The 144,179-nt window shown below is 37.1% G+C and overlaps 1 pseudogene; it reads left to right on the forward strand.

The window, feature by feature from the left end:
- Positions 1 to 28,076: 28,076 nt before the first annotated feature.
- On the forward strand, positions 28,077 to 88,042 carry LOC130043174 (serine/threonine-protein kinase A-Raf-like; annotated as a pseudogene).
- Positions 88,043 to 144,179: the final 56,137 nt, after the last annotated feature.

Consider the following 144,179-nt stretch of genomic DNA (forward strand, 5'->3'; position numbering starts at 1 on the left):
AACAAGCTAATTAAATGCAAGGAATTTATCTTGTTCCTGTTTATAGTTTCCTAGAGCATAAACACCTGATTCCACTCAAACAAAAATTTTTAAGTCACACTAGAATGAGACAATTAGTAAAATCACCTACTCTCATAATTCATCATTATTTTTATTTATTTATTTTTTTAATTTTTATTAGTGAAACACCATGAGGTACAATTGTACACTTACAAGTTTTGGTGCTTGGGTTTCAGTTATACAATGATCGAATACCCATCCCTCCACCAGTGCCCATCATCATTATTTTTAAAATTAAAATTCCTTATGCAAGATCAAAATATTGCTCTGCACACTTGATAGCTAATAGATTATAGGTAATTTATAACTATAAAAATCTCTGTAAAACATAACAAATTATTGAATACATTATATATGCACATATCTAGATGAAAATAAATAACAATACCACTCCCTTTAAGATGAACTTCAGGTGTTCTTCCTTATATAATCTTACTATCAGCTCTGTAATCACCACCTAGGGTGAAGATTATTACTCAAAAATTCAAACACTCTGGAGCTGCTAATCAAACATCCTGTTGAATTTTGTAACTTATCAGTTCCCACTTGCTGTGACTTTCTGATATCTTGATGCTGAAATCCCTAAGGGGGCAGGGTGGTGGGGGGAAGTTTTCTCCTTGAATTATATCCATGAGGATGAACACAAACTTGTGATCTTATTTTTATGTAACAGACAAATTGATAAGGCATTTTACTTTACAAAAATTTTATTTTCACCTCTACTACAAGACTATCAATTTTCTAAAAGAGATGAACTAGGGACTGGAGTGATAGCACAGTGAGTAGGGCATTTGCCTTGCAAGTGGTCAGCACGGGTTCAATTCCCAGCATCCCATATAGTCTCCCGAGCACCACCAGGAGTCATTTCTGAGTGCAGAGCCAGGAGTAAACCCTGTGCATCATTGGGTATCATCCAAAAAGCAAAAAAAAAAAAAAAGAAAGAAAGAAAGAGATAAACTAAAAAACAACATGGCAGTAGCTGAATACATTAGTGAGTAGTATTTGACTCACTGAATTGGAAACTTCATTATCCCAGTAATTTAAGTAGTCAAAAGCTTCAGATGTGCCTATCTATTTGCCCTGAACAATGGTTACTTTTTCTCTTCTCCTTTTATTCCTGCTGCCCGCTCTTTTCCTATACTAACCCATTTGTTTTGAAGGTTTTCTGACGTTTTGACTTTTTAAGTGCTATACTAAGACTTTTTGTTTACCGGTCTGATACACTAAGTAAACAGAACAGTAAGGGAATAAATGATTGCATCTTATTTGGGAAAGAAGTGTTAGTTACTGTTTATTCACTGTTCATTTGAAGAACTAAAATGATGACACATACATGCTGGCTCTGATGAAGAGTTCTGGAAAGAGAGCTGTACAGATAGTATAGCAGGTAAGGTCCTGATTTACTATATAGTATAGAAAGAAAATTCAGATGTTGGCAGGTCCTGCTTTGATGGTTGGCACCCCATGTGGGTCCCCAAGCCCTGCCAGAAATGATCCCTAATTTCAGAGCCAGAAATAAGCCCTGAGCATTGCTGTGTGTAGCACCACCCCCTTCAAATAAAGCAAAAAATAAATGGTAAGAATTTTGGCACCAAAATCATTTTTATAGTGGACATAAAATATTATTAGGTCCTCTCATGGTGACCCAAAATAGTGAATTCTCAACTCACCAATTATTGTCATTGCTGATTATTATTTGTATAAATAAATTTTTAAGTCCATAAAACAAATATTTTGGTGATGAAACAGATATTAAGGTGTTTGTGTGTGCATGAATATTTAGAATAGTGTCTATGAGGTTTAATTTCAACATTTTTATTTTTTTATGTAGGAGTATTACTATTTATTCAGCCATTGATTAGACTGATTGAATTGGGCATGAACTCCACCTTACTTTTTTTCCCTTTTTTATAAATTTATTTATTGAATCAGGGGAATGGGATTCATTTTTGGATGAATCAAGTGTGGAAAGGTCGAATTACAACTGAATCTCACAAAGACAATGTTCATGAAAAACAGTCTTGTCCCTGATGTTCCATTCACTCTCAATGGAACCACCATCTCCAAATGCAACAGTTATATATACCTAGGTTGAGACATCAGCGTGATGAATGACCTGGCACCTGAGCTACGCAGGAGGAAGAGAGCAGCTTGGAATGCCTTCAAGAGCGTTGAAGAAATAACTAAGAGGATAAAGAACCTCCAGCTCCGAGCACATCTCTTTGATTCCACTGTTCTTCCTGCATTATCATATGCCTCAGAGACGTGGGCCCTACGAAAACAGGATGAGAAAGCTATTCGGTCTCTCAAAGAGGAATTGAAAGAGCTATGCTTAGAGTATCACGCTTCACTCAAATGAGAGATAGAATCCGAAGTTCCAATCTCCGTCAACCCTCAAGAATCAGGGACGCTGTCTCATTTGCCAAGGCATCAAAAATCAGATGGGCTGGACACGGCATGAGGTTTAAAGATGACCGCTGAACTAGAGCCATTACTGACTGGATTCCACAGGACATCAAAAGATCACGTGGACGCCCACTTACAAGATGGTCAGACTTCTTCAAGACCCTAAATGATTGGTTTGAGGCTCTGCATGTTCCTAGAATGAGCAGATGCCATTGGGCTACACTAGCACGCAACAGGGATGAATGGAGACGTTACTGGCACCTGCTTGAGTAAATCGATGAGTAACAGGGTATCAAGTGATCAAGTGATTTATTGAATCATCGTGAAAGCAGTTACAAAGCTTTTAAGTTTAAGTATCAGTCATACAATAATGAAACACCTGTCCCTTCACCAGTGCCCATTTTCTACCACCCAAAAAACTAGTATGCGCCCCATCCCATACCCTCCCCCTACCTGTGGGGCAGATGATTCCACATTACTCTGTCTCTTTGATTTCATTCAATATTTTGACACCAGACCCATAATTATTATTTGGGATTTTACCCCAACACTCAGATCTGCTGAAAAGGCAACCATAGACAATTTGTTTTCTATTTCTGGTCATGAATAACATGATATGATACAACCGCAGTAGTGGCCATGCAATTTTAGAATTCTGAAATTTTAACAATTAAATCTGGAGTGATTTCTGCCAAAACCTGAGATTCTGAGATTTGTTCCTGAATCTTTGGGATCATGGCTGTTAAGCAATTTGATCAGGAGTCAGAGAGGCCTTTCGTGGGTGACATCTCAGGGACTTGTTGGGGTGGAGAGGAAATGGCTGGCTCCACCTCCATCCCTTGATGCCCCGCGTGTCTTGTCCGGACCCAAACCTGACTGTCCAGTGGCCTCTGGAGGATGGCAGTCACTGAGCCTCCAAGGGGGAATTAGTGGAAAGATAGCACCCTTTCCCCCCTGGAGTGGCCTGTTCCTGGTAACCTACTGCAGGGACTGGACGCATTTCTGCCAAAAGCCTCTGGGTTCTGAGATTTGTTTCTGAGTCTCTGGGATCACGGTCGTTAAGCAGTTTGATCAGGAACCAGAGTGGCCTTGCCTCCAATTATATAGCTGAGCCAGAGGTGGTTTGTGGGTGTGTCTCCCACATACCTACTTTTGGCCCTTTACTTTCTTGGTAAACTTGGCCCCAAGTTGTTGGGGTCTGTCTGGCCAAAAGCACAGCAGCAATTTTGCGGTATCTAGAAATCTGAAGGCACCATCAGGCTGCTGATAAGCTCGCCTCATAGGTACATATTGATCTGCTGGAAGTACGATACCCCGTAATTTCAACATTTTTAAAATCAAATATACTCATCTTTAAGAAATAGAAAACTTTAAACAATAAATGTGGCATTAGTTTTAACTTGATCAAAACCTGTAAATACAAGTTAAGCTTGAAATTTCAGCAGGAGTTTGTGCTAACAAGAAGCACTAGGTAGTCGGAGAAGTAACTCTAAGAAAGTAAGAGATTTATTGCCAGTCTCTGCTTAATAATGATGATTTAGACAGAAATGGGGTAAGTGAGACCCCACTGGAAATGCCTTAGCCACTGTCAAATATGTTATAGGATACTAGCATTGTGAGCAACAGCTTTTTCCTACCAATTTAAAATAGTGTTTTCATAGTAACATTTTTGCTATATAAACACATAAATCCAGCAAGAAGCTGGGCAATCTTTTACTTTGAAATGGTAGGCTTAGGGATTGTGTTGCAACATTTGTAAATGGATAGCAAGAAAAAAAATACATAAAATTTATTCTGATAGAGAACAATACCTTCAACAAAAGCTAAGAATAGATTGTGCTATTTATATAAAATGTTGATTTTTTTGGAACTATCCTGAATTGAAAAGTTTTAATTCTTCAATTATCATGAATAATACTTGACTTTTAATTGATTGTCATTATAACTCATCATCAAATTGTCACATCGAATTCTTCTTCTGAAAGACCCTCTCAAAAATAAAACAATGAGAATGAACCCTGACACTTTTCATTCTGTAAAATTATTATAGCGAAGACATCTCATGGGGAACTCCTGTGATTTTCTCCATTTATTCCTAAAGCAGAGGCTTCTGTCCTGAAACTTCCATGATGTAGGGGATTTCGGAGAAACAGACAGGCCAAGAGACAGTATCCAAAGTATTGTTTCCACAATCTTGCACCAGATTCTGAGAACTGGGCTTCTGAAGTCATGTCTACTTAATTATATAAAACTTATTCCATAGTAGAAAAGGAGAGAAATGTTTTGACCAAAATTATTAATGATAATAAAATAACAAGAAGATTTGAATTACCTTCATGAATACTTCCCTCATTTATTTCTCTTTTGTTGTGTTAATGACTGAGAATCACATGCTTTAGGTGTAGTACCAAGGCTCCCAGATGGTGGTGTCAACTGGATGGCAGTTGACATGTGGAATGGTGCAGGCAATTGAACTCTTGGCCTCATGCCCAAAAGACAGGTATTCTACCACTGAGTAATCCTGGGACTACTGTTTTCTGTTTTTCTCACTTATGATCCTCTTTGCCTCCACTAGAAAACATTTTAGAGATGGTTTTTAGCAGTATAAGTAGAAAATATATATGTGTATATATATGAAAAATAACATTTACCATTTTCTTTACAAAGGTAATAAGATCTTTACTTAATTCATAATCTAGAAATAAGAAAGACTGACTCCCTTTTCACTGATGAAAAAAATCAATCACCCAAAAGCTCTTACCTATGATACTCTGCTTTGAGAAAATCCCTCTCAGCCTTTAATATTGATACAGAAAAAGAACCATTAAGTTGCTACATAGGTACAATTATTCTGAAACATATGTGGGTGGTGTGTTAAGCAGTAAGATAAAAAATTAATTGCTTTGAAAATGGGGCATCGTGTGTGTGTGTATGTGTGAGTATGTGTGTCTCTACATGCGCATGTGTGTGTATTTGGGTATGTGTATATATGTGTGTGTATATACATATATATACAAATACATATATATTTGTATGTATATGTATATACACACACACAAATACACCTGTGTATATAATTACATGTAATTGAAATAATGTGGAGCCTCCAGAAGAGATAATATTTTGTTGAAGAGCATTCAGAGTATTTCTCTTAAAACCAAATTAATTTTTATTGAAAATAAAAGGTTTTGTGAAATATATATCACAAAGGATACAGTTTTCCCCAGCTTTCCTGATTATCTATTTAGTTAATTATCATTTTTCTATATGTACATATACACAAATTCATTCATACATATTCTTCTAAACATATTCCATAAAAAGCATTTCTAAAATTTACTTTGGACTGTGAATCTAGAATTTAAAAGGAAAACATATCTAAGTATGCCAACTATAAATATCTATCTGTATCTGGCACCTTATATATGAATATATATGTATATATGTCTGCATATTTAAATTTGTCTTATCCTCACTCTAGCTTCTTTCTATTCTTTTTAAGAAACTGGCTAGTGATACTGAAAACCCAAATAGTCAGGGTAGTTTAGCAGTCTGAATATCCAGGAAAGTTTTGCAGGTTGAGTCGAAAGACAGTCTCTCAGTGTAATTCCTTTTTACTCATTTTCAACTAACTGGACAAGACAGACTTATAGAAAGCAATCTGCAGTACTCAATATTACTGATTTAAATGTCAATCTCATCCCCCCAAGATCTTTACAGAAATATTCAGAATAATGCTTTATTAAATACTAGGCTCCAGGGTTCAATTAAGTTGAGACATATGATTAATCACCATACACTCAACTGAAAATAGTTGTCTTGGTATTGTCACTTGAGTATGTAAAGGACACCTCAAAAAGCATACTTCTCAGGGGCCGAGCGATAGCATAGTGGGTAGGGCATTTGCTTTGCATGTGGCCGACCCAGGTTTGATCCCCGGCATCATCCCATATGCTCCCCAAAGCACCACCAAAAGTAATTCCTGAGTGCAAAGCTTGGAGCAACCCCTGAGCATTGCTGGATGTGATCCACCCCCCCCAAAAAAAAGATACTTCTCTGTGATAAAATCATTTGGAATAATGGAGAAATATAGCACTGCACTGTCCACTGTCCTCCCGTTATTCATTGATTTGGTCAAGCGGGCACCAGTAATATCTCCATTGTGAGACTTGTTGTTACTATTTTGGGAATATAGAATATGTCATGGATAGCTTGCCAGGCTCTGCCATGCGGGTGGGATGCTCTCGGTAGCTTGCTGGGCTCTCTGAGAGGGACAGAAGAATCGAACCCAGGTCAGCTGCCTGCAAGGCAAATGCCTTACCCGCGGTGTATTGAGAAATATATGCACTTTAATTTGAATTCAGATGCTGATGTTCTGTAGGTTATTTACTCAGTTATTTATTTAAACCACTATTTTTCTTTTGCAAAATAAAGATAATATTTCCTACTAGTTCACACTTCACTGTTCTATTCCTATTTGAGAAATACTGATTGGATTTAAAAAGAGTTTTCTAGATAATTTTATAATAATATACATGTTTGCCTATTTTCAATGCCATTAGACAGGGATTTTCATAGGGAAAATAACTTCATTTTTCATATTTCTCCCTTTCCTTTTACATAAGTTTTACATCCTCCACCCAGATCCTCCAAATTCCAGTAGGCGGGGCTCACACCCACCATCTGGCCCCCTGGTGCCGTGTAATCCCATCAACGGTCAAGACGCAAAGACTATAAAACCCAGCTCCCGGAAGACAACAGAGCAGAGTCTCCTGCCCCCACGCCTGGCTGGGAATGGAGTTTGTATTTCATATTGTGAAATTTTCAATATACTTATATTTGGAGTTCAAAATATGATTTCTATTCTTTTTAAAAATTAGAAGTCAGAGCTGTAATAGAGCGGTAGCCTGATTCTCTGCATACCATATGGTACCCTGCAGTCTCCTGCCCCCGCGCCTGGCTGTCCTCACTGGGGCCCCTTGGAGGGGAGTGGGTTGAGCTTTCCTCCCCGCCCCGAGCAGGGCTCCGGCAGCCGAAGACCTCAGGACCAGCCACCACCATGCTGAGACCACTCTCCGCACACCTGAAGACACTGGCAGAGGAACAAAGGCAAGTGGGCCCCAGGGGCTGAGATGTCCAAGCCTACTCGGATCGGGGTTGAGCAGCCTCCACCCAGATCCTCCGAATTCCAGTAGGCGGGGGTCACACCCACCAACTGGCCCTCTGGCGCCGTGTAATCCCATCAACGGCCAATACTCAGAGACTATAAAACGCAGCTCCCGGAAGTGCATGGCCACATTTGTGGCCACAGGACATCTTATCATCTCATTCCTACTTTGGAAAAACTGTAAGGCTACCGAATGTAACTTGCCCACAAGGCAGAATCTGGCAAACTCTCCGTGGCGTACCCAATATGCCAAATACCAGTAACAATGAAGGGTCTCATTCTCCTAACTCTGAAAGAGCCTTGAATATGACACTTTTTAAAAAAAAAAATCTCAGGGTTAGGACGAAGGAGACGTTACTGGGGCCTGCTCGAGGCAATCGACGAATAACAGGATGGTTGTGATTGATTGTGATTAAACTTAATTCATAAGGGAAAAACAAAAAGACGGATTCTTTTTTTTTAGTTTTTCTCAATTCCAGTTTAAAAATGTGTACTCTCACAGGCATGTAAAGATTGGATTCATCTGGGGAACATAAAGTAACAAAATAGGAGACTAACACCCAAGAATAGCCAAGATAAGTACCAGGAGCGTTACTCCATGGCTTGGAAGCCAGACGGACACGCTGGGGGAAAAGGCAGCTCAGATAGAGAAGGGAGCACCAAATAAAGGGTGTTGGGAGGATCCTCCCAGGATGGGAGATGCATGTTGAAAGTAAATTATAGACCAAACATGGTTGCCACTCAATGCCTCTTTTGCAAACCACAGCAACCGAAAGGTGAGAAAGAACAAAAGAGAATGCCCTGCCACAGAGGCAGGGTGAGATGAGGGGACTGCGGGGTGGGAGGGATACTGGGATCATTGGTGGTGGAGAATGGGCACTGGTGGAGGGATGGGTACTCGAAAATTGTATAACTGAAACCCAAGCACAAAAATGTGTAAGTCTACAACTGTACCTCATAGTATTTTACCACTAAAATTTTTAAAAAAATGTGGTCTCCTTGTTTCTTTAATTCTAAATTTTTATTTCTAAATTTTTCTAAATTACTCTTTCTAAAGATTACCCAGTTTTTCTTTAGAAAAAAATTAATAAGATTAAGAACTTATTCTAGTCCTGTGACTATGAGTGGCCTTTGGACTTCAAATAGAGTTCAGGTTGTTTTGCTGCTTAAGTTTGTTTAAACAATATTATGTTTCACATTGTTACTATTATTTTGGTAAGAACCTCATTAGTATGCATAATTAATACTTTTTAAAAAATAAACATTTTTAGTGTGATCATTTTATGCCATTTGGTTATTTAAAAAAATGGAACTGGTTGAGAACAATGTCGATATTTGGTTACTGAATACATAACGAAGTTTGAAAGAAATTTTATTTCAAGCTTATTCTCCCAGTAGTATTAAAGAAGAATATGTGTATACTAGATGACAAAAAATCATACATTTGCTCAGTGCTTTTTTCTAGAATTAAAAATATAGATATAATTAAAATGACAGATTTAAAAATCTTCAAATGATATGAAATACTTTACCAAATGTTTTTGCAGTCCAATAATGAAACAATTAAGAAATAATTCTTGTTTATTCATTTAAATAAAACATTTAGTTTGGTACATGTAAAACATCATTTTATATATAAATCAAATATAAAATCATTGAACAGTAATTCGTCTGCTGAACATATTTATCTTTCCTTTGACCAAACTCCATCACTCCTAGGATTTTCAGTAACAGAACTTACACATGCAGAAAATAATCAACAGTTTTACTCCAGAGTACTTGCAAATGTTTCCATACAACTCTGTTATTAACAATAATGACCTCAGTACAATGCATTTCCAGGGGAATTAATGACTGGGTTAATGGCCTGAGGCAAAGCCAGTCAGTCATGAATCCCTAAGAAATGCTCCGTGCTTTGATCATTATTGCTTCATTACAACATAAAAATAATCAGCAGCAATTATAGTGGGAACTTTGGGAGCACTTCAGCCTTGAAAATTAACTCTTTCTGCTTCCATTGAAAAACAATCTTGCGCAGCGAAGAATTGATACAAATGACACTGAAACAGAATGTGATCCTGAGTGGCCAATGTTCCAGCTAAAATTAGAGATGTGTCTGACCAATCAAAGAAAATGGAACATCAGACAATAAGGCACTAGCAAGTTCATCAGAAGAAAGGAATTTTTTAAAAAAGTGTATGTTGCATCTTCAAAAAAAAAACCCCTGGGTATTATAATTATACCTTCATATTGATGAAATACAGGAAAATGTTAATAAAAAAGAAAAATATTTAAAATGCAGAAGTGAATTCCACTTTTCTCATAAACTCTGCTAAAATTGGAGGGATGAAGGCAAATGAAATATATATATTTAACTTTGACGTATCAACTTTCAAATTACTTTGGATTTGTACATAATATATCTTTTATGAAACAAGACCTAAATTGCTGAATTAATGGGTACATAAGTAGATTCATAGAAATTGTACATGATATCAAATAAAAATATTTTTTAGAATATTTTTCTGCTTTACAGCCTCAGTCCACAAGACTGTGTGAACTGTTGTTCAGTAACAATGTCTTTGGCAGGAAGTTCAATTGCTTTCCCATATTTTTCCCACCCTGCCCAAGATTAGATCTTAAAGCAGTTCAACTCGATTTCATTCTTTTCTTTTCAATCTACCTCTTCTCCAATGACAAATTATGACACATATTTCACTTTTCTGTACATTAATACATTGAATCTCTGACTACATCCTTTAACCTTTTACTATCTCCTCATTCTCTAAATGTAAGTGCTCATCAAAAATTGTTTTTGACATTATTTTCTTCTATTCCAGCTCTTTAAAAATTCTGGAGTCTCATTTGCTTTCACATATTTACTTATTCTATCTAACGGTCTGTCTATCTGTCTATCTATCTGTCTGTCTATCCCCAATTTATCCTATTTTAATCATTTCCCAAAATGCTACATTCCAACTGTTTTTAAGCACAAGTTCTTATATATATATGTTTTTGAATATTCAAGATATTACATTTAAGCCAACTTTATCATCTTCTCTTTTTTATTTTTTTTGTTTTTCATCTCTTCTTTCTGCCTTCTTTTTAATCCCTACTCATTTCAAAAAATCTACCCACTATATCAGAATTTCCAGTAATTCATGTCTATTTAATGCATCTATAAGTACTATCAATATAATTTCCATAAAAATATAATATTAATGTTTTTTGCTAATTCTATGAACCTAGTTAATTTTCTACTTTAATTATTATAGTAGACACTATCTGTTCTTCAGATTTATCAGTCTATCATGAATAATATATACTTAATATACTTAATATACTTCAATAGAGCATTTGACCTTCAACTGGTACAAAAATTGATGAACACAAATGATTTCGAGGCACAGCATATGTAAGTCTGAATCTTGACTTCAATAGTTACCATATATATAGCACTGGATATATTGTTTGAATCTATTCTATTCACAATATTAGCATGAATAATGCCAGTATTATAAAGTTTTACAGAATGTAAATTTAATCATAATAATGATTTCATATCGCTTACTTACCTATGCTTTCAAGGAGTCTGGTAATGTATGCATATGATGAAGTATGAACATTTTGAAATAAAATTAATAAGGCTAGTATTTTATGGGCATTTATGATTTTTCTGATCTTCTGTAGATCTCACTCTCAATAAATGCACAGATGCAAAAAAGATGCTTAAAAACAGAGAGTAATTTAATTGATTTTTAAATAAATAAAGTGCCCGTTTTGTTTTTCATGATGAATGAAGAAATCAGTAAAGACTGGAAAGCAGTCTTAAAATCAACAAAAATAAGTATGACACACTTTAAAGTTGTAGCTCTTTCTGACTCTTTCAGAAAACAAATTGCTGAGAACTAATCTGATAGAGCAATAAATATAATAGACTTCCAATAAAAATGAATTTATAGATCAAAGTGAAATTCAGATATAGAGCAGAGTTTATAAATAATTGGACTAGGAATTTAAAACAATGTTAAATACCACAGTTAAAGAGTTCAATGGAAAAGATGTATCAGATAGGTATTTTCAGTAGTGATGAAAAGTAAAGGAAAGAAATAAGTAGAAATACCTAAATTTAAAGTCATCTCATAAAAGATTAGGAATGCCCTTAAAAGGCTCTTTAAGGCATAAAAAAAGCTACAGAATAAACCAATTAAGTAACTCAGTAGAAGTTAGCCAACTAAAACACAGAGGGAGAAATATAGAAGAGAGAAAACCAGGCACACATTATTTTTTTTTTATAATTTTAACATTTTATTTTATTTATTTATTTATTTATTTATTGAGTCACCATGGGAAAGGTTACAAAGCTTTCAGGTTTAGGTCTCAGTCATGCAATTATCAAACACATTTCCCTTTACCAATATTTATTTTATACCACGAAGAACCCCAATAAAACCCCACCCCCACCCCTCCCAGTCCCTGTGGGGCAGATGAATTCTAGTTAACACTCTATCTGCTTTGATTAGATTCATTGTTTCAATAAAAAATTCACCACTGTTATTTAGAATTTAACCCCCCCCCCCCAAATCAGACATGCTGAAAAAGCATTGTGAAGTGATTTGCTTTCTACAGCTGGGTTCAAGAATTAAATGTTGGTTTTGGATTTCTGCTATTTTACTTATTGACCCTGGAAGTATTTCTACTGAAAGTCAGATAGTTACAAAATTGGTTTCTGTGCTCTGGAGTCGTGGCCGTGCTGGAGAGCCGCTAGTGGGAGGCAACTGGTGGCCTTGGTAGGGCGTGAAGGGCGGACCGAAACGCCCCCCTTCCCATGAGGTTTTAGTCGCCCCCACTCCCCCGGCTCATACCTGCTGTCCACAAGGCTCCCAGGCGGCCGCCATCTTTCTTTCCAGAGAGGAGAAGGCGACTGGGGCAACACCCTTTCCCCTCCGGACAGACCTGATGGCCTGGATTAACGCATAGTCCGTTCACTTTTCTGCTCCAAGCTGCTGGGTTCTGCATTAAGTCCTTGTGCTTCTGGGGCCATGGCCGTGCTGAAGAGCCGCTCGCGGGGGGCAACTGGTGACCTCGGTAGGGCGTGAAGGACGGACGGGAACGCCCCCCTTCCCATGAGGTTTTAGTCGCCCCCACACCCCCGTCTCATACCTGCTGTCCACAAGGCTCCCATGTGGCCACCATCTTTCTTTCCAGAGGGAGGAGGGCAGAAGGGACCAACACCCTTTCCCCTCCAGGCAGACATGATGGCCTGGATTAACGCATAGTCCTTTCACTTTTCTGCTCCAAGCTGCTGGGTTCTGCATTAAGTCCTTGTGCTTCTGGGGCTGTGGCCGTGCTGGAGAGCCGCTCGTGGGGGGCAACTGGTGACCTCGGTAGGGCGTGAAGGACAGACTGGAACGCCCCCCTTCCCATGAGGTTTTAGTCGCCCCCACACCCCGGGCTCATACCTGCTGTCCACAAGGCTCCCAAGGCACACATTAGAAAAATAAACATTGTGTCATATTTTTTAAAAGCTCATAAAACAGCAATATCAATGACTAAATTCATTCATGTAAGTATGCCATATCTAAACTGTTGAAAATGAATTCTAAGAGAACATTTAAAGCAGACAATAAATAAATGAAACATTACATATCAAGGAACAAAGATCAGAAAGAAAGCTTCTTGTTAAACAGCATAAGTTATAAACCCCAAATTAATTCATTTATAGTGCTGAAGGGGAAATAAAAAAAGAAATTCAAAAATTTGTAGTTCAAGAGCTCTCACAAATGAAGAAATAATATTTCTGGAGAAAACCAACACTGATCAAATTTCTTCACTTATCCTATACTGTAAGAAACATACACACACACACACACATGCCAGCACAAAGTAAAAGAGATTTATTCAGAGAGAAGAAATAAAATATCAAACTATAACTTTAAACTACATAAGAAATAAATATTCCTTGAAAAGAAATATTTGAAGGAAAAATATTCTTAAATTTTCCTGTTCTGAAAGTTATTGGCTAAAGTAACAATATAATCTACATTTTGCATATACAAAATTAAAATTTATTAAAACAAAAGCATAAAAATAAATCAACATAGAAATCTAGTTTCATATAACAATTTAAAAGAAGCTTATAAAAAAAAACACAGAAAGTGTCACACCCTTCCCTAAAATATCAATGTGATTTAATAACTTGAAGATTAAATTCATTAAATTTAATAGATTCAGAATAAATCCAGTAATAAATTCAATAAATTGCAGATTCAATGCATTGCAAAGAGAAATAAAAATATTGATTAAAAAGTAAAAAAAAAATAAAAAAAAATAAAAGAAGCTTATAAATATTTTATATTGTATACAATGTAAAGATCAGTCCTACTATTTACCCCAGTCAGAAGATATTCTAAGTTGAGAATCCAATATTTGTTTTTTACTTAGACATAGATCTATACAGGTCATCCAAACTGGGAATAGCTTTTTAAAACGTTAAAGGTAGAGATGTAGGCAAGTGTGTAAAAACTTGTGCTTAAAAATTTTTTCAAAGCTTTACTAGGATAAACAAATACCATTAATATAAGAAAATGGTTTTATGAATGTGAGATTGACTCTTAAATGCTTCCCACATTTAAACAAATACTAGTGAATACACCTGTTACTGATACTGTAAAACTTACTAGGAATCTAGAGACTTAAACAATAGATACTCATTATTTTAGAGTTTTGGAGAACATAAATCTGAGATGCACTTTTTTGGACCAAGATCAAAATATTGACAGAGTTGTTAGTCTCCAGATACTCAAAGAAGAATCTCATTCCTTGCATATTTCAGTTTCTAGACTCCAACTATATTCCTTAATTGACAAGCTCTTCATTTAAAGCCAGTGGCATAGAATACTGTCTTTTCCTTTTTCTCTTTAGGGCAACTTGTCAGGAGTAATTCCTGGCAGAGCTCATTCCCTGAGTCAAATCAGCATCAGCCACATGCTAGCCAAGTGTCTTACTTTCTATGCTATCTCTCCAGCACTAGCATAGAATCATGAAATCACTGATCATAATTGTTTACTTCTGTTGTTACACCTCCTTCCAAATGATCATTCCATTTCTCTTTTATTAGAACTCTGTGATTACAGTGAAGTCATCCAAGTACTCCAGGATAATTTATTACATTAAGAAAAATAAGAAAAGATACATTAATTTATTAATGTTACCATCATTATTATTATTTTAGTTTGAGGATCACACCCAGTGATGCTAAGTTCTCTGTGCTCAACAATCGCTCCTGGTGTGGCCAGGAAACCATCTGACATGATGGGGACCAAATCTTGATCAGTTGTATGCAAAACCAAGTGCCCTGTCCACTGTTATTCTCTAGTCCCAAAAAATACCTTAATTTCCATCATGTCTGCAGTCTTGTACCACATAAGGCAATATGAAAGTAGATTCCCAGGATTAGGATTTTGTTATCACTGAATAGGGGATTATTTAGTTTACACTAGCTAGTGATGTTATAATTATTGTGTTGTAATATATAATAAGTTTGCATATAGCACAGCGGTAGGGAGTTTGCCTTGCATGCAGCCAACATGGCCGACCCGAGTTCGATTCCTCCGCCCCTCTCGGAGAGCCTGGCAAGCTACCGAGAGTATCTTGCCCGCACGACAGAGCCTGGCAAGCTCCCCGTGACATATTCGATATGCCAAACACAGTAACATTAATATATTATAATTTATAAAACCATATATTATCATATAAATGATTTATCATTTCTATTATTTTGTTATTATATGGTCTATGATGGCCAGGAAAATGAAGCAAAATATAAGAAGAAAGAGGAGAACATTTGGCCCAGAGAGATAGTAGAGTGGGTAAGGCATTTTACCTTGCATGATGTACCCATGTTAAATCCCAGCACTACATCATGCCCCTAAGCCCCACCAGACCTTAGCCCTGAACACTGCTTAGTGTGTTTCTAAGAAAATGAATCCAAATAAAATGAATGTATAAGAAAATGAAAAATGGAGATAATAAGGGATACATTTGGGTTATATTTGAAATTGCTTTTCAAATATGTTTAGCTATATTAACTTTAGATGTACCGATTTCTATTATTTAAAAGTGAAATTATGCATTCAACTCTAAAATTGGAGACATACTAAATCCTATTATCTAAGAGCAATACTATACACTTTTTATATTTTCCCCAGGTTTAATCTACATTTGTGACACCTGAATATTCTTTCATGAGATTGTTTAAAAATTACCTTTCTCAATATTAGCCACAAAATGTAAAAGGTATCAAATTAAGGTAGATGATAAATATTTTAATGTATCCTAGCAAAAAAAAGATTAAAAATATATGACATGTAGTTATCTAAAGCTGTTAACTCTACTTATTTACACACCATCAGAAACAAAACAAGCTTCTGTGCCTTTTATTTGGGGTTGGGTAGTTGATCGTAATTAGTATTGGTCAGTGGTTACTCCAAACTCTTTGTTCAGGTCTCACTTCTGCTGTTGCTCAGGGGACTCTGTATTTTCGAGGATCAAATCAAGATCTTGCCATGTTTAAAGCCAACATTTTAATTTCTCTACCACTACTCTGGCTCCAAACTTCCATACTTCTATAATATAATAAAGGCTTTAACAAAGAGAGGTTATATATGTTTAACTTTCACCATTTTTTGGATACTAACTAAGTGTTTGAAGTTCCATCAGTGAATTTCCCCCTTTCCCTCCCCACAGCGATACTTACAGTGCTCTTACAGTCACCCCTAATTTCCCAAGTTCATCTTTACCTTCCCTTTGTGTTTTACCTCTTATTGTTATAATTCCCCAAGTCAGGCTTGGTTACCTATAAGTCAAACATTCTGTGTGACTCCGGACTTTGTATTTGTAGGGAATTACTTTCTTTCCTATTTCCCTTAGAACCTTTTCATACTTTACTACAGAGCAATGTTCTTTGTTAAAACACAGAGACACCATTAATGTTGTGCTCCTAATATTTGGGAGTTAATTTATTTTGAATTATATCTACTCCTGGGCATCCACCATAATTACTTGACTCAGGCTTTGGTTACCAAAGTTCCTAACACCCAAAAGATGGTCCCACTGTGGGAGTTGGATGTACCAGTGCCAGAGGCAAGTTTACCTTGGCATCAAAATGGATCAGTCTAGAAAGCATAAAAGCATGGTCTTGATTCAAGCTGTTATGACTTCAGAGAAAGGACCCCATGGGAAGAAAGATCTGAACGATCCTGAATACTTAGTTTGGGATTTTTGGTAAAAAGTCTTGCTTGTCCTTGGAGCCCAGAGAACTAAGTTTTAGAATCTATATCTCTTACTGTGTTTATACAAATAATTGCAAGTATGAAGTAGCAAGGGAAAGAGAAAATCAGTATGAATGTCACTGGGAGACAGAATGTCTCCTTGAGTTAACACCCCCCCCCCCCCCCGAGAATTGCCTCTGTCAAAATTCCTTCCCTCTAAATAATCATTCACACCTAGTGCAGTCCTATACCTCAAACCCCCATACATTCTATAATGGGCATTAAAAGCTATGCATTAAAAGGGCCATTTTTACCATCTATCCAATGTCCCCTGTCTCTCTGCTACTCTGCTTGGGAGGCCTGGGGAAGTGACTGATAGCCAACAAATACACCTAAACTCACATGCTTCATATACATTATTTATTTCAAATACACACAAGTAGGGCTGGAGCAATAATAGAGCAGGTAGGGCATTTGCCTTGGCCTTGCATGTGGTTAACCTGAGTTCAATTCCCAGCATCCCATGAGGCCTCCCAAGCATGGCCAGGAATAATTTCTGAGTGCAGATCCAGGAGTAAACCCCTGGGCATTGCCTGGTGTGGCCAACAAAACACAGAAATACACACAAGTATTGTTTCAAAATTATTGCCAACTGAAAGTATCTTGTGATCATATTTAACATATATCCAAATCCATATGTCTATATTAAATTGCAAAAACAATGAACACATAATCCAATTCCTCAAGTTATACAGTCACAATTAATTTTAGAGCACAGCATTAAGAAGAGTATGTAAGAAATATAGGTATTGATTCATTTCTTTATAAGTCCTGAAATCTAAATGTGGAGATACAGTTTACAGGTGACAGGGACTAACAAAGTCAACCTCTGTATGATGATTCTATTGAGTAAGAAGGAAATACATGAAAGTTTCTGTATAAAGGAACTTCATCTAGGTCACATTTATGTTTTCTGATTTCATGGGAATTCAATAGGCTGATCTGATTGAGGAATTTAGCAGTGGATTTGAGCAGTTTTCCCCTTGTCTTATCTTCTTCAAACTTCCTGTGCTTCTAACCCTAGGCTATGAGATATTGTGTGTTTTTCCAAAGACCTGAGCTCTATCTCTCCCAACACCCATGATCAGCCCCTGGGGAGGTCAATGGGGATGGGCAGGAGAAGGAAAGAGGGCCAAGCTGGTCTCTATCAATTGTAGTTTATTCCAATCTTCACTCCCCTTCTGCACACCCCCTCTCTCTCTTTCACCCGAGCCCCCTTTCTCTCATTCTCCTTCTTGCTCCCCCTTCATTCTCCTTCTGGCCTCTGGATCTGACTCTGCCCTCTGGAGCCCAGCCCCCTCCAATCTTACAGTCTTAGTTTATACAGCAATCATGTAGGGTGGTGACACAAAGGTGGGTTGAACATTAACAAATCAACAAAGAGAGGTAAAACCACTTCTCCAGGAGATTAGCTCAAGGATAAAATCTCATCTAAAGAGATTACTCCAAATTACTAACTAGGAGAGATCTCAAGGTGGGATCACAATGAGGGTGTGTTCTTTCCTCAGCTAGTAATCCACTTAAATAGTTGTAGTAAATCTACTTGTTTTATGACATCTTATTATCTCATTCCTACTTTGGACAAACTTGCAGGCTATCGAATGTAGCCTGCCCACAGGGCAGAGTCTGGCAAACTCCCCGTGGCGTGCCAAATATGCCAAATACCAGTAACAATGATGGGTCTCATTCTCCTAAAGAGCCGTGAATATAATCTCAGGGCTAGGATGAAAGAGACGTTACTGGGGCCTGCTCCAGGCAATCGACGATTAACAGGATGATGAAATGAAATGAATGAAATGAAAATCTACTTCCAAATATTTCTAGCAATGTCATTCTGTATGAGCACATAAGAGATATAAATTTACAGTTTGGTTCTTCCTGAAGACATCTCACTATATATTCTGCAGTCCTCAGGCCAGGTTAGTCTTCCTAACCCAAGCAGGGTCCTAGTACTCAATGTCATTACTTACTTTTGGATCATGACAGCATTTGTCCATGATCATGTCCTCAACTTATAGTTGAGTATTGTGGTGCTTTGGCCTGGCCCATTTCCATGCCAGGGTGGCTCACAACTTGCCCTGGGTCCATTCAGTCCCTCATTGGGACCCTGTTTTTGGCATGCTAGGAACTAAGGGCAACTAAGTAAAGAAAGCAGATGAACAGGAGTAAATATTTTTCAGTCAAGCATAATATTAACTGCCTTCCTTTGTCCATACAGAAAGGACATTGCTTTAAGGTAAACTATGCAAAAGACATAACTTACAATACAAGTTTAGAGTCCTAAGAGGGATCTGATCTTACAAAATAACAAAATCTGATTAGAGAGAAAAGGTGATTAACCGGCTGGAGAGGAGAACACAGAGAAGAGTTAACAGATAAACAAAGGAATGGGAGTATAGATAAACAAAGGAATGGGAGGAGTGACTGGGGAGCACTGTTATGGGTGTAACCAATAAACTTAAGCTCATGGTGGCAATGTTATCCTACAAGATATCATAGTTCAATTTGGGGCTAAAAAAATTAATGCATTCCTCTTGAAATAATTAATGCCAAATTCAATGCAGCCTTAGCTCTAAGTAGGTCACAATTAAAACTTAGCCTTTTCTTGTTACAGAGGTGATATTTCAAGTTTTTCTAGTCTCATTCCCACAAAATTTTAGTGGGAAGAACACTGATAATTGTCACTCCTAAATGCCATTTTTTTCTATTGTATAGAGAAGTTAGAAAAACTGAAAAGAACTGTGTGATCTTTGGTTAAAGCAGGTAAAGGAATTTAAACTGGACTTTGGAGAATGAGCAGAACCCCTGGTGAAGAAACTGACCTGGTTATTGGAGATAATTCTAGGGCATTTATAAAATTTGATCATAAAGTTCTAAGGGTTTTTGTGGCTAGTCCTATTAATTGAGGATTGATTGACAAGCAAGCGAAGAGAAATATTTTATATATTGGGAAAGTGGGGTAGGGGACAGGATAAAGGGGAGAATGAATAGCTTTAAAAGTAGGATCCTGGCAATAATGTAAAGAAATTGTGCATGTAAAAATAACAGGGCATGAACAGGTAAACAAAAGACTAAAAACATGGGCCAGAAATACATGTAGTCTTAGATTTGGACAGAATGAATGTGGGTAGAGGATGAGTAAACAAATTAAGCAAAACTGCTTATATTTTATAAGAGTTTTTAAATTGTATTTGAATGAATCACTGTGAGATACAGTTACAGGCTTACCAATTTTCATAATTACATTTCAGTCATACAATATTTTAGTACCTATCCTTCCATCAGTGCCCATTCTCCAGCATCAATATTCCTAGTATTCCCCACCCCCCGCCACTCTCCCCCGATTCCCACTCTCTGCCTCTGTGGCAGGCACATATAGAACTTATTTTTTTTCTGTGAACAAAATCATCTTTGACAGAACAAAAAATGAGGGTATGGACTTTTTCTTTGAAAGTGCTTTAATCGTTTGGAAAGATGATTAGATTACAAATGTACTGGGTTGCAGTTTTGATTACCAAGTATTAATTTCTAGAAAATGGAATTCAAAAACTTAAATAAGTTTTTGAGATGCTTTAGTTCTCACTTTATAGATAGAGAAATTGAGTCTTAATGCTAATTAATTCAGGTTAAAAAAATTATTTGCAGCTGCTTGAGACCAGGTATTAAGTGTTCCTGTTTTCTGTTCACTAGTTTTAACTATCATGTGATTACTAATACCAGTAGCATCCTAGAGGAAAATATACAAAATATGACATTATAATTGGTGTTAACTACCCCAAGGAGTTTTCTCTAGTATTAAATAGATATGATATACAACACATTTAGTTAGCTCAAAGGTGATATCAGTGACATACTTTGGTCTTATAGGTTATGTTCTCTAATAAAACTTGATTTTATTAGCACTGCACTGCACTGCCCTCCTGTTGTTCATCGATTTGCTCGAGCAGACACCAGTAATGTCTCCATTGTGAGACTTGTTACTGTGTTTGGCATATCAAATATGTCACAGGTAGCTTGCCAGGCTTTGCCGTGTGGGCCATTACTCTCAGTAGCTTGCCAAACTCTCCGAGAGGGGCAGGGGAATCGAACCTAGGTTGGCCTGGGTCGGCTGCATCCAAGGCAAACACCCTACCAGCTGTGCTATCGCTCCATAATATTTTTATTTATGTTTCTCCTTTCACACATATGCCTTCATTTGAACACTAATTTATTTTTATATTTTTAATTGAATTATCATGAACTATGGAGTTGCAAATGTTAATTATTGAGTCTGAGTCATAAAATGTTCCAACACCCAACCCTTCACGGGTGCACATATCCTGCCACCAATGTTTCCAGTTTCTCTCCCACCTCCCCTGTCTCCTGCAACCCCTATAACCTGCTTCAATGGCAGACACATTTCTTCTCTCCTCCTGGCTCTTTTTGTATTGCCTTTGGATATTTTTTGCATACTATAATTGTGTATATATATATACACACACATATATATTGTTTGGGTTACTATTTGCATACTATTCTTTTTAATATATATCCTGCGAATGTGTGCAATCATTCTATTGATCCATCTTCCTCTGACTCATTTCACTCAGCATGATACTATCTATATCCATCCATGTATAAGCAAATTTCATTACTTCATTTTTCCTAACAGCTGCATAGTTGAAGACTCTAGATTTTTTATGCGAATTGGAATTGCATGTTACTTTAAAAATAGTGGGAGGTTCAGGATGGAGCAATAGTCCATCAGATAAGACCATTGCCTTACATGTGACAAACATGACTTTGAGGCTCTGACATCCCATTATGGTCCCTGAAGCTGGCCTGAACTGATCCCTGAACACAAAATCAAGAGTAAGCCCTGAGCACAGCCCGAAAGAAAGAAAGAAAGAAAGAAAGAAAGAAAGAAAGAAAGAAAGAAAGAAAGAATAATGGGGAGAGGATTCACTATGGGACTATCAGTGACAGAAACACCCCATGTGCAGCTAGGACTGAAAGAGTGTAAACATATTTGTGTGATGTTTCTAGAGCCCTGCACTGCAAACATCATCCAGAAATCTGCAGCTCCTTTTAGTCATCCCACAAAGAGCTGCTGTGTCTTCAGTTTCAGTGAACAAACAATTTGCTATGTGAACAGCTGAAGCAAGCTGTGTCAACAAGACAGGATTTGAATTATGACATGCTGCTGTGTCTATGAAAGCAGAAGAAGGGAGTACATGATTACGGCCTAGAGCATGTGGTTAGGAAGGGAGTAATGGTAGCTATCCAGCATTAGTTGTTGATGGAAAACATCTGCTTGCTTCCCTGTCCCCTTGAAAGATTCTCTTGGGAAATAGGCCCTTGATGCTATCACTGTGAACCAGGTCGTTCTCTCATCAGACTTGTGAGGCAATATTTGAATCTGTTGAGAAATCAGGGGAAAAAAATAGAACAAATAGCATAGTTGATGGGATAAAAGGGGATGTGAGAAGGAAATGTGAATGCTTACTGCATTCTCAGCCTTAAAATATCATCTGTGCTTTAGCTCCTAATTTTCACACTTCACAGCTGCTAATGGATCTCAGCGGAATTAAAGTAAGACTGTTGAAAGACAGATACATCTTTTTGTCATCTCTGTAATGTTTCTCTCCTGATTTTCATCTACAATTTTCTTCATTGGCTTTATGCCTCTTGATATCAGCTAAGATCATTTTTATCTTTTTTTTTTTTCATTTGAGACTCCCTCTTTAAAAGTGTTTTCTGCAGCCAAATGAATGAGATATACAAAATGGGTCATGAGGACAAATAACTCTACATTTCTGGATTTCTGTGATGAGAGTCAATGAAAACCAAGCAAGGCATGGGATCTGGAGTTATGCCCTGGTTATGCCCTGCTACCATGAGCTTGATGCAAATGTTCCAGGTGTTGGAAGACCTCAGAGGTCCTATTACTGGGATGCTTCCAAACAAAACAAATTGCATTCACACTGTTCTCTGAAGATCCTTAACCAGGGCTAGGCAAAGACATTTCAAACTGATTCACTAATAGCACAAAAGCTAAGGGATCAACAAAAACTAGAAACAGTACTTTCTCCAGAAAATTTGATGACATTGTATGATGATAGCCAAATTTCGTAGACTCCTGGGGTTTCTCAACTGAGGAAAGTTATAAATTGCTTTCTTCATCAGTCGATTTCCCTTTAACATGCTGGAGTAAAAATGCCATTCATCTATTGGCATATCTGATTTTCACTTTGATGGTTTTTCACCATAGAATATAATAACTCTATGCCCAAATATTTTATTTCCTACATGTTATTTCTTTCATATATATATTTCTTAGGGATATTTATTGCTGATACAGTAAAATAAATATGAGCTATTTTTTTCTTTTTGCTTACATAGTGTTTTTATTGTCTTGGGGTGCCTTCTCTTTTTGTTTTCTGCACTCTAATGGTGAGATTCCATTTTATTTGCACAAAGTACAAGTGGAAATTTTTAAGACTTCTTATAAGTAATTACCATTTGCTATTTTTCACAACATTTTCTATAAGCTAAAAATATTTTCTTTTAAAAGATCATTTTACTAAAGGGCCAATACTTTATTCACTGTATCCAGACAATAAATTTTCAAGATGTTCTCATTTGATTACTCTGCTGCTTATCATTATGAGTAACATTTTATTTTACTCTTTTGACATATTTTTATCAATCATTTGATCTTTAGATATTTTGAAACAGATAATACAAACACAAGTTTAAATCATGTGGAATTTTATAGGTCATAATGGTATTTTGGGGCATGATTACAGCAAACCAGAAAATATATTTCAGAGCAACCAAATTTAGCAGGATAAAAAAGAAGTTTTTTTTCAAAGTATAGATAGAAAGTTAAGCAGACTATTTACATATAAATACTTGAAATCATATTAAACCAATTCAAACTCTTTTCATTTAAAACAATCATTTCACAAGTATTTGAAATCTTCTAGGTCTAATGAAAGGATTATGAGCTTTGCAATCAAACATAGCTGGTTTTGATTATCTATCTGACCTTGGAGATTTAACCTCTCTAAACCTCAGTTCTCATTTATTAAATGGATTTAATAACAACAACTGCAGAGTATGGTTGTGAGGATTAAATGAATTTAGATAGCATCTGGCACCCAGAAAACTCTCTGAATATATAATATTTCAGGAACTGTAAATAGTAAAATTGAAATATGTCTACTTCCCTTCTGTCAATAAATATTTTTTATTTAATATAGTACCTGACAGCAGGAATTTTGCTACATGGTATAAAACTAAAATGACATTTGTCACCAAATACCAGTGATGTTATCAGAGAAATAGAAAAAAAGCATATTCCCAAATATCCAGTAAATTTTATCAGAGAAACAGAAAGAAAGAATAGTTTAATAATTTGGAAATATACGAAAAATGAATTGAGGCTTGTATTTGGTCATAAATAATACACATAATTAAAACATAGCATATAAGAAAGTGTCGTTGAGATGAGATAAACCTATTAAAAACAGGTATATTGATAGGTTTGCTGTACCATATCAAAGAGAATGCAACCTATGTAATGAAAGCTGTTGGACTAAAAATAAGACTAGTCACTGTTTGGTCAACTTTCTAAAGAATTCCAAGTTATTGAAGAATAGAGTGTTGGCATGTTATTATTATTATTTTTTTGGCTTTTTGGGTCACATCTGGCGATGCACGGGTTACTCCTGGCTCTGCACTCAGAAATCACTCCTGGCGGTGCTCAGGGGACCATATGGGATGCTGGGAATCAAACCTGGGTTGGCCACGTGCAAGGCAAATGCCCTACCCGCTGTGCTATTGCTCCAGCCCCTGGTATGTTATTTTTATAGGAAAAGAATTATTTCCTAAATAGAAAGCAACCGGATTACTACCAAATCCTTCTATAATACGGTAACATCTGCTTAGAGTATATCTTCATTTTTATTTCTATTGTAAGTAAAGAATTAAAAGTGGGCATCAGAAAATGATAGAAAAACAAATTCCTTGTACTTATATAGTAATAACAAGTATAAAAAGAAGTACATATGTTAGTAGAAGTAAAGTTGCTGGGATTTACAATGCACAACAATGAATACTTTGTTTCATGCATTTAATTTCTATAAATTATAGATAAAGCTCCAAATGTATTACATCTAGAAGTCCCAGAGTGGGGTTTATAGAAATGTTGCACATATAAAATGTAGTAGACTTACAGTGTAGGATAACATTGTTTTATCCTTTATCCACAAAGAGCTTAGGTTTATCAGGTCACACTGATCAAAGTGCTCCAGAGTCACTCCCATTCTTTTGTTTATCTGTAACCACTTCTCTATGCTCTCTTCCCCAAACAGTTAATCAGCTTATTCCCCTAACCAGTTTCTGTTAATTTGTAAGGTCAGATCTTTCTAGGACACTGAACTTGTATTGTACTTCAATATTGCCTTTCTCCTCTCCTTATGTCTTTTGAATAGTTTACTTTAAAGCAATGTCCTTTTGTATAGACACAAGAAAACAATTAATTGGTTGATTGATAACATTTGTGTGGGATTTAATTGGCTTCGGATATTATTCATTTCCGGGCATCTGCTTCCTTAACTTAAGCCTCAGTTGCCCTCACTTCCTAGACCCCCAAAAGCAGAGTCCCAATGAGGGACTGGATGGAACCAGGACAAGCGGTAAGCTATGTGCTACCCTGGCATCAAGATGAACCAGGCCAAAGTGCCTCAATTCTTAACTAGAAGTCAAGAGCTTGATCATGGACAAATGCTGTCATGATCCAAACAAAAGTAATGATGAGACTAGAACCCTGCTAGGGATAGGAAAGACTAATCTGGCCTGAGCACTGTAGTTTGAGATCAGGATGACCTCCGGAGAGCAATTCTATAAGCTTAATGCATCTGTTACTGTGTCCATACAAAATGATTAATATTAGGAATGCTTATATATTTGTTGGACAAGGAGAGGAGAAACACACCCATGGGATTCAGCCCTTGGGTGGTTCATCCTGCTGAAAGAGAATCTGTCCTAGAAGTAGCATCCCTTGAAGGAAAGAACTTTAACCCTATTGATTGTGACCACACCTATGTGTAAGTCCAGCCCTTCATGATTTGGGGGATTTAACTAGACTGTAAGAGTGGGCAGGGGATCAAGATCCAGAGCCAGAGCCAGGAAAGAAGGGTTCCAGATTGGTGCCCAGGAGAGAAGGAGAGAGAGAGAGGGGAGTGAATGGGGATGAGAATGGAATAAATGGCATCTGATCAATCAACCAGCTTGACCCTTGCTTCCTTCGCCATCTGCCCCATGGCTGGGCCGTCCCAGAATGGGAAGATGCACAGGCCCCCTAGAACCTGGGCGGCCAGGGAAAGAGCTGTTAGGGCCACCACCTGGCCACCCTCAGAGATGGCCTCCCACAGCTGGCATCCCTGGGGCGGTCATGAACTTCCAACTAAAGGTAAGAATAGTGTTCAGTGCACCCCCACTCTAGAAAGTGAGTAGGAGAACAGGATTTCTTAGTGTGCTTGGAGTTAGAATCCTAGCAGAAATCCCCCACTAACATGGGGCATATGCTGGGCCTTCCCAAGTTCTTTCATAGTTCCTTGAGCCAGACTGAACAGGCCAAGGTGTTTATGGATTTGATTCAGTATCTCTCCCACAGAACAGGGGACTCATAACTCTGCATTTCCAGAAACCAGCTTTGGTCCTGCTTTAAAGTAGTTTATGATATAAACCCATGGATCCTGGATAAAGGGACTCTAGAAACCAAGGTTTGGAAAAAAGGTAAGCAAAATGTCTATAAGGCATCTAAGGAAGGGACTAAGATTTCCATGGAATTCTGGGTTACGTGGGAGATTGTCAATTCTATTCTCCTGTTTTGGAAAAGCACAGTTGAGTAGGAGAAGTATATTAGGGATAGTGCGGACTCAGCTCCCCCTGTATCTAAGTCTCAAAGGATTTTCATAGTAAAATTATTTCTGAGGCTGGTGAATATAGCTCCACTTCCAGTGCATCAGATGAAAGGGATGCAGATTATGAGTCTGCTGGCACTCCCTTGGATTCTGAGTCTGAGAGCAGCTCAGCAAAGCAGCCTCCAGAGCGCTTGGGACGTGCTCCCAATTGGCCAGCCCAGGTGGAGAAGAATCAGCCTCCATCTTATCACAGGTTAAGAATGGATTCTGTCAGTCATTTCAAAAAGGCCTGTGCCTCCTACAGGCCTACAACTCCATACTGTAGAGAGTATCTTACAGACTGGAGTAAAAAGGCTTACTGGGTACCTCAAGATTTTCACGTGGTTGTAAGACATGCATAAGCCGTTATCAGTATGCAGTGGAGGATGTGGCTTGGTGATGAGGCCAAGGCAAAGCTTCCGGGCCTAGGCTATGCTGGACGAAAATTTTTAGGGATTAAATTGACTTATGAGAGGGGCTAGAGCAATAGCACAGCAGGTAGGGCGTTTACCTTGCATGTGTCTGACCCGGGTTTGATTCCCAGTATCTCATATGGTCCCCCAAACACCACAAGGAGTAATTCCTTAGTGCAGAACCAGGAGTAACCCCTGAGCATTGCTGGGTGTGACCCAAAAAAAGCAAAATAAATAAATAAATAAATAAACTGCTAAAAAAATTTTAAAAATAAATTGATTTATGGGATGTCAATAGGTGAAGGGAAGTGGTGTGACCCAAAAAGGCAAGTCACTTTGCCTCGTGCTGTTTTTGCTCATATCTGTGACTGCAGCCCTGCTTCCATGAGAGAGGATTGAAGCAGATACAGAATTTAAAGGAAATTTTTCAAAGACTCTCCAGAGGTCCTCAGAACCTTATGCAGATTTCTTAGGAAGGTTGATGGAAGCCATTGCAATGTAATTTAAGGGTAAGGAAAACCAGGTGCAGTTGAGTAAACAATTGGCCTTTGAAAATGCTAATGAGGGATGCCAGGTCATTCTGTGCCCTGTCAAAGAGTAAAAGTAAAGTAAAGTAAAGGCCCTCCCATTGATCATGGATTTGCTCGAGTGGGCCCAGTAACGTCTCCATTGGAGACTTTGTTGTTAAGATATAATGGGGTATTTGAATGCATGCAGGAATGTTGGTTCTGTTAAACATAAGGTGTAGATGAAGGCTTTTGAGGCCTATACTGTACAGAGACCAGCTCAGAAAAGATGTTTTAACTGTGGAAAACCAGGCCACTTTTGTAAGGACTTCAGGGCACCTCCCAAATGTTCTCCTGTGAGGGCACCTACTGGCCTTGTTCCAGGTGTAAGAGGGAAAACCACTGGGCCAGAGACTGTGGAGTCAGACTTGCACCTCTCGAGCCCTGTCCCAGGTGTAAGAGGGAAAATCATTGGGCCAGAGATTGTCGCTTCAATTTTGATGCAGGTGTTGACCCCAATTTGAGAAACCTGCAGGGGGGCCCGTCCAAGGCCCAGCAAAATCCGGGGATGTTCCCAGTTGCAGGCCCTCTCCCCAAGGTGGAGTCTCAGAGCTCCAATCAGTAGACTCGCTGCAGCCAGTGATGGCGGGAAGCGCAGCCTTGGATATCTCTTGCCCTAATACAATTACTATAACCACTGCCCAGTGTCCCTAAAAATTAAATTCTGGTGTAAAGGGGCCAATTCCACAAGGCACTAGGAAAAAGCAGCTCCACTATTAAGGGAATTACTGTTCAGACTGTGGTCATTGATTCTGATTATACTGGTGAAATAACAATCGTTATCATGGTGCCTACTGTTTGGACATTTAATAAGGGATAGCACATCCCTCAGCTTCTCTTAATTCCTTTTATCATGCCAGATCTATCCACTCCCCCTAGTGAGGGAGGTTTTGACGGCACTGATCCTATTATTGCTTATGTTGCCCATCTGAAGGAAGACAACCGCCCACTTCTAACTCTTGAGATTCATGGAAAGTGTGAGGAACAGGTCTAGATAGCTTTTTCAGATCCTCTTTACAGGAACTTGCATTGCAAAATAACTTGTTTTTCTGCCCCTGAGCAAGGAATTCAGATACAGGTGCCCCAAGTTGCAAGTCACGAGAAGGGTGAGGGTCAGGCCAGATAACCAGATGTCCTCACAAGACCCATATTACAAGACCCAGGACTGCCCTAAAAACCAGGATGTTCCTAAGCACTGACGCAAATGCTGATCTTTAAACTGTAAGCTAAGGAGTGATGTTCCCTTAATTGGATTGGTTAGGAAAGTATCTGTTGTTACAAGTTTATTGGCTATGAAATGTGCGGGCTCTGCTGTAATGGCACGTGAAGGCCTATATAAGAGCTCCTTTGGAGAAACTCGGGGTCTTGCCCAACCTGCTGGACCTGCATGTCCGCATAAGTGGCTTGACCCTGGCTAGCCAGTCTTACAATAAATCCTGCTTGCTGTTTGCAGTCTCTGGAGTCTTTTTGTCGTTAAAGGGAGATTTCAATCTGCGCCCTAACAGAAAGAAATGTAAGGGAATGATTGACATGGGAGCCGACGCCTCTATCATTTCCACCCAATATTGGCCCTGTAACTGGGCCGTGAAGGCAATACCCTATGGTTTTCATGGAGTAGGCATGATGCCTTCCTACTCTGTCTGGCAGAGTGGCAGATGGTTAAGGTATATTGGCCCAGAGGGAATTACAGACACTTTCCAGCCCTACATAGGACCTGTACCTCTGACCTTATGGGGATGAGATTTACTTGAACAATGGTGAGCGGAGATTAAGATTCCCATTCCACTTCCCTCTGTGAACTTTGATTCTGAGGTCTCCCCTCTTTTAATTGGAGCTGCTGTGTCTTCACGTCCCTCTGTATTCAGTGGAAATTCCACGATCCTATGTGGTCCTCCCAGTGGCCCCTTAATAATGAAAAACTAAGGGTGTTAGAATCCTTGGTAGAAGAACAACTGAAGTTGGGACATATTGAAACTTCATTTTCAGAATGGAATTCCCTTGTCTCTGTTATCCAAAAGAAGTCAGTCAAGTGGCATTTGTTGATTGATCTACGGAATGGTAACTCCACCATTGTTCCTGTGGGAGCTCTTCAGCCTGGCTTTCCTTCCCCTGGTGCCATTTCTAAGGATTGGCCACTGGTTGTCATTGATTTAAAAGATTGCTTTTACAACATTCCCATACACCCAGATGATCATAAGCATTTTGCGTTCTCTGTCCCCTCTCTTAATAATTGCACACCTATGCACAGATATCAATGGACTGTTCTACCTCAGGAAATGCCAATTCCCCTACCATGTGTCAGTATTTTGTTGACTTGATCTTGAACCTGTCTCATGTCAAGTTTCCTCAGGCTTATGTTATTCATTATATGGATGATATCTTGCTTGCATGTTCTCATGATGGAGAGCTTCAAAGATTATATGAGGATGTTATAACTCATCTACCCGCAGCTGGGTAACAAATAGCCACAGAAAAAATTCAGGTGCTGTCTCCATATGAATATATAGGCTATGTTATTGAGTATACTACTGTACGACCTCAAAAAATTTCTATTCGCCATGATAAACTTAAAACCCTTAATGACTTTCAAAAACTGTTAGGAAACATTAACTGAGTTCACCCCTCTCTAGGCATTCCCAACTCAGACCTCCATAATCTATTTCTGACCCTTGAAGGGGACTCGGCCCTGAACAGTCCCAGGAAGTTAACCCCTGAAGCTCAGAAAAAAATCCGAATTTTTTCTAGACCGACTCCAGAAATCCTATCTTTCTCAGTTTGTTCTGGGAGAAAAATTGTGGCACCTGCTTTTTGATATCCTCCCCCCCACCCCAGTTGCCCATTGCTGTGCTCACACTGCTTTTAGTCTCCATATAATGGCTCCATTTGCACAACTAAGAGTCTCCCACTCTGGTGTCTTATCTTGAGTTAATGGCTAAACTTATAATTAAGAGCCATTGAGAGCCCATGCCATGCTGGGATTTGATCCTCATATCATTGTTCTCCCTTTCCCTGTGTAAGAAATTGCCTCCATCCTGCCCCTCAGTGATGCTTTGCAAAGAATTTTAGCTGATTTTTTGGGAGAACTTTCCTCCCACTAAACAGCAGGTAAAACTTGGTAAAGTAAAGGTAAAAGGCCCTCCCGTTGTTCATCGATTTGCTCGAGCGGGCCCAGTAACATCTCCATTGGAGACTTTGTTGTTATTGTGTTTGGCATATCGAATACATCACGGGTGGCTTGCCAGGCTCTGCCGTGCGGGCGAGATACTCTCGGTAGCTTGCCGGGGTCTCCGAGAGGGGCAGAGGAATCGAACTCGGGTTGGCCATGTTGGCTGCGTGTAAGGCAAAGTCCCTACCGCTGTGCTATCGCTCCAGCCCGATTTTTTCAAAAGAACTCCATTTGTCATTTTCTCCATATTCTCTCCTCACCTATTTCTGACGCTCTGGTATTCTATATTGTCGGCTCTATCTCAGGGAATGGCAGAATTTCTGGACCCTCTTTCACCACAACAACACTAACTATACCTCTTTAAACACTAAGTATACCTCTGCCCAGCAAGTGGAACTTGCCACTTTGGTTTATTTACTTTCCCATGTGCCAGGGCCTGCTAATATAGTCTTGGACTCAGCTTATGTGGTTGGTCTCTTCCCTGGTATTGTGACTGCTTCTCTAAATGTCCCCAATCCTATAGTCCAATAATTGCTTCAGCAGCTACAAGCACTTTTACAAAAGCGCTCTGAACCTGTTTTTTATTACTAATGTCAGATCTCATTCTGGTCTTCCTGGACCTATGACTTGGGGAAATGAAGCCTCTGATCTCTTGGTGGCGCCAATTTTTACCTCTGCTGAAGAGGAGCACCAAGTCTTACACACAAACGCCTGCCATCTTCATGTTCACCATCGTATCCCAATGCGGGAAGACACGCATATTGTCCATGCTTGCTCCATTTGTGCTCCTTTACCCTGTACCACCCATGTGGCTGGGGCTAATCTCCAAGGCCAATAGACCAATGAATTATGGCAAATGGATATAACTCATATCACGTGCATCCCCAAAAAACCTTTTCTCCATGTAGCTATAGATACTTATTCTCACTTCCTATGGGCTGTTCCCATGTCTTCTGAGAGAACTAAAGCAGTCTGCTCCTTCCTACTACAATGATTTTCTGTTATGGACGTTCCCTATGCTATTAAAACTGATAACGGCCCAGTCTATACTAGTAAAGCTTTTCAAGATTTCTGTGATGAATGGCAAATTAAACACATTACTGAAATCCCATATAACCCACAGAGTCAAGACATAGTTGAGCGTGCCCATAGAATCCTCAAAACACAGTTATTAAAATACAAAAAAGGAGGTAATGCCTCTGCGTGATTTCTTGTCCTTGACATTGTTTACTTTAAACTTCTTAAATTTACCTCAAGGAGAGCCCTATACAGAGCTGAGAAGCATTTTCAGAAAGGTGCACAAACTCAGGAAACTATTGATTCTCCGATTTGGATTAAAGTTGACAAAGAATGAGTAGCAGGAAAACTCATTCGAGGAAAAGGCTATGCTTTTGTTTCAACAGATGATAACCCCACTGAGAAACTTTGGGTCCCGTTACATCTCATCAGGAGTAGAATTCATCCACCTGATTTGGATCTCAGACTGTTGGAGTCTCATAACCTTTCAAATTCCAGACCCAAGTCATCACCAAACTAATTTCAGCTGGAAGTCACACGGGAAAGAAGAGGAGCCAGCGTCAGAGGACCTGCAGCAAGGCCTCTGGCTTCTTTAACATATCATGAGTTCACATTAAGGCATTTCCTTATACCTCTCTTTTTACAGGTTGTGGATTGAACAATGCCAGGCCTCCATATTTTGAATTAACAATTTTTTACTCTTACTCTTTCCTTGGAATTCACAGGTTCCTGAAGGAGAAAGGAATGACTTGAGAGGAACACCTTTTCATTTTTTTCTAGGATATCCATTTGTATTGGAGCTTTCCTCTATATTTCTCTACTCACAGGCATGGAGAGGCCCTGATAGTCAAAGCCTCTGATAAATTTAAAAAAGTGTTTTTATCAAATATGAGCTAGGTTGCACATATATGATTGCCAATGAACCTGACCAGAGAATGAGTGCATTTCCCTGCTGAAGTACTCCTGCCAGAAGTTGTGATGCTCTTGTTCCAGTGCTCCCCGACTGATCCAGAGCTTCCTGAAATTTATTGGACTCCTAATAGCTACTCCCTTGGGATTCATTGTTGCAACCACTACTGATGCTGCTACAAGAACAACTCTTCAGTTTTGATTCAGACACTTCATTTGTTCAGAACAGGACTAAAACACTCTCATCATCCGTGACTGTTATCACCCCTGTACAAAGCAGGAAAATTGGATGCTTTATTACAAGCACGGGGCTGGAGCGATAGCACAGCGGTAGGGCATTTGCCTTACAATCAGCCAACATGGCCAACCCGAGTTCAATTCCTTTGCCCCTCTTGGAGAGCCCGGCAAGCTACCGAGAGTATCTTGCCTGCATGGCAGAGCCTGGCAAGCTCCCCGTGACATATTCGATATGCCGAACACAGTAACAACAAAGTCTCCAATGGAGATGTTACTGGGCCCACTTGAGCAAATCGACGAACAACGGGAGGGCCTTTACCTTTACCTTTATTACAAGCACAGCTCTGGGTCCAGGGTTGGACTGAAATCTTAGTACAACTAAGACTGTATTGTGATTTGGAATTGTTCCTCTGTTTAAAATTTTGTGTTTTTGTAAAAAAGAAAGAGGGAGATGTAGGATAACATTGCTTTTTCTTTTCTCCCTTCCCACAAGGACTTAGGTTTATCAGGTCACAACCATCAAAGTGCTCCCAAGTCACTCCCATTCTTTTATTTATCTGTAACCAAAATGCTCTCTTCCCCAAACAGTTAATCAGCTTATTTCCCTAACCAGTTTCTGTTAATTTCTAAGGTCAGATCTTTCTAGGACACTGAACTTGTATTGTATGTTAATATTGCCTTTCTTCTCTCCATATGTCTTTTGAATAGTTTACTTTAACGCACAGCGGGTAGGGTGTTCGCCTTACAAGCGGCCAACATGGCCGACCCGAGTTCGATTCCTCTGCCCCTCTCGGAGAGCCCGGCAAGCTACCGAGAGTATTCGATATGCCAGACACAGTAACAACAAAGTCTGCAATGGAGACGTTACTGGGCCCGCTCGAGCAAATCGACGATCAACGGGAGGGCCTTTACCTTGACCTTTACTTTAAAGCAATGTCCTTTTGTATAGACACAAGAAGACAATTAATTGATTGATTGATAACATATTTGTATGGGATTTAATTGGCTTTGAATATTATTCATTCCCAGGCATCTGCTTCCTCAACTTAAGCCTCAGTTGCCCTCACTTCCTAGCACCCCCAAAAGCAGAGTCCCAATGAGGGACTGGATGGAACCAGGACAAGCGGTAAGCTATGTGCTACCCTGGCATCAAGATGGGCCATGCCAAAGTGCGTCAATTCTTAACTATAAATTAAGAGCTTGATCCTGGAAAAATACTGTCATGATCCAAAAGTAATGATGAGACTAGGACCCTGCTAGATATAGGAAAGACTAATCTGGCTTGAGCACTGTAGTTTGAGATCGGGACGACCCCAGGAAAGCAATTCTATAAGCTTAATGCATATGTTACTGTGTCCATACAAAATGATTAATATTTGCTCGATTATTAGGAATGCTTATATGTTTGTTGGACAAGGAGAGGGGAAACACACCCATGGGATTCAGCCCTTGGGTGGGTCATCCTGCTGAAATCTGTCCTAGAAGCAGTATCCCCTGAGGCAAAGAACTTTAACCCTATTGATTGTGACCACACCTCTGTGTAAGCCCAGCCCCTCATGGTTTGGGGGATTTAACTCGACTGTAAGAGTGGGTTGGGGAATCAAGATCCAGAGCCAGAGCCAGGAAAGAGGGGTTCCAGATTGGGGCCCAGGAGAGAAGGGGAGAGAGAGAGAGAGAGAGAGAGAGAGAGAGAGAGAGGAGTTGAATGGGGATGAGAATGGAATAAATGGCATCTGATCAATCAACCAGCTTGGCCCTCGTTAACTGCATCTGATCAATCAACCAGCTTGGCCCTTATTCCTTCCTTCGCCTGCCCTTGGCCAACAGCTGTCCAGATGCAGTCCACACACAGCAGCTCTAAAGCACCGAATGTGGGATGTGAGATAGAGCTGCCTGGAGAGCCTGTGAACACACAACCTTCAGCATGTATAGTTTTTTACAATACAGAAATGAAATAGATATAGAAAGCAGGAAAATAAAAGACTATTGTATAAAATAACAAACTATAATATGCAACTTCACTAGTTAGACAAATATTTTGTCAAAGTTTTACTATTTTATTATGGTCAAATATAATCCATGATTTGCTTATTTTCTCCTTTGTATGTATTTGAGTGTGTGAGAGAGACATTAATTATAGGCAAATGGAATATAATTTGTTTTAAATCTTAAATTGATTTCTTCTTGCATCTGAAATTCTCACTGAAAGAAAATCTGTATTGGGGGCAGCAAGTATTTGGATGTGGTGAATGTAACTGCTATGACTAGTCATTATGCCTTTTGAAAAGAAGAGCAAGACGAATCAAAGATAATCCTTTGAAATGGGAGGTAGGACTATCAATTGTCCTGGAAGTTCAAAGAGAAAAATATGGCTTAAAACCTTAATTTTGATGAAAAGTTCACAGATAGACTTCCTAAAAGCAGTTACCACAAAGGGCAAGAGTAGGTAGTTAAGGAGTCCAGGGACTAATAATTTATAATTATTCAATCATAGAAGTGCGAAGTTATTTTCTTCAGAAAAATGAAAAGAATGTTGTATTTATTTTGTTTTTGAGAGAGGAGATCTGAGTAATCTTGCAAAAATCATGATACATTAATGCAAATAATACTGGAAATACAGGGGGCATATTGGCAAAACATGCTCTTTGTAGAAGTCAGATGAAAAGAATAAAAACAATGAAGCAGTGAAGTATTAATACAGGAAAACAGGTGAGATTTTTTTCCAAAGGAAAAAGAAAAGGAATTTCCTGATCCCTTCTACTCCTCTTAATGTCTTATCTTATTCAAGAACAGACATTTAAAATACTAAAAGTGATTGAAATAGCAACTACTATAAAAAAATGAAATACGCACAAACAGTAAATAAAACTGCTGATCTGTAACTAGGACTCTGAATATAGGTATAGTAATTATTACATCTATTCCGTCATGATATGCATGTTGATATATCATTTTAAGCAAAATGGAAGAGCAATTGAGTAAAGAAATCACCAGTATATGTGATAAAGTATTTAGGAATGCAGTAGAGACAAAGTAAATGAGTGAGTTAAAGGTTCATTCCAAAGGACATTGAAATAGCAGAATACAGTATCCAGTCAAACCAGAGAGGTTAGTGGGTTCAGTAGAGTTTCACAAACATTTATAGGAGGTCTCTAGTTTCAAGGCTGGTACTAGGCCCCTGTAAGTGAAGAAAGAAAAAGACCAGGAAAATGAGCAGGTGCTGAAGGATCGAAGTCACCTTGAGAGCAGAGGCAAAATGTCTAACAGCAGATGTGAAAGTGGAAAGTGGGGAGGATTAAAAGTTGTACATAGCTGAAAAATAATTTAAGTTCCAATTGTAGACAAGGATTGAGATTCAGATTTTCCAGTTGACAACTATTTAATTTATCAACACTGCAGTCAAGAAGGTCAAGGAATATTCTGTCACTGACACTGTCCTCCCGTTGTTCATCGATTTTCTCGAGCGGGCTCAGTAAAGTCTCCATTGTGAGACTTTGTTGTTACTGTGTTTGGCATATAAAATACATCACGAGTAGCTTGCCAGGCTTTGCCATGTGGGTGAGATACTCTCAGTAGTTTGCCAGGCTCTCTGAGAGGGGTGGAGGAATTGAACCGGGTTCGACTGGGTCAGCCGTGTGCAAGGCTTACCTTACCCACTGTGCCGCAAAATGATGCCATATAGATTAATAAAATGTTCAATAAAAATATTAAAGTAGAAAAACAAAATAATATGAGGAAAGAAGCTAGTCAATGAAATCATCAAAGTATACCTAAACAGTCATCAAGGGCAGTCATAGGTTTTAGAGGAAAGAAATATGGGAGACATCTTTAATTTCTGAAGAGAAAGATTTGAGTTACAGCAGTAATGTTCTAAACCAGCAGAGAGTGATAAAAGATAAACTATTAAATTCTTTTGATTCAATATCTCAGAAGTGCTATATGGAAAGGGTGGTTGAAATTTATCCAACGCTGACAGTTGTTTATGTGATTCTTCTAAGGTAGAAAAACAAAAAACAAATTCTTTGTGTATGAAATCATAAAAGTCATAGGGAGAAATACTGTTTTTATTTCCACTAAAATCTATCTTCTTTATTTCTTTATGTAAGCCTTAAAATGTTATTATTTATTTATTTATTGAACAATATAAACAGGAGCTCACATGCACAACAGATAACACATGCAATCTCTGTAGTACATATCATGAGGAGTGATTAGTACACAGAGAAAAGTTTGAACAAAGTAATAAGTCGGAGGAAGATCATCAAGCTTCAAGACAGATTGCAAACTAAGGACAAGGAGAAAAGAATGTGCTTTCAACAAAACTTTATCTTATTCAAGCAATTTGCCAGAAACAGTCACAGTAGACAGAGCCATTAATTTCTTAGTTTTATAGTTTGAGGTGAATTGCTTTAAGGAATGCAGAACTGAGGCTCTTTTAAGTCTTTTTAGGCAGTATAATTACAGGTAGACTGATTACCTCAAAAGAAATAACAGAATTTTGTATCTAACAGTGAAAATTTGATTTTTGTAGATTTTATCATCACATGAAACATGTTTTAAAGTAAATTGTTTTAAACTGATTAATTTATTAACTATAAACAAAATGATCTAAAACAGAGCAGAAAGATTGAAATGAATTAGCATTAAATAACCTAGCAGAGAAGATGAATAAAAATTAATTTTGGATCCAAACAGCCTTGAGGTATAGTAACTTTTGACTGATTTATTAGAAATGAATGAGCTAGAATGAATTGTTTAGGTCATTAAATAAGTTATAAACAAAATCCAATGATTCTCTAAAATTATTAGGTGAAACATTTATGTAGGTGATTACAAATTTTACAAACCTTCTCAGAAATATGAATCCTTTTGTATTTCAACAATATACATGCAATACTTGATTTGCATTATATATACCACACACATACACACACAAATGAGTTTTCACTTGATTTTTAAGCTAAGTGGAAGCAGAGAAAATTTTATTGTAAAATACTACATTTGATGCAAAATTAAATTTTAAGAGGTGTTGCTAAATGTAAAATGTATTATGTATTTTTTCTAATTTTCCAACTCAATGTAATAACTAATAATGATGCATAATAAGAGAACATGATGAAATTAGTCACCAGTAGCATTTAGATTTCTAGTCAATTCATAAGAAAATAATTTAGCAATTTATTTAAAGCTACATCTGCCCATAAACTTCATCTAGTTATGCTGAAATTGCTCTCACAATTATTTAGGGTATTTTTTCAAAAGTTGGCAAGTGACCAAGAAAAATTATTTTAAGAAATAGCTTTCAACTTAAAATAGTCCATTTGTCAACAACTGATAAAAATAATATTATTTTAATGTTTTCTTAAAATCCAATGTTAGTATTAGTATATGATGATGGCTTATTGCAGATACAAAGAATGCTAGTCTGTAGTGTTTCCTCTTGGATTCTCTGTGGTTTGGAATACATATTCTAGTAGACTATATCTTTCTGAACAGTAAATATGTTCAAGTTGGTGCAATCATTTAAATTATAGTGGCTGTCTTATTTTGGAAAATTTGAACCCAATGGTAATGCTTATAGAGAAATAAAATTAAATCAAAATTAGTCTACAAAATTATTTCATATATATATGGCACTGAGGCCATACCTAGGGGTACTCGGGGATCATACCCAGTGGTAGTCAGGGATCACAATATTTAGGAAAACGTGATGACAGGGATCAAACATGGGTCAGCTGCATGCAAGACAAGCACTGTAACCCTATAGTTTCTCTCTGGATCTCAAGTATACTTTTATTGTAGTTATTATTCTTATTAAGACTCATAAAAATAATACTGTTTTTTCTCTTAGAAAAGTCCCTATTTTTGCATCTTCCAAAGTCATTCCAAGAGGTTAAGGATATTTTCCTAAGGAATCATAATTTTTCATTGCTAAACACATATTGAAGGTATTAGAACAGGGGTAAAACTCCTTTCTTAGAATATCAAGTCAAGGAAAATCTTCAATCCCTCTAGAAAAGTTAAAGAATATTACTAGGGGGCCCATGATGCTTTATTTCAATCCCTATAGAAAAGTTAAAGAATATTACTAGGAGGCCCATGATGCTAAAAGGCAATTCAGAAATAGGTATTTGTTTTATGAGTGCATTTAGTTTAAGCACTAGAGATTCCTGTTTCATTAAATAAACTTTTGAAAACAAATCAAATATGTATTAACTATAGCCATATGAAAAATATTTTCCCAGTGGGAATAAGATATTCTTTTGTTGATAAGAGAGTGCTTATAGAATTAGGCAAAATTTCAGCTCACAACTTTAAAAAATAAAGCAAATATTTTAATCATGTCTAGCAATAATTCTCTGGATAACATCATATTTCACTATTTTTTTTAATCTCTTAGGCTACATTGGTGAAATAGTCCTATGATAGTCCTATGAATGTAAATACTCATCTTGGAGTATTCTGCACCAAATTAGCTGTTTTCTTCCTCACTAGTAGGCCTTGACACCAATTTCTTAATAGAGAACTTAAATGTGTTATTTTTTATTTGGTTTTTAATAAACTTCATTAACATATAATTTCTTTTTTTTTTTTTTTGTCTTTTTGGGTTATGCCTGGCAATGCTCTGGGGTTACTACTATCTCTAAGTTGCACTCAAGAATTAATTCCTGGTGGGATTGGGGGACCATATGGTATGTTGGAGATCAAACCTGGGTTGGCCGTGGGCAAGGCAAAATGCCACACCCACTGTGCTATCACTCTGCCTAACTGAGATATATATATATAAAATTTTATATATATATATATATAAAATTGTTATAGAATAAATTGTACCCAATTTATATGCACAGTTAACAAAGGTGTGTTTTTTTCTTTTGATTTGTTTTTATTTTGGTTTTGGTTTTGGGGACACACCTGACATACCCCTGACTCTCTTCTCAGGGATCACTCCTGGTGGACTCAGGGGAGCATATAGGGTGCCGGAGATTCAACCCAGGTCAGCCATGTGAAAGGCAAGTGCCTTCACACTGTAGTATTTTTCCAGCCTTTGCTTTACAAAGCTTTATAGAGCTAAAGAGATAGTATAGTGGGTAGGATACTTGCCTTGCATGAGGCCAACCAGGGTTTGATCTCCCCCCTAAGCCCCGAGTCCTGGCCAGTGGAACTTTAATGTGTTTTTTATACACATGGATTTTGTGTGTCATTATATATTAGAAAGACTCTAAAAAATTGTATTATAAATAATTATTATTAAAAGTTACAGCATGGGAACATTTTAATAAACATCAAGAAAAAGGGGACGGGTATTCAATAATAATTCCTAAAAGTAGAGTTTATTCTGTCAGATCTAGAGTTCATATCTTTTGCCTTATATGTTTAGCTTAGAGCACCAACACCAAATCAAAGACAAGAATGAACAAAGAAACTCAAGAGACATCATCTTCTCATTTTCCCAAATATTTGATCATACCGTAGGTTAACTAGTAGATGATAACACAAAAGGTGCTTAAGCAGGTTAATTGGTGGTTTAAAAAATGATTAGAGTGTTTATTAGTGAATTTCTTTAATTTTCAAAGTATTTTAGGCTTGATGGAATCTTGCCAAGCCTTCAAGCTTGTGAAACGATTCATGGTTATTAAGAGCAAGTGCCCTAAAGAGATTAATCTGTGCTATCCCAACAAACTGACCTTTCACAAAGACATAGTAATTTAATTATCTCCTTTGAAAAGCATAGTTATAGTAAAGTTAAAAACCTGATTTATAGGTATATTTTATATTCTTACCTTTAATTCATGTAAATAAAATTATTTTAGGTTACTTTATTTTAAAACTGTTAAATATGCATTTGGTAATAGAAGAGTTCTAAATAGCACTTGTTTTATAAAAAATGGATATTTTTAAATAGAATATCAGGTATTTATAACAACACTTTAAATTATATGTTTTGTAGTCTGTGCTCACTCACTCTTTCCTTTGTTATTAGAAATAAAGAGGTGATTCTATAGTTTGTGACTGGATGAAAGACCTTGTTAGTATTTATATTTAAGCACAAATGAATACAATTAACATCATGCTTTGATTTTTACTTCATGATTAATATTCTATTTCATTCTGACTCTTTGTCATAGAGTCAAAATTCTTCATAAGACGAACTTGAAATTTTAAAGTTAATGTGATATGAATTTATCGTTGGAAACTATTTTTAGGTAACTGATCAAATATTTACTAAAGATCCGTATTCCTGCTATCGCACTGCCCCATTCTATCAAAGAAAGAAGAAATTTGAGAATGTTCATGCACCTCTTTCTTGCTTTCTCTATCTTTCCCTCTTTCTCAAAGAGTACATGAACCATTAAAAACAGTGTGTTTTCTTTTCATTTCTTTGTTTTCTTGTAGATATCTTGCTTATTTTACAGTCCTGACTATTAATTAATTACTATAGGGAAACTGGGAAAATGCTTTTCTGGTTCTCATAAGACATTGCCCAGTGGGGCTACAAGTAATTATTTGATCTAACTGTAGCTATTTCTATTTAAAAAGTAAATATGAAATTTTCAATCTTTTTTTTTCCATTGGAACCTACTAGACAATTGCAGATGCATTAATGTAGATAAGGGAAAAAAAGTTGCGTATAATGATCAGTGTGGAACAGCGAAGAAACTAAGAAACTAGCTCAACTCAAACCAGATGGCAGACAGGTGTTCTCAAAATTCAGACATTGCTCAAGAAATAAGAAAGAAAGAATGGAGATGATTATCTGTAGAACTCAATATAAAGGAAACTGCAGCTTATAAATCACAGTCGATAGCATACTGTGGGACAGAAATTATACTTTATTGCTAAAATTGAACTGATGCCTAGTAGGGTAGGAATCTCCAAAAGTTAATGCAGTGTTATACTCTACACTTACATCTGTGTATTCCTATATACATATGAACAGATAGATAGATACATATTTTACTATATACGAACATGAAAAAAATTTAAAATTTAGCAAGCTATGTCCCTTTTCTTATAGTTCTTTTTTTTTTAAGCCAAATGTTAGCAAGCTTTGTCCCTTGTCCCATAGAAACTTATTATTTTTTTTTCCAGGGGAGAGTGCCAATATAGTTTCCTACTACCACAGTAGAGGTATTCAGCCAAACAACCCACATTCCCAGAAATCTCAGGGAACCTCATATCCAGAATGCAATGGATAAGACTTGCCCTGGCATAATCACCTTTGTGCTCATGGTGTCTCCCCTGCCAGCTAAGTAGAGAAACTTCTTACTCAGCTCTACAAAATACAAAAGCCAACCTATACCAAGATTGATGAGTGCTACCTGGAAGATGTTACCTCCATGAATTTATTTTATCACAAGGAATATTTACGGAAGCTTAAAACAGGTCACTTAGAGATCTCTGAAATTTGTGAGTAAATAAATTTAGGAATAAATAATTGAGGGCTCATTTTTCTTCCAAAACTTCACCATGTAACATTGTTAACTGCATCAACTGGTGAAAAGTTTGGGCAGTTTTAACAAATTCTGATACACAGCAAAGAAGATAAAAGCCTTTTTATACCCTCTATTCAATATTATTCTGAAGTTTTGCAATGCTCTCTCTAATGGTGCCTATGTAAATTTTATTCTGATTTGCACTTGGTAGTTCTTTTGTTCCAAAACTTCCTTTCTTCATCTCTGTAAAATACTCTTTTTCTCAAGTAATTCCTCCATTTGAATGTTTTTGGCTCTTCTCATAGCTCCCACACATATCTAAAGTCTAACATCCTGATTTAATATCTCATTTATCTCATATACTAGTTTCACATCCCACTTTTTTCTACAAAAAACTATTTATTTATTTATTTATTGCTTTTTGGGGTCACACCTGCCGATGAGCCTGGGGTTATTCCTGGCTCATGCTCTCAGGAATCACTCCTGGCAGTGCTCAGGGGACCATATGGGATGCTGGGAATCGAACTCTGGTCAGCCGCATGCAAAGCAAATGCCCTACTCCCTGTGCTATCGCTCCAGCCCCTATAAAAACTATTTTTAAATGAGCTTCATAATTTCATTTTACTTAAGAGATCTGTAGTATTCCATTTTGTAGATTTACCAAAATTTATTTAACCAGTCATCTGTTCTTGGGTACTTGGGTTGTTTCCAGATTTCTGACGGTAAATTCCATTTTCTGGCTTAGAATATTAATGGAGATTGCAAACATGACATTTGGGTAGAGTGTTTAATTTCCGGGTGGCTAGGGGAAGCCCCCATGACTCTCTTTCTTGTCACCCAATTTCAGTGGATTTGGGCAGCTCCCCCTCCTGGGGCAACCCAAGTCAAGGGGTGAATGAAGGAGGAAACAAGGGCCAAGCTGATTGATGATCAGTTGCCATTTATTCCATTCTCCCCACACACCTGCCCCATTCTCTCTAAGCTCCCCATTCTAGTCTCACCCTGCACCTCCTTCTTGCCTCCTCCTGTCTCTCCTGCTCATCTCTCCATGCTCCCACCCACAGCCTCTTCTCTCCTCTCTCCACTCACCTGCTCCTGAATTCTTCCCCTACATTCTTCTCCCTCTGTCCTCCTTGTTAGTCTCTCTGCACTCCATCTTGCTGCCGTGGTTTCTCTCTCTTCTCTCTAATTCTCTGTATGGGGGGTAGACACCATGCCCCTTTGGCAGCAAAATAAACATATCAAAGCCATTCTTCTGCTCAAGGGCAAAATACTACCTAAGGATGTTTCTGTTTTCCATAGTCCAATAACTTAATTAACATCTTAACTCTATTTCTTAATATTAGTTATTTTATATGAACACAGTAAGAGATACATTGAACTTGTAGGGTTCAAGTTCTCCTGGGAACATCTAGCCACAGACTCAACTAAGTGCTCAGGCTGGATTAATCATTCGTAACCCTAGCAGTGTCCGGATCTAGTTATTGCTCTTTGGATTGTGACAGCATTTGTCCATGATCAAGCTCTTTAACTTATAGTTAAAGCGTTTTGGCACTTTGGCCAGGTGCATTTCGATGCCAGGGTAGCACATAGCTCAGAGCTTCCCTGGGTCCATCCAGTCCCTCATCAGCACCCTGCTTTCCAATGCTTTGGGAATGCTAGGAAGTAAGGGCAACTGAGGTTAGGTTGAGAGGACAGATACCCTGGAGGAAATATTATCTGGAGTCAATTAATTCCCATGTTACAAAAGCATAGAATTAACTGTCTTCTTGTGCCCATACAGAAAGGACATTGCTCTGATTTAACTATGCAAAGGGCTCAAGGAGAAGAGGAAAACAATATTTTCAAGTCAATAGAGCACAAAGAAATAAGTTATAAGTAAACACATGGGAATGGAAGCACTCTGATGGAAGTAACTCAATAAACATAAGATCCCTGAGCCAAGGCAGAAAGGACAAACTAATGTTATCCTACAGTAGAGTAAGATTCTTCATATAAATTCCATGTGCAATTTTATCTTTTAAACCTTCATTATAAAATGCATGTGCCTTCCAGAGCAGGGACATATAAAGTATTTCTTTTGCATATTAAAATGGAGTTTTTATTCCAAACTAGTTAGATTTTGTGAAAAATGATAAGGTTAGTTATAGTGAGAGTATGGTAACTTTACTATCCCAAATCAGCTTAACTTTAGACAATTGTAGGGATAAAATAAATCTGTATAACATTAAAATCTTGAAACATTACCACTTGATTGGCAGGCACATAGTACAGCTTAATTTTTTTCTTCTGGTACAATTACTCTATCTAGTTATGTAGTCATATGCAAATGAACACCAAATTGATATTAGATTTTATTGAATTTCATTTTTTATATTTTATACTAAAAATACAGAAGAATTAATTACAGTGGCAGGATAAAATATAGCTTGCTAGTATAATCTACCTGTGACATATTTGATATGCCAAACACAGTAACAACAAGTCTCACAATGGAGACATTACTGGGCCCACTGGAGCAAATCTATGAACAATGGGAGGACAGTGCTAGTGTAATTTATTTTTATTATTTTTTTGTTTTATTTTGCACCAAACCATTGAAGTCCAGCTTACTCTTGACTCTGAACTTGGGAATTTTTTCTGGTGGTACATAGGGGACCATATGATGCTGGGATAAAATCAGGTCTGTTATGTGCAAGATAAGCAACCTACTCACTGTGCTATCTCTCCAGCTTGCTAGTCAAATTTCTTTGGCACCATTCGCATCTGCCTATCACTTTTTCACTTTGTACAGTTCATCAGTGATTCTATTCATTAGAAGAAATGTTGCTAGATTCAGCAATTATTGCATAAATTCTTTAAAATATTTAAATTTTTAATGAATTTTCTATTTTCACAATGTAAAATGAAAAGAATAAAATTGATGTTCAGTTATTCAAGTATAAAAACTTCAGTGTTCTTACACTTGCATAAAAATTTAAGTGTCTATGGGACACAGGTTTAAAAGCCAAAATAAACATAGTCATTAGAATTAAATTATAATACTATACATTAAAGATGGATGAAGCAAAAATAAGTAGGGATACTTCATTATTTGTAGGCAGGAAAATAACTAATAATGTCAAATTCGGTCCTCCCGTTTGCTCGAGCAGGCCCAGTAGCGTCTCCATCGTGAGACTTGTTGTTACTGTGTTTGGCATATTGAATATATATTCTAGGTAGCTTGCTGGGCTCTCCGAGAGGGGCGGAGGAATCGGCCATATTGGCTGCTTGCAAGGCAAATGCCCTACCACTGTGCTATCGCTCCAGCCCTAGGGCTGGAATGTCAAATTATATTAAATTATTTACATATAAGAGTACTTCACTGATTTTGGTTCACTGAAAAGTAATGATTAAATCTAACTATATCTGTAGCACTATAGCACTGTTCTCCCATTGTTCATCGATTTGCTCAAGCGGGCACCAGTAACATCTCCATTGTGAGACTTGTTGTTACTGTTTTTGGCATATTGAATACATCAAGGGTATCTTGCCAGTCTTTGCCGTGTGGGCAGAAAACACTCAGTAGCTTTCTGGGCTCTCAGAGAGGGGGTAGAGGAATCGATCCTGGGTCAGCTGTGTGCAAGGCAAAGAAGTAAAGAGTGGATTAAAAAAAATAATAATAAGTGGATGTCACTAACAAAGACACACCTTTTGTTCAACTGGCTAAAAGGAAAGAGGTCCCAAATTGTATTGTAGGAACTTTCTTTCCAATGACAGTCTTCCTTTGTTCATCTTTATAAGTTACTGGAAAAATATTCTACATAATGTCTTTCACTGAACAAGATTGTTAGAGAAAAAAAAGAATTTTGGAGACTGGAATGTAACTACATATAATATATAAAAATGAGGATAAGGTATGGTTTTTAATACTTTATTATTTGAATTTTTACTATGTCAATGTCTTACTTTAAATATATTTGACTAATTAATAGCAAAATGTAATTAGTATGATTATAATCTTATCAATGAAATGTAATGTATTGCATAGACACACTATCTTGACATAGATTCAAATGTGACCAGACATGATAGGTTTCTGAATGAAGATGTAATATTAAAAGCAACAGCTTGTCTAACCCTTGTCAGACACACAAATTATTTCTACTCATGCTTTTTCTAACTTTATTTTAATGCCTCTGATAAAACTATCCGCTATATCTTTAAGCATGATGTTCTTTCTCTGTATGGTTCTAATCACCTTTAGGCTCTTTTGTATCATGCAGCGAAAGCTACATTACTTTACTCTTGCCCAATTATTCTTGGGCTAATTACTGCCAAAATAATAATATTTGGATTTGAATGTCTTAGTAGAAATTCAATTCATAGAAATATTGCATCTCAAAAGTGGCAATAAAGTGCATTTATACAAATTATACCAGTTTGTTAACAATTCAGTAAATCCCATTTAACCACTATAAATGGGCACCAAGGGATGCATCAGGTTTGTCATCTGGTAGAATCACTCTCCCCTGTTAACATAATAGGCCTTATTATTAAAGTGTACTATGATCCGTGAAGAAGTGCCAACAGCTTATTTTAATTCAACAGCAAATTACCTCTGTTACTACTTTAAGGACAAACAAAACTAAGAAAGAGCTAATCTAAATCTCCATACAGTTTAAAATGCCTAGTAGTTTATGGGAGATTTATGCTACCAGATTCTATTCTAAAATGTCTCTCAATAGCAGTTAATCATTTGGAGTCTATCCAATATTAAAAATCTATGTTTATCCTTATTTCTTTTTAAATGAAACAAATATTTTGTTGGCCTTTATTTGCCTGCTTGCATTCCAAAGATAAGTAGAATGTCAGGGATATTTCCACATTAGTGTTCTTTCAGATTATATTTATGTCTGACATACATATATCCTCTATAATATAATGTTGACAGAAGTCTACGTTTTTAAGCTCCAAAAATGTTTATAAACAGATTTTTCGTATTTAAATATTTTAAATTTTTTCCAATGTTAATGACAATAAGTCAAAAAGTTTAAATCATATAATTTTGCCTCAAAATCTTGGAGAGACTGCATTAGTACATCTGCCACAGCTTATCATTGGATACCAAGTAACCCAGTCCAGCAAATTCACTCTTGTTTTGTTTTGCTTTATTTTGGGCCATACACAGTAATATTCAGGGTTTACTCTTAGCAGTACTCAAGAGATCATTTTCAGTGTCAAAGATCAAGCCAGGGTCAGCCATGTGCAAGGCAAGCACCCTACCTCTCTATTATCTCTCTAGCCCAGCAATGTGACTATCACTTTAGCTTCTACCTGAGAAAGTCATTCGTTTTGAGACTCCGATGTCCTACTGACCCCAATTTCCCTCGTCTAGTCAACTGAAACCCAAGATTCTTATCTTTTAAAAGTAGCTGTACAGGGCAAAAACACAATTTATTATATAAAAACTCAAATATTAGTGAACTTTCTTTTCTACTTTTCAGACTTTATCCCTTCACCACACACCAAAAAAAAAAAATGCTTAAGCAGTATATCATTTATCTACATATTCTTGTTGAGTTTCGTTCTTTTATCTTACTAATGTTGAGCTATCGAAACTGATCTATGATCCTCTATACTACTACATAGTGTTTTAAGAAAATATCCTTTAAATATAACTTCAGAGTGACCTCCCACCTACCAAAGAAGAGAACAGCTGAAAAAAATGAATCCAAGATTATAAAATGGTGTTTTCCAAAGTGAGTGATAACAGCCTCAGGAAGGAAGGGTGCTGGGATGATGAGAGGGTGAAAATAGCCTGGGGTGCAATTGGCAAGCAGTTTCTCATTATTCACTTAAAGTAGGTAAAAGGTAGGTTTCCCATGATGAGTGATATTTGCTTCTGTAAAGAAAATTAAGGGAAAATGGTGCAGAATATATACATTCTATTTTTTACTGTTCAAAGAATTGGAACATCATTTTAAACATCATAAATGTATAGTTTTATATCATCGAATACACTGTAGAATTCTAAAATAAAGTCTTATTGGCAAATAGTGTGGTTGAAAATTAGTTTATATGGATAAAAGAACCGATACCAAAATTTCCATTATCTTAGGAACTGCGTATTTCTACATTGCTTCAAACCCTCTATATCATGATTGAAATTCGTTTCTAGTGCTCTGATTACTAGTTTTTAGTCTCCTTTTCAAGATCATTAATCTCATTAATTATACTCATCTTTACAGTGTGCAAAATACCTTATGTCTGTCTGCTTTGTTATTATAAGAATGGTTTGCTCCATTTTAAGTATGAGCCCTCTTTGTGCATTTGTATCTGAGCATAATCTGCTTTTCTTTGCTCCTAGGATGATTTTTCCTCTGGTATTTTTGGCAGAAAGAGGCACTTCCACTTGGGGTTGGGGAGTGTATCTGGAGCATAGAATCTCTCGAGATATTTCTTGTGTTACACCATTAAACATTGTCCTAGCAACAGTACTTTAAGAACATTATTTTCCAATTTGCTCACTCACATAATCATTAAGACAAAATGAAAACATCCATAAAAGTTTGCAATACATTCTTCCTACTAGACACAAAAGATTTGAATGAAGAGCTTTCTCTTAACATGAACAAGAGCTTTTCTCTTATGAAAAACTACAAAAATTAGATTTATGGAACAAATAAAGGTAGGGGCCATATGTTAATGAAACATGCCAAAGGGTAGCAGATGGAAATAGGGAGATAATAGTTGTTTGTTTGTTTGTTTGTTTGTTTATTTTAAGTGCAACTAAAGCTAGGTGAAATAATGGATCCCAGTTTGGAAATAAGTTAGGACTTAATGGTGGAGAATTTGCAAGCAGATGTGGAGCTGGTCATTTCCAAGAAGAAAATGAAAAAATGCACAGGTGTGGAGACTTGCTAGATGATTCAAAAGTATATGTTCCTGAGGCATCTAGACGTGTTTGTGGCTAAGGAGCATAACATCACTTCTCTTTTTTTTTTATTTGATTTTTTAAGCAAAGGGACCATTCAATATTATAATATCAGGATGCAGGGGCCAGAGCAATTATACAGCAGGTAGTGTGTTTATCTTGCACATGACTGACCCTGGTTTAATCCCTGCATTCCTATGGTCCCCTGAAGCATTGCCAGGAATAATTCCTGAGTGCAAATCACAAATCACAAATCACAACCATCCTGTTATTCGTTGATTGCCTCGAGCAGGCCCCAGTAACGTCTCCTTCGTCCTAGCCCTGAGACTTTTTAAAAAAGTGCAATATTCAAGGCTCTTTCAGAGTTAGGAGAACGAGACCCTTCATTGTTACTGGTATTTGGCATATTGGGTATGCTACGGGGAGTTTGCTAGACTCTGCCGTGTGGGCAGGTTACATTCGGTAGCCTACCAGTTTGTCCAAAGTAGGAATGAGATGATGGCTGCACGTTTCCGGGAGCTGTTATAGAACAGCGCAGAGTCTCCTGCCCCCGTGCCTGGCTGTCCTTGCTGGGGCCCCTTGGAGGGGAGTGGGTTGAGTTTTCCTCCCAGCCCCGACCAGGGGTCCGGCAGCCGAAGACCTCCAGAACCAGCCACCACCATGCTGAGACCACTCTCCACACACATGAAGGTACGGGCAGAAGAACAAAGGCACGCGGGTCCTGAGGCTGAGAGCATTCTGAGTGCAAAGCCAGGAGTAATCCCTGCATATCACCAGGCTTGGCCCCCAAACAAAAACAAACAAACAAAAGATATGAGCATCAAGCTCTGTCTTGAGACTAATTCTGATTTGACAAGCCAGGTGAAAAAGACACTTTAATAATATGGGTACTCTTGTAAGTTACTCTTCATAAATTTAAGACTCACACAAATATCTACTGTAATCTAGTAGATATTTGCCCTTCAATCCTTCTATTCTTGGATTCCATGCTAAAACTAAATATGTCTAGCCCTTCTTAAGTCTCAGACTTCTAAAAATGTTTTTATTTTTTAAACACTGCCCTGTCCTGTCCTGTCCTCCCGTTGTTCATCGATTTTGCTCGAGTGGGCCCAATAATGTCTGCATTTTGAGGCTTGTTGCTCCTGTGTTTGGCATATTGAATACGTCACGGGTAGCTTGCCAGACTTTGCCATGCGGGCGAGATACTCTCGGTAGCTTACCGGGCTCTCTGAGAGGGGCGGAGGAATCGAACCCGGCTCAGCCAGGCTGGCTGTGTGCAAGGCAAACACCTTACCACTGTGCTATTGCTCCAGCCCATAAAACATTTATATTTGAATAATAAAACTTAATATATAGTGAAGTATGAATGAGTCGTTGAAGAGAAGATATTGAAAAAAATTAATAAAGCAGGTTTCTTCTGCCTAAAATGTAGAACCCCAAGCTTTCATAAACACATTTAAGCCTACATACTGAGAATAAGAATTTATTCAAAAATTTCAATTTCATTTAAAATGTTATTTTATCTCTCAAGTAGAAAATATCATTTCTAATGAATTCTACATAGTTATCTAAATACTTGTTCTTCTTACTGAGTTCACATTAACTTTGCCGACCCTGTAATGCCCTCCCATTCTGCTTCACATTGCTTCATCGGAAGCTGCTGTGTTTACCCAATGGGATTCCTTTCTTAATGGTCTGTTGAAGATTGGGAGTCTGAATGTGGGACTCCTTTCCCTCAAGGGTCTGATCTATAAGCTGTTCTTAGATTCCCACATCCAGACAGCTAAGGAATGAAGAGGCCAATATCTGAATTACCTATCAAGTGAAAATTGCGTACCTGGCAAGCTGGCACTATAAGTGCCTGCTGAGCTATTGACTCAGATGTCAGAAAATAGTGATGTTGTCAGAAACATGAGTGCTTGACTTCTCATCATAATTATCTGTGCTGCTTTCAGCAGAAATAAAGACTTCCCTGGTATGATGTCCTTAGCCAGTCTTCCTCCTTTCACCAGGAAAGAACAAGGTGTAAAGGGAACATAAAAGAACCACATCACACATAGTAAAACGTGGTTTGCAGTTTTACTAGGTACTGAGGCCCATGGAATTAAAAAAGACTACTAGGAAATGTTGTTCTCTTCAGACCAAGCAGTATTTGGGGGTATATTAAGTCAATAAAGAAATAATACTCTTTTTGGTTATTGCACATTTTTGCAACAGTGTATTTCTTCCAGTAATTGTATTCATATTCTATTTGTTAGGAACGATTTTTTCTTTTGTGAAACAAGTGCATGTAGTATAGCAACATAATATTTGATACAGATTTGATTTTCTGATCATTTGTTGTAAACCTGAATGAAGTATTTTCAGATCAACACAAATAAGTTGTGTGATTTAAAAACAGTCTATCTTTCAAAGGATGAGTGCATATTTATTTCATTTTTATCTACACAGATTTCTTTCACCCTATTCTTTAATAAACATTTAAATGCAAAAATATACTGACTTTTTCTGGATAATAAGACATAGTGACAGCATTTCAGATGCTTTTATCTAGTGATAATCTTAGATAGTAAAGAAATGAAACTAACATAAGATTAAAATGCCTACAAGACAGAGGATATCATGGGAAATAGTCTTTAAAATGAGTTCCAAAAACCTATGTTTAGAAAAAACTGCTTAGCATGACTAATGATCAGGGAGATACATATCAGAAGAACAATGAGATAACATCTCATGACACAAGATTGGTAGTACTGTAGCACTGTCTTCCCATTGTTCATCAATTTGCTGGAGCAGGCCCAGTAACGTCTCCATTGTGAGACTTGTTGTTACTATGTTTGGCATATCAAATACATCATGGATAGCTTTCCAGGCTTTGCCATGAAGGTGAGATACTCTCGGTAGCTTCCCGGGCTCTCTGAGAGGGGGTGGAGGAATAAAACCCAGGTCCGGCTGAGTTGGCCATGTGCTAGGCAAAAGCTTTACTATTGTGCTATCACTCCAGAGATTGGTACACACCAAAAACAACAAGAATAAGCAGTGCTGCCATGAATGCAGCAGAAAGGAACTCTCATTTACTGCTAGTGAGAATGTCAACAGATCCAGCTTTTGGAAAACAATTTTCACATCACTAAAAAAATCCAGGAATCAAGCTTCCACTTGACCCAGCAACTCCAATTCTTGGAATATAACCCAAGGGACCAAAACAAAATGGAAAAAAGATATTCATGCCCCTATGTTCCTTGTAGAACTATTCACAATGGTCAAAATCTGAAAACAACCCAAGTGTGCACGAATATATAATTGGATAAACAAACTGTAGTACATGCACATTGAAATACTATTCTGCCATAAGATGAAGTCATGCAATTTGCTGCTACTTGGCAGGAACTTGAGAATATCAAGTTGAGTCTTTAGTAAGAGGGACAGAAATCAACATGAAATTCTCTCTCTTATATTTGGGTTATAATAGGTAATAGCAAATGCCCAAAGATAATGGAAACAAAGAAGATGAGAGCTGATATCCATAGCAAACATACAACCTGATGCTGCCAGGTGATAGGGAGAGGGCAGTGCCTATGGTGGAGGAAAGCATCCAACCAGGAGGAGGAGATGATGCTGACAGGTGGTGAAGTATGAAATCCTATCTGTAACAGTATCATAAGTCACAGTACAAAAACTTTACATTTCAAAAGTCTTCCACAAAGAGGAAAACTGGTGGTTGTTAAGTAAAGGTAGGGAGTGTTGGGATAGGTAGAATGAAGTGAGCACTGGAAAAGGGGATGGTGTTTTAACAACTGATGACTCAACCCAGTCATGAATAACTTTGTAATCTCATGGTGACTTAAAAAAACGATGCTTAAATCTTCCCTCAAGCATGATTTGATAAATTATTATCCATAGTAAATTTTCCTTATTCATAAAGTTCTCTTGGGCTGGAGCAATAGCACAGCGGGTAGGGCGTTTGTCTTACACTCGCCAATCTGGATTCGATTTCTCTGCCCCTCTCAGAGAGGCCGGCAAACTATCCAGAGTATCTTGCCTGCACAGAAAATCCTGGCAAGCTACCCATGATGTATTAGATATGCCAAACACAGTAACAACAAGTCTCAAGATGGAGATGTTACTGGGCCCGCTCGAGCAAATCAATGAACAACAGAAGGACACTGACAGTGATAAAGTTCTCATTTTATTGCAGAGACTTGTAAGAACAAAAATAGATTTTAAGTCTTCCAGTACATAGGAAGTATTCAAAGCATACTATAAAGTAACTTTTATTATTTTGTCTGTATTGTGGAAGCATGGTTCAGGATATTTGAGATATACTTATTTTATGCTTCTGCTGTGATGATGTCACCAAAAATCAGCAATTTAAGCAATGTAAGCTTATTGTCTTCTAGTTCTGAATATTAGAAGTTCAAAACATCTGAGAGGGCTAATCCTGAAGTGACTTGGTTAAACCACTTGGTCCACTTGGTGCTGTAGGGAAGAAACTATTTTCCTGATTTTTCAGTTCTAGTTAGTATCTACATTCCTTTGCTCTTGGCCACCTTCCTCCATCTTCAAAATCAGCAGTGTCAGTTGATGCATTTTCTTTTTTTTTTTTTTTTTTTTGGCTTTTTGGGTCACACCTAGTGATGCTCAGGGGTTACTCCTGGCTCATGCACTCAGGAATTACTCCTGGCGGTGCTCGGGGGACCATATGGGATGCTGGCAATTGAACCCGGGTCGGCAATGTTGGCTGCATGCAAGGCAAACGCCCTACCTGCTGTGCTATCTCTCCAGCCCTACTTGATGCATTTTCATATTGGAATCTTTTTGATTCTCAATTTTATCTCCCATTACTATTCTTAAGGGCCATATGATTATGTTGCCTCTACCTAGGTAGTTCTGGTTAATCTTTCTAAGTTGCTCCATTAGAAATATTAATTTCAGCTACACTCTTAATGCTCCTACATTTAAAATGTAACCTAACATTTCCTACTCTGAGAATTAAGACCTGAATGTCTCTGGGGCTATTATCCTGGTAGCTTAATATGTAAGCATTCCCAAATTATACAAATCAAAAGTCACGTATGAGATTTCAACAGTCACTGTGATTATTTATGACATGAATTATTGTTAAGCAACAATTTGGTTTAGTTCTGATCTCAAGAATAAAAATACATTTTTCTTTATTTTTGATATCTAAATCATAATTCCACATTATAGTGATGTCCCTATATTTCAATCATATGCCTATTTTAAATATACATAACCACCAAAACATCTGTCCTTTTAGTATAAATCAATATTAATTTTCTTTTTTTTTTTTGAAGTAAATAGATTTTATTTGGAGGATTTTTAGGTATGGAGGGAGGGAGAGAGAGTGAAAGAGTAAAGTTAGACACGAAAGCATGAAAGTACACATCTCAAGAGGGGAGATGCGGGCGACACATGTGCTCGGGCACCACATGTGCTCGGCCACGTGGGCACAAGCAGCACATGGGCTCGGGCAGCAAATGCGCCTCAATATTAATTTTCATTTTGTGGCTTTTTCTGATCAAAAATAGAAGATGGATACAGAGTTTCCCTCTCTCTTTTTTTTTGACCTTAATTTAAACAATTTTGAGGGAAAAAAGAAATTCATTAGATATATACTTAGGTCACAAAAAAAAAAGAAACAATGAAATGAAAGCTATAATCTCTTCTAAGCAGAATAACAAACACTAACTTTGAATATTCTTCAAGACAAATAAGTGCCCATCTTTCTTTTTTATTAGATGTACTAACAACTTTCATCATCCTATTTTCCAACCTGTTTGTTATTTAGATCTGAGTTGGTTACTCACATTTTCTGTGCACTGAGATAATTATAATAAAAGCTTTAGCTGCAATTGTGCTTTTGGTGTGACAGAGGAAAAAAAGTTTCCTGAAACTACTGTTTTATATTGCTTGTCTTTCTTTTCATTCTCTTTATTTTCTTTTTAAGACCTTATTGTATTCAAAATTTTTTGTTTAATTGATACACTCCTAGTCTTTTTTCTTCTCAAGCACAGTGACCAACTTGAATTTAATAACTATGATAGGCATGTTATAGACATCTTAGAAAAAAAAATTCAGATAAATTCTTCTTTTCCTCTACTCCTGGTTGGAGTTGACTTTAGCTTAAATAAATTCTGTTTGGTTTCACTTATTTTCTTTGAATAAATATCACTTCCTATTCTGGAACACTGTTATGCTCCTAAGTTTGAAAGTATTTTAGAAACATAATCAATAGTCCTATCTCATATTTCAGAATAAAGTTAATACTATGAGCAGAATAGTATTATGTGACAGGCCAATTTTCATAAACCTAATGTCACAAGGTTGCTCAAAGACCAGAGATGCGAACAGACCAAATAGCACAGTTGGACTTAGGTTATAACATCCTTTCTCACGTGTTTTATCGAGAGCAATTTTAGGGTTCCTCTGCTGGATTTGTTTTTCAGGTGGTAGGATATATTTTTCATAAGACAGTGATCTCAGTAATTCCTCTATAGACACCAAGTTCATATCTTAGCAATCTGTTGAAAATTACCAAAGATAAAACATTCTTAAATGATTGGTCATAGATTTATGTTCAGATATGTAATTAAAACTAAGATACCTCCTTTTTTCTGATGTTCTTTTCATAAAATTATGTATTGCAAGCAGATAAGCTCTACATACAGAATAGTACATAATTATAATAATAAGCTATATAAGTTGAAAAATAGTTACTTCATTTATGATGTATTAGAATTATGTAATCAAATTTGCCTTTATATAAAACATGTTTAAAAATATTCTCTTACATATTTCAAATCAAACTGATAAATATGTAATAAATTGTACCTGTAATAAATTCTACCTGCTTTAAGAGTATAGTTCTATTTCTATAAGTGTTGATAAATGTGTACAACTGAAGAGCCACTAAACCAACCTAGAATATAACTACAATTCCAAAAATTTTTCTTTTTTTAATTTAATGAAATAAGATAGATCATATTAAATGAAACTTGTTTAGAAAGATATGAGAGGAGAGAAAAAGCAGAAATGCGTGTTTAAAAAGAACTCAGGCTTCTCCCAAGTGGAAATACTCAAGCAAAGAAACATGCAGACAAACAAGTAAAAAACATGTTTAAGAGAGAACATGGGCTTGAAAATCCAAGCCAAAATCTTTCCTTTTAATTAATTCTTGACCAACTTAGAGCTCCAGTAATTTGATGAATTATTTATGCCATTATATGTTGTATTTACTTTTTTTTCTTGATGAATCATTTTGTCTGGTTGCTTATAATAATGTATTGATCATTCAATAAAAGTGTGCATTAGATTATTTCATTATTTTTCAACACTGAATTTTTAACTAAATTAAATTTTAATTTTTTTAACTTCTGTTTTTTTAACTAAGTAAATAATCAAGCACAAGTTTAATATGTTCACAGAGATTGAATTGGACTTGCCTTTTTACTTACAATAACAGGTGGGGATTCAGTTTTTTGATCAGTAAGTTTGATGTTGACTGTCGATTCTTCATATATGTAGTCAAGCGATCATTGTGCTTCCTATAAATAGGTGCCAAATTTTGTAAAAATGTTGTTGTTACCTATTTTGAAAGAAATATATGATTTTAAATATTATTCTAGAATTGGAAAAATTGTACAACTTTTCCTGCATATGGCAAACCGGGTTTGATCCTCATCACCATATATGGTCACCTAGCCTGCCAGGAGTAATCCTTAAGGATAGAGCCAGCTGAATGTGGTTTACAAAACAAAATATATTTATATAAATATATATGTATATATATGTTTTTATACAAAAGTACATAGTTATGGAATATTTTATTCTAGTTTTTATTCTAAATATCGGTATTCTAATATTTTAGAATGTTAAAAATAACATACATTCATAGGATGAATTTTCTAACTCAATTTGTATTTTGCTGGATAAGCTTTGATAATTTTTGTTTGTTTTTAATTAAAACACTTTGATTTACTAAGTGATTCATAGTTGAGTTTTAGATATACGATACTGTAGAACCTATCCCACTACCAGGGTCAATTTCTCTCCACTGTTGTTCTCAGCTTCCCTTCCAGAACCCCCACCCCCACTGCCAACCTGCCATCTCAACAGGCACCTTTCTAAGCTTGGTTAGTAAAGTTTGGTTATCTTGATTTCAGTGTTTTTGACACTGTGGTTTTTATATTCGACTCTGTCATTTTCTAACACCACCTTTATACATTAGTCTCCTAACTCGACCCCTGTTGCTCTAATCTGTCTCTTCTCCCCTACCCTTCCACACATTATTTCCTTCTTATTCTTATACTCTGGAACCAAAATTAATCAAAGCATCCCCCCCCCCTTTAAAATACTGCATTCCCTCATGTGTTTATTCTAAATGCAACTATTATGTGATATGTCCTGTGTTTATTCTTCTTCTGGCTTAATGCATTTAACATGATGTCTTCCAGTTCCACCCATGTGCACCAAATTGCTTGATTTCATTCTTCCTTAGAGTGGTGCAGTATTGCACATTGTGTGTGTATAGGTGTATAGCATATCTTCATAATCCACCTGTCTTTTGACATCAAGGTTGATTCCAAGTCTTAGCTATACATTGTATATTTCTTTTAATCTTTTTCTGTCCTAGGGACAGATACACAAAAGTGGATTTTCTGGGCCATCTGTCACTGTCACTGTCCTCCCGTTGCTCATCGATTTGCTCGAGTGGGCCCAGTAACGTCTCCATCGTGAGACTCGTTGTTACTGTGTTTGGCATATAGAATACGCCATGGGGAGCTTGCCAGGCTTTGCCGTGCAGGCGAGATACTCTCGGTAGTTTACCAGGCTCTCTGAGAGGGGCTGAGGAATCGAATTCGGGTCGGCCATGCTGACTGCGTGCAAGGCAAACGCCCTACCCACTGTGCTATCGCTCCAGCCCTTCCAGGGCCATGTGGGATATCAATTCTGGGCTTACTGAATATCCTCCAGACTGTTTTTCATAGGGGTTGGAACAAACAATATTCCCATGATCAGTGAATAAAGGTGATTTTTTTTTTTACCACAACCCCACCAATGAAAATTGTTCCCAGTATTTTTGATATATACCATTATCACTGGTGTAAGATGATATCTATCTGTAGCGTTAATTTGGACTTTTTGAATAATAAGTAGTGATGAGCATTTTTTTTATGTGCCTATTGGCTATCCATTGGCCTTCCTCAGAGAAGTGTTTTTCATTACCTCTCCCCACTTTTAGATTTTTGTTGTTGTTAATCTTCACGAATACTTTAGAGATCCTGGATATCAATTTTTTATCTGATGTGTTGAGTTTAAATGTTTTCTGATTCAGTTAGCTATGATTAACTTTTATCTCATGTTTCTTTTGCCATCCAGAATACTCTTAGTGTGATTTAGTCCCAGTTGTTACAGTTTTGATACTGTAGTCTTTGACAATGATATCATATCATAGAAAACTCTTTTGAGGTCTAGATCTTGGAATGATCTGCCCATAATTTTCTCAATGCACTTTACAGATTCAGATATGATCTCAAGATGTTTTATCTCTTTTGAGCTGCCTTTTGTGTAAGTTGTGAGCTATAGGTAAAGGTAAAGGTAAAGGCCCTCCCGTTGATCGTCGATTTGGTCGAGCGGGCCCAGTAACGTCTCCATTGGAGACTTTGTTGTTACTAGACTTTGTTGTTACTGTGTCTGGCATATCGAATACTCTCGGTAGCTTGCCGGGCTCTCCGAGAGGGGCGGAGGAATCGAACTCGGGTCGGCCATGTTGGCCGCTTGTAAGGCGAACGCCCTACCCGCTGTGCTATCGCTCCAGCCCAAGCCCAGTAACGTCTCCATTGGAGACTTTGTTGTGCAAGAAATTAAAGCTGGATCTATAGCTCACTGTGTCTGGCATATCGAATGCCAGACACAGTGAGCTATAGATCCAGCTTTAATTTCTTGCGTGTGGTTATCCAATTCTCCTAACAACATATGTTGAAAAAGTTTTTTCATTCTATTTTGTGTTCTCATCTCATTTGTCAAAACTAGCAGACCATATGTATGGGTGTTTATAGTTGAATTTTCTATTCTGCCCCATTGGTTAAAAAGTCTTTATTGCACAATACTGTTTTTATTACTATGGTTTTATAGTATAGATTCAAGTTAGTGACATGCCTCCCAGCTTCTTGTTTGTCGGTATAGTTTTGGCTATGCAGATTCATTCATGATTCCACACAAACTTATATAATTATTGTAAATCTTTGAAGAAGGTTATCTGAATTTGGATAAACTTTGCATTGAATCTATATTGAATCTATATAGTATTTAGGTAAGATGGACCTTTTTCCAATCCATGAGTATGAAATGTTTTTACATTTACTAAGATCTTTAATTCTTTTACTTTTGGGGTCACACCCGGTGATGCTCAGGGGTTACTCCTTGCTCATGCACTCAGTCATTACTCCTGGCGGTAATCAGAGGTCCATAAGAGATACTGTGACTCAAATCTGGGTTGGCTGCATGCAAGGCAAATGCCCTACCTGCTGTGCTATCACTCAAGCCCCAAGATCTTTAATTCTTTTCTTGAGTGTTTTTGAAGTTTTCATGGTGTAGTTCTCTTACCTCTTTTGTTAATTCCTAGGTACTTGATGTTTTTGGACACTATTTTAAAAGGGATAGACTCTTTGATCGCTTTCTCCTCTGATTTATTATTTTTATATAGTAATAGCACAGCGGGTAGGGCGTCTGCCTTGCACGCAGCCAACATGGCCGACCCGAGTTCGATTCCTCCGCCCCTCTCGGAGAGCCCGGCAAGCTACTGAGAGTATTCGATATGCCAGACACAGTAACAACAAAGTCTCCAATGGAGACGTTACTGGGCCCGCTCGAGCAAATCGACGATCAACGGGAGGGAAAAAAAAATATAGTAATACTATAGATTTTTGTGTATTGACTTTGTAGATGGCCACTTTGCAAAATTAGTTTGCTTTTTTAGGAGATTTTGTGTGGACTCTTCAGAGTCTTCAATGTATGTCATCATGTCATCTGCAAATGGAAATAATTTGACTTTCTCTTTTTCATTTTTTATCCCTTTGATTTCATTTTCTTGCCTGATTGCTGTTTCAAGACTTCTAATACAGTATTGAATAAGAATGAGCACAATGAAAAATCCTTGTCTTATGCTTTGTCTTGGCGGGAATGCTTTCATTTTTTCACCATTAAGAGTAATACTGAAGGGACCAGAGGGATAGCTCAGTGGGGAGGGTATTTGTCTTGCACATGGCCAACCCAGATTTAATCCCCTACTTTTGGTATGATCCCACAAGCACTGCCAAGAGTGATACCTAGCCACAGAATCAGGGGTAAGCCATGAGCACTGCCAGGTGTAGCCCAAAAACACCAAGTAAATAAAATTTTAAAGATAATACTTGGTCTGGATATAGCTCAAAAGGCTAGAGTGCATGCTTTTTGTTTAGGTGGCATGGGTTCTATCCCAGTGCTGCAGGGTCCCCTAAGCATTGCCAGGCAATGCCTCAAATAATAATAATAATAGGTAAAGGCCCTCCCGTTGATCATCGATTTGCTCGAGCAGACCCAGTAATGTCTCCATTGGAGACTTTGTTGTTACTGTGTTTGGCATATCGAATACGTCACGGGGAGCTTGCCAGGCTCTGCTGTGCAGGCGAGATACTCTTGGTAGCTTGCTGGGCTCTCTGAGAGGGGCGGAGGAATCGAACTCGGGTCGGCCATTTTGGCTGCATGCAAGGCAAACGCCCTATCGCTGTGCTATTGCTCCAGCCCAATAATAATAATAATAATAATAATAATAATAATAATAATAATGTTATTTTTAAAAGAATAATTTGAACTCAGGCTTTTTATAGAAATATGTCACTAATTTGAGGAATACCCTTATTGAGGGTTTGTATTGTGAATGGATCTTGTCAAATGCTTTATCTGGATCAATTGGTAGAATAATTTGATTTTTATTTCCCTTTTACTTATGTGGTGTATTACATAATTGATTTGTGTATATTGAACTATCCATGTGTTGTGTGAATATTCTTCACTCAGAGAGGCTGAGACAAAGAACACAAGAGAAATTTATTTCATGGAGGGTCCAGGTTGTCTCAGACACTGTGACAAAAGGCAGAGCATCCTACGGTCTCCTTTTATTGATCCTGGTACTTCTAAGAACTCTTTTTCTGGTATTGGGTTTTCAGAAATATGGCAAAGCATTTCTGATGACTTAAAATCTTTTGATTTAAGGGACTGCTGGGAAGATCTGTGAGAATAGGTGTTCTGTTTCTGTTATTGGCTATTTTGTGCCTAGCATTTTATTTTAAGGTTAAGGAATTTGAAGTTAAAACCCAAAACGGAAAGGCTTAAGTTGTTATGATGGTTAAAATTCATCATAAACAAAAAGGCAAAGATATTGGGGCTGGATTGAGCCATCAGGTGAGCCCATGTAGATTGTACCGCACAACAGGCAGGAACATAGGGACCCATGAAAATGGGCGAGATTTCTCGTGTGTCCTGAGTGGTTTGGATGAAGCTGAACATCTTTTTCCTTTAAGCTGCCTTCAGTAAATAATTTCATAAATTTCAGTCTATTGAAAGAGTCAATTTTTCCTTTTCTCACAGAAGCCCAGCCTGATCTTTGACAAGTAAATTTAGGCTCTGGCCCATTCTAGTCTTTGTGATGCAGATTTCAGGTGAGGCTCCGCTCAGTTTGTCTTTGGGTGCAAACCCAAGAAACATTTCAGTTTCCTTGTATATCTCTTTCCTTAGGACAAATGCATTGGCCTGTGGATACAGTGAAACAATACATGCTTTGCCTACCTCAATGTTCTTTCTGTAACTTCTTTTGATGACATCACTATATTGAGCCTTTTAGAGTATGAACAGTAGGATGGTAATAAAAGGAGATTTCCGGGCTCTCTACCTTTGTCACAGGTCTGAGAGAACCTGGGCCCTCCATGAAATAAATTTCTTTCACATTCCTTGTCTCAGCGCCTCCAACTGAACACACATTCACGCAACATACATGCATCCCTGGGATATATCCTACCTGATCATAGCATACTAATTTTTTTTATATACAGTTGAATTAGGTTTGCTAAGATTTCGTTGAGGATTTTTACATTAATATTCATCAAGGAAATTAGACTGAAATTTTTGTTTTGTAATATCTCTGTCAGTTTGGGGTATTAATGTAGGTTACCTCATAAAAGTTATTAGGAAAGGATTTCTGGTTTTTTCTTTTCCTATATTTTGGAAAAGCTTAAGAATCAACAGCAGCTCTCCCACCTCTCTTTCTTCCCCTTTATCTTTTTCTTCTGCCATTCCCTTAATTCAAATATTATTTTTTTCTGTCTTTGTTAATTAAATATTTAATTTTTCTTCCCTTCTTTTGCTTCTCTTTTCCTTTTTTGACTTCATTAATAACGTTGGCCTTTATTTTGTCTTCAAATTCACCTAAACGGTTCTTCCTCTGGAGATTGTTACTCTGGCTTCCTAGTGTGTTCTTTAGGTCCTTCATTTCCATTTGTATGGAATCACTCATCTTCTGAAACAGTTTTCTTTCAGTTGATTGAATTTCTCATCTAGTGATTGCTTAATTTCGCTGGAAGTGCTTTGTTTAATTTCTGCTAAAAGTGCAGTGAGTATTGATTTTTGGTTCTCATCGACCCGGCTCAAGCTTTTTGGTGGGTTTGGGGACTTGCCTGGGTCTCCATCCCTTCCTATCTGCAACTTCATCTGAGTTCCTTAGTTTTCCAATCATTCTTTGTGTTTTCTGGGTATTAATGGTGGAGCTTTAGATTTCCCACAACAGATGTGTTAGGGTGTTAGTTAATACTAGGTTCCTACCAGTACTACATCTGCTGTTTAGGTTATTTTTCTCATTATGCAATTTTGTTTGCATATAGGCCCCCCAAATTGTTAGCTATTTACTTGCTTGAGTTAACTGACATTTAAGTCAATGTAGAGCCTGTGAAATAGAGATGCAACTCCCCAACTGCCCCCAATACAAGATGTGTAAAAAGTACTTTCTTCAGTAATTTGAAGAAATTACCATTCAGTTCTTGGTTTAAAGGTTAGAGTAACTCAGACTGATTGCAGCCTCTCACATAGGGGCAGGATCCAATGGCACAGGACTGCAGATAAGTATTTCTTGCTCTTCGTGTGAGTGTGTGGGTCTTCAGGCTGTGGTGGGTGAAGGCGAGGGGTCTGCAGTACTTACACTGAAGTTAGAGGTTAGAGTAACACAAATTGGGGTCTTAGCGGCAGAGTGTGACACCACAATTTTAGCTTCCTTGCTAATACTTTTATGAGATTTTATTTTGTTTTTCTGAGGGAGATTTCTTTTCATATGATAATTTTGTTATTGAGTGCTTTGTCACTAGTAACCCAGGAAATTAATTGATAATATTTTTGTGAATAAATGAAGTGCTGAATTTTAAGAGTTATTTTTTGGCTATTAGTTTTCTGCCAAATCTGGGCCTAAATCAAAGTGGAAGTGATGGAAATTATTACAGCTAAGTGAATCTCTGCAAACGTGTCATGACAAATAAGTGACTCAATAGTAGAACATGAAGGGAATGAAGGAAAAAGGAAATGCAGCACTGGATGAGTGTGATAAAGGACACAGCACTAACTCAAGCACAGAACTTTTTTAGATCTCTGATTTTAATTGCTATGTAGTAGGACGTATACATTGCTGCTTTACACATTGAGTAACATTCCATATCCTGAGTTATGATTTGAAGTAAAATTATTGTCAGCAATATGTAAATATAATGTATCATAATAGTAAAGTATGTTTGTTAAAGCCTTTAGTTTATTTTGAATTTTCTATAATATGTTAACACCTTATTCACTTTCGTAAAACTATATATTTGTCCATGATTTATATAGAGTATTTTTTATTAATTTAATTGCATTAAACAATTTAAATTATTTTTTCTCTTAGTGGAAATTTTAAAAGTTAAATCAAAATTTATTAGTCACATTTTGTTGGTTATATGTAGAGACTCAAATAATAAATTGATAGATAAAGTCTCTGTGCTATGTTAGGACATTTTAAAAATTATTTAAGGTAAATGTTGTTATAGTACATACATTTTATTTTGATTTTGGGGTCATACCAGTGGTATTCATGGCTTACTCCTGGCTCTGCACTAAGGGATCACTCCTGGTACAACTCAGAGGACCATATGCAGTGCCAGGGATGAAACCCGGATTGACTGTGTGCATGACAAGCACTTTGCTGACTATACCATTCCCCCAGCCCATTACATAAATATTATTAGCAGTTAATCATGGGACATCTGTTTAAAATTACCTTGGATTTAATAACCAGTGTCTAATTATTAAAGCTCCGTATTATAAACCCCTTTAGATAGGCTATCTCATTCTGAACTGAGATAATAGTTTCAATAATAAACATCTTTTTAGACACTGCAATCTGAAACAAAAATCCTCAGATCATTTAAATTTTCCATGGTAAATTCTGAAAATACTTCTGGAACATTGAATGTTTTATGTTCTTGAATATAACCTGCTGACTTCCTAGTATCACACTACATTTTCTTTACTCTGGAATTCTCACTTGATTCTTGGTCTTTTTAATCTCACGCAGCTCCTATGCTGTCTTTGCTCTCCCTAGAGAACAGGCTTTCTCTTCCCATAACATATTCCGAGTGTCTCCTCCCATAACATCTTCCGAGTGTGTTCCATGTATAACAAAAGAACGATGATGAGAGTAGCAATTTACATATTTTATCAATGTTCTTAATTGATCTGTTCATTCACAAACTCAAATTATATAATTCGGCAAGAGCTATTGAATCTCATAGTGCAAGCAAGATGACAGACAGTTCTCATTCTCTATAATCCACATACTTGTCGACTTTATGTATGTTTGCCCACAAAGTATTCACTCAAACTTTCACAGACTGGTGATTTATACCATCATCACAAACTTCAACTGTAGTAAGACCATTATTAAACCATTACTATTGTCACATTGAAAAAGTGAAGCATATTTTTAAAAATATGCTGCCACACCCTTCTAAAACTTTGATATTCTTTATGTTTATAGGTAAAATTTTATCTATTCAGAAAATCAAACTTATAAACACTGCATGAGCTACCTGATGGTTTTAAACATGTACTCTGATATGTGATAGCCTGAAAAAGACTCATTATGGAAAAGAAATCATATTATAAAATTATTTTTTCATATCAATTCCACTTCTAACAATATACCTGAAGATAAAATGCCCAGTGGTTTTTGAAATTATTTTTCTTGCTTTTTCCATTTTAGAAAAAAAAATACCCACCTCTTAGAAATTTTTATTTACGATTTCTGTTTGTTCAGGAGTCACACATGGCATTGCTCAGGGCTTATTCCTATTAGGCTCAGGGACTGAATATGTGTTAGTTGCATACAAGACAAGTGCTTTACCTTCTATACTATCATTCCTGTGCAGAAGTTTATGTACTTTATATAAGCAAACAGCAAGTATACCCCAGAACAACTGAGGATACTACCTATCCTTGCATCATTCCAGAGTTCATTCCCTTGGCAGTCCCACTCTGAGAAACAATAACTAAATCCTTTGCCAGTAACATTTTTATGTTACTTTATAAATTCCAGCATTGTTTATAATATTGCTAATATTGTTTTAATGATTATAAAATGTAGACTATTAGGGCAATAAAAAAGAAATACAATGAAAGAAAACATAAAAATATGAGTTAGTTCTGTCACCATCATACAATGAAATACCATATACATTTTTGGATATATGATAAGTTCTTTCTTTTTATTCTTTCTTTTTTCCTTTTTTTACATATATTCTGTGAGTGGTAATTTCTACAATTTATTTTAAGGGAATGGAATGGATATAAGTAGATTTTGCTATTCTGTGTTTTATAGTAAATAAATATGTTCATTCATTCAAATGACCAAATACATTATCATGACTATTTGAAATTTATCCAGAGTTCCTAGCTTAAATTTATCCAAGCTTTTGAAATTTCCTAATTGTTGAGAATGTTAAAAGTTTCTCTGATTATTCTCAGGAAGGAGCTTTTTGAAGAAACACCTGAGATTGGGGAATGGTTGCCAGGCAAACCAAATTGATGATTAGATTAGTGTTTATAGTCCCACCCCCTTAGCCTCCAAGAATGGAACTCGGGATAGAGGTTCAGTAGAATTGCAAAAGGCACATGAGTTCATGAGTTAAGCTAGCCAAGCTAGCCAATGAAGTATCCATAAGAGCTTAAAAATACAGGATTTATAATTTTTCCAGCTTGGTGAACTTGTGAAATTTTAGAAAGATGGCTCTCCAGGGGAAGCCAAGAAAGCCACTTTTGTCTCCATATCTTGCCCACTGGGATGGAGTGATAACACAGCGGGTAGGGCGTCTGCCTTCATTGTGGTCGACCAGGCCAATCCGAGTTTGGTTCCTCCACCTTCAGTTCCTCTGCCCCTCTCAGAGAGCCCGGCAAGCTACCAAGAGTATCTCGCCCACATGGCAAAGCCTGGCAAGCTTCCTGTGACATATTCAATATGCCAAACACAGTAACAACAAGTTTCACAATGTTACTGGGCCCACTGCAGCAACTCTATAAACAGCAGGAAAATAGTGACAGTGATCCTGCCCTTTGCATCTCTTCCATTCATGTATTGTCAGAATTAAGTTCAACTGCTTGTTGCCTTGTAAAAATTTACAGTTTCTTTGAAATTAAGTCAGGACAATTACAGCACTTTCATCAGCCCTTAGAGCTAGGAAGGGGAAAAATATCTTTTTGTATGCAAAGTACAGACCAAATATGCAAATCATAATTCTAAATATTTGCCTGTAGGAGATTAAGAGTTGAAAACAAGGAAAACTCCCTAAAATCCTTTAGGACAATTTCAGAAAATCTAGTACAATCTGTTCAAAATCAGATATCCTTAATATAATCACAATATTAGTAAGATCAGGTAATATTAATTAAAGTAAATAAGTAAATATTTGAGGGATTAAAACATATGTATGTTCTATAATATTATTAATATTAATATGAATAGTACTAAAATTAAGTAAGTGGATAAAGGAGAATAAATAAATCTTCATTAAAAATGAACCCATGTTTTTAATATAGAATAAATGGAGGGAATAATTATCATAAAAAACACAATTTTACCGCTTTGTAGTAGAGCTTGAAGGTAGACAGGTTGACTCCTCCCATTTTCTTTTTCCCAAGAATTGCTTTAGCTATTCGTGGGGGCTTATTGTTCCATATAAATTTCAGGAGTGTTTGCTCCATTTCTTTGAAGAATGACATGGGTATCCTTTTAGGGATCATATGGAATTTGTACAGTGCTATGGGAAGTATTGCCATGTTGACAATGTTGATTCTCCCCATCCATGAACAGGGGATATTTTTACATTTCCTCATGTCCTCTTTTATTTCGTGAAGTAGCGTTTTGTAGTTTTCTTTGTACAGGTCATTTACTTCCTTAGTTAAGCTGATTCCCAGGTACTTGATTTTCTGGGGGACAATTTTGAATAGGATTGTTTTCTTCATGGCACTTTCTTCTCTTTCACTATTTGCTTATAGGAAAGCCATGGATTTTTGGGTATTGATTTTATAGCCTGCCACTTTACTATACAAGTCTATTGTTTCTAGGAGTTTCTTGGGAGATGTTTTAGGGTTCTCTAAGTATAGTATCATATCATCTGTGAATATTGAGAGCTTGATTTCTTCCTTCCCTACTTGGATGACCTTAATATCTTTTTCTTGCCTAATCACTATTGCAAGTACTTCCAGTACTATATTGAACAGTAGTGGAAAGAGTGGGCATTCTTGTCTTGTCCCTAACCTTAGGGGGAAGGCTCTGAGTTTTTCCCATTGAGGATGATGTTTGCTGTAGTTTTGTGGTAGATGGCTTTAACTCTATTGAGGAAAGTCCCCTCGATCCCCATTTTGGTGAGGGTTTTCATCATAAATGGGTGCTGGATCTTGTCAAATGCTTTCTCTGCATCTATTGATATGATCATATGATTTTTTATTGAAATACTTTATTTAATAACTATTCATCTCTCTTTCTTTTTTTTATTTTTTATTAATGAAACACCATGAGGTACAGTTGTAGATTTACAAATTTTTATGCTTGGGTTTCAATTATACAATGATTAAATACCATCCCTCCACCAGTGCCCATTTTCCACCACCATGGATCCCAGTATCCCTCCCACACTCATCTCCTCCATCCCACCCTGCTTCTGTGGCAGGGCATTCCCTTTTGTTCTCTCTCTCCTTTTGGGTGTTGTGGTCTACAAGAGAGACATTGAGTGGCAATCATGTTCAGTCCATAGTCTACTTTCAACATGTAACTCCCCTCCTGGGAGGATCCTCCAAACATCCTTTATTTTGTGCTCCCTTCTCTATCTGAGCTGCCCTTTCCCCTAGAATGCCCAGCTGGCCTCTAAGCCATGGAGTAATCCTCCTGGTACTGATCTCGGCTATTCTTGGGTATTAATCTCCGAGTTTGTTACTTTATGTCTATCCCTCTCTTTCTGACTCATTTCGCTAAGCATGATGCTTTCCATGTGGTACCACTTGCATGTAAAATTCATGACTTCATCTTTTCTAACAGCCACATAGTAGTCCAATGTGTAGATGTACCAAAGTTTCTTTAACCAGTCAACATTTCTCGGGCACTCTGGTATTTTCCAGATCCTGGCTATTTTAAAGAGTGCTGCAATGAACAAACAAGTGCAGATGTCACTTTGACTATACATTTTTGCTTCTCTGGGATATATTTCCAGGAGTGGTATTGCTGGGTCAAATGGTAGCTCAATTTCTAAGTTCTTGAGAATGGTCCATACTGTTTTCCAAAAGGGCTGAGCCAGTCAGCATTCCCACCAACAGTGAAGGAGTGTCCCTTTCTCGCCACATCTGCGCCAGCATCAGTTGCTTTTGTTCTTTTGATCATATGATTTTTATCTTTTCTTTTATTGATATGATGGATTATGTGATTGATTTCCAAATGTTGAACCATCCTGGCATCCCTGGGATGAATCCCACTTGGTCATGATGTATGATCTCCTTGATGAGTTGTTGAATTCTATTTGCTAGTATTTTGTTCAGAATCTTTGCATCTGTGTTCATCAGGGATATCGGCCTGTAGTTTTTTTTTCTTGTGGTGTCTTTGTTTTCTTGTTGTATTAGAGAGAAATGGCTTCATAGAAACTGTTTGGGAGAGTTTCTGTTTTTTCAATTTCCTGGAAAAGCTTGAGAAGAACTGGCAATAGGTCCTCTTTAAGTGTTTGGAAAAATTCGCTAGTCAATCCATCTGGACCTTGGCTTTTTATTGGGGGGTGGGGGGGAAGACTTTTGGTTACAGTTTCAATTTCCTTGATGTGAATAGGTCTATTCAGGTACTCTATATCTTCTTGATTCAGCTTCAGGAGATTATAGGAATCCAGGAATTTATCCATTTCTTCTAGGTTCTCTTGTTTCGTGGCATACAGACTTTCAAAGTAGTCTCTGATGATCTTTTGAATTTCTTTGGTTTCTGTTGTGATATCCCCATTCTTATTTCTGATTTGATTTATTAGGGTTCTCTCTCTCTGTTTCTTTGTGAGTGTTGCTAGTGGTTTATCTATCTTATTTATTTTCTCGAAGAACCAGCTCTTGGTTTCATTGATCTTTCGGATTGTTTGTTTTCCATGTCAAACCAGTAATAATTAAAACAGCATGGTACTGGAACAAAGGCAGAGCTGCAGACCAATGGAACAGAGTTGAATATACTGATGTCTTGTCCCAAGCATATGATCATCTAATCTTCGATAAGGGGGCAAGAAAAGTGAAATGGAGCAGGGAAAGCCTCTTTAATAAATTGTGCTGGCAAAACTGGACGGCTACATGCAAAAAAGTGGGTTCAGATCTCTGCCTAACGCCATGCACAAGAATAAGATCAAAATGGATTTAAGACCTCAACATCAGACCGGAATCCATAAAGTTCATTGAAGACAAAGTTGGCAAAACACTCCATGATATTGAAGCTAATGGTATCTTCAAAGATGTCATACCACTGGCCAAGCAAGTGAAAACAGAGATAGACAAATGGGACTATCTTAAACTAAGAAGCTTCTGCACCTCAAAAGAAACAGTGACCAAAATACAAAGACAGTCTACAGAATGGAAAAAGATATTTGCCGAATACCCATCCGACAAGGGATTGATATCAAGGATAAGAAGGTACTGGTTGTACTCCGCAAGAAGAAAGCACCCAACCCCATCAAAAAATGGGGCGAGGAAATGAACAGAAACTTTCGCAAAGAAGAAATCCGAATGGCAAAAAGGCACATGAGAAAATGCTCTACATCACTAATCATCAGAGACATGCAGATCAAAACAACAATGAGATATCATTTCACACCACAGAGACTGGCCCACATCCACAAGAACAAAAGCAACTGGTGCTGGGGTGGATGTGGTGAGAAAGGGACCCTCCTTCATTGTTGGTAGGAATGCCGACTGGTCCAACCCTTTTGGAAAACAGTATGGACAATTCTCAAAAAATTAGAATTTAATCTCCCATTTGACCCAGCAATACCACTCCTGGGAATATATCCCAGAGAGGCAAAAAAGTATAGCCGAAGTGACATCTGCAATTGTTTGTTCATTGCAGCACTCTTTAAAATAGCCAGAATCTGGAAAAAACCTGAGTGCCCGAGAACTGTTGACTGGTTAAAGACACTTTGGTACATTTACACAATGGAGTACTATGTAGCTGCTAGAAAAGTTGGTCATGAAATTTATATACAAGTGGTACTACATGGAAAGTGTCATGTTAAGCGAAATGAGTCAGATAGAGCGGGATAGACACAGAAAGATTGCATTCATCTGGGGAATACAAAGCAACAAAATGGGAGACTAACACCCAGGAGTGACTGAGATTAGTACCAGGAATTTTGCTCCATGACTTTGAGGCCAGCCACACGTGCTAGGGGAAAAGGAAGCTCAGATAGAGAAGAGAGCACCAAATAAAGGGTGTTGTGAGGATCCTCCCAGGATGGGAGAAGCATGCTGAAAGTAGACTATAGACCAAACATGATTGCCACTCAATGCCTCTCTTGCAAAACACAGGATCCAAAAGAAGAGAGAGAGAGAACAAGGGGGAATGCCCTGCAACTGAGGCAGGGTGGGATAGGGGGGTTGGTGGGTGGGAGGGATGCTGGGACCCGTGGTGGTGGAGGATGAGTGCTGGTGGAGGGTTGTGTACCTGATCATTGTATAACTGAAACCCAAGCACAAGGATTTGTAAGTCTATAACTGTACCTCATGGTTTTCACTAATAAAAAAATTTAAAAAAATAAAATAAATAAATAAACACAATTTTTTTCCTTCCTTCCTTCCTTCCTTCCTTCCTTCCTTTCTTCCTTCTTCTCCTCCGTCTCCTCTTTCTCCTTCCGTTTCTCTTCCTTCTCCTCATTCTTTTTTTTCTTTTTTTCATTTCTTTAAGAAAAGAATTGGTATTGGTCAATACTAAAAGAGGGAGTGAAATTTGAGGGGGAAAATAGACATTTTCCTAATCTAAGTATATTTCTCAAAAGTACACTTAGTTTCAAAATGATCAATTAAAAGTGAAAAACAGTAATTTTATGTGGAGAGAGCAAATAGATATTACCATAACCAAGAGACCAAAATTAATAACACTAATAATAAGTCTTGATATTCTTTCCAAGTAGCAAAACTGAATTATGACATAGGTTCAAAGAAAGACTCTCTTGTAATCAATTAATCTAATAACACTTGAAAATTTAAATCTTATGAAACATAATTTACACCAGAATTTCAAGCAACTTGTTTACAACCTCTGGGCCTAACAAAAATGACCCCCTAGGAAATATTATAAGAGTTTTTTTTTTTAACTAAGCAGGTGCACTTATCATTACAAATTTTAGTCAGTTTCTAGGTAAGTTCTTACTATAGCCATTCTCTACTATAGTATGAAAGTAGTTTCTAGTAGTGCTTTTATAACTTTGAAAAAGTAAATAGCAATATGAACCAGTAAACACTGTTCTAACTAGTGTCATTTTATACATTTGCTGATATACTTCCTCAGTATTGCTAAACCTTTTCGACACATAAAGATTTGTTTTAGGTTGTACAAGTTGTTAGAGGCAGACTCCAGTTACATAACTATAAAATCTTTTTTTACCTTGTCTCTGATTTTCACAAAGGCTGTATGCCTTATGGTTCATGAAGGGGTGGGGTCAAGTGGGGTGGTGGGATGGATATTGGGGACACTAGTGGTAGAAAATGCACACTGGTGGAGAGATGGGTGTTCAATTATTTATGATTGAAATTTAATCATGAAAACTTTGTAAATGTATCTCTTGACGAATCAATTTTAAAACAAATTAAAGTCAAGAGATAGTTGAGGGAATTGAAAGTATCTTTGTGCAAAATATACCCAGTTCCTTTCTTCTTACTTTTTACAATAAACTAGATCAAATTCTGCCCCATTCAAGAATTTTTGGTTATGACACATTCCTACTTGAACTGGTTTCTGCAGGGTAAGTCAGCTTGTCCTTATGTTGCAGAGTTCTACCTGTCTAGAAAGCTAAGTAGTCCACAATCTGGAGGATTTAATGGCTGAGAATATTTTTTTATTAAAATTGAAATGCATTTTGTGGGTTGTAACCTTGCAAAAATATACCAGATGCTAACCAGCAGGGAAAAGAAACTCATTTCTAAAATGTCTACATTCTGACCTAATGTTTGATACCGTGAAAAACAGGTGAAAAGCAAAAAGCAGAGATCCAAACAAATGTTACCAAGGCATTTATCCATTTTTGTTTTTTAATTCATAGTGAGATTTAAAAAAATTGAATACAAGGAATATTGAAATATATGTTATTTAGTAATAATCAGATGCATATGACTCAGTCTTAGTTTAACAAGATTCAACACTTTCATAAAAAGAACACTCACAGCTAAACGCTTATTTATACCTTATGTTGCTTGGGCACATTTCCTTTAAGTACAGAGCTTCACCCTAGTAAATTTGCAGGCAGTACAATAAAAAGCCTGATGTTGTAGTAAGTAAATATTTCCTGAGGAATAAATATCTACATCTATGTAATGATTACATGCTTACACAGAAAACTTCACTCTGTTTTTGGCATCTGGGATGTGTTAGTTCTTTTATTATGGACATGTGAATTACTGTGGTGAAGTTTATGCACCACATGACCAAACTATCCATTAGAGTCATACAGTTTATTAAAATGAAATGAATATACGTAATGTTTCATCACAACTATTTCTTTGACATTCTTGTTATTGTTCTTTCAAAGTGTGGGTGAGAAACCAGCATATGTGATTATAAATGTTGATACATTTAATAAAGGAGGCATTAGGTTAAATTTGAGGAAACTAAACTAATTCTGTAAAATCTATAGAAAGCAATAGCCCCCTATTAAACACTGTGAGTTATGTATGATAAACTCTATTAATTTTTTGTTTTTATTATGCTTTATCATGTAGCTCTACTTCTGCAAATTCCTCCTTATTTTCTTTTTCTGTTCAGCAAACTACTTTCTAAATAACCATCTAAAGTTCTCCTTGCTATGAGTAGAAACAGGCAAAAATGATTACATTTCTGATTTTAGATTTTAGAAAAATTTTATAATTAGACTAAAGAAGATATCACCATTGAAATCTGAAACACTGACACCTGTATCTAATCTATGTCATGAGGAAAATCAATCATTTAAATTATGTCTTTTACTGGAAAATGTTAAATTATGAGAACCTATTGTATTATAAGAAAACATTTATCATATCTATATTTCTGTGTTCAAGCAAACAAGAATATAATAAACTATATATCCAGAATCTGTATATGCTTGCCTCATATCTTAACAGAATGATGCAATGCAAATGATAGTAATCTTAGGATGGAAAATATCTGAAATTTATCACAAAAGAATATACAAACTTGCATTTTTCTAAGTTAAAATTTTTCATTATACAAATTTCAGCGTAAAATTCCTTTAAAATAGTTAATAAAAAAGCATGTGTTTGGTTATCTGGAGATTTGCAAATGGCAGCCTCCTCCATCTTGTTGGTAAAGTAGTAAGCTTCCCTGCTTGTCACTTTGGGGATCAGGATTCAATTCTCCAACAGGGAGATAAGATACTTTTGGGACAGAGGAATTGTATTGAATTTAAGGAGATTTCTGACCCCAATACCAAATCTTCCCTCGAGCACCATCAGGAGTGACCCTGAGCACAAAATCCCCCTGAGCATCACTGGATATGGACCAATGCTTCCCTTCCCCACTAAAAAGAAACAGGAAATTATCTGATGGAGTCATCAGAGCATTTGACAGTTGATAAATCTTCTCATGCCCTTTCATCTTCCTCCATGAAGGACTTTAAATTTTCCTTTGTAAACTCTAAATAGTTATGTAGTTTATCTAATTTACTGATCAGTAACATACACATAAATTGACTAATTTAACTAAATTTGGATATGAAGGCACTTTCTCAAAATAACTTCTAAAACTATATTCTTCACATATTCTACTTAAGTTTAGTTAATAATTAATTTTGTCAGAAATTGAATAGCATTATTCATTAATACATGGTATATTTGTAAATGTAACAAATGTCAAGTTTTCTGTAAGTGAATAAGGTATGCAAAAACACTTAATATAGGCTTTTATTAGTAGTGGACATTGAAAATAGCCTTAATATAGACACAAACAGACACAAATGAGAAAATTATAAGGATTGTCAACAAGGGATAAACATTTTAAATAAATACATATAGTAGAATTAATCTTGATTTTTACTATGATGAAACAGAAAAAAATAAGTAGAAAATATGCATAGACAATTTTTATAGTGAACTGAAAACTATTTTTGCTATAGATAGGTTGATTATAGGATGTCTAACATCATACATTATATATTATCTAATAGCTGTACTTTGTTTTTCAGCAAAGATCAATATCATCCTAAAAGAAATCTGTATAGTTTATAACTAAAAAATGAATGAAATAGTTTCAGAGTTTTCCCATTAAGACAAATAGCCAAAATAACTTTGTGCTTTTTCATTCAGTTTCCTTATCTGAAAAATGGTTAATCTGTAGTCTATTTGAAAATTACTTGAATAATAAAGTCAATTCTTCATTGCATAGTACTGTTTCATAGTTTGAAAGATTCTGGTTTGATGTCAGTTTTTAACTTTTGAAAGTGAGTATTCAGTTGTATCCCAGGTCTATTACTAGCTCTGTACTCTGAGAGAATTCCTGGCAGTGGTCAGGAAACCAGAGGAGGTTCCGGGAATTGAATTGGGTTCAGTCATGTACAGGGAAAGAACCTTAATCCTTAAATTAATCTTTCCAGTCCCGGTTTTAGCTTTTGGAAGGCCATGCCCAGTGGAACTGAACTACTCCCAGCTCAGTGCTGAAGATGAGGGGCCATCACTCCTAGCAGAGGAAGGGAACTATGTGGTGCTGAGGATATTACCCAGACCTCTCAAGCAAATCATGTGCTCAAATCATTATACTAATTTTTTATCTCATTATTTGAAATCTGAAATATTGAAATTTTTGAACTATAGATAAAATTATTTTGCCTACTTTAATTCTGAATGGAAGGCACTGCAAAATGACTTCTACAAATATGAAGCACTGCCTTGTAAACATCTGGGTTTGACTCCTTCAGAGATAAACTTGCTTTATTGGGCAATGTTGCAAAATTAATCTCTTACTTTTAAAAATAAAACCTATAATGATGATAATGATGGTGATGATGAAGATAATGCAACAATGGCCATTCAAGTCTTTCTTTGCTATACACGCATTATCATTCATAAGTAAGAGAGTTCCCAGTATCATATTGATGATCTAGAGAGAATGGAAAAAAATGGCAAAATGAGTCATATAGTGATAAGATATCTAAAATGGATGACTGGGACTGGAGCCATAACACAGCATGCAGGGTGTTTGCCTTGCGCTCAGCCAAACCAGGTTCGATTCCCAGAATCCCAAGCACCACCAGGAGTAATTCCTGAGTGCAGAGCCAGGAGTAACCCCTGTGCATTGCCAGGTGTGACCCAAAAAGTGAAAAAAAATGACTAAACCATAAAGGTCTATGTAAAATTCAATGAACTCAGTAATGGTAAATGATGATTTTTATAAATGATAGGCAAAATTTTTTTTAAAAAGGCAGTAGGTGACAGAGTCCTTAAATATTTTTGTCAGTTTCAAGTGGCTAAGAGTTACAAAATACGTAGTATATTAGTTGTACTAATATTTGCTGCCCTTCACCCAAGGAAATTTCCATAATTATTATCAGGTATTTACATTACCAAATGAAGCTCTGTATTTGCATTGTGGTTTGAAATGCATACTGATTGTGATTTGATTAGTCATTAGCATACCAAATATGGAAAAACCAGGCTTTGGAAAGGTTGGAGGCTAGATTTATTACCCTCAACCTGGATGGTTTGTATCTTTGTTTTTATTCTGAATGTACTCAAGATGACCTTCAAATTTGTATGTCGCTCATATTTGTATCTCCATAAATAATAACCATGTCTACAAAATAAGGTATTTACATTCCATTTTGATAAATGAAAAAGAGCTTCAATTTTTATATCTATTAGAAGGTGCCTATCTTTTGAGCAAATAACCAGTTATAGTCTGAAAATTATAACAGCTTTATTTTTGAATTTTAAAAAATTGTTTTTGAGCTGCAGCTGCTTTACTCAGGGCTTTCTCCTGGCCTTCTGTTCTGGATTATTCCTGATGGCATTTGGAGGGCCCTATGAAGTGGGCAGGTTGGCTTCATGCAAGTATCTGTACTTATCTACAGTACTATCTCTGTGGCCCCTGCTACAGCTTTCTTAACAGTAATGTGAAACCTTTAAATTGTTTTCTAAAGTAAAGTAAACCTAGTATTATTTATATCTAAAATAACGGATATTTTGGTTTCCAAATTTTTTTGTAGATACTAAAAGTGATCAATTTGGAGAAATTTGAGATCAAATAAAACCTAAAAATCATAAAGCAAAATTCATTTCCTAATTAAGTTTAATAGAGCAGAGAATTTTTAAATGCTGATGATATGCCACCCACATAAATTTAAAAAAGTCACAAGTGATAAAGATAAAGAGAGAAGAAAGAAAAATAAAATAAATTACTTGAAATAAATAATCCATTATTCAGTAAAAGGTCCAACACATATAAATATATTGATAATTCAAATAGATAAAATTCAAAGTACACTTATAATTTTAAGCAAAAAACCATTAAGCTTAATACTATTAACATAACCATACTAGTAATTAAAACTATGAAAATACTAACAAAAGTTTCATTAGCTTCACATGTGCTTGGAAATATCAAAGATGTTCAAACATTGTCCATGAATCTAGAAATATACTTGCTCTCACCATTGAGTAGGAAATATACCTACAAATGTTACTTACGTTGAAAAAAATGGTGGTTTTTCTTGTTTGAACATTCTATTGAACACAGCAACTTGTAAAATGATAAACACTATATAAAAGACAAGATATATCATGATATAGACTTCAAGAGAATACAGATAAAGAATGTTTAAGGCAAGGTGGTAGATAGTGCTGCTTTGATGACTAATGAATGCCAATTTATCTCATAAATAATAAAAAATGCCCAAAGATCATGTGTAGAACTGAGTTACATAAAAAGAAAATAGTAAGCTTGCATTTATTAAGTGTCAAGTTGGGAAGGATTCAAAACTCACCTGAAGAAAATTTTAAAGGCTCCCTTGCTCCAAACTGTTATGTTTTCCTCATTAAATTTCCTTCCTACTCTACTTTCTCTGATTGTGAGACTCAAGATCCCTTTGAACAAAATTCAAGATCCTTCACAAGACATTCTTTTAACAAATATCCTCAGAATTATTTTATTAATGAAGTTATTTTCTGATAATATGTAGAGATTTTTGTTAAATTATAAGGTTGTATTGTTCATGAATTGGAAGTGTGATATGGTTTTGCTTGTGATTGGAAGAAATTAAATTATTAGAATAAAGATATTGAGGAACTGTGAAGTGATTGAATTATGCCATAAAATGCAAGAGATAAAACAGAGTGAAAATGTAGACGAGGTGTTGAAATTACTGAGAAAAGAGGAGTTTAATAAATGAGTATTTTAGTGGACAGAAACAAAACTTGACAATATGAACTGAATAAATGACAGAGTGCAATCACTACAAATACCAAAATCAAAGCAAATTCTTCCTGCAGTTATGAATTCATGAAGAGCATACCAATGTGCCAGATACAATAGAGAAAGACAAAAAAAAAAGGAAAACAGTATTTATGAAAAAGACTTAGAATAAATCTCATTACATATTTTTACTGAATAAGTTGGGGAGTTAAGAGATATAGCAGGTAAGACACTTGCCTTGTGATTGGTCAAGCCCCATATACTCCTCTGAATGCTCTACCAGAGTGATTCCTGAGCACAGAGCCAGGAATAATCCCGAAGCACCACCAGGAATAGCCCCCAAACTAACAAACAAATAAAAACAATGTATACTGATTTATAAATAATTCAGCTTTCAAAATAATAAGTGTACCAATAGGAATTGTTAGAAGCAGATAATAAGGAAATAGGTAAATATTAAAAAAAATTTCTGAAAGTAATACTAGACATAAAATTTGCAAATGTGTAGGCAGTACTAAGAAGAAAGTATCAGCAAGGGCAGAGATAGGAAGCAAATAAGCTAGGATATACAAGGATATGATGGATATATTAAAACAGGAAATGAAATTATAATTTAAATATTATAAGAAATTATCATCAAATAATGGAAGATTAGTCAGACTAATTCTAATATTTGAAGTGGGGAGTGTTAAGCCATATCCAGTGCTCACTCCTAGCTCTGTGCTTAGAGATCTCTCATGGTGGTGCTCATAGAACTGTTTGTGATATTGCTGGATATCAAACCTGGGTTGGTTACATAACAGGCAAATGTCTCACCCTTTTACTATCTCAGTGGCCTTGAATTTTGATATTTAGTTAGCTATTAGACATAATCATAACACTAGTACTTAGCAAATACTAAGAAATGCATAACTATAACAACATGGTTTTATAAAAGTAACCCCAAAATTATTAATTTTTATGACAGTGAACTTACAGAATCAGACATTTGATATATCTGTAAGCTTACCAGACATTTAAATTACCAGGCATTTAATTTTTCTAGGTTTTAGTAAGACCACTAATGAAATTAATATACCATTTGTACTGAGAAATTTTAAGCATTTTGTAGGGCTATTATGTAACATCAGGACCACGCATATCAGTGATTATGTAATCAATAATTATGTAGTGAATTATGGTCACATATTTGTAACTGCATCACTTTGGTAAGTTTAAGTTCCTGTATTTTTTAATACATTTTATCAATTGTTTGGAAGACTGCATCATCTTCCAGTTTAATGAGCTCACTATCTATTCAAATCTTGGAAAACTGCCAGCACTTCAAGGCATAAAATTAGGATTCAAGTGTCCCTGGTTAATTGGGAACTGCTTCATCAAAAGTGTGACTTAAACCATAGGGACACACCCTCTGCCATAACTAAAATAGAAAAAAACTAAATGTAAAAGAAATGCTTTTTTGACTACTATAAATTACAATAGAAATTAATTTTATTAAAAGGATTCATGTGGCTTTTTTTGGTTCAAATTGCAACATTGAATATCTCCTTCTCCCTTTTTTCCATTTATGAAGGTCATCATAAACAGATCTAGCAAAAAAATACTTTAGAAAATATGCCATATTTTATATTCTAAATAAGTTTCACATATTTCTCTGCTCTATATTTACCAGACAACAAGAACTTGAGTATTATTTAATAAATGATTTAATGAGTTGAAGAAACTATGGTAACAGATGATTGAAGTAGCAATCACTTATGTCTATTAATTTATTCATTTAAATTATTTTCTAGGCACATGTTAGACAATCAGTAAACAGAAATGAGTCATTGAGTCTTCTCAGAAGAAAAATAAAGTATGTAAGTACTATGATACTAAAATTTTACGAATGCATTAAGGTCAGGATAGGATTAATTTGTAAAACTTTAGATGTGTTGAAACTTGAAACAACAGTACAGCGATGAACTAGAACAGAGAGGATGATCATTTGACTGAGGCAAATTTTTTAATAATGTAGGAGCTTAAAGTGTCAAAGATTGATTATTCTTAACTATGGGGTCTTTTTTTTTTGGTTCTTTGTGTGTGTGTGTGTGTGTGTGTGTGTGTGTGTGTGTGTGTGTGTGTTCAGAAAAAGGAAATTTTTTTTCCAGGCAATGGAAACAGAATTGGCGAAGATATATGAGGGATATGTCTAAGGAATTTACAGGCAATCCTTTTGTTCTCATTAGAAAATATAACACTGGGAATAAAATAATTTTAATAAAACCTAGAAGTATTTTAGTTAAAAGTATAAAAGCTCTGTCAGTGTTTTAACATAAGAACGAGGACTCACATATTACTGATATTTGTTCCTAGAAGTTATTAAAAATGGAATTAAAAAAATCTATCTTTGGAATGTCAGCAAAGTGACAAAGTAAGAGATATCAGTCTTTGTAATCACCTCCCCACTCTGAGAATAAAACAATTAGACAGCTATCCACATATAAAAATTGCTCTGCGAAGGCTCGAGAGTCCAATTAAGAACCTTCAGCAAAATCAAGAGGTAAAAAAGAAAGAAAGAAAAACCACATTGAAAAGATTGATAGTGAAATAGACTTTCCACAGATGCCTGGGGATGACACGGAACAAAGGAGAGACTAACAGTATCAGCTACTATTGGTTCCCAGTGGTCTGTTCTGTGAAAGACCTCAGCGTCTTTTACCACTGAGAGCATCAACAGCTTCTGAAACTGACGACTCCTAACAGTTCTCACAGCATAAAAACGCACAGTATTTGTTAGTCAAGACCCCAGAGGTCTGCCCTGTAGGACAGTGGCAGCCTTTTCCAGGCGGAGAGCTTACTGACAGTCATAACCTTTGTGAAACCCCGGGATAGAAGTTATTGTCATGCCCTAATTTTCCATCCAGGATAGTTCTTTCCGTACCCAGGGAACAGAGCCACCAGAGAACCCTTTGTCTCGACTTCAGAGAAAAGAATGCTCTGGGTTCATTCTTCACCTTCCACCTCAAAAGACAATTCTGTGTCTGCTTGCACTCCACATATTGGTTTTGAGGCCACTCTGATGTGTTTGGCACATTTCAGAATTTGCCACTGGCAGCCTCAGAAACAGTTGGAGTTCAAGCATTATTGTCAACACTCTCATGTCATAGCTGTAATCCTAGACACCAAGCGCTTCTCAGCTCCATGCGTGATTATGTTATAGATACTAGTTTCATGACTATTTGTTGTTTGTTCATATCTCATCCTCCATTGCTGCTGTGGGTTAGCTAGCACTCAAGAAGTTGGACCATTGCTCCATTGTTATACCCATGCTCCAGAACTTGATGCTATGGTTTGCACCACAGATACCGACATCAGTCACCAGTATTGTCAACACCACTAAGAGTTCCCTCAAACTCTGCAACTAAAACTGGCACACCCTCCCAGTTGGCACCTTGGCATAAGTCTTTCAGCTACAAAACTGAAACCAGGAGGAGGCGAATATTTTATCAAATGTGCCAACCCCAACAGAGGTCTACCAAAAAAAATACCCATTCCACCAAAAAAATCCAAGAAACTAAGGCATACAATAATTACAAAACTTTAGGAACTGAATAATACAATGAACAGCCCTAAAAATACAATAGAGAACATCAGATGCATAACTAAATAAAAATACTGAAGAATCTGAGATGTTGAAAACAAGCCATGAAACTATATCTATGAGAAAAAAAATAAATAGTGAAAAAGTTTAATAAACAAGTACATGAATTATGGTATATACCAAATGAAATACTATTTGCATAATAGGAGTGCCTGAGAGAAGGGAAGAGAGAGCATGAAAGAGGGAGAAAGATTATTTATATAAAGGTAACTTCCCAAATCTTGGCAATAAATAAACTTATAGACACAACACTCTGTGTCTGCCCCTCTTTTTCTGTCTAGCTTCACTCAGTATTATACTCTCCAGTTCCATTCATGTGCAGTAAATTTCATGGTTCCATCTACCCTTATAGCCAAAGCAGTATACTATTTTGTAAATAAATATCTAAATAAGATATATAAAATATATCTCTTACTTTCTTTACCCATTCATCTTTTTGGATTCTAGGGTTGTTCCAGATTTTAACCATTGTGAATATTTCTGAACATTGCAGAACAAATGATTTTTTTGGAGTAGAGGTTTGCTACCCTTGGGACATATTTGACACATGAATTGCTAGGTCATATGAAAACTTAATTTGTTAGTTTTTTAAGCTGTCAATATTTTTTCCATTGAGGTTTGATGAGTCAACATGCAACCAGTGGATGAGGATTAATGGTGAACCTAAAGTAATATGTAAGTGTATTTATTATCAATGACAGACTATAAACTTACAAACTTACATTATTGTGTGGTATAGTATTACTTGAATGGGAAAAGTAAAAAAATGTAATAAAGAAAAACAAATGTCCAATATATTACAATTAGATTAAATTTTTACAATTAGATTCAAACTTTATAATTTTTATATTATTTTTCTAAAGTACCTAGAATTACAGAACTGCACAGTATTTTCTAAACAATAATGCACTTAATCATAATTATATGCTACTTCAATATTTTACAATTTCATGTAACACACTAAAATAGCACAGTGTTAAAATATCACTGTCATTGTCACCGTCTTCCCGTTGTTCATCAATTTGCTCAAGCAGGCCCAGTAACGTCTCCATTGTGACACTTGTTACCGTGTTTGGCATATCAAATACATCATGGGCAGCTTGCCAGGTTTTGCGATGTGGGCGAGATACTCTCGACAACTTTCTGGGCTCTCCGAGAGGGGCAGAGGAATCAAACCTGTGTCAGCCAGGTTGGCCACGTGCAAGGCAAATGCCATACCCACTGTGCTATCACTCCAACCCATTAAAATATCATATGATGAAATAGTCATAGATTTCAATACTCATGTAACATTAGTTGATTAGGTGGGTAAAGGAATTGGTTGCACACAAATCTGAAAGTAGAATTTATGAGACAGTGAAAGGGTGGGTGGTGGGCTGGGAGTCTAATGAAATATATTTCTCCTGAGGGCAAAAATATCATGGAAAGATTGTGGTCGTAAAGGTGCTATTTTATTAAAGGAAATATGATGGCTTTTGAAGATAAGACACTTTGATCACATGCTCCAGGAACACAATGAGCCTCAAACCAATCATTCAGGGTCTTGATGAAGAAGTCTGACCATTTCATAGGTGGGTAGCCACGTGTTCTTTTGACGTCCCATGGAATCTAGTCGGTAATGGCTCTAGTCCAGTGGATGTCTACAAATAGCATTACTTATCTAGCCCATCCGACTTTCAACGCCTTGGCAAACCAGATAACGTGCCTGATTCTTGATCATCGAGGGAGATTGGAACTCTAGATTCTTTTTCTCACTTGAGTGAAGCGTGATACTCCAAGCATAGCTCTTTCGATTCCTCTTTGGGAGACCCGAATAGCGTTCTTATCCTGTTTTCATAGGGCCCAGGTCGCTGAGGCATATGTTAATGCAGGAAGAACAGTCGAATCGAAAAGATGTGCCTGGAGCTAGAGGTTCTTCATCCTCTTAGTTATGTTTTCCAGACTCTTGAAGGTGTTCCAAGCTGCTCTCTTCCTCCTTTGCATCTCAGGTGTCAGGTCATTCGTCATGTTGACTTCTCGACCTAGGTACACATAACTGTTGCATTCGGAGATTTTCATTTCGTTGAGAGCGAATGGAACATCAGGAACTACTAGTTCGTTTCTCATAAGCATTGTCTTCATGAGATTCATCTGCAGTCAGACCTTTCCACAGTCACAGTTTTAGTTGGCAGCATTTGTGCTGCTTGGCTAATGTTTGGTGTTATTAGAACGATATCATCAGTGAAGAGAAGGTGATGTCATTGATGAGCGTCTATCTTCACTCCCATTCCTTCCCAATCCACTCATTGCTTGATGTTCTTGAGGGTGGCACTGAAGAATTTGGGTGAAATGGTATCACCCTGCTGAATCCCTCCCTTGACATGGATGATCACTTCCTTCTAGAATGGTGAGATCCTGGTAGTGAATCCATAATACAGCTCACAGAGGATCCTGATGTATTGTGTTTGAATGTTTGGCTAGGGCTTCAATAAATGCTTCAGTTTCAACAGAATCAAAGACCTTCTTTAAATCAATGAACGTTAGAGTAGCATCTTGAACTCCTGAGAAACCTCAGTGAGCTTGGTTATCGTGTGGATATGGTCAATCGTGCTGAATTCTTTGTGGAACCCAGCTTGCTCACATAGTTGTCCTTCATCTAGTGTTCTGCCAATCCTATTCAGGATGACTCGAGTGAACAGCTTGTAGAAAATAGACAACAGGCAGATTGGGTGATAGTTGCCAATATTGTGGATGTTTTCCTTCTTGTACAGTAGTACAGTCCTGCTGGTTTTCCACTGGGACAGAAACTTGCATTCAGACAGATAGCGTGTGAAGAGTCAAGCCAGTGTATTGATGAGCACTGACGGCAGGTTCTTCAGGGATTTGGGTCTGACCTTGTCTGGGCCAGGTGCTGCTCGCTTCTTTACTGACAAAATGGCATGTTGAATTTCGGAAGGGAGAATATTGCGAATGACTTATCCATCTTGCGGAATTTGGTATGTGGGTAGATGGATGTGGCTATCGAAGAGATCCGAGTAGAAGTCATGGATAATCTTCTCCATTGCCGTTCTGGAAGATGTGATAGATCCATCAGGACGTCGGAGGGCAGTCATTTTGGTCTTGTAGTTGGCGAAGTACAGGCAGGCTTTGCGAATGCTTTTCCCAGCTTCTGCCGCATCTGCCATCACTGCTGCTCGTCTCTTTGAGGCCTTCCTTGATCGCATCTCTGCACTGCTTTGCAAGCTCGGGTGGTGGGTCTCAGAATTACTAAAGAATGAAGAAAAGTGAATGAAGCAACAAAAGAAGATAACAGAGCATGGGATTGAATAAGCATGAAGGACTGGTACACTGACTTTTGTTTATTTTGACAATAATTTCTTGGTATCAATCAAATTAACTAAGAGAAGATTCCATTGTCAGAGGTGAAGGATGGGTATGATTAGATCACTAGTTTGTCCTGCAACTCTTCTTCACACAACCCTATCAAGATCATTTCACGTTATAATGAACACCACCTCATAAGAACACAACAAAGAGGAGATGTAACTGATCAAGTGAACAATAAGTTTCTTTAATTAAGTTCTGAGAAACTAAATAATTCAAGCTTAGATTGCTAAAACATTAAACAAACAGGTTTTTAGTAGTAAACATTACATCTGTTCTTACCTCTTAAAATGGTGAACAATTCAAGTTTCCTGAGGATTAGAGGATAAACTCCTTAAGCACAAAATAGAGCAAGCTGTTGTTAGGGAGAATTCACTGCAGTTCTTGCCAATGATCTGATTTCTTTCTCTCTACATATGCTTAAAGCAACCCAAGTAGAATCTGTCAGCAGCAACAACATTACTATTACTTTGTTAAAGAATTCAAACAACATGTTAAAAACTTCAAAGGATAATTGTTATGTATCATATCTCAGTCAGAAATAATATATACATTACATATATATTCCAACATGCAAATCTATGAAATTTTGTTGTTTTAAGACACATTGTTCATATCCATCAATGCAAAGATATACTTAGAAAAATATACGCCATTTATATGCATACTCAGAATTTTTATTTCAATGTATTTTCAGTGTTTAGGGACAGAGTCATTCATGGTGCCATATTGCAGCAAGTGTTCAGATCCTGGAATATATACATGAAACCATATCGAGAGAGAGCAGAGGCTAAATAAAATTATCACACTATATGTCAGGAAAGCATCATAGAGGCAATCTTTTCTCTCTACAACCCACATCCTTTTAAATTGCCTTTCATATGACTGTATTTTTCTCTCCAAAAGCTGTATAGATTTTACTCAAAGTAGTTGTAATGTATTTGAGACTTTTGAAAATAAATCACGTGATATCTTTGGATTCAAATCTCTCCATTGACAATAAACTTGTATTTTGATATAAGGTTTTCCAACAGCATTTAAAAATATTAATAAAGAGGCTCCAGACCTCATGAGACTTCCTAGGCCCCTTGAATGAACCACTAACTCCTCAAGCCCTCCTCCAGCCCATCCGATCTATTCCACCTGCTATGTCCATATGGTCAGCACCACAGCCCCCATAGACTCCAGCCTCCTCTGGTTCACTACCAAGAATTTCAGCACTGATGCTGTTAACGGTAGAGGTGTTGGTAATGGAGCCCCCAAATGAGCCCCAGGCAAAAAATTGTGTATTCGGGGAGGAGCAAGTCTCCACATTCCAAGTCCCCATCAGAGCAGTGGAAGCAGAAGTCCTTGGCTGATGAAGAAAGTGAAAAATCTGGGGTAGCAGGAATGACTGGTAGGTGCCACTCAGTGAGGTGCAGCTACTGAAAAGGATGACACTGTGATTCTCAGATTATAGCATGGTGATGTAGCCATGAAGGTGCTCAAAGTCGCCTGACCCACAGCTGAGTGTGGGCCCGGGCCTTCAGGAGCGAGATGCAGGTGCTCAGGAAAACTCCACCCGTCAACACCTCACATTTCATGGGCTTCATGACATGACCAGGATTTCCCATCATCACACAGTTAATTGGTGTGAAGGCTCCAGCCTGTACCCCCATCTGCAAGCAGCTGACACCCACTTCAACCTGGTGCAGCTCATTGATGTGGCCAGGCAGACTGCCCAGGCATGGATTACCTCCAAGCAAGAACATAATCTCCTGAGACCTCAAGTTCAACAATATCTTCCTCCATGAGGGGCTCCCAGTGGAGATTGGTTATTTCGTCCTGGCCTTGGTGAAGACACTACGGCACTGGGTCTGGCCCTTACAACAGTGTTCAGGATCTGTGCTATGGATAGTGGCTGTGGTGATTTGAATGCAGGACCCAAACCTGTGCAGCTTCTGTTCTGATGTCTATGCCTACAGAGATGTGCTCTATGAGCTGATGATGTCAGCCAAATATCCAGTCATTGCCTCATAGCCAGAAGATGCCTGTTGTTGACTGCCTCAAGTTCAAGAGGGAGTAGTGGCCCCTCCTGCCCCATATACTGGCCACAACTGAGCTAGCAGTCATTCTCTAAGACTGAGCAGAGTGCCTCCGAACCCTCCTTGCACTGCACTCAGGGCAAGAGTTGCCTCCTTACGTAATCAGCACAGCCCACTTAGTGCCTTAGGCTGGGCTCAAACCACCAGGGAACCAATCTCAGTCACCATGTCGAGGAGTCCTGTCCACTGACCAATCAGTGCTCACTCTCTGTTCAGGCCTGCCTCAGGAGTCCCTCATCCCTATCTGAGAGATGAGAGAGTACCCAGTTTCCTTTTCAATGTTCGGGAATTAGAGATCCCCCAAAGACTTAGGGGCCTGCTGCCTCCATAATTTGGCTTCCTCTTCGCTTTGAGGATACTTTCAATTTGGGAGATCCTCCATCACTAATGACTGGGATTTGGGACTGGGATTCCACTCAACCTCTACAGAGTTTGTACCGAAGTGCCTTCCACTGGAGTTTTGGATTCCCCAGCACCTGTGTGGATTGGGGGGCCCTCTGTGTCTTCTCAAAGATTCTCCCATGGTTCTTCACCAAGAAGCACAGAATTCTGCTGGGCCAAAAAATAGCACAGCGGTAGGGCATTTGCCTTGCAAGCAGCCAACGTGGACGACCTGAGTTCAATTCCTCCGCCCCTCTCGGAGAGCCTGACAAGCTACTGAGAGTATCTTGCCCGCACGGCAAAGCCTGGCAAGCTCCCTGTGATGTATTCGATATGCCAAACACAGTAACAACAAGTCTCACAATAGAGATGTTACTGGGCCCACTAGAGCAAATCGATGAACAACGGGAGGACTGTGAAACCATGATACCATAATATAAATATTTATAGAAATATACAATAGGAAATTATTGTAAAAGTGTATCAATTTAAATAAATCACATTTATTTATATAATTACTTTGGGCAGGCTAGAGTGATAGCACAGTGGGTAGGGTGTTTGCCTTGCATGTGGCCAGTCTGGTTTCGATTGCTCAGTCCCTCTCAGAAAGCCTAGTCTCTCTCGAGAGCCCAGCGAGCTACAGAGAGTATCCTGCCCACACTGCAGTGCCTGGCAAGCTACCTGTGATGTATTCGATATGCCAAAAACAGTAACACTAAGTCTCACAATGGAGACATTACTGGTGCCCACTCAAGCAAATCGATGAACAATGGAAGGACAGTGCTACAATGCAAATTATTTTGTGTGGGGCAGGGGTTTTAGGTCGCACTCAGAAGCTCAGGGTTTACTTCTGTCTCTGCACTCAGGGATCCCCACACTCCAGCTGGGCTCCAGGGATCATTTGGAGTGCTGGAGACTAAATAGGTTGGTCATAGGTAGCAAATATCCTACCCACTCAACTATCTCTCTGGCCTATAATGTCTTTAAAATGTTTAGATTTCCTAAACAATCCAAAATATAATGTAGTTGTGTTTATGACAGGCCAGAGTTTCCAATTTGTCATAGATGAAAACAAGGAGACCACGACCCCACAAAACAAAGTTCACTATTTTAGGTTTATATGTTAGTGTCATATATTTTTTGCAATGTTGCAACTCTGAATAATTGGAAAAATCACCCTAAGAGTAAATCCCTTGTCAAAGATTATCAGTAACTTCACAAATACAGACATGAACCAAGGAATAAAAATTCAGAAAAGTAAAGACTGAGCAGTCTTCAATCTGACTTTTAGTAGTTAAGAATTATAATTTGATATCTGCTATATTTTTCTTGTTGCCTGTGCTTGATAAGTATTTCATGCCTCAGTTTCCTTGTTTGTGAAACGTGGCTTGAAAATAAGCTAGTCCTTTGAGACAGAACAATAGTTGAGGAACATGATGGAGAGTGAAGTACACTCTAAATGAATTCTCATTATGCATATAACCCAATTATGCCCATGTTATGCAAAAACTAGCCAACATGTAGATTTGCAACTATCATCTACCAATAAAAATGAACGTAAGCCAAAAGCAATCGTTGCTGGCGCGGATGTGGCGAGAAAGGGACACTCCTTCACTGTTGGTGGGAATGCCGACTGGTTCAGCCCTTTTGGAAAACAGTATGGACATTCCTCAAAAAATTAGAAATTGAGCTCCCATTTGACCCAGAGATACCACTCCTGGGAATATATCCCAGAGAGGCAAAAATGTGTAGTCGAAGTGACATCTGCACTTGTTTGTTCATTGCAGCACTCTTTACAATAGCCAGAAACTGGAAGAAACCTGAGTGCCCAAGAACAGATGACTGGTTAAAGAAACGTTGGTACATCTACACAATGGAGTACTATGTAGCTCTTAGAAAGGATGAAGTCCTGAAATTTACATACAAGTGGTACAATATGGAAAGTATCATGCTAAGCGAAATGAGTCAGAAAAAGAGGGTTAGACATAGAAAGATTGCATTCATCTGGGGGATATAAAATAACAAAATATGAGATTAATACCCAAGAATAGCTGAGATCAACACCAGGAGGATTACTCCATAGCTTAGAGGCCAGCCGGGTATTCTAGGGGAAAGGACAGTTCAGATAGAGAAGGGAGCACCAAATGGAGGGTGTTTGGAGGATCCTCCCAGGAGGGGAGATGCAGGTTGAAAGTAGACTGGACTGAACATGTTTGCCACTCAATGCCTCTTTTGCTGATCACAACACCCAAAAGGAGAGAGAAAACAAAAGGGAATGCCCTGCCACAGTGGCAGGGGGGGATGGGGGGATGGGGGGGGATATTATCCTTGGTGGTGGAAAATGGGCACTGGTGGAGGGATGGGTATTTGATCATGGTATGACCTAAATCCAAGCACAAAAATTTGTAAATCTACAACTGTACCTCATGGTGTTTCACTAATAAAAAATAAATTAAAAAAAAAATGAACGTAAACCACCTTCTCAATCTCTAAGTTAATAAGAACAAAAATTATTTAAAGCAGTTTTAAATTTTAGGTATTTTTCTGGGCATCGTTATTGTTGCTTTTAGCCAATAATATAGGATATTAGTCAAACTTTAATTTATTCTAAAATTGACTAAATTTACCCAGTTATTCATCTCTGTATTATTTATTGCATTACCTGACACATGAATATATTGATTTTTGTGCTACCTCTATTCTTGTCACAGTTTTTATAACACAAATTAGCTTCTTCTGATGCAGTATCTTTGTATGCTTCACAAAATATATTGACATGTCATTATAATTTGACCTTTATGTCTTCCAAGAAACTGGGCCATTTTGGGGTTGAAAGGCATATTTTGCACTTTATATTTCCCCCCTTCAATTTTTGACTTAAAAAATATGAGACATGCACACTGCATAATTTTTTATATTATTACCAAACACATATAGTTAAAAAACACATTTCATATATATATATTTATTTATGTAGGAGTACTGCTATTTATTCAGCCACTGGTTAACTGATTGAATTGTGCATGAACTCTACCTTACTTTTTTAAAATTTTTTATAATTTTATTTATTGAATCACCGTGAGAGCAGTTACAAAGCTTTTGGGTCTAAGTCTCGGTCATAAAATGAAACACCCATACCTTCACCAGTGCCCATTCTTCACCTCCAACATCCCCAGTACCCCCATCCTGCACCCTCCCCCTACCTGTGGGGCAGATGATTTCCACATTCCTCTCTCTCTACTTTGATCACATTCAATATTTTTACACCTGACCCACCATTATTTTTTGGGATTTTACCCCAACACTCAGATCTGCTGAAAAGGCAAGAGTAGACAATTTGTTTTCTACTGCTGGTTAAGAATAACATATTATGTCGCATGGCTGTAGTAGTAGCCGCGCGATTTTGAAATTCCAATATTTTAACACTTAAATCTGGAGGGATTTCTGCCAAAACCTGCTGGGTTCCAAGATTTGTTCCTGGGATCATGGCCGTTAAGCAGCGGGTGGGGAGTGGGGGTTTATTGGGGTTCTTCGTGGTTAAAAATAAGTATTGGTAAAGGGAAATGTGTTTGATATTTGCATGACCGAGACTTAAACCTGAAAGCTTTGTAACTTTTCCCACAGTGATTCAATAAAATAAATAAATTATTAAAAAAAAAGATCACTACTCTACCAGCCTTCACCACAAAAAATTTAAGCAGTTCTCAGTTGTCGGACCTTGCATAGTATTAAATCTATCTTTGTGACTATACTTCTGAATGTTTGGATAAGGTTACTTAGAGGACATGATTACCTCTGGGAAACAACCAGATATTTCCTTTGGGGATATGCTTAAATTCTACTGGAATTGTGATCCCTGGTATAAATATGGATTCCCTGTATAGAAAAGATGGGTCCAAGAAAAGTCTTCAAAAATAGCACCTTGCAGTTTTTCATGTTCCTCAGTTCTACACACAGCCAGACACAACTGTGCCAAGATTCAAATCTTGGAAGCTCAAGGCTGGTTTTCTCCAGGTTTTCTCCCATGCACTTTTCTTTTATTTCACTATATGAATTAGAGACATTATAATAATTTGGGCTGGAACGTGGCTCAGCAGTGCAACACTTAGCTTGTTCTCAGGGTTGGTCTCAGATATCAAGCAAGCACCCTTTAAAAAACAGAGAGAGAGAGAAAGAGAGAGAGAGAGAATTTCTGTGTCAGCCCTAGCAAATCAGTGATTCTTAGGGTGACTTAGGGACTCCAAATCTCTATAATAATCTCATTTGAGGCAGCAGAAAGGAAAATGCACAGAGGGGAAAACCGTATCTCAAATCCTCACACAACATCTGCTTAAATCTCAGCTCTCTTCTCTATCTTTGTCTTCATCTGGGCACAGTGCCCAGGGTTCAGTTGGCAAGAAAAGGAAAACGAATATTAGGCAGCCAACCAGCTGTGTTTTTGCCCACCCAAACATCAACATGTACCTTTTATGCCCCTGTAATATGCAAGAAACACAACTTTCTCCCAAATGAAACAATCTCTATGTCTGGAAGAGTTCTGTATGGAGTTCAAGGTTCATAAATCTCTGAGTTACATGAAGATATGTATATATGATGTCTGGGTGTGGCTCCTATGACCTGTAGCTTAAAATAACATAAGATTTATCAGGAATAGTTAATAGTAAAATATCACCTAATAAAGTAACCTTTCAGACTGCCTCTTTCAGAAGAATATTTATTTGATTATCCAATCTGAGAGGCACTGATTCACTTTTGTATAGTTTATACTCTATCCATTTCTGTTTAAGACACTGAAGTTGAACTCTAGAGGATTTTGTTCAGTATTTCCCAATTGATTCTGAGATGATTATTGAAATGTGCATCTTTCTTGGGAAGCTAGAAGAATTGCAGCTGACATTCTACTGCTGGAATTTTAAAAGCCCAGAAATTTCTTTGAAAATGGAACTGTTTACCACAGTGAAACAAATACTTGGTATTTCTCTAACAATAGATTTGCCTAAAATAAAATATACTCCTCCTCTCTGTGTTTCTAATCATCATATCTGGATGTCATGTGGATGAGTTACTTTTGTCTTTGCTTTTGTATTTCATTCACTACTTATAAACTTGGCATAAAAGTAATGTTAACGTATAGTTTATTTAACCCTTTAGGAGCTTATATTCTACTTCATAAGATTACACAACAATTAACAAAACATTAAAAATAGTGGATATATTGCTACAAAAGATATATATACTATATGTAATGGGCTGGAGTGATAGCACAGCGGGTAGGGCATTTTCCTTGCACACAGCCGACCCAGGTTCAATTCCTTCGTCCCTCTCAGAGAGCCTGGCAAGCTACCGAGAGTATCCTGCCCACACAGCAGAGTCTGGCAAGCTCCTTATGGTGTACTAGACATGCCAAATACAGTAACAATAAGTCATACAATGGAGACGTTACTGGTGCCCACTCAAGCAAATCGATGAACAACGGGAGGACAGTGCTACAGTGCTACTATATAAAAATTAAACAATTATAGCTACACTACAATTCAAAGAATATAGATAATCTCTGCTAAAGTAATCCTAAAAGGTTTTATGAAGTGAGTAAATATATGCCATGTTCACAGTCTTCCCATTGTTCATCGATTTTCTCGAGCAGGCCTAGTAACGTGTCCATCATGAGACTTGTTACTGTGTTTGGCATATTGAATACGTCATGGGTAGCTTGCCAGGCTCTGCCGTAGCTTGCCGGGCTCTCCAAGAGGGAGTAGATAAAGTTAAATTATATGTATTTTAAATAACTTAAAGGAAAATTTAAAAAGATATTATGATACCAGTTAGTACTAAATAGATAAAAGTTGCTGAGAGTTCCCTTCAGAAAAAACAACATTATGGGGCTGGAGCCATAGTACAGCAGGTAGAGCATTTGCCTTGCACGGGGCCAACCTGGGTGTGATTCCTATCATCCCATATGGTCCCCTGAGCACCGCCAGGGGTAATTCTTGAGTGCATCACCATGTGTGACCCAAAAAGCCAAAAAGAAAATAAAAGAAAAATAACAATATATACTGTGATATATTGATCTATATATTTCTCCCAAAGGTGTCATTGTTTAGAAAGTATGTTCAGCATAGGTAAAACTTATAGAATATAATATTTTTCATAAAATTGTTTTCTTTTGAATGAATGTTTTTATGTCCAGGGACAGATGTTATTGTGGAATTGCTTGGTCATATTGCAGCTCATTTTTAAGTTTTCTGAGACAGGTTGATGGTCAATAGACACATGAAAGAAAGATCATCATCACTTATCATTAGTGAAATCCAGATGAAGACGCCAATAAGATGTCATCTCACAATGGTGATAATGGCATGTAACAAAAATAATGAGAACAATTTGTATTTGCAGAGATGTGTTGAAAATAAAATTTTTATCCACTACTAGTGGGAATGTTCTCTTTCTCAAGCCCTATGGAAAACAATATGGAGAAATCTTAGGTAAAGCCTCTGACCATTATTAAAATTGCACAAAATAGTAATATAACTAAATTATTTTATGGGTAATAATATTAAATAAATTAAGTGTCCAATACAGTAAGTCTAGGCTATATATAATACACTTAATATGTACATAACTAAGTGACTTTTAGCAAATTGAGTATGGTAAAGTCGACAAGCAGGCTTAATCAAAATTTTCAAGTATAACATTATTTACAATATTAAAAGAACTCTTCATTTAGCATACAAATGTTTACCTAACTTGAAGCTTAACATTAAGTGAAAGTGTTAATTAGTCCAATGATTAATTAATACTTCTCCTTGGAAGATGTCCTTGCTTGCTTTCAATTATGTTCTTTTGTAGTTGTTACAGCTATGAAGGTTACCAAAGTTAGAATGGCATTAACAAAAGAATAAAACACACACAAAGACACAAACAAAAAAACAAAAAATATTTATTTTAATTCTTTTGAAATGTCAATGAGTAACATTAAGGATCTAGATCTGAAACATTCTGATTAAACAAAAATTTTAAAGGAGTCATTGAGTGAGGCACTTACTTTTTCCCACAGTATGCCAATTATTGAGTGATTTTTTTTTCTTCTGAACTTTCTGTTTTATCTTCTTAAAGCTCAGGAGATGAATTTGAAGTGATTTCAAATTTCAAAGAACAGATTCACCATGGTGTTTGCTTTTTAATTCCCCTATCCAAGTGAAAATAGACTGGGTCGTTTTATTTTTAGCATAAATCTCCAAACAGAAATTCTGAAAAAGAATATATTATTGATCAATTATTAGTATAAACTACAGTTTAAAATTCCTATGGGAAATAGTACAATAGCACTGTCCTCCCATTGTTCATCAATTTGCTCGAGTAGGCACCAGTAACGTCTCCATTGTGAGACTTGTTGTTACTGTTTTTGGCATATTGAATACGCCACAGGGAGCTTGCCAGGCTCTTCCATGTGGGCAGGATACATTCAGTAGCTTGCTGGGCTCTCTCAGAGGGACGGAGGAATCGAACCCCAAAAATGCCCTACCCGCTGCAAGGAAAATGCCCTACCCGCTGTGCTATCACTTTGCCGGCATGGAAAAAAAATGGAAAAATGGGGAAAAAAAGGAAACTAATTTTTCAAAATAAATTGTGAAGAAAGAATAATGAATATGGCACCAGTATTGATTTCATTCAAGAGCTCAAGTCTTAGAATTTAAGTGAGCAGGATTAGCTATTACGGGGGTAAGCCATTCTTGGAGTCAACACCATTTTTCTTATGTCTGTCTTTACTTGCATATAATTTAAAAAAATATAGGACCACATAACATGTTGTTAAATCTATTTAAGTACAAATTTTAGATATCTATATCTATAGCTTTCTAGTTGCTCCTCTTTTAGCAACTTTCTTTCTCTTTTTCTCCCTCCAGCTCACTCACTGACACAGTAAATTAATTGACTATATTTATTATAGACATTCTTACATTCAGTCACCATTCATTATTTTAGTCAACAGGAGAAAGAGAATAGTAGCAGAAGAGAGGGTTTAACTTCTTACTCTTTCTCTCTTTCTCTCTCTCTGTCTCTCTCTAAATTATTGTATGGCATAAGTGTTTGAGTTTGCATAGTAATGAGACTGAATTAATAGAAAATTAGCTATAACAAAATACAATTCAATGCTTCTTTAAATATTGAGTTTGTAACTTTCTGTTTTTCTTAAGTGTTAACTATCTTTGGACTTTGTTTTAGTGTTTCTCATGAAAACTTAAGTTAATTTGGTAGAATGTGTTTCTTGTAATTGTGTTTTAGTATTTGACAGTTATTTTAAATTGGCCATGTGTATCTCATTACAGTTAGTGAAACTATGAAATCAATCATCAGTTGGCCCATCAAAAGATTGTACCAAGAAATTATGCAATTAAAAGAGATATCTTATCTGAAATGAAGGTAATTACAAGCAACCTTTGATTTGTGTTTTATACTGTACCTTTCTGCTATTCCACAATAGAACTTAACTAGCCATCAGCATCTTCATTTGTGCAAAACATTTATTTTTTTATTCATTGAACAAACATTTATATGACACATTCTATATATTAAATGTCTAATAAATTATTAGTCTTCTCTTAATAGGATAGTTGAAAGAAATCAAACAGTGAACTACATTATCAGTAACTACAGATTATCCTGGGAATAAAAAAGAAGAAACTGAAAGAATATAAAGAAACCATATATTCTGAGCAGGCATTCAATTGACTTTGTGGTGCTACTCAGGTCCTATAGTCCCAAGGACCAATACATATCTGCATTTATATTAGTCATGACTTTCACTTTCTTTAATTTGCAGAAATGATTATATTTTCAAGCCAACCAACTTGACTTTGGTTGGTTCCCAAAGATAATACAAAATGGAGGGCACTTGCCAGGGCCCCAGATGACTTGAATTCATTCCCTGACTTCCTATAGGGTCTGCTCAGCTCTACACGGAAGGAAGCCAGGAATGATCTCTGAGCAGAGAGCCAGAAGCAAACTCTGAGCCCCATCCCACATCCTGGCAAAAAAATAAAATAAAATAAAATAAAAAGAAAGAAAGAAATTGTTGCCCATTTTCTTTATCATCATGGTCTTTCTTCATGAGTCATAATCTACCTTATCTGTGATTCCAAATGTTCCACAGTATTATGTCTCTGTGCTCAAGAAGCAAATATTTGAACATTTTCATAATCTTAAATACAAAAGAGAACAATCCTAACTGATTTTTTATATATGTAATCTTGCCCAGCTACATAATTTTCCTCCTATATAATCATGGTTCTCAACACAATTTATTTCCTTCTCCAGTTTCACATCTTAGTTCCCATTTATTTTTCAATTTAGTGTAATATGTATAGATTCAATTTCATATCTTTAAGTAGAAAATGCTCTTAGGAAATTTCAATTTTTCCCACATTACTTACACTTGAGCACAATTTTATCTTGATAATTTCTTGATGGCATATAGTATTGTTAGAATATCCCATATTTTACTTTTAAGACATTAAATTCTTCCATTAAATAAGTACATCATAAAACAGTTCTTCAAGATTCTTATTCTCTGTTTTGAGATATTGGTTCTCTGTAACTTAACTCAGGTATTCTCTCAATATTAAAACTGTTTTGTTTCATACACCATCCTTTCTTGGACTCCATTTTCTTCTTCTTTTTTTTTTAAATATACAGATTTTATTTGAAGAATTTTTTTTAATTTATTTTTTTATTAGTGAAGCACCATGAGGTTATTTGAAGAATTTTTAAAGTGTGGAGGGGAGAGAGTGAGAGAGAGTAACATACTCAAGAGAGAACACAGGCTTCTCCGAGGACGGAGAGAGCCTCTACACACAACCAGCATGAGACATGAAAGTACACATCTCAAGAGGGGAGATGCGGGTGACACATGTGCTCGGGCACCATATGTGCTCAGCCACGTGGGCACAAGTACACATGGGCTCGGGCAGCATATGCGCCTGGACTCCATTTTCTTATGTTGTACAAAAAATTCTAAGTGAACTTATGCACAGTCCTCACTCATGTTTTTTTGTTTGTTTGTTTTTTATGTAGGAGTATTCTATTTATTCTGCCACTGATTAGGCTGATTGAATTGAGCATGAACTCCACCTTACTTTTTTAAAATTTTTTTATAATTTTATTTATTGAATCACCATGAAAGCAGTTACAAAGCTTTCGGTTTAAGTCTCGGTCATACAATGAAACACCCGTACCTTCACCAGTGCCTATTCTCCACCACCAAAAACCCCAGTATACCCCCATCCCACATCCTCCCCCTACCTGTGGGGCAGATGATTTCCACATTACTCTCTACTTTGACTACATTCAATATTTTGACACCAAACCCACCATTATTATTTAGGATTTTACCCCAACACTCAGATCTTCCGAAAAGGCAAAAGTAGACAATTTGTTTTCTATTGCTTGTTATAAATAACATATGTTGCATGGCTGCAGTAGTGGCTGCGTGATTTTGAAATTCTGAAATTTTAACAATTAAATCTGGAGGGATTTCTGCCAAAACCTGCTGCGTTCCAAGATTTGTTCCTGAGTCTCTGGGATCATGGCCATTAAGCAGCTTGATCAGGAGTCAGAAAGGCTATTCGTGGGGGGCGACTCTGGGTCTTGTTGGGATGGGGAGGAAAGGGCCGGCTCCACCCTCATCCCATAAGCCCCTGTGTATCTCAGCACTGCAAGCCCAAACCTGACTGTCCAGTGACCTCTGGATGATGGTGGCCACGTGGCCACCAGGGGGAACGGGCCAAGGCACGAAACCTATTCCCACGTGGGGTGGCCCAACTCCGGTAGCCTACTGCAGGGACCAGATGCCAGATGCATTTATGCCAAAAGCCTCTGGGTTCTGAGATTTGTTTCTGAGTCTCTGGGATCATGGTCATTAAGCAGTTTGATCAGGAACCAGAGAGGCCATTTGTGGGTGGAGACTCAGGGTCTCTTTGGGACTGGGAGGAAAGGGCCGGCTCCAGCCCATCCCTTGAGGCCCTATGTGTCTCATCACTGCAGGCCCAATTCTGACTGTCCAATGGCCTCTGGAGGATGGTGCCCACTAAGTCACCTAGGGGGAGAAGGCAGAGGGACAGCACCCCTTCCCCCTGGGGTGGCCCGGCAACAGTAACCTACTCAGGGTCCAGGCACATTTCTGCCAAAAGCCGCTGGGTTTCGAGATTTGTTTCTCAGTCTCTGGGATCATGGCCATTAAGCAGCTTGATCAGGAGCCAGAGAGGCTGAGTGTGGGTGGTGACTCGGGGTCTCGTCAGGATGGGGAGGAAAGGGCCGGCTCCACCCCCATTCTGTGAGGCCCCGCATGTCTCATCACTGCAGGTCCAAACCTGACTGTCCAGTGGCTATGAAAGATGACAGCCACCAGGCCTCCAGGGGGAACAGGCCAAGGCACAAAACCTATTCCTGCGTTATGGTCCGGTGCCAGTAATTTACTGCAGGAACCAGACGCATTTCTGCCAAAAGCCATTGTGTTTCAAGATTTGTTTCTGAATCTCTGGGATCATGGCCATTAAGCAGTCCAATCAGGAACCAGAGAGGCCAGGCCTCCAATTATATAGCTGAACCAGAGGTGGTTTGTGAGTGTGTCTCCCACATACCTAACTTTTGGCCATTTACTTTCTTGGTAAACTTTGCCCAAGTTTTTTGGGTCTGGCCAGAGTTACAACAGGAAATTTGGGGTATCTGGAAGTCTGAAGGTGCCATTGGGTTGCTGATGCACTCGCCTTACAGGTAGATTGACCCGCTGGCAGCACCATACTCCCCTCATGTTCTTATTATCAAAAAATATTATGAAATGAGAGTTTAGGTTAATATATTCCTATTCTTAACTTTTTAATATTTTTGCCTAGAATGTGGAATAAGATAGTAAATTTGTATATGGTTAAGGGATTAGGGCTGATATAAACAACCAACGTTGACTTATTTCTTACAATATGCTTTGAATTGAACTCATCAGATTAGCTCATTTCAACTTCTCAAAATTCCCAGGGTCAAATACTATGATTTTCCAAATTTTATTAAGTAAAGACACTGTAGCATGAGGTCTTTAAAATTCCTCACGAAGGTCACATCTCTAATAACTGGAGAGACTATTGAATTCCAACAAGTCTTTGATCTATACTCTTTGTGACCACGTGAAACTTTGAAATCACCACAAGCAGCACATTTTCTATGGATGAATAGAAATGTAAAAACTCCTATGTAAAACACTAATTTGAAAGAAAATTGTGAAAGAGAGAAAGAGTGCTCTTAAAATAGAGTGGTCAGAGAGGTAGAAGGATCAGAATAAATCTTGACATAAATGATAAAACAAAAAAATATTATTTTTTAAAGTACTTGTATTGGGGAAATAGACTGCTTAATGGGTTAAAGACATGTTCTGCATGAAGACACCCTGAGTTTTCTTTCTGCACTATGTGATCTCTTGAGCACCATCAAGAGTGACTCTTGACTATCAAGGAGGATATAGCCCCTAAATATCACTGGATATGAAAGAAAAACACCCCACCAAAATAATAGAATAATAAAGATAGAAGGAAGAAAAGAAACAGAGGTTAATCTATAGTGTAGGACTAGTAAAATGGTGAATATATTTTTTTTAAATTGTCAATTTCTAAAGAAAGGGAGATTGCAAGATATGGTCAATGAATGCAGTTATAGAATAGAACTTTTTCCTTTATTATGCTTGATAATTTTTTAATATTAAAAGTAAAAATAGCAGTAAAAATTGTCAATTTCTTTTAATCACCAATTATATTTGAAAATATTATTTTGTTATTGTAGGAGTGTCTACTAATGAACTTGGTCACAGCATTTAAATATATTATATCATTGTTGATAGTTCTCAAAATAAAACTCCAAAATTTCCCAAACTTTCAATTTAGCTTTTATGCTAACAATAAAACACACTTTATTTGCTACTAAAAGAGCACAAATAAAAGAGAATACTGAAACCGTGTCATGTTATTTTAATAACTATTTCAATATGAAGAGAATAAAACATAATGGGAAACACATGTTTGTTTGGTGCTAATGACATAATGTTTGCAGTTTTATAGATAAAGCAAAATGCATAATTTGAATCAGATGTTGAAATATTTTAGGATTAGTATCTAAGGGCAAGTACTTCAGAAAATATGTGGAAAGGTAACCACACATTTGCTACTGGGAGTCCTCCATGCAAGTATCTTTATATTGCACTTTACTTGGTTTATTGAAACAAAATTACAATATGTTCCCAATTTTAATATATATTTTATATATACACATATATGTTATATATATATATATTTGAGAGGAGAAAGGTAGCTTCGGGTGGTGGTTAAGAATTCAAAACAGATTCTATAGTCACATTTTTGGTTTTAAGATTTTCTGGCTATAAAATCTTGGAAAACAGTCTCCAAGAACCTCAGCTTTATCATTCATAGACTAAGATTGATAACAAAGCTTACTTAAAGAATGATGTTTCGATTTAGATAATATATCTTTAGAAATTTCCAATGGAAAACAGCTATTCCTAAAAAGCAACTAGCATATTGTCACTATTACTACCACCTTTTTACACTATTATTACCAATTACACTATTCAAAATTGTTGTTAATCTCTGAACTATTTTATTCTCACTCTCAGTATCTCTATTTTCAGCCTATTCTTTTTTTTTTTTAATTTTTTTTTTATTTATTGAATCACCTTGGGAAAGGTTACAAAGCTTTCAGGTTTAGGTCTCAGTCATGCAAATATCAAACACATTTCCCTTTACCAATACTTTTTTTTTACCATGAAGAACCCCAATAAAACCCCACCCCCCACCCCTCCCAGTCCCTGTGGGGCAGATGAATTCTAGTTAACACTCTATCTGCTTTGATTAGATTCATTGTTTCAATAAAAGATTCACCACTATTATTTAGAGTTTACCCCCACCCCCAAATCAGACATGCTGAAAAAGCATTGTGACGTGATTTGCTTTCTACAGCTGGGTTCAAGAATTAAATGTTGGTTTTGGATTTCTGCTATTTTACTTATTGACCCTGGAAGTATTTATACTGAAAGTCAGATAGTTAAGAAATTGGTTTCTGTGCTCTGGAGTCGTGGCCGTGCTGGAGAGCCGCTAGTGGGGGGCAACTGGTGGCCTCGGTAGGGCGTGAAGGGCGGACCGAAACGCCCCCTTCCCATGAGGTTTTAGTCGCCCCCCCACTCCCCCGGCTCATACCTGCTGTCCACAAGGCTCCCATGCGGCCGCCATCTTTCTTTCCAGAGAGGAGAAGGCGACTGGGGCAACACCCTTTCCCCTCCGGACAGACATGATGGCCTGGATTAACGCATAGTCCTTTCACTTTTCTGCTCCAAGCTGCCGGGTTCTGCATTAAGTCCCTGTGCTTCTGGGGCTGTGGCCGTGCTGGAGAACCGCTCGTGGGGGGCAACTGGTGACGTCGGTAGGGCGTGAAGGACGGACCGGAACGCCCCCCTTCCCATGAGGTTTTAGTCGCCCCCACACCCCCGGCTGATACCTGCTGTCCACAAGGCTCCCATGTGGCCGCCACCTTTCTTTCCAGAGGGAGGAGGGCGGAAGGGACCAACACCCTTTCCCCTCCGGGCAGACATGATGGCCTGGATTAACGCATAGTCCTTTCACTTTTCTGCTCCAAGCTGCTGGGTTCTGCATTAAGTCCTTGTGCTTCTGGGGCTGTGGCCGTGCTGGAGAGCCGTTCATGGGGGGCAACTGGTGACCTCGGTAGGGCGTGAAGGACGGACCGGAACGCCCCCCTTCCCATGAGGTTTTAGTCGCCCCCACACCCCCGGCTCATACCTGCTGTCCACAAGGCTCCCATGCGGCCGCCATCCTTCTTTCCAGAGAAGAGAGGGCGAATGGGGCAACACCCTTTCCTCTCTGGCAGACTTGATGGCCTGGATTAACGCATAGTCCGTTCACTTTTCTGATCCAAGCTGCTGGGTAATGCATTAAGTCCTTGTGCTTCTGGGGCTGTGGCCGTGCTGGAGAGCCGCTCGTGGGGGGCAACTGGTGGCCTCGGTAGGGTGTGAAGGACAGACCGGAACGCCCCCCTTCCCATGAGGTTTTAGTCGCCCCCGCTCCCCCGGCTCATGCCTGCTGTCCACAAGGCTCCCATGTGGCCGCCATCTTTCTTTCCAGAGAGGAGAGGGCGAATGGGGCAACACCCTTTCCCCTCCAGCAGATTTGATGGCCTGGATTAACGCATAGTCCGTTCACTTTTCTGCTCCAAGCTGTTGGGTTCTGCATTAAATCCTTGTGTTTCTGGGGCTGTGGCCGTGCTGGAGAGCCACTCGTGGGGGGCAACTGGTGGCCTCGGTAGGGCGTGAAGGACGGACCGGAACGCCCCCCTTCCCATGAGGTTTTAGTCGCCCCCACACCCCTGGCTCATACCTGCTGTCCACAAGTCAGCCTATTCTTTTAATAAATTCTCTATTTCCATCCTATTCTTTTAAATTACTCGGCATATAATAAATCTCAGTTATCCTCATGTGATGGGATTTAAAAAAATTAGAAAGAGAAGGCAGGTAAAAATTTAAAACAAAATTGACCTACACTTAATTTTATTACTGTTCTTGATATTAGTCTAGCTTTATTCTCTGGCTATAACTATTCTGATTCTCTGTACGTAATTAGCTGAATTGAAACATTTCTGTGCTTTTTTTTTTCTTTTTCTGCCAGAGCTAGTAGTACCAGAACTCCAGGGAAATACTTCTGTTTATTCAATACTTCTGTTTATTCAATTCAGCTGAGACTGTTACACCTGGATTGACACTAATGTTGGTGAGTGATTTTAGTTCAAACTTGCATCAAAAGCAATGTTGAAAAGGATAGCGTCTGTAGACTACTATACAGCATAGTTTGTCTCTTGTAGATGAAATTCCTTCTTGATCACCAAACAACACTAGGCAGAATCCTGTATTAATCACCTGTGTAACCAGTGAGCGAAACAGAGCATGGAAAAATCAATTCACAAGTATTGATTGACTTAGTAAAGCCTAATGCAAATTAATGCTGGCATTTGCCTTGCACTTGGCCGGCCCAGGTTCGATTCCTAAGTCCCTCTTGGAGAGGCTGGCAAGCTACAGAGAGTAACCACCTGCACGGCAGAGCCTGGAAAGCTTCTGTATTCGATATGCCAAAAACAGTAACAACAAGTCTCTCAATGGAGATGTTACTGGTACCCACTTGAACAAATTGATGAACAATGGGAGAACAGTGCTACAGTGATACAGTGCTATTTAATATGACTTATTGTGTCCCACGGAACCCAGATAATGTGGAACTCCGTGATCTTGAACTCTGGACTCAACGGGACCCCAGAACAGAGATCTTTTGCCTGATTCCTTTAGTCTCCAGTGAGTCAGGGATCACACCCAAAAGCCACACCCTGCTGGCACCAGATAATCTCCCTATCTGCCACCTTCCAGAACTCAGGATGCTCCTCCCAGAGTATAAAATGAGGCTCCCAAACCATGCCACCGGATTCTGAGCCAGGGAGTGGGGTAGGCGAGCCCACCCCACACCAAGGGACCCAGCTCCAGCAGCCAACCTCTACTACCCAACCGCCTCCATGCTCCAGGTCACTTTCCAGACCACGCATTCACAAAGCAGCTGCGCAACACATTATAAGACACTTCCTACCCATTTTCCAAAATTACTACAATATATCTGATGGGGTTCAGACAGTAGGCAACAAATCATAAAAAAACATACATAAATATATGCCTCTCAGAGAGCCCGGCAAGATACTGAGAGTATGCCACCTGCTCGGGCAGAGCCTGGCAAGCTCCTTGTAGTGTATTCAATATTCCAAATACAGTAACAACAACAGGTCTCATTCCCCTGAAAGAGCCTCCAATAATTGGGAAAAGACGAGTAAGAAGAGGCTGTTAAAATCTCAGGGCTGGGAGGAATAGAGACATTATTGGTGCCCACTTGAGTAATTCGACTATCAATGGGATGACAGTGACAGTGTCAGTGACTTATTGTGAGAAAAGCTAAAGGTTTTGTGTCTTTTTAACTCTGTGGATTCCATCCACATTTTATGCTATTGTTGTCATGCTATATGATACACAATACCACCATTGCTTTATTTAGTTAGTGTCATTTACTCCTTTCTATTTACTTGCATAACTCTACTTTAATGGTTATAGTCCTTTGGTTTCTGCTTTTAAATAATCAGATGACAGGAGGAGTATATTATAAGCAAATACTTAAGTATACATTCTCTTGGAGAACTTGAATCTTGCTGCTTCTTGGGGTTATGTTATAAAAATTAGTGTCTATTAGAGTCTCCTGCACCCATGCCTGGCTGTCCTCACCAGGGCCCCTTGGAGGGGGACAGGTTGAGTTTCCCCCCTGCCCCGAGCAGAGCCCCAGCAGCAGAAGACCTCTAGAACCAGCCACAGCCATGCCGAGACCACTCTCCAGACGTCTGGACAAGCCTCATGCATAAAGGAACTGGCAGAGGTACCCAGGCATGCGGGTCCCGGGGCTAAGATCTCCAAGCCTTCTCGGATCAGGACTGGGCCTTCTTCACCCATATCCCCCATCTTCCAGTAAGTAAGCATTACATTCACCAGCTGCCACCAGCTCCAGGTGGTCCCATCAATGGTCAAGACCCAGAGACTATAAAACCCAGCTCCCGGGAAAACGCAGCCGCATTCGTGGCCACAAGACACCTTATTATCTCGTTTTTACTTTGGAGAACTCGGCAGGCTATCGAAAGTATCCTGCCCACACGGCAAACTTCCCGTGTCATACTCAATATGCCAAATACCAATGGCAATGATAGGTCTCATTCTCCTAGCCCTTAAAGAGCATTGAATATGGATTTTTTAAAATCTCAGGGCTAGGAAGAAGGAGACGTTACTGGTGCCTGCTTGAGGCAATTGACGAACAACAGGATGACAGTGATAGTGATAGTCTATTAAATATTTGTATTTTCTTTACTTTGTCTATCTTCTGTTGTTTTAATGCAGATTTGTCGAAAAGAAGGTGGCTATATGCTTAAAGCAGAGAAATATTCTATATGTATTTGTGATGATGGGGCAAACCTAAAGGTGCATTTTCTAAGCACTGCTCAGGGAACCATGTGGTGCCAGGAATTAAATTGTGGCTCCCACATGTAGTCCTAAGCTCTAACACTTTGAGTCATTTCATCAGCCCAATGTAAACATCAGAATCAAAGACTCCAAAATGTAAAAACTTTCATTACTAGAACAGTTTCAGACTAGGTATCAAAAGTTATCGACCTACCAATATTGAAAAATAACTATGTTTGTCTAAATACACAGCCACACACATATGTATATATATGAATATACACTTATACATATATACAAACATATGCAATTATATATATGTACATTTACAATAGTGCATTTTCTTATTCTGTGTCATGGTCAAGCTATTTATTGGAATTTACTTTTCCAGAAACATTTGTGTATATAATAATGAAAACCTGAGAATGTTCCAGAATGATTCACGCCAGAAAAAGAACCCATACACATTCAAATAAATCAAATTGGATGAATGGTAAATAAATCATCCTATATTCAGGTTGTAGAATAATATACAATGAAAAGAACTGGTAAATAGCCATTAGAAGGAATAATATGGCTAAATATTAGGGATAATTAATATTTTAAAATGATTCTGAAAAATATTAACAATCTTTTTTATTTAAGACCATAGAAAAGTAAAAAAATAAATTAAGTATAGAAGCAAGAAGCAACATTTTAATATATAAAGGAATGATTGGTGTGATGTAGTAACATTGCATACCTAAAGCAAAGATCTTAACACTATTGCAAACAAAGTTGCCTCTGTAACAACAAAAATTATAATCAATAAAAGAGAGTTATAAACATATATTTTATAAGGCTCAAAATGTTGACACTTTCTTGGGCCTTCGCCAACCACAAAACTATCTTATATCTTATAATATAAGTATCATCATTCTGATATGAAAATGAAACTAAACAATATTGCAGTTCTTCTACTGATGCCCTGATCTCATGTTCACAGTGAAGTTATTATTTTTGTGTATTATTTTGATCCTTAAGTTCCTATGTATGACACTATCCTGTTGTTCTTAGACAAATTAAAAATGTTTAAGGGTTCAGAAAGCCAAAATTAAAAGAAAAATTCTTCTTCCTTTATGTTACATAGTTGTTCTTTTGGTGTTTTTTGTTTTTGTTTTCTGGAGGTTGGGGGTTGCATACCAAAACAGTGCTCGAAGTTTACTCCTATCTATCCCTGTGTTCAGGGATCACTTCAGCTCTAGCTGGGATCAGGGTACCATATGGGGTGTCTGGAATGGAACTGAAGTTGGTCCCAGGCAAGACTATCATTTCAGTCCCCTGAACAGTTGTTCTGATAGGAAAAATCTAAAGGAAAATATCAAAATTAAAAATTCCCTCAAAAATGCTCATTTATTATAATTCTGGTAAAGTTGAAACTTCTGTAATTACAGTTAATTCTTTGAGATGATAGTAAGTTTTGGTGAGACAATTTCTTCTCTTGATAAGATAGAATATGAGGTCATGATTATTCCTGATCAAGAAATTTTGCCAATTGAGGACCAGATGCCAACCAATCATCTACGGTCATAAACTCAATTGGCAAAATTTCTTGAAGAAATATACACATCTATTTTTCTGTCTTTACTTCATTCTGTGATGTCCTCATTCTTTTTTCTTTGTCTAATTTCTTGGTTTGTCTAACACATTTCAGTCAAAATATGTTCTATTGATATATAGTTGCTGCAAGGTGATGTTCGATTAAAAATCCTTTTAGGAAATCAAGGGTGTGAAAATGCTTGCATAATAAAGAAAAGAATATTTTTCAGGGAAAATTTTATATTAATGCTTACTTCTTCCTTATCCAATGAAATAAGTAATACTAATTGTGTTTTATAGGACATTGATGTCATGTGAATTTAGTAAACATAAAATAGCTTTTTAAAGATAATTATTAAAGTGATGAGTCAGCTTCCAAAAGTTCAATGTTTTGGTTCAACTGAATACAATTACCCATATTTAATAACTCATTATAAATGCCAGTCTTCACATCTCATTTTTCTTCCAACTATTCAAATTTTATGTTCCTCCAACAGCTGTATTCAAGGTAAATTTGCCAAATGTGAGTCATTTTCGATGCTGCCGAGTACCAGTTGCTAGGAATGATGCTTCATTGTTTATCTCCTCAATGGCATCATTAAAACTCCAGTCAGTTAATCATCAAAGGAATTACACACATTTTCAATTGCGCCAAACATAACAAAGCTTGTCAAATTTATTTTTATACAAAATTTCCATGACAATAATGAAGCAAACACCAATATCTGTCAGACATCACAGTTTTTGCATCAGTTTTATATTTATACATCCTAAACTTGTCAAAACATCATGATCATCCCCAGGCAAATTTATTTGCTTGAGATTTTATTTAACCTTTTTACCAAATAGAGTGTTTAAACAATATTTGTATTGTTTTTGTATTGTATTTGTATTTGTATTGCTCAAAAAATTAATGACAACCAAATGTAGCATAGCAAGCACATAGTGAATGCTTTATTTCATGGCCAGAATATACATATATCTTAAATTATATATATATATAAATCCATTGCCTACAGATTACTAATTAGATTAAAAAATGTTTCTCTGATGCTGTACTTCATGCTGTTTTTTTCTAATTGTTTTCACTTTGCTTTGGGATTTTGCTAGAATCCAAATCAACAGCCTAACACATGCAAGGCATATTATGCTGTACTTTAAATGAGTAATGAGACAGTTATATTGTATTCAAGGAATAGAGGGAGAGGGTAGATGAAATGAATTCTTCCACCTGTCTTTTCTTCCCACAGAGTTCATGTTTTTGTCTATTATTACTTTCTGTGATCAATGTCTAGATAGAGGCAGGTTAAAGCTTAAAAAGAATAGAACACAGCTGAACTGGTCACAGGGTCATAGTTTATATTTTCTTAAGTCTATTTTTAATTTTGTGATTTCGAGTTGAAGACAGAGAGCAACTGTATAAAGTTCTGTGAATTAATTGGCACTTAGGTACACTATTAATATTGGTAAGTTGTTGACATTTTCTTATTTTTATGCTCCTACATTTATATTCTTATGTACACATTCCCATATGAAATGTGTATAGAGAGGCTATTTTAACAATGTTTTTAAAAAGGGGTCTTGTTTTATTTTAATATCTCTAATGTAATAAAATATATTATTCTAGTAGACTATAATAGAAAATATAATTCTGTTTGCTTCTCTTGCTTGTGAAGTCCATTAAATATTTAAAATATTGAAAAATAACTTCCTTAATAACTAAAGTTCTATATTCAACTACATAACAGAGCAGAAAACAATTTTCTCTAAGTTACTCAAAACAGTGTAACAATAAATATTAATATTAAAACGAATGTGTTGTAATCAAAATAAATAGCAAAATAATAGCAATTAAAGCAAAAAAATATATAGTACCAGAAAAACTCACAGCAGTGTAATTAGATATTTCATTTTGCCTTAAGGTTTTTATAATAATTAGAAGTGCAAGTACCAAATTTTTCACAATTTGGCTCACGAGTATATAATGTTCTAAATTTTAAAATATCAGTATCATTGTACCATTTAAATTACTTATATTATATGCATTATTTGATACAACATAGATGATGTATGTACATTACTAGGACAATAATAAGAAAAATAGCTTTTAGCATACCACCCATCTTCCAGACTAGACCATTTCCAATAATTACATCTACTTTTTTTCTATTCTGTCTCAGTCACATTACAGGATCGTTAGAAATAAACATTTATTTGTGTTCTGGGTTCACAAATTGTTAGATTTTATAGACGTAACATTTGCATAAAGGGTGTATTGTAGTTTGTTTTCAAGTTTGTAATTTCATATAATGTTATACATCATCTTTCAGGACTGCTATTTTGTCCTGATATACTGGCAAATATTCATTTCTACTGTCAGGTTTGTGGGTAGTTTTTGTTTCTCTGTCCTCTAAGTCTATGTACAATTTTTTTTTGAAGAGTAGGTCCTCTTATTATAGTGTGCATTCTTCTAGGCTATATTTCCAAAATATCTTTGATCCAAAACTTGACTGAATTATTATTAATGAAATGGTAGACTCAGATTTCAGAAATGGATAATCTCTCTCTCTCTCTCTCTCTCTCTCTATATATATATATATATATGTATAGACACACATATACAGAGACAGATTGTATATGTGGGTCTTTGAGCGTGTGTGTGTGTGTGTGTGTGTGTGTGTGTGTGTGTGTGTGTGTTTTCTGGCTAGTTCCAGGAAATGAGAGGCAAATGGAAACAAAGATAAACAAGTTTTTTTCATATAAAGTTTAAAAAAAACAAGCTTCTGTGCCTCAAAAGAAAGATGATTATAGTTAGCAGACAGCTCAAAGACTGATAGAAATTATTTGCCCACAATTCATTTTATAAAAGGTTAATATTTAAGATATATAAAGCAGTAGTAGTACTTTATAAGAACTAGACAACCAACAAAAGTGGAATGAAGAGAGGAATAGAAATTGCCCTAAAGAATACAAAATGCTTTGCATCACTAAATATAAGGGATATGCAATTCAAAGCACCAAGATATCATCTCACAACAGAAAGACTAGCTCATGTGAAATAGAAGAAAAGCAACCAAGACAGCATAGATGTGGAGAAAAGAGAACTTTCATTCACTGCTTGTGGGGATATAGACTAATCCTGTTTTTTTGGAAAATAATATGAACACTTCTAAAAAAGCTAGAAATTAAGTTTTTATGTGAATCAGAGATTCAACTTTGCCTTGCATGCAGCCAACCCAGGTTCGATTCCTCTATCCCTCTCGGAGAGCCTGGCAGGCTACTGAGAGTATCCTGCCCGCACAGCAGAACCTGGAAAGCTCCCTGTGGCATATTTGATATACCAAAAAAAGTAACAACAAGTCTCACAATGAAGACGTTACTGGTGCCTGCTCAAGCAAATCGATGAACAATGATAGTTGAGAAGATAGTGCTATTCCTTTGTTTATTGCGGCATTATTCACAGTAACCAGAATCTGGTAACAACCAAAGTAAGTGTTTAAGAACAAATAACTGAACAAAGAAGCAACGGTACATATACACAATGGAATACTATTTGGCAGTAAGAAAAGATAAAATCATGCAACTTGCTGCTACATGGATAGATTTGGAGAGTATCACGATGAGTAAAGTTGGTCAGAAGGAGAGGGACAGACCAAATACTTTTTCTCATATCCAGAATATGACAAAATACAGTGTAGGAGTGACAAATGCCCAATGCACCAGAAATTGAGCATTAGCCTCAGTAGGATGCAGATCATAGACAGGGGAGGGAAATGGGGAACAAGTGAGGTAGAAACTGAGACAGTAGTTAAGGATTTGGAGCTAGAATGCATCATTCATGAAACTCAATCAGTAGCATTGTTATCAACCACAGTGCTGTCTTAAATATTTTAGAAAAGTGTCTGGGGCTGGAGAGATAGCACAGCGGGTAGGGCATTTGCCTTGCACGCGGCAGACCCGGGTTCGATTCCCAGCATCCCATATGGTCCCCTGAGCACCGCCAGAAGTAACTCCTGAGCACAGAGCCAGAAGTAACCCCTGTGCATCGCCAGGTGTGACTCCCCCCCCAAAAAAAGTGTCTGTCATAGAGACTGATGAAGGTGCGTGGGTGGAAAGGAAATTGGTAACAGGGACATTGTTCGAAGGAAGTTGACAGTGGTGATGGTATTGTTTCTGGAACCTTACTTGCATTAAACTCAATCATGAAAAGCTTTGTAAATCACACTGCCATTAGAGAGTGGAGAAGCGGGTGAAAAACAAACTGTATAACATCATTTTGAAAACTCTTGTGTCTGAGATATTTTTGAGAAACTCATTTGTTGAGAAGCTCCACATTTGAACTATTGTTTGAAGGTAGAATAATTTTCTATCATTGAGTCATTAATAAATATTAAAATGTGTTGTTAAAAATTATAGTAGTAAACTAACACAAAAGCTTAGTGAAAAGGCTGCTTCAACCCACTAAAGAGAATAAACAGTATTTGTTCGGACTAGGGCTAAAATAAGGTGAGGCAGGATCTGAAAGAGTATAAAATTATGTAAACCTAGCTCCTCACTTGAAAGAAGTGTGCTAACAGCATCTTAGGTAGTAAATGCTCCTAGATGTCCTACATTACGGTCTCCAAAGCAAAAAAGATTTCCTACACAAATTCCAGAAGTCACAAGATTGAGACCATTTTCTCTTCATAATACAATTAGAAAATTCAAACTCAATAATGGTAATTATCCCAAAATAACTTACTATATATTCTCCCTATATTTCAGTGGACATATAATTTCATCCAAACATTTCACATATAAAATTTATAATAGCATACCTAGTAATTAAGCAAAGAATGTACCTTAAATTTCTTAAATTTATGGAGTCACGTATTTTTTTTTAAATTATTGGTGATGTTCTGATAAATTTTAAAGTCTTAATACAGAAAATATTACTTTAATTTTGGGATTGTTTAATTATTTGTATCTTATCAGTAGGTAAATCAGTTATAAATTATATGTAAACTTTAAGTAGTTCGTAAAATGTTTTGATGTCAAAAATTTTATTTAATTTAAATTAATTGATAGGAAAATTAAATAGATGTGCCATGACATAAAATGTAAAATTAACCTACTATCCTAACTGGCCACATCCTGCCATGTGCTTTCAACATATCATTCTACCATGAAATCCTGGGTCAGTTAAGCCTTGGGGCTGTGTTTGACCAAAAAGTAATCCGATTTATTATTTTTCTTGGCTGGCCTAGAAACATGGCTCAGAATCAATCTCTCTTCCTTGTTTTGTGCATCACTGTTCCCAGTTTACCAAGCTTTATTTAATATTTATTATCTCTAGAGTGTCCAGAAAAAAATATTTATACAGTATAACATTTAGAAGCAGAAATTCCAAATCGAATGCATTTTGAATTTAGGGCAAAAAGAGATGTGTAAAATATTGAAAGTACTATCTGGAGCATAGTAATTATTAGGATATTTTTGAAGTATTCTTTTCTAAATAGTTCCTTATTTCCTTATACACCAATATTGTAAGATTTTCTCATTAGTTTTTGTATGCCTTCTTGATTTATATTTAATTTATTGGTTTTTACTTTCTGGATTTTATTGCTCTTTTACCTAATCTTCTATCTTACTATCTGAACTGGTTTTTTTGTTTGTTTGTTTTTTGGGTCACACCCAGCGATGCTCAGGGGTTACTCCTGGTTCTGCACTCAGGAATCACCCCTGGCGGTGCTCGGGGGACCATATGAGATGCTGGGAATCAAACCCTGGTCGGCCGCGTGAAAGGCAAACGCCCTACCTGCTGTGCTATTGCTCCAGCCCTGTTTTCTTTTAAATGGTAAATATTTTAGATTCACCAGTTCAGTAAACAAATGTCCACTGAATATTTCCTAGATTATATTTTGGATATGTCAGTGAACAAAACATCTACTTTCATAGGACTGAATTCAGGTGACTATGCCACCAATATCCTGATTTGTGACAAATTGTTGGGCTCTTGATTTAGTGTGTGTGTGTGTGTGTGTGTGTGTGTGTGTGTGTGTGTGTGTTATATCTGGTGTGATTTTCTTACCTTATCTCTTAAATCTAATGTTATCTTTGTGGAAGTTACCACATTAAAAAAAAATCAAGAAATATCCAAAGGGGGGTTTAGGTTAGGATTCTAAACATTGTCAGTTACTAGGATCAAATGAAGTCTTCTTACATAGTAAAGGGTATAAGTAATTTGCAAACTTCTCATTATTCATACATAAGTCTTCTCTGGATGAGAAATAAGTTCCATAATTAAACAAGAGGTCTGGAGTGATAGCACAGCCATGGGACGTTTGCCTTGCAGGAAGCCAACATGGCCAACCCAAGTTCGATTCCTCTGCCCCTCTCGGAGAGCCTGGAAAGCTACCAAGAGTATCTCGCACACACAGCAGAGCCTGGCAAGCTACCCATGACGTATTTGATATGCCAAACACAGTAACAACAAAGTCTCACGATGGAGATGTTACTGGCTCCACTCGAGAAAATCGATGAACAATGGGAGGACAATTAAACAAGAATTAATGCTGGTCATCCTATCTATGGGATCCACTTGACTATTTCCTCTTAATTATCCAGTATTCACTTATTCATGGCTCATAGAGTTTACAACTGCTATTTCCTTGGGGGCCTGCACTGCTTCCCATAGTATTGAAATTTCTTTTCCATGCTTTATTGGATTAGTTTTAGCTGTTCTATTTCCCCTTTCCTTGCATAGTGAGGCATACATTTGAAAGACTAAGGAGCTTATTTAGAATCAATGCACATGTTTACTCTAATACTTTTAGCCAATGGCTAGGCTCAGGTAAAAGCAATTAAATCCACTTTTTGTGCTCAAGTTCCCCCTTTCAAGGCAAGAGCTTCCACTTTCCTGATCAGATTCACAATAGCAGATACAGCTTTGTGAACCTGGCTACTGTTATAGTAAACACTGTTTCATCTGTATAATCCAATGCATATCTTTTAAATTGCACTTACTAGGAGAAAAATGTCCAGTGTACCTGTGAGATGTACTTTTACAGGTTTTCTCAAAAGGATAAAAGTTGTTGGATTAAGTGTCTGATAAGTCCTAAGAGTTACTGATGGAAAGTCTAATATCAGGGCTTGGCACTTTGTCAGTCACTGATGGCCTTTAATCTAAATGTAGCTGAGAAGCAAGGAGTGGCACTATGTCTGTTAACCCAAATACTGGGGAAAACTTCTAGATCTAAAGCCTGCTTCTATAAACAGCTTGACTATGTGGCCCAGCGTTGACCTGGATGCCTTCAAGCATGCAACAACTATCATTATGGTAGCAGAGCATACAAACTTACTCCAGGACAGCCCTTAGAAGTCCAGACTCCAAAGCAAGTTCAAAGTGTTCTAAAAATGTATTTTAATGTTTTATACTAAAAATGATCTAAATTAAACGACTAATTTTTAAAACAAATATGCATTTTTTGAGACTTAAAGGTATCTTTGAACTAAATTGAAGATCTTTAACTGACTAATGCCATATGCTTTCCAGCACACAAGGGAAGAATTAACAATGTATAGAAACATGTAAAAGGAGAAAATCAGTCACAGGTGCTAAAGGCACCATAATAATTGCCTCCCTGTGAAATAATAATTCTCGTGTTTAAGATAGAAAATGGGGTTATTTTTAGGAATTAAAAAAAATCAAGGTTTGCAGCAGTTAAAGCTACTTTTTGAAGACACATTCAGGTGGGTTGATGAAAAAAAGCTATGTAGAAGTTTGTTATTTATCAAAAGAACTGTGCTCATTTTGATAGTATTTCATATAAGGACAGAGAACACAGAACCTGAATTTTGAGCAAGAACTCTTAATTCAGGCAGTACTAAGAAAAGGTAGTATTTTTTATTTGCTTGTTTATGATATGTATGTGTCTTATTTTGGTCATATTGTCATTATTTTTATTTATTTAGTTTTTGGGAGATTAAAAACATCAAACTCAGATTTATTAAATTTTACGTATTTATTTTTTATAATAGAGTTGATTTGGGCATGCAATGTTCAACATCAGTCCCACCACCAATGTCCTCAGGTTCTCTCTCACCCCACAGCATGGAAGCTTTATAGTGCATTCATTTCATTATATTTGCTTGAAATAAAACTTAAAGAAATGGCAAATTGAAGTGCCAGAAAAAAATCAATAAAAGTCAATTTGTAATATTTGATTGCAAAATGAATTTACCCAATGCAAACAAAGAAATTCAAATAATTAAATACATTTTACTACCTATACACATTTACAGAACTAAGTTTTTTCAACTGTGGCATGTAAAATATATTGCCTTAAATTTTACCTTATTTTGGTGATTATCATGGGTTATCTGTCATAAACAAAACTTTTTTTAAAAATTCCTTACTGATACATATTAGAGAGTTTCCATGAAGTAGACAAAACCTACATGCAAAGTGAAGAAACTTAAGAAAACTCAAATGGAAAATAGACCTATTAAAGTACAGTGTTTTATCCTAAGCAAAGAATTGTTAGTTTTACAACAGAAAGTACTATATTGTAGACACTGTTTAAGTGTCTGAATTAATAAGTAAAAGATTTCAATAAAAAATATCTGTATGCAAAAGCAAAAAACTCAGACATAGAACAATCAATGTAAATGAGATGTAGATTCATTTTTCCAAATGTCTAAAATCTCTTAGCAAGGTAGGAGTAAACATACCTTTCTTAATCTAGTAGAGGACAACCATATACACCATTAATTAGTAAGTGCCATAGTCAGTAGTTAGTATCACTTATAGGGAAGTTTGCTCTATCATTTAAAGAAGTTCCTTTTTTTTTTTCAATTAAATCACCATGAGATACAGTTACAAAGCTTTCATGATTGGGTTTAAGTCATCCAATGCAATGTTCCAACACCTAGCTCACCATCAGTGTTGATTTCCCACCACCAATATCCTCCATATCCCTCCCACCATCCCATCCCACCAGCCTGCCTTTATGGCCGGCTCTTCCTTAGGCATTATGTCTTGCAATACAGATACTAAAAGTACATCATGTTTGGTCCTTTACCACATTCAGCACACATCTCCCATCCAGAGCAATCCCTTCCAACCAGCATTGTCATAATGGTCCCTTCTATATCCCAACTAACTGCAGGCTTCCAGCGGATAACCAGTCCTCCTGGCCCTTGTTTCTACTGTCCTTGGGTGTTAGTCTCATACTTTGCTTTTTTTATATCCCACAAATGAGTGCAATCATTCTATTTCTCTCCCTCTCATTCGGACTTATTTCACTCAGCATGATACCCTCCATGTCCATATATTTGTGCATCATTTCTTTGAGTTCATCATGATGTCACTATATACTCCATTGATAGAGGATTTACTGAGCTAATAGGCATTTGAGTTTTCTGTGATACTGTTTCATTTATTGAACTTAGTCACTTCTAATTGTTTTCCCCACTGATTTTCTAATGTTCTTGCTGTGTGGGGAATGAGTCTTTGTAGTTAGATCCCCTGGAGGAAGCTGAGGGATTATGCTGGATGTTGCTCTTCTGCTTTGCCTATCTTCACCAAGGACTGGAGTGATAGCACAGTCGGTAGGGTGTTTACCTTGCACGTGGCCAACCCAGGTTCGATTCCTCCATCCCTCTCAGAGAGTCTGGCAAGCTAACAAGAGTATTCCACCTGTAAAGAAGAGCCTGGCAAGCCCCCCTTCCCCGCCCCATGGAGTATTCAATATGCCCAAAACAGTAACAAGTCTCACAATAGAGATGTTACTGATGCCCATTCCAGCAACTCAATGAACAAGGGAGGAGTGCTACAGTGTATCTTTACCAAATGACAGGAAGTATAACTGTAAGCTGTGTGGATCTTTTTTTATATAATGTAGTAGTACTGCTATTTATTCAGCCACTGATTAGCTGATTGAATTGTGCATGAACTCCACCATACTTTTTTTTCTTCATTTTTAATAATTTTATTTATTGAATCACCGTGAAAGCAGTTACAAAGCTTTCGGGTCTAAGTCTTGGTCATACAACGAAATAAACACCCGTACCTTCACCAGTGCCCATTTTCTACCCCCAACAACCCCAGTATACCTCCATCCCACACCCTCCCCCTACCTGTGGGGCAGATGATTTCCACATTACACTCTCTCTACTTTGATCACATTCAATATTTTGACACCAGACCCACCATTATTATTTGAGATTTTACCCCAACACTCAGATCTGCTGAAAAGGCAACAGTAGACAATTTGTTTTCTATTGCTGGTTATAAATAACATAAGAAGTCACGTTGCTGCAGTAGTGGCCGCGCAATTTTGAAATTCTGAAATTTCAACACTTAAATATGGAGGGACTTCTGCCAAAACTTGCTGGGTTTCGAGATTTGCTCCTGAGTCTCTGGGATCATGGCCATTAAGCATCTTGATCAGGAGCCAGAGAGGCCATTCGTGGGCGATGAATTGGAGTCTTGTTGGGTTGGGGAGGGCAGGACCGGCTCCACCCCCATCCCATGAGGCCCAACATGTTTCAATACTGCGTGCCCAAGCCTAACTGTCCAATGGTCTCTGGAAGATGGTGGCCACCGAGCCAACAAGGTGGAGCAGGCAAAGGGACAGCACCCTTTCCCGCCTAGGGTGGCCCGGCGACAGTAACCTACTGCGGGGTCCGGACACATTTCTGCCAAAAGTCACTGGGTCTCGAGATTTGTTTCTGAGTCTCTGAGATCATGGCCATTAAGCAGCTTGATCAGGAGCCAGAGAGGCTGTTTGTGGGCGATGACTTGGGGTCTCATTGGGATGGGGAGGACAGGACCAGCTCTACCCCCATCCCGTGAGGCCCTTCGTGTCTTGTCACTGCAGGTCCAAACCTGACTGTCCAGTGGCCCCTGGAGGATGGCCTCCACTGGGCCACCAGGAGGAACAGGCCAAGGCACGAAACCTATTCCCACCTGGTTTGGCCCAGCACCAGTAACCTACTGCAGGGACCGGACGCATTTCTGCCAAAACCCGCTGGGTTTTGAAATTTGTTTCTGAGTCTCTGGGATCATGGCCATTAAGCAGTTCGATCAGGAACCAGAGAGGCCATGCCTCCAATTATATAGCTGAGCCGGAGGTGATTTGTGGGTGTGTCTCCCACATACCTAACTTTTGGCCGTTCACTTTCTTGGTAACCTTTTTACCAAGTTTTTTGGGTCTGGCCAAAGGCACAGCAGCAATTTGGGGGTATCTGGAAGTCTGAAGGCGCCATCAGGCTGCTGATACACTTGCCTCACAGGTTCAGACTGACCTGCTGGCATCACCATACCCCCATCTTTTTTTTTTAATAGATCTGTCACTTCACTTTGGGAACTGTGGTGTGGACCCATTAATATGACACAAGTTTGTGTGGTGGCTGCTGAGATCAAGCCAGAAGAGAGGAGCTCTGCCTTCCATTCCAGTGAAGTTAGTCAAAATCCAGCCTCACTTGAAAAGGCAAAGCGACAAGCAAAGAATCAGAAGCTGTGGCATGGTGTGTTCATTTTCCATTACTTTTAAATGTTGTTTATTTGAGTGGTATGCTGAAATGATTTTCCAATCAATACTGAGAATATCTTGCCTACACGGTAAAGCTTGGCAAGCTACCTGTGGCATATTCGATATACCAAACACAGTAATAACAAGTCTCACAATGGAGACATTACTGGGCCCACTTGAGCAAATCAATGAACAACGGGAGGACAGTACAGGGCTACAGTTTTAAAATAATAATTGGCTTCCTGAATCAAAGGGAATAGTACCTATGGCCGAGTACAAACCTAAATTGTGTAGGATCCTGAGTTAAACTCTTACTTATTCTGCTGAAGTACAGTACCCTGTACAGTACTGAGAATTTGAACTGCATGCATGTCAAGGATTAGACAAATTTGACTCCCTCACTTCTACTACTACAACAATGAATTGCATTAGTTCTTTGTGCAGTGAATATAATGCACTGGAAGAGTTTAGTCATGTTAGAATACCTATCAACCATATACCTGTCTAAGATACGACATGTGAAACTCTAGTTCTGTCAATTTTATAAATTGCCTTTAAATGATACAATAGACTTGAAAATTGACTTTAAAAAAGAGTAAAAGACACTTTCTAAACACTATGAATTATGTGATTCAGATTTTAGTAAAAGAGGACACAAGAAGTCGGTATAGCCTAAGCTGTTTCTCATCCATGCAGAAAACCATGTGCATTTAATTTGGTTTTGGATATTCATATGAAATTTGAGCAACCTAAGTTGCATACAAGTTTATAAATCTATCTTTGAAATAAGAGTTGCAATATTCTATTACAAGGATGTGTGAAATTCTAGAAGCTTGTATATCTAGGCAAAGATTTGGATTTATTTTAGAATTTTTTAAATCACCCCAGCCAGACTACCTTTTGATAAACAGATTTCACCCTATTGAAAATTACGAACGCAAAATTTAAGTTTGCTTTATAAACACTATAGTTTTTATTTCTTCTGTGATTCCTATTTAATATCACATATGATTTTTAAAATGTAACTGAAAACATACAGATAATTTATTTTACATTATTTTTCTAACTGGGCAAGAAATAGAGTTAGAAATGATTTTTGGTTAGTGAAATTTCTCTTTTTTAGTTAAAGCTTGAAGGAACATAATGCAACGTCCATGAATAGAACAGACCACTCAAAACAGCAGCTAAAGTTAGTAAAGAATTTAAAATAGAATGGAACTATCATGCCTATCTTTTACTCCTTTTATTTGTCTCAATAAAATTTACATTTAAACATGATAAAATAAGCATTCTTTGCTATGCTGTATCTGAGAAAAATTGTTTTCCTACACAAAGTAAATTTTAATTTATTTTCTGTTATTTCCATCAGAAATAACCATAGTAATTTTCTAATAGCATTTTTGCCTAAACTTTCAGTAGCTGCAATACATAAAATATAAACATATATTTAAAAATTAGTATTGTAATTTCTGTTAAATTTTTATTCTGATGCAACCACCAGATGTACTAAGAATTTAGTTTCTTTCCAATATTTAATTTTTAGACTTCTTCCTGTATGTTTAATTTTTCATAAAAAGGAATGTTCTTCCAAATGTAAAATACTAACTTAGGTATATTTATTTTATTGAAATGCTGAATTATAAGTAATAAGTCAGACTACTTCAAAGCAATTGTATTGATATGTCATTACATTGTTCATTTTAAGGAAAGTCAATTTTCAAAGTAAGGATATTTTGCTTTCTCTTATAAATAAAATAATTACTTCTTTGATTTAAAATTTTTTTAAAGATTTAATAGTGTCCATGGTAACAATATAAACACAATTCTTTTAGAAAGTTGTCAATGTGTATGCAGTAACCTAAAGCAGGCAAGTACTGGCAAGTTGTTTAAAAACTTTGTAAAATTGAAGAAGAAATATTCAGTCAAGCTTCTCATACATTGGAACATTTTTCCATTTTAATACTTAAATTTAATTTCAATCTTTCATTGTAATGTGTAAGAAGAAAGTCACTTATTCTTGAATTTGCCTAACCTATGTCCCATATTTTTAATATTTAGCTGATCCTAAATTCACTGGTATTAGAGAAAGACATGTAAATCGCATAAAGTAAAATGGCAAGTTTTCAGCGACCAATCAATGTTTTCACTTACGGAGATGGGGAGGAATGACAGTCTAGAAGAGAAATACCTTGTCTAGTTTGACTCTACATGACTGAAATTCACTAAGATAATTAACAATTTTCCCTCTGGAGTGCTCAGACAGGATCACAAATCAGGCAATTTATATCAACCACACATGGTAAAACTTATTCTTTTATAATACACTTAAAGCTTGAAAATCTGCAGTTACATGGCATTAACAGCAAGTCAACAGAACATCACATCTGAAATTTAAAATAATGAGAAAAACACCAGTCAATCTTTGGCTTCTTAAGTGCATTTTTATTGATTGTGTTTTCTTCCTTCAGCATGAATCCAAAGGACAAAAACTGGTCCTGTGGCTTTTACTCTTTGATTTTCCCAAACAAGAAAGGAAGAATGTTGTAAAGAACAAGACCATAAAATAGCTCCTTCTGCAAAAAAGTGATCACCCTCCTCATAGCTTCATAATTTACTCCTAGTCCATAAGGTCCTCAGTTCCAGTGATTGGGATGATGGATGACTCCACTTCAATTCAGCCAGCAAAGATGCTGCAATGTATCACTCTGCAGGGTATACAATAGAACAAACGAACCAGCAGCATGGAATGGCAGGCGAGGGAGCCAAGGGAATTCTCTTCAGTGAAGAGTAGATAGTCATGCCCTAGAATTATGTAAAATACAGCTTGTAAATATTGCTTCAACTGTGGACATGTACGTGTGCAACTTGACAGAAATAGACAGCACTGGCAAAGAAGAATGCAAAAGTAATTTCCACTTGAGTAGCCATATTTTGCACATGACCAGATTTTGCATTAAACGAAGCTCTTGCCCCATACGCAGTGAATATATATATTCATACATATACATACATAGCAACAATATATATGTGTATGTACATGAGAGAGAGGAAGAGTATATTTGAGAAGATATACATATGAAGAAAGAAGGGAACAATCTATGATCTTATTATTCAGATTTTGTAAACTTCGTACTTGTAGTTCAATAGTAAAGTAATGCTAAATTACTAAGTTGCTTGGTAATACTTGTTCAAATAGATTTTTAGTATCACACATGATTCCTTTTGAGTCCATATTAAAATTGGATATAATAAACTAGGATATAAAAACTACTAAGAAAAACTGAGCTCTTCTACCCATTCTAATATCAGTTAAGTAAAGATCCTGTGACTTTCTAGATGGCACACAATATATGCACTCTTTTTCTACATGACTTGCATGAGAAGGAAGTATTTTAACTAATCAGACTCTAAATATAATCTAATGGAAACTTTCCCTAACAAGAATAAAGTCAAATTCTTATGACCTATTAGAAGTAGTTGTTTTTTATTAGCACTGCGCTATAATAGCACTGCTCTGTCCTCCATTGTTCATCAATTTGCTCAAGCAGGCCCAGTAATGTCTCCATTGTGAGACTTGTTACTGTGTTTGGCATACTGAATACGTCATGAGTAGCTTGCCAGCCTTTGCTGTGCGGACGAGATACTCTTGGTACTCTTGGTAGTCTGCAGGGCTCTCTGAGAGGGGTGGAGGAATCGAACTTAGGTCAGCCAGGCCGGCCGCATGCAAGGCAAACACCCTTCCCCTGTGCTATTAAGAATAGTAATGTGCCAGAAAGACAGCATAGCAGGCAGGGTACTTGTTGACCTGGGATCAACCCCTGGCACCTTATGATGCTTTGAGGCTACCAGGAGTGATTCCTGAGCATGGATTCAGGAGTAAGCTCTGAGCCCAGGTAGGTCTGATCCCACAACCACCCTGTCCTCCTCCCAAAAGACTATATAACAGCAATCCTTCCAACCAGCATATTCTAGTTGGACTTCTGTCAAACATACAGATTTCACTTTGTCAGATTATTCCTCAATTTTTTGTTCTGTTTTCTTTTGTTTTCAGGGATAACTCCTGACTGTATGCTCAGGGATCACTCTTGGCAGACATATCAGATGCCAAGGATCAAACACAGGTCAGCAGCAGGCAAGACAAAAACGCTACCAGCTATATATCACTCTGGTCCCTTTTTTTACTTTTTTAAATTAAAACTTTATTTTCCCAAATTAGCCTTACAAAATTCCAGGTACTTATTTCACTCCATCCACACTTAATAGTCTTAAAACAGATTGTGATGTGGATGTGTGATTGTGTGTGTCTGTTCAGGAAAGGCGTTTCATCCACGATTTTACTTAGAGTTTTCTCTTAATGACAAGCAGTGACATTTATAAAATGAACACAAGATGTGGTATTCATCTTTTTCCTCTTGAAATAACTAGATTTAGCAGTTTATATTAAGTAAATTTTTCTTTTCATAGAGGTGCTCAGGAAAACTAAAGGTAACTAAAGAAGACAGATATCAAAAATTTTTTTATCTTTCTGTCATTTGATGTTGTGAAAATTTTTAGCAACATTTCTGCTTGAGAATGAAAAATAGAATTCTTGGGTTCAACCTCCATAGTACAAAGTATCCACTAGGTCAATTTCCCATTGTTTTCTCTAAAACAGGAAAATAGAGAAAAAGAAAGTAGAAATAGCAGTTATTTGGTTTGAGAAATATTTGGTAAAACAGTGTTATAAGTACATTGTGTTATAGTACTCCACGGTTACAAACTTTTCGTATGCTCACAGGTTTTGTAAAATCAAAACAGGATAATATATCCATTTTTCTTACTAAAATTTAAATTTAAAACCTTGTGTACACTTAACATCTGTTGCTCTCCTGAAAAAATGTTTATATAAAGTACAATTTTGAAAATTGAACTTTAAGACTACATGCAAAAGTACATGCTAGAAGCTTTGATTTTACATTTTTATCATTTCAATATTTTGATACAATGCACTGTTATAATCTGTGAACATTTCTTTGTACAGAAATGTTTTACAACCAATTGCTCCTTTTTAGAGTTAGAGGCTTCCCTAAGTAGTCTATTTCTGAATTTTTTTGTTGAAGAAACATTTATAGCATTGTGAAATTTTCAGGCACATAGCCTTATAAATCTTATAAATATCCATTTACGCCACATTATGTTTGCTGCAGAGTCTTATTTCCATACACTTTCCATGCAATAACCCCCTTTAAAAAAATTTTACCAACATCTATATTTTCTTTCCTGGTAACCACTATTTGTTTCTTAAAACCCCAGCATTTGAGTTTAATTTATCTTTATTTTATTCAAAAATTTATTTTATTTATCACAAATGAGTATAGCATTTCAGTATTTATACCATATGTAAATGTACATACCACATATGTGATACATACCACTTTTAAGTGAACACTCACTGTCTTTCTTGGTCTGTTGTTTTATTAGTGATAATACCTCTGAGTTTTATGTAGTTGTAAACTGTTGGATTTTTTGGAATGGCTAAGTGATATTCTATTGTATATAGAGTGATTTATCAATTTAAGTTATCAAATAGGAACAAGTAGGTGATTTCATCTTTATGTGACTTTCATGAAGTGTAATTGGATAAAACTAGGCATATTTTCATGTTTGATATTATTTTGTACCCACTTTTCTACTGATGGATGCAGGTTATTTCCAATTATTGACTATGTGCATAATGCAGTTGTGAAGATAGGCATGCACAAATCTCTTTCAGTTAGTGTTGTTATTTTCTCTTATAAAATTTTTTGTTACAAACTTATTTATTGATGGGTAGCTTTTATTTTCATGGGAGGAAAGCTTCCCAAGCACTGTGAAAGGTCAAGGGACAACTTTCAGGGATACTTGATTAACCAGACGATGCTTTGATACTCAAAACCAACAATGCAATGCTGTTGAGCCCAATAAATCTGTGAGCTATCAGAGCCACACCTGGTAGAGCAGGGAAGGAGAGGGAATGGAATGTCACAGGTCCAACTTGATTTTCTGTGCATACAAGGCATGTTGTCATGACTGTGCTATCTTCAGATCCCAGTAAGAGATTTTAATTAATAAATATAAACAGACAATTGGAGGTGAATAAATTCATAACATTCTTTTGGGGAGGCATAATCTTCCAAAGATATCCATGGCCAGATTCCAAGAAGTTGTAAATTTATTTGTCACTTTACAAGGCAATTTGGAGGACTTTTAGGAATCTTAAAATATGCAGGTGGGTCAAACATCACGACGAATCACGACCATCCTGTTATTCGTCGATTGCCTCAAGCAGGCCCCAGTAACGTCTCCTTCATCCTAGCCTTGAGATTATATTCAAGGCTCTTTAGGAGAATGAGACCCATCATTGTTACTGGTATTTGGCATAATGGGAACGCCACGGGGAGTTTGCCAGACTCTGCCATGTGGGCAGGCTACATTCGGTAGCCTGCCAGTTTGTCCAAAGTAGGAATGAGAAGATGTCGTGCGGCCACAAACACGGCGGCGCAGTTCCGGGAGCTGGTTTTTATAGTCTCTGAGTCTTGGCCGTTGAGATTGCATGGCGTCAGGGGGCCAGTTGGTGGGTGTGACTCCCGCCTACTGGAATTCGGAGGATCTGGGTGAAGGATGCTCAGCTCCGATGCGAGTAGGCTTGGAGATCTCAGCCCCGGGGCCCGCTTGCCTTTGTTCCTCTGCCGGTACCTTCAGGTGTGCGGAGACTGGTCTCAACATGGTGGTGGCTGGTCCTGGAGGTCTTTGGCTGCCGGAGCCCTGGTCGGGGCGGGGAGGAAAGCTCAACCCATTCCCCTCATAATCATAAGAATTCTTTTTTGTTTTATTCTTGTTTTTCAGTTGTATTTTTATATTTTTGTTTAAACATTTACAAAGTTATTAAGAGACAAGTGTTAAGCATACAATATTCTAACCTTAATCTACCAACAGTGTCAAATTCCCTACACCAGAATTCCCATGCTCCCCCTGCCAAAATCAGCTCATCATGCTTGTCACTTTGACAGGTCCAGTTGGTTGTAATCTAGGTCTTATCATATTTTTTAGACAATTATTAAAAATTTAGGTATATCTATATATATATTTTAGTATTCCTGTTTCATTTTATAAGAAATATTCAATTTGTTTTCATAAGGGTTTCACCAATTCATGTCCCACCAATAGAGTGCAAGCATATCCTTTTTTCCACATGCTTAACAAAAATTGTTCTATTCTTGTCCTTATGATCATAGTAATTCTCAGTGTTATTTGTATTTGTTTGACATATATGTAAAAGCATTTTTTTTCATATGTCTGTTAGCCATCTGTGTGTTTTCTTTGGAGAAGTGGCTATTCAGATCTTCTATACATTTTTAATTTGTAGAAGGTATATAGTTTTTGTTGTTGCTGCTGCTGAGTTGTATATGTTTGTTATCTTTTCCTAATTATGATGGTATCTTTTGATAATGATTTTATTCATTGTGAGGAAAAAGTTTATTTAGTGTATTTTCTGTTATTTGCTTTTGTTTCACATAAACATCGCTAAAACAATGTCACGGATCTAACCATGGTGTTTTTCCTATGGTCTTATATTTAGTCCATTTGAGTTTATTTTTGTGTACAGTATTAAGACTATGGTATAACTTTATTCTTGTAAATATAACTATCCAGATTTCCTATCATCACTGAAGAGGCTTTCCTTATTCCATTGTATGCTCTTAGTTCTTGTGTACTAAATCAAGCACATATAGGGTGATTTAATGAATCTCAATTTTTGTTACAATTATCTGTAATTCACTTTTACACCAGTCTCATTCTGTTTTGACTACTATCATTTTGAAGTATATTTGAAGTCAGAGAGCTTGCTACCTTTGCGTTTTTTATTTTATTTATTTCTTTTTTCAATCTCAGAATTGTTATGGCTATTTTTGAGTCATTTTTTAGTCTAGCTTAATTTGGTGAATTTTTGGTTATATTTCTGTGAAGAATTTCATTGAAATTTTTATGAAATTGGATAAAACTTGCCCATTAAATTAGATTTAAAAAGCTGTTCTTAAAATGCTAATATTGGGCTGTATTGCGTTTGCCTTGCATGCAACCGACCATAAGATTTTCCGCATCCTATGGTACCACCAAGAGTGGAGAGTAAAGAGTAACCCCTATGCATCACTGGGTGTGACTCAAAAAGTCACACATACAAAAAGTTATTACTTTCAATTCATCAACAGTCAACTCTAAAAAATTGTTTATTTCAATAGAATCTCAAAGCTTTCAGAGCACTTCTTTTACCTACTTGATAAAGCATATCATGGTCCACATCATACTGTTTTGTGGTAGGTATTTTATTATCATCAGATACCTGTAAGATTAGTTATTTCCCTACATTTAGAAATGTTGTCAGTCGTTCTTCTAATATTCTGTTCCTTTTGATTTCTCTTCATCTTTTAGGACACCTATGTTATGCATAATTCCTTTCATGATGGAGACTGATATTTCTGGCAGAGTTTTTCTTTGGGCTTCTGCTGGAAAAGGCAACTGTTGCTGGTGGAATGCAGGATAATCACAACCTGAGTTGTAGGGTTCCCCCATGGGACGTTTACAGGAAGAGAACGGGGGCAGCCTAGAGGAGAAAATGCTCCACTCCCCTCTCTACTCATGACGGGGACCTGGGGAAGTGCTCCGGAAATCTCGGACTGATTAAATCTGCAATGGGCCCCTACGGCACAGAGGTTTGGGTCTCACTAACCCCATGAGGCAACCCAAATCTGCTTGTTTTACTGTGTATGATGTTGATTCTTGCCACTGATTTCAGACTAGCGGCAGGAAAAACTCTGCAGGAAGAAAATATTACCCAGATTTAAATCTTACCCAGAATTTTTGAATTTGTCAGCTTTTCCCTCAAAGCAAAGTATTACAGGAGGAGAAGTAAAGACAAGTTTAATGGGAAAATAAAAAGAGGGATGGGGAGAGATATATTAAAATACGTGCTCAAGAGAAAATAGGGACTTCTCCAGTGAGGAAAAAGCAAATGCACATCCAAAGCATGGATATGCAGCTCATTTTCCCAGACTGGGCAAATGTGTCCTACAGCATGAAAGTACAAGTCTCAAGAGGGGAAGATGTGGTGGCGTGTGCTCACTTCTGGCTCTATTGGGTGAGTTTGTAGACAGTTTTCCAAACTTACCCCACCCCAGGCCATTCCCCAGGAAGGGGAGTGGATCTTTGAGCAGTTGAAGGTCTTCTTTAATACTCTTAGCCCAATCTTTTTTCCAGTGTTGCAGCCTCTTCTTTCAGGAGTTCCAACTATTCTTTTCTGGGCGTCCTCTTTGTACCTGATTGAAATTCTGGAACTCCATTGTTTTCTTGAGTCCGGAGAGGGATCTTTTGGATCTAAAGCCTTCAATTTTTTAGGTTTCAGACATATGTTACCAGGACCCATATATCTTCCTGTCTACAACAAAATTAACATCTTCAACAAATTGCTGGCTTTGATCCAGGGCCAAGAATTTTTAATTTTCAATATGTTCTTTTATAATCCTTGCTCCTATTCCACTTGAATTATTATTTTTGGTACTCAGAAAGAAAAGAAAAGGTTAGTTCCATTGACACAAACTATTACAAATTTCAAAAGTTTCTTTCCGAACCTTGAATTTTATTTTTTTTTTTTTTAATTTTTATTAGTGAAACACCATGAGGTAGAGTGGTAGACTTACAACTTTTTGTGCTTGGTGAGCCTTGATTTTTTTTTTATTAGTGAAACACCATGAGGTACAGTTATAGATTTACAAATTTTTGTGCTTGGGTTTCAGTCATACAACGATCAAGTACCCATCCCTCCACCAGTGCCCATCCTCCACCACCACGGGTCCCAGCATTCCTCCCACCCCCCGTCTCCCCATCCCACCCTGGCTCTGTGGCAGGGCATTCCCTTTCTTTCTCTCTCTCTCCTTTTGGGTCCTGTGGTTTACAAGAGAGGCATTGAGTGGCAATCATGTTCAGTCTATATTCTACTTCCAGCATGCTTTTCCTACCCTGGGAGGATCCTCCCAACACTCTTTATTTGATGCTCCATTCTCTATCTGAGCTTCCTTTTACCCTAGCACATGTGGCTGGTCTCCAAGTCATGGAGCAGAATTCCTGGTACTAATCTCAGCCACTCCTGGGTATTAGTCTCCCATTTTGTTACTTTATGTTCCCCAGATGAATGCAATCTCTCTATGTCTATCCCTCTCTGACTCATTTTGCTTAACATGATACTTTCCATGTAGTACCACTTGTATGTAAATTTCGTGACTTCATCTTTTCTAACAGCTATATAGTGCTCCATTGTGTAAATGTACCAGAGTTTCTTTAACCAGTCATCTGTTCTTGGGTACTTAGGTTTTTTCCAGATTCTGGCTATTGTAAAAAGTGCTGCAACGTGCACACAAGTGCAGATGTCATTTTGACTATACTTTTTTACCTCTCTGGGATATATTCCCAGGAGTGATATTGCTGGGTCAAATGGGAGATCAAATTCTAATTTTTTACGAATCGTCCATACTGTTTTCCAAAACGATTGGACCAGTCGGCATTCCCACCAAGAGTGAAAAAGGGTCCCTTTCTCGCCACATCCATGCCAGCACCAGTTGCTTTTGTTCTTGTGGATGTGAGCCAGTCTCTGTGGTGTGAAATGATATCTCATTGTTGTTTTGATCTGCATCTCCCTGATGATTAGTGATGTAGAGCATTTTCTCATGTGCGTTTTAGCCATTTGGATATCTTCTTTGAGAAAGTTTCTGTTCATTTCCTCGCCCCATTTTTTATGGGGTTGGTTGTTTTCTTCTTGTGGAGTTAATTCCTTAGTTAAGCTGATTCCTAGGTACTTGATTTTCTGGGGCACAATTGTGAATGGGATTGTTTTCTTCATGTCATTTTCTTCTATTTCACTATTTGCATATAGGAAAGCCATGGATTTTTGTGTATTGATTTTATAGCCTGCCACTTTACTATACAAGTCTATTGTTTCTAGGAGTTTCTTGGTAGAGGTTTTAGGGTTCTCTAGGTATAGTATCATATCATCTGCGAATAGTGAGAGCTTGATTTCTTCCTTCCCTATCTGGATGCACTTAATATATTTTTCTTGCCTAATCGCTATTGCAATTACTTCCAGTACTATATTGAACAGTAGTGGAGAGAGTGGGCATCCTTGTCTCGTCCCTGATCTTAGGGGGAAGGCTCTCAGTTTTTCCCCATTGAGGATGTTGTTTGCTGTAGGCTTGTGGTAGATGGCTTTAACTATATTGCAGAAAGTCCCCTCTATCCCCATTTTGGAGAGTGTTTTCATCATAAATGGGTGCTGGATCTTGTCAAATGCTTTCTCTGCATCTATTGATACGATCATATGGTTTTTATCTTTTCTTTATTGATATGATGGATTATGTTGATTGATTTCCGAATGCTGAACCAACCTTGCATCCCTGGGATGAATCCCACTTGGTCATGGTGTATGATCTCCTTGATGAGTTGTTGGATTCTATTTGCTAGTATTTTGTTCAGAATCTTCGCATCTGTGTTCATCAGGGATATCGGCCTGTAGTTTTCTTTTCTTGTGGTATCTTTGTTTCCTTTTGGTATTATGGAGATATGGGCTTCATAGAAACTGTTTGGGAGAGTTTCTGTTTTTTCTATTTCCAGGAAAAGCTTGAGAAGTACTGGCAGTAGGTCCTCTTTAAATGTTTAAAAAAATTCGCTAGTGAATCTTCTGGACTGGGCTCTTGTTTTTGGGAAGACTTTTGATTACAGTTTAAATTTCTTTGATTTGAATAGGTTTATCAGGTACTCTATATCTTCTTGATTCAGCTTTGGGAGATGATAGGAATCCTGGAATTTATCCATATCTTCTAGGTTCTCTTGTTTCATGGCATACAGATTTTCAAAGTAGTCTCTGATGATCGTTTGAATTTCTTTGGTTTCTGTGTGATATCCCCATTCTTATTTCTGATTCGATTTATTAGGGTTCTCTCTCTGTTTCTTTGTGAGTGTTGCTAGTGGTTTATCTATATTATTTATTTTCTTGAAGAACAGCTCTTGGTTTCATTGATCTTTCGGATTGTTTCTTTGGTTTCCATGTCATTGATTTCTGCTCTAAGTTTTATGATCCCTTTTCTTCTGCCCAATTTGGGCTCTTTCTGTTGATCCTTTTCTAAGATCTTGAGCTGTGAAGTCAAGTTGTTTATGTGCAACCTTTCTTCTGTCCTGAGACATGCTTGCAGAGCTATAAATTTTCCCCTTAAAACAGCTTCCGCTGCATCTCATAAGTTCTGGTAGCTCGTATCTTCATTCTCATTCGTTTCCAAGTATCTTTTGATTCCTTCTTTAATTTCCTTCCTGATCCACTCGCTGTTCAACATTGAGTTGTTTAATTTCCAGGTGTTTGATTTGGTTCTCCGTGTCTGTGTGTGATTCACTTCTATTCTCAGTGCACCATGGTCTGAAAAGATTGTTGATACTATTTCTATCTTCCTGATTCTATTGAGGTATGTTTTGTGGCCTAGGACATGGTCTATTTTGGAAAATGTTCCGTGTGAATGGAGAAGAATGTGAATTATTTCTTTTTGGGTTGTAAAGCCCTGTATAGGTCTATAAGCCCTTTCTCTTCTATTTCTTCTTTCAAAGCCAAAGTTTCCTTGCTGAGTTTTGATCTTGTTGATCTATCCAGAGGAGATAAGGCAATGTTGAAATCTCCAGCTACTATTGTGTTTTTAGCAATGTCCTCCTTAAAAATCTGTTAGCAATTGTTTTAAATATTTAGCTGTTCCCTCATTAGGTGCGTATACATTTAAGAGTGTGATTTCTTCCTGTTGTATGTATCCCTTGATGAAGAGAAAATAGCCTTCGCTGTCCCTTATAATCTTTTTCAACGCGACATTAATGCTGTTGGATACTAGTATGGCCACCCCAGCTTTTTTGAGGGAGCTGTTTGCTTGCAGGATTGTTTTCCATCCTTTGACTTTGAGTCTGTGTTTGCTCTGGCTGTTGAGATGGGTTTCTTGTAGGCAGCAGACTGTTGGGTTCTGTCTCTGAATCCATTTTGCCACTCTCTGTCTCTTAATTGGTGAACTTAGACCATTGACATTGAGAGAGATTATTGTTATGGGGTCTTGTGTCATCTTTCTTTGTGGGTCTGTTGTGGTTGTAGGTTTTGTCTTGTCTTATAGTAGCCCCTTTAGCCCTTGTTTTAGGTTTGGGTTTCAATCAATGAAGTTCCTGAGCTGATGTTTGTCTAGAAAATAGTGTACCGTTCCTTCGATTTTGAGTGAGAGTTTAGCTGGATAGAGTATTCTTGGTGAAGCTCTCATTTCAGTGAGTTTTTTCACTATATCTCGCCACTGCCTTCGGGTTTGAAGGGTTTCCTCTGATAGATCTGCTGTGAATCTAAGGGGTGCTCCTTTGTATGTGATTTCCTTCTTTGCCCTTGCTGCTTACAGTATTGTATCTCTATTGGCAGCGTCAATCATTCTAACTATATGTCTTGGAGTGTTTTTGTTAGGGTCTCTTTTAGATGGTACCCTTCAGGCTCCTTTAACCTGAATGACTGCATTGTGGAGCTCTGGGAATTTTTCAGCAATGATTTGTTTGACCGTGTTTTTTTGTTGGGATTGTTTCCCTGAGCTTACGGTAGTCCAATGATTCTAATGTTGTTCCTCTTGGAATCATCTCCTAGGACTCTGATTCGTTCTTGAGCTATTTTGAGGTCCCTTGCCACTGTTTGTTGTTGCCTGTTGGCTTGGTGCAGCTGATCTTCCAGCTCACTGATCTCTCTTGGCTGTGGTCCTTCTATTGTTGAGAGAAGAGACAGAGTTTTTCATTTCATCAATGGAATGTTTTAATCGTGACATTTCTGCTCTCATTTCTTTGCGTAATTTGTTGATTTTTTCTGTCATGTTACTGGATATCGGTCTGATTGTTTCATTGAGTTGATTGAACATCTTCATGACTTCGTATCTGGATTCTATGTCAGAGAGGTCCCTTAGGTGAGCGGTATTTACAGAGAATTCTGGATTCTTTTCGTTGTCCTCCGATGTGATGGGGATTTGCGTTGTTTTTTCATATTGTTGTGTAGGTTGGGGACTGGGTTCCTTAGGGACTAGGTTCCTTAGTATGGCTAAACTACCTGCGGCCACCCGCTGAAAAATAGGCCACACCCACTTTGACAGAAGCAACACCCACTGGTAGAGGCAATGCTCCCACAGGAACCTGGGTTTGGGATGAGATCAGCACAGCGTCAGGAGTGAAGAGAGGAAGGCAGACGCTCAGAGCTGCTTTTCTCCAGGCATCTGGGAAGACGCCTGAGGTCCCGCGAGGATAGATCCAAGTCCCGGGTTCAAGTACCGGCGGATGAACTGACCTGAGTTTGGGACGAGATCAGTGCAGCGTGAGGAGTGAAGAGAGCGAAACTTGAATTTTAATTTCACCAGTTTCTTTGTTTCACAGAATTACAATTTTAATTTTGCAAGTTTCTTTGTAATAGTTATATGTTCTATCCATTTGGTTATAATATCTATATCTTTATGCTGGATTTCTGGAGATTTCTTAGCCTTTTCTTTAACTTTTATGTCACAGTGTTTTCTTTTTGTTTTACTTAAGGTTTTAGTGTCCTATGTTGCATATTTGAATTTTATATTAGAAAATAATTTTTTTTTTCAATAGGTACCACTAAAGCTTTAATTTTGGATTTTTTTTTTCAGGACCAAAAGTGGGAAGAGAAAAAGGCAGAAAGGGAGCAGGGTTCTGATATTTCCACTTCATATGGGTAAGTGGAACCAGGTATACAGTCTTTTTGGTAACCAATTTTCCTGTGTTTCTGATTGGATCTTCGACCAAGTGTGCAATCTTCAGTATTTCTCACATTTCCAATCTGCAGGTCTTTCAAACGGTTAAAGATTTTCTTATGGCAGTGTGGGAGCAAAGGTTTGTAATCCTATACTCTGTTGTCACATCCAGCATCACTGTATATACCCTAATCCATAGAGTAAGCACTCATCCTATGCTTTAACATTCTCTGTGCCAAGGGAAATGGTTTTATACTATTGCTACCTTCTTTGTGCCTGGTTGACATATAGTTTGATAGTTTCTCTATTTCTCGGACTACAATCCACCCATCCTAAGTTATAACTCTAGTTCTAATAATTTTCTGAGATGAGCATAATATCTATATATTAGTTTTAAAGGTTTTTTAATGTTAGTTTAAAGTCCAAAAATGATATGGTATGGTTAGTACTCCAGAAACACATCACATTATCTTTTTCTGACAAACATTTAAATTGATTGAAAACTACTGTTGACTAAAATAGCAAGAGGGGCTAAATTCTTTATAACCATAATAATCTAGAACTCTGGGTCATTTTCTGACCACTTATGTATATGTAACCTGTTAAAATTGTGAAAACACATGCCATTTTGAGCTTTGGTTTAGACTGAATGCTATTAAGGTGTGTCTCTTCCTTTTTATTTGACCTTCAGACTCTCATAGTCAGTATAAGAAGATAGCATATTACAGTGAAAATAACAGTAAACTATAACCCGTGGAGGTAGCTCCATTAAGATAAATAAGATAACCCTGGGCAAGTAACTTTTAGGGTTTCCGTTTTTCAAGTATAAGACTATGTATGTGATTTGTGCATTTTTCCTGGACATGAAATGGGAGAACAGAACCTGGTAAATATTACATACAGCACCTATTTATTTTCTTACGCATACAACACACACACACACGGAAGTCAATGAAGACAAGCAGTGATTGTTTTCTATTTTACTCAAAAGAATACAACATATACAGATTACGATGGTCTCTTATTTGGTTATTTATTCATTTATTTATTTGTAAGGCCATTTTGCAGATAGAGATGTAGAGGGTCTGTGGTAATGTTCAATGAGAGAGACTATCTGAAACCCTAACCAACTCATAGGCATGAAGACCTTTAAAATGCAGGGTCCGTCTGAGATTCCTGGAATGCCTTTAAAGTGTGGATTTTTAAGCCCAGAGCTTCAGCTGAAATTTCTGAGAGTAGTAACTTCAATGCAGGAACAAAGACCATGCTAGAGGTACAAAATTTAAAAACAAGTCAGCTCATTCCCTTGCCAATACACAAACACAGATTTGGGGGGTGGGGAGTTTACTGTATAAAATAAACTTTACAAAGGCATTTATTTTCCCAATCTAGTGGTTCGCTCACTTCTTTGTCTGACATGTATACTCTTTCTGCATCGCTTTCTGGAGATGCTCTCCTTGGAATCTAAACTTAGATGCCTGAGTTCTCTTTCTTTTCCTTCATATTTCCCAAAACAACTTACCTCATTTCACTCTCACCTCCTTCCTATATTCTTTTCTATAAGGGTAGGAAGTGGACAAGAGAAGAAAAACTTTTGGACTGATTTTTTTTATACAAAGAGAAATTCTTCACTCCAGCTTGTGTCCATGGCTCGCCAATAATCCCCACCACCTGACTTGGGTAGGGATTTATTCTTGTGCCATGTATATCAAGTGAGATTTAGGCACAATTTGACAAATGCTGCATGTAACTGACAATATGAAAGTTCAACACTGCAGTTGCTCACAGCATATTTTACCAGTCTCAAGTGGTCCACATCTTACTGCCCTCAAACACAAACTTCTTGGATGACTGAAGTGGATGAAGAAAAAGGGCATCCTCTTAGGAAATTCTAGACTCTCCTATTTGGGCTGCCATCTCTCTTCTCCCACTTCATATAAGTCACCTGCAACAATCTTATACAATTAACTTATTTCTTCTCTACATTGGTAGTGAAGTTATATTATAGTGAAGTTATTTTATAGTGAAGTTATATAAATGTTTCCTATTATACTTATTATTATTATAAGTCTGGAGTGATAGCACAGCAGGTAGGGCAATTGCTTTGCATGTGGTCGACCCAGGTTCGATTCCTCCATCCCTCTCGGAGAGCCCAGCAAGCTACCGAGAGTATCCTGCCCGCACAGCAGAGTCTGGCAAGCTACCCATGATGTATTTGATATGCCAAACACAGTAACAAGTCTCACAATGGAGATGTTACTGGTGCCTGCTAGAGCAAATCAATGAACAAGGGAGGACAGTGCTACAGTGCTACTTACTATAGACTGGATAGGGATATTGGACTTTGTGTTTTACCATGAATATTAATCTATAACCCTTTTCCGCCTCAAAAACAGTTTTAGTGCAATAGACTCAAAATTGAGTATATATTTTACAACACACTGGGCACTATCTCAAAGTTTTTTTAGTGCATTTCTGTTTTAAAAGAACATGTACCCTCTTGTTACCAATTTTGGCACCACTTCTCTTCTGCATGTAGAAGATACAATAGTTTGACATTAAAAGAATTTAGCTTCAACAAAATATATCCATATAGTGTCAGTGCCAATTCTTTTTGACAAAGAAAAAAAGGTAGTAAAAACTGAAAAGTATGAAATCATGAAAAGAACACAAATCAATTAAAATTCTTTTGGTTAACAACTTCTATTTTATCCATTGTTCAGTAAAAGACATTCATTATGTTTTTATGATTTATTGCTATAATTATTTTTATTTTTAAATGTGTCCATTTCATCCTTCTAATTTATGTGTAAGGTATTTTTACTATTAAAATATTTTCAGAGAAAACATGAACTTATATAATGCTTTTGAAATTGCACTTCAAATTTTTTGCTTGAAAATACAATATGACAAAACATTTAGACATTGCAGCTTCCAAGGCTTATGAGGACTCGCTTAAAGCAAGTCAAAATGTAAAACATTTCCTCTTCCAAAGGATAGAAAAAATATTTTACTTAAATTATTGCCTAAAAACGTAGTCTTTAACAAAGAAGCAAACATATTTTTCACTTGTTGAGCACTGCATTATGAATCTATTCAAGTTCTTGCTGATTTTATATCTATATCATTGAGATCAGATTAGTTGGATTGGAAACTAATGCAAACTTGCTAAAGATGATAGGTATTTAGTTTGTTGCTTTCAGGCATGCAGATGGACTTCCTAGAGCTAAGAGCCACTGAGCCTTGTTCTACCTGCAGGCACTAAAGCTGGTGTGTACCAGAGATGGGGCTGTTGGAAATGGAACATACCACAGGTGATGCTAATTAAGGAAGCTCAGGGACTAGAAGAAAGCATTCGGCTTATTGCTGATGGTGGCGAGCCAAAGGTTAGTGAAAAGCAGGATTGTCTGCTGGCTGAGAAGATAAGAACACAATGGGCACAGAAATAGATTTGAATACAAGCACTTACCAGTGTGTCTTTTTAAGTGCTCTGAATGCTGCATATAATTGTCAGCTTTTATCAACAAAATAGAAAACCCTTGTGTGAGTATACTAATTTACTTATGTCAATTTGTGTCACCATTTATATAGTTGCCCTCACTTCTTTTTTTTCATGAAGATTTGGCATTAACAAAACATTAAAACAACTAACAATTAACAATGATATAAAAGATCAGACATATTATGCCATTAAAATACTTTTATATTCTGTAACTTGATCCAAACATTAAGAAGGTTTTTTTTTGATAATGCAAAAATTAAATCTCAATCTTTCCACAAATTACTCATTATTAAATTTTCTCTACTCAGGCTAAGGGTGTAGCTCTGCTATAGATAATTGCTTTGTACATGTGAGGACCTCGGTTCTAGTGCTTAAAGAATAATTGCAGTTTAAAATGTGAAATAGTACTTAGAGAGAAAGCAGTTTAAAATACAGAAGTCATATAGCATTGTTAGAGATTTTGGCATGTTTCTATCATAGAGCATCTAATTGAGGATTAGCCATGTATATACGTATAAGTTTATACATGTATAAACCATCTACATGTAGGTGGTGGTACAATTGATCATTATGAAGTCTAATTAGCATACCGTTTGTTCTCATTAGCTGTCATTGCTCAACAATGCACCCTAACACTTTGTTGCTTAAACTCAGCATATTATTTATTCAAGACTTTGTGTAACAGGAATTTAGAGAGTATGTGTATTTGGGTATTTCTTTCTGTTTTCTTATTGTTGTTGTTGTATTGTTGTTAATGGCATCTATTTAGCTTACTCATTTGGCTCCTTCCAGCTGGATGTTAAGCAGCAGATCTATTTCAGTTATATATTAGGCTAGCAAGCAATTGAGCATCCGAGAGCAATATGTACCTGCATGATGTCAAAATTTGAATGCAATGCCTGGGTCTTGTAAAAATTTCTTTCTCAGTCTATTTTCTTTCTACCAAAAAAAGGATAGACCATGTTTTTTTTCTTTTTAAAATTTTTTTTTTCTAACCTTCAATCTAATGTACACAAGTAAAAGGAATTGGAATCTACAGATAGGACTTGGTCTCAAAAGTCACAGTGCCAAGTTATTGAATTCTGTTGTTTCACTACGGAGTTGTGGAGGGGTGAGGACGGGGAGATTCAAGGAAAGGACAAATAAATTCTAAAGCTTAATATGGGAATACAATATTTTGGCTCTCTTCAAAAATACAGCCTAAATCAGTAGAGTATCCTTCGGGTCTTATTGAAATATTCCATATTAGTTTTTCTAGAATTTTCATATAAAATTCTTTTTGGACTTGCTAGTGTAATCTTTTAATCAGCGAAGGGATCTATTTGATACTAATGTCTTAATAAATATATGAACTTGAAACAATTCTGTAGCCTGCCCACAGGGCAGAGTCTGGCAAACTCCCCGTGGCGTACCAAATATGCCAAATACCAGTAACAATGATGGGTCTCATTCTCCTAAATAGCCTTGAATATAATCTCAGGGCTAGGATGAAAAGACGTTACTGGGGCCTGCTCGAGGCAATCGACGACGAATCGACGAAACAATTCTGAGTTTTTAAATTATTTTTAAATTATATTTAATTTTTATAAAATTGTTCACAATAATTTATTGCATTCAATAATCCAACACCAAACCCACCAACTTTATACCTTCTTACCACCATATTTCAAACTTTTTCAAACCATCGCCCAAACCCTGCTCCAAAGCAGGACCTAAGTAATTCATTTTCTATTGCTTGTTATAAATAATCCACTCAAAATTATCCAAAAAGATTTCCTTAAAAGAAAGTGTGTGAAGATTGCTGTATCTCACCTGGAGCCATTAAACTCTTGTATAAAAGAATACTAACATGTTGTTAAAGGTTGAGCCTTGTACACTTATATATATACCTTTATACCTTATCAAAAGTAGTGTGCTACTCTTGGTACATCAGTGGCATATAGCATGAGATGTCATTCCAGGAATTCTACAATCTTAAATAGGATGATACAGCTGGAGTAAAATTTTTAGATGGATGATAACTATGGGGTCTGGAGGAATCCCTGCAGTGTGTTTTTCTCTTCCGAGATTTACTAATGAGTCTCTGGGTCATGGCCATTAATGAGCTTATATGACATGAGAGGCAGTTCGAAGATATGACTGCCAGGTACAAAGAAGCAGAGAGAGATGGGGGAGGTCGCCCATACCTGACTCCATGCAAACCTGGAGATGAAAAATGTTTTTAAGGGATTCAGAATAACCAGACTTCTTGCCCTGAAGTGGTATGAAAGGACTTGTTTCAACTAGAACTCAGGCTTACCATTTAGAACTCAACTTTCAATGTACCTAGCCACTTAAAGAAATATAAATTTCAATGATTGATTAAATTACTGATATTTGGGCTGGAGCAATAGCATAGCGGTAGGGCATTTGTCTTGGGCACAGCCAGCCAAACTGCGCCAGGTTCGATTCCTCCGCCACTCTTGGAGAGCCCAGCAAGCTATAGAGTATCTCTCCTGCATGGCAAAGCCTGGCAAGCTATCCATGACGTATTCAATATGCCAAACACAGTAACACAAGTCTCATGATGGAGACGTTACTGGGCCCGCCCAAGCAAATCAATGAATAACAGGAGGACCGTGACCGTGACTATCATATATGAGAAATTAAGTCTAACACATAAGAATAACTTTATTTAGGGTCCAGAGAGATAGTACAGCAAGCAGGGCACTTGCATTGTATGTGGTGGACCCAAGTTTAATGCCTTGCATGGTCTCCTGAACTCCATGCAGTCCCCAGAGCCCTGCCAGGAATGATTCCTGAACACAGAGCCAGGAGTAAGCTCTGACAGTCACTGAGTATGGCTACCTAAAACAAAACAAAACAAATAAATTTTATTTAAAAACAAACTACTGACATTATGAAGGACCAGATAAAGGTCTCTCTTACGACACATGAAAGTGGTCATTTCAGGAATTTTCTACAAATGTGTCATTAAAATCATGGGGACATCAATTGCTTAAAGAACCTATACAATTTTCTTCCACATCTAAGGTAAAAAATATTTTTTATTTTAGGAGTAAAATTTTTAAGAAATCACTTGATCACTTGATACCTCATTACTCATCAATTTACTCAAGCGGGTGCCAGGAACGTCTCCATTCATCTCTGTTGCATGCTAGTATAGCCCAATGGCATCTGCTCATTCTAGGAGTATGCAAAGCCTCAAATTGATCATCCAGGGTCCTGAAGAAGAAGTCTGACCATCTTGTAGGTGGGCGTCCACGTGATCTTTTGACATCCCGTGGAATCCAGTCAGTAATGGCTCTAGTCCAGCGGTCATCTCTAAACTTCATTACTTGTCCAGCCCGTCTGGTTTTTGATGCCTTGGTAAATGAGACAGTGTCCCTGATTCTTGAGCGTTGACGGAGATCAGAACTCCGGATTCTATCTCTCATTTGAGTGAATCATGATATTCCAACCATAGCTCTTTCGATTCCTCTTTGAGAGACCTGAATAGCATTCTCATCCTGTTTTCGTAGGGCCCAGGTCTCTGAGGCATATGTTAATGCAGGAAGAACAGTGGAATCGAAGAGATGTGCTCGTAGCTGGAGGTTCTTTGTCCTCTTAGTTATTTCTTCAACACTCTTGAAGGCATTCCAAGCCACTCTCTTCCTCCTGTGCAACTCAGGTGCCAGGTCATTCCTCATGTTGATTTCTCGACCTAGGTATATATAACTGTTGCATTCGGAGATGGTGGTTCCGTTGAGAGCGAATGGAGCATCAGGAACGAAGCTGTTTCTCATAAACATTGTCTTCATAAGATTCAGCTGTAGTCCGACCTTCCACACTCACGGTCGAAGTCGGTCAGCATTTGTGTCGCTTGGCTGATATTTGGTGTTATTAGAACGATGTCATCAGCAAACCGGAGGTGGTGTAGTTGCCGACCATCTATCTTCACTCCCATTCTTTCCCATTCCAGTCGTCGCATGATGTTCTCGATGGTGGCACTGAAGAGTTTTGGTGAAATGATATCACCTTGCCGAACCCCTCTCTTGACATGGATGATTACTTCTTTGTAGAATGGAGAGATCCTGGTAGTGAATCCATAATAGAGCTCATGAAGGATCCTGATGTATTGAGTTTGTACACCCTGATTGGCTAGGGCTTCTATGTCCGCTTCTGTCTCAACAGAATCAAAGGCCTTCTTTAAATCAATGAACGTTAGACAGAGTGGCATCTTGAACTCCTGAGAAACCTCAGTGAGCTTAGTTATTGTGTGGATATGGTTGATGGTGCTGAATCCTTTTCGGAACCCGGCTTGGTATTTTAAGAAATAGAGCTGAAAAAATATACTTTAATTAAAATCAAATAAATAAACATTTAATATAAGATAATAAAACAAGCTATTACAGATAATTCAATGTTCTTTTTATATTAACATCATTGCTTTGTTTAAATTAGCTAAATATTAAGTGTAGATTCTTGATGAGAGTCAAATAAATAAATTTCAGCTATGATAAAAACAATGGATGAGAGTTACTTTTTCACCTAACCCTGCCAACACAGATTGTTCCCATTATTTTTGATATGTACCATTGAAAATGACATGAGATGCCATCTCATTGTTTTCTTGATTTGGATTTCCCTGATAATAAATGATGACGAGCTTTTTTTGTGTGTCTGTTGGTCATCGATTGGTCTTTCTCAAAGAAGGCCTTGTTTATTTCCTCTCCACATTTTTTATTGGATTTTTTTGGATTTTTCTGTTGTTGATCATTGAGTACTTTATGTATCTCTGATAAAAACCCTTCATCTCATGTGTCGATTAAAAAAAATATTTTTTCCCATTCAGTTATCTCTCCTTAAATTTTAGCTGCTGTTCTTTTGCCTTGGAGAAAGTGTTTAATTTTATGTAATTCCAGTTGTTTATTTTTGATGCTGTTGCCTTTGCCAGTGTCATTGTTTCACTGAAGATACTTTTGAGGTTCAGATCTTAGAGTGTTCTGCCTATATTTTCCTCAGTGCATTTTATAGATTCTAGTATTATCTCAAGGTTTTTAATCCACTTAGAAATGACATTTCTGTAAGGTTTGAGATAAGGATACAGTTTTAATTTTTCACATGTGGCTATTTGTTTGTACTTATAAAGCCTAATATACCATTTGTTCCTTAGAGGAAAAAATTTCTTTACCCTGTCCCAAGTTTTCCTACATTTTGCTGTATTATCTATGCATCTTTCTCTTCTCTATTCCTTTGTTTATTTCTTTTGTTTCTCTAAATTGTATATCTTTTATAATATTATTTACACTATTATGCCCAAATCAAAACTTTTCCAACTTTCATTAGCCACCGAAGTAGGATTATCTATCTATCTATCTATCTATCTATCTATCTTTCTATCTTTCTATCTAAAATTCAATGTATAATTTAATTCTATCTATAATTCAATTAGATAGATAGATAGATAGATAGATAGATAGATAGATAGATGTACCTGCTTGTATTCTCTTATATACGGGCTTAACTTCTGTTCCTCTCGGAGAGCCCGGCAAGCTTTTGAGAGTATCCTGCCAGCATGGCAGAGCCTGGAAAGCTACCCATAGCATATTCGATATGCCAAAAAAAATAACAATAATGGGCCTCATTCTCCTAACCCTTAAAGAGCCTCCAATACGGCAGCATTGGGAAGGACAAGTAAGGAGAGGCTGCTAAAATCTCAGGACTGGGACAAATGGAGATGTTACTCGCATCTGCTCAAGCAAATCTATGAACAACGGGATGACAGTGATGATAGTGATACAGTGTTACAGTGAGATATATATATATATATATATATATGTCTCACATATCATGCTATATATTATATATATAGTGAGAGAATCAGAGAGGTGTGACAATGAGAAAGTTTCTACCATCAACCTTTGTAACCATAAAACATCAAACAATGTAAAATTTACCTAACCAGAAACTTGCTAAGCTACACCTCACACAAAACAGAACGTTGCTTACATTTGCACTATGCCCCAGCATATCTATACCGCAATTATTCACCTTTGTCATTGCTTGATTGCTATAGTTCACATTCAGTAATGTTTTTTTATCTTTGCATTAACACAAGATCACATTTACAGTTGTACCGTTCACAATTCCCCAATTTCTTTGCTGCTTTCTTTTCTGCATGAGAGCTTATGCCTGAAATATATGTTGCTTGTTTATTTTCTTTCCAAATGGAATAAAATTTGCTTACTGTAATATTTCCACTATGTGAAATAACAACACACGCATAAAATGGAAAAATTGAGTCAATAAGTATTTCTGGAATGAATAAAATCATGAATATTGAGCTCTTATTCATATTTGATAATATCTAAATAATAAACACGTGCCTAAAATTGAAGA

The sequence above is a fragment of the Sorex fumeus genome, unplaced genomic scaffold, assembly GCF_029834395.1.
Source record: "Sorex fumeus unplaced genomic scaffold, SorFum_2.1 ptg000115l, whole genome shotgun sequence".
Taxonomy (NCBI): Eukaryota; Metazoa; Chordata; class Mammalia; order Eulipotyphla; family Soricidae; genus Sorex; species Sorex fumeus.